The sequence below is a fragment of the Paramormyrops kingsleyae genome, chromosome 13 (genome assembly GCF_048594095.1).
Source record: "Paramormyrops kingsleyae isolate MSU_618 chromosome 13, PKINGS_0.4, whole genome shotgun sequence".
In the NCBI taxonomy this organism is placed as follows: domain Eukaryota; kingdom Metazoa; phylum Chordata; class Actinopteri; order Osteoglossiformes; family Mormyridae; genus Paramormyrops; species Paramormyrops kingsleyae.
Window position 1 is genome coordinate 27,091,369 of NC_132809.1, and position 144,179 is coordinate 27,235,547.

At 44.7% G+C, this 144,179-nt stretch overlaps 1 protein-coding gene and 1 long non-coding RNA gene across 3 annotated transcripts; both read left to right on the top strand.

Moving 5' to 3' along the window:
- The first annotated feature begins 4,732 nt into the window (after positions 1-4,732).
- Positions 4,733-88,782, top strand: luzp2 (leucine zipper protein 2). The gene is made up of 12 exons (XM_072698497.1): positions 4,733-4,919; positions 59,817-59,934; positions 64,875-64,945; positions 67,135-67,216; positions 72,397-72,459; positions 74,771-74,833; positions 76,952-77,014; positions 78,374-78,448; positions 79,076-79,243; positions 82,513-82,614; positions 85,148-85,228; positions 87,657-88,782. The coding sequence occupies exons 1-12, from the start codon at positions 4,858-4,860 to the stop codon at positions 87,753-87,755; spliced, it is 1,047 nt and encodes a 348-aa protein (XP_072554598.1). The 5' UTR covers positions 4,733-4,857; the 3' UTR covers positions 87,756-88,782.
- Positions 88,783-97,921: 9,139 nt separating this feature from the next.
- Positions 97,922-99,682, top strand: LOC111850545 (uncharacterized). 2 transcript variants are annotated; one of them, XR_002839827.2, is made up of 3 exons: positions 97,922-98,092; positions 98,149-98,286; positions 99,414-99,682. It is a non-coding gene; the product is annotated as an uncharacterized lncRNA (long non-coding RNA). The 2 variants fall into 2 exon arrangements; XR_002839826.2 differs by having other exon boundaries at positions 97,930-98,092; positions 98,163-98,286.
- The last annotated feature ends 44,497 nt before the right edge of the window (positions 99,683-144,179 follow it).

The window sequence follows — 144,179 nt, forward strand, 5'->3', positions numbered from 1 at the left end:
ACAGGGGACCATTTCCTGAGGGGGTGCTGACTCAGCAAGCCGATTACACTTTTTTTTTCATGGGGATGGTGCTTGAGGTCAAGCGTGCCTAAGGTGTCACATCGGCCTTGACTGGTACTGTTACTGGTCCTTTGGCCAGCAGATATGACTGCGGTAAGAATGACAGAAAAACTATGGTGATGTCAAAAGGTCAGAGGTCATGGCTGTGACCACTTCTACTGTAGGGTTTAGATTAGAAGGCCTCCTTTGTTTTGTTTTGACAAGCTGGATGGTTCCCTGGTCACCTGCTTCACCCAGGACAATGACTGATACAAAGTTCGAGCTTCTCGGTAACATGGCAGCCATGCGCCCTGGCATCTTTGGGGCACCTTGTGAGCTGCAGGATGATGGGCAGCTGTCCTGCTTGTCGACATGCCCGGTGCGTGTGCCAGTCACCTTTGGCCTTCCGGCTGCGCGTCCTGTGACTTCCAGTGACCTGGCCTGGTACGAGCTTTAGCTTAAAGCAAGCCTTTTGTCAACAGGGAGGTTCTCTAAATCATCAACACTCCTGCTCTCCTTGGCGCGTAACCCGGCCAGGCACGGAATGTTCTACCATCTGGTCCACTCCTCTAGCAGCACAAGTTGTTTCTGTGGCCAATTAAAAACAAAATCCTATTGTTCATTAAGATGATATTTTCTTCCTTTTTTAATGAAACACATTTAATTCTGCAGTATAGGTTTGTGACACTGGGGTCTTACTGGATTATGGATGGAATCTAATAATCTGTTGTATGGGTGGGCAGCCCTGATGCTGGTGTGCTGACATCCAGCAGGTTGTCCATCCTACCTGGTCTCTGATGAACCACACCTGATCTCAGACAGACAGTAAATCATAAGGTAGGATAGAAAACGTGCTGGATAGCGGCTCTCCAGGTTCAGGGATACCTACCCCTATTACCGTGTTGACCTGAATATAAGACTTTTTTTTCTCAAAATACGTCCGAACAAGTGGTGTCGTCTTATATCCGGGGTCAGGACAAAACAGCGAATAGATGGCATCAAATACAATATATATAACTTTTTATATGTTCTTGTCAAATAAAATTACTTTTCTTTATGATAGATATATATATCCCATATATATATGGTATATATATAGATATATAACCAGGCTTGTCTTATATTCCGGCCAATAACAGTGTGTTGGAGCAGAGGATTCCAACGCAAGACTGCAGATAATCTGAGCATCAAAATCTTGAAATGAAAGTCAGCTCTACCCCAAAAACAAATACCAACCAGATGCGTTTGATTAATTCCATGTAGTCTAAAAGCATAATGACTGATTATTTATGAGTTGGCAGGGGAGGTCTGTTATGGTGTGTAGCCAGCTTCTGGATTCCTATTGGCTCTCATGCTGGGCAGTGAGAACCACCTCACCCTCAGTCACATGGGACTTAGCCCAGTCAAGGTGGGGAGTGGGGGTGTGATCCTCTGCGCCCATAAAATCAGAGCCCATGGACACCGTCCCAAGAACCTGACAGCCTGGTGTGACCCATGGTGATAACACAGTCAGCAGCCACAAGAACAGAACAGCACCAGTGATGAGAGACGGCGGTGCAAACGAAATAATAACTTTGTTTTGCCGGAGATATTTCTATTATGTCGCTACGACCAATGTAGCTGCTTCTGCACTGTGATCGGTCACAGCTTCGCTTCCGTAACACAGGTGCAGCCCCACGACCTGTATGAGTAGCCCTGCACCCTTCAGATCACACCCAGCTGTTTGGTACTGTAGGTATTTTATATGAATTAAAGTAAGATTCAACCCAAACTGAATTTCATTTAATCACCACTCCATTTCCCTGCATAGCCAAAGGAGACTGATTTATCTGCACTGACATCATACATAATGTACCAGGTCAATTACCAGGTGTGAATCTGAGCTAGAACCTAGTGTTTTTTTCAATAATGTTTTACATTATATATATATATATGTGTGTGTGTGTGTGTGTGTATTCTCGAAAATGAAAACACATTACAGTTTGTGTCAAAGCCTGGGGATGCTTGAATATCCACCATGTGACTTTATAACTTCACAAACATGGCTTCTGCAGGAAATCACATGACACGCCCTCCCAGCAGGGTAATCACCTGACACGCCCTCCCAGCGAGGTAGTCACCTGACACGCCCTCCCAGCGGGGTAATCACCTGACACGCCCTCCCAGTGGAGTAATCACCTGACACGCCCTCCCAGCGGGGTAGTCACCTCACACTCCCTCCCAGCGGGGTAGTCACCTGACACGCCCTCCCAGCGAGGTAGTCACCTGACACGCCCTCCCAGCGGGGTAATCACCTGACACGCCCTCCCAGTGGAGTAATCACCTCACACTCCCTCCCAGCGGGGTAGTCACCTGACACGCCCTCCCAGCGGGGTAATCGCCTAAGATGCCTCCCAGCTCTTCTGCAGCATTTCCCAGAGTTGTTGGTCTGAGGTCTGTAGCCTGGCCAGGTTAGGTCATTAGTTTGAATTGTCCTTCACTTTCCTTCTTCTCTAGTTAGTTCTTACAGTCTTGTTTTTGGGTCATTGTCTTGCGGACAAATGAGGAATTACCCAGTCAGTTATAATCATGATAGAATGGAATACCTTTGAAGTATGCTGCGATAGCGATGCTGGATGCGAATGCTATGGTTTTGGTAAAGACCAATACCTCAGTCATCAGCAAAGAAATCCCACTGAATACAGCACTGGTAATTATGGTTTCCATAATCATCCAAACAGGTGACTCATGCTGTATACTGTAATGTTCTAATGTACTATATGAGAGTATTTATTTCTTATGGTACTATGTGGTGTGTCTACTCCCTGCCTGTGGGAGGCACTGAGTGATGCACGGTAGGTAATCAAGGGCATAGAGAGTAGCATTGAGTTGTACGTATGCTGGTCTGTGAGATTAATCCATTTAATTAAAACGCACCACATTATGAGAAGAACTGATAAATGATGAAGGAGTGAGAATCACATGAGACATCCGACTTCAAGCCAGCTTTCTGACACTCCCACCCTAACCCCCTGACCCCCTGCTGGACAGCACATGGCTGCGGGTGTCGAGACTCCACTGGAGGAGGGGGACGCGCTGCCACGGGGCACCGGGGGCTGAAAGTGCAGTGTCAGGAGCTTGTCAGTCCAGGGCTGAGTACAGGCTGATTTTGTGCCCTCGAGTCTCACTGACAAGACGGGCCTCCAGAGGCAGGAGGCCACAGAACGAGACGAGGAGACTGTAAACGCGCAAAATGGAGGAAGGGCAGTGGGTGACGAAAGAAGAGACTGCGTCCAGATACTGGTCCTAGAGATTAAATTCACCGAAATCTCTTTTTGTTGTCTAGGCATGATTCTTCAAAACCCCCTCTGTAATCTTAGCCAGACCCACACAAGGACATAACTGGGCCCCAGAAAAATTCTACCCCCGGTAGCATCTCTCAAGGGGCCTCCCAGTGCCTGGGCTCCTGAAAGTCTTCCCCTTTCTCCCCCCCCCCCATATGGATAAACATGACTGTAAGCTTAAACTGGGATCCTCAATTCTGGTCTTGAAGGGCCAGACTGCAACTATCCCTCTGCCCCTGCATATAATTCATCACTCCTTTTCAGCTACTAAAGCTGAATCACTTATTTCAGCGTTCTCCGGCGGACCTTTCTGAAGCACAACAGGTCTGTTGTCATTGGCTCAGAAGCTAATGTTATCGTAGGGACACATGTGATAAAAGTGTAATAATTACCTCAGATTACAACATGGAGCCCGATGAGCGAATTTCTCTCTGTCTTTATTTTGGGCAATTTCCATGTGTAACTGCTTCACTGATAGGCCCACAGGATTAATTAGACTTACTCTCTGCTAATTAAAGTGAATGACATAGTGAGTATATGAGAAAATACGAGTTATCAGAGTTAGTTCAGGAATATAGACCCCAAACTCCAATAAATCCATAACGTGAGCCGTTCATCACGCCTAAATTATTTGACCTCTTTGTCGTTGACTTGGGAACTATTTGTAGAGGATAAATATAAATCCTATTATAACTTCCACCGAATTACTTCGTAATACAAACACCCAACAGGTACTTAAATCTATGTTATTTGCATTATAAGACCTTTCACATTTTTCTAAGGCTCAGGTGCAAATTAAGATCGACTACGTGACTCTGAAAAGATAGTCATTTTGATGCGCTCTGCTCCGAGGAAACATTTATAGATTGGACCGAAGGGAAATCGGAAATAGATCTTTGTAACCTCTTAAGAATAATTACTTTTTAATGATTGCATTCTCACCGTAAAGGGAGTGAGAAAAACAAGCACTTTCATACTTGGGAGAAAATATGTCCATGAACTAGACTCCAATTAAATGCATATATGGGAATATGATTTTAATTTCCAGGGAAAGTCATTGCAAGTGCATAGATAACTAAGCTCCCTGACAATTACTAATCATAATAACTTATATAGAGGGTGCTTAGAGAGACTGTGCTGCATGGCATAATCAAACGACTGTAAAACAAAATCTTTCTGCACCTCCGCTGGTGACATCACATCTTGATCTCGAACGATCCTCGGAATCTGCTCTTCCAACTCCCAGTCCCTTAAGGCCGCCGCTCCAACCTGCCGCATATTATCCCGTCCGTCTGAGCGAGGTTGCGTTTAAAAGTCTCCACGTCGCACGGCCACCGCGTGCAGCGTCTGCCTGCGCTTCCCGCGTGCATGCGCGCACGCCAGTGAGTCAGCTTGAGAAGGGAGAGCGCGAGAGAAAAGAGAAAGAGAGAGAGAGGGAAGGTAGCGGGCGCGAGGGGAGAGCGGAGGAGCGCAAGCGAGCGAGCGACACAGCGCTATGAAATTCTTCTGTGCGTTTAGCCTGCTGCTGCTCTTCCCAGCGCTGAGCCTCAACAGCAGGTGAGTGGGGCGAAAAGAGAGCGCTTCTTATTCTGCCTTACAAAGTCTCCTGGGGAGGGACGACGTGAAAAAACTGCCGAGTTAAACGATAGAAAGACTACTCTTCTTCGGCCACGGGTTGAGTCAGTCAGACCGAGTCGCTTCTGCTCTTCGCGCCACGGCGGGCGAGCGGGGCTGCGGCGGAGAAAGACGCGCTGTTATCGTTAACTTTTTTTTGTTCCTCTTTTCTGGCCGTTGCGAGTGTCGCGCCGCGGCTAGACTCCCGGACTGAGGCGGTTCCAAAGGATCCGAGCCGCGGAGAGGTGACAGGGTGAGGTGACGGGATGATAAATAAATAACGCACCCGTGCACGCGAGAAGAGCTCACGTGCCAGTGGTGCTGAATGAGCGCCTTTGTCCCTTGCAGGGAAAAAAATGAGACCACGCCGGGTGGTGCTTTCTAGGTACAGTGATGCCGTAATAACAAAAGACTAGGGAAACAATTCCTGAAAGAGTGAGAGGGAGGGTGCCCTCCGCCCTATGCTTCACCCACTTTGCGGAATCTTGCCCGGCCCGTTTGCTAGGGTCCCGGCTGCTTTGGCAGGGGGGTCTCTCCGCACAGAACCTCATTGTATGGGATGCAGAAGCGCATTTTCCAGCTGCTGCCGCGCTTTGCATCAGAAAAGGCAGCCTCGATCACGGCCAGTTCGCGTGTGCACTGATGTCTGATCTTCCGTCGCCGCAGCTGGACCGCGATGCCCAAGTCTGCCCTGCTCCGATCGGTTCACTGGTGTCTGGCGGAGCGCAGCCCTACTATTGATACGTTTAAAAAGTGTGCTTTCCCTACCCTTGAAGCCAGCCGACAACAATCGGTGGTTGAACCCAGGTTTAACGTGTGTGAGACAGCGCCCCGATCTGTAGCATAGCTGCAGAGTACTTGCCGGGAGCCAGGCTGCGTGATCCGAGACGGCAGAAGAGGACAACCCCCTCTTTCGCTTTTATGGTGCACCGAAATCCCTACAGCAGTTAAGACAAAGATACATTAAAATCTTCGCAGCGTGGTATACAGTATTACTGCCTTAGTAATGTGGGAATATAGTCTAATAAAATCTAACTTTAAATGTGACACCGGGGTTTTCAGCACTGCATTGAGGGTGCTTGTAATTATTAAACTTCACACTGTAGTTTAAACGTTGCACATATTCGATCAGACGCGAAAATCAGATTTTAAATAGATAGATCGACAATAATGAATAAAGGGAAACATATCCACAGATACAGATGAACTGTTATATGGGACATCCTGGCAGAAATGTTTTCGCAAAGCCCGTGATTGACAGGGCTTTACTTTTGTCTTTTGTCACTAAGTGCTCGATGAATGACATTCGCAGATAGAACACCATCTGTAACATCGTTTCTGGGACATGGTGATTAAAATTACGCAAATTAGTGCCTGTTTGATATGTGTTCTGTTCCATCTGTAGTATGTGATTTGTTTCCGTGACTTGGAATAGCTGCTAACTTAAAACTTTGAGAAAGAGATTTGTTAGAGTAATCATTCCATCGCGTTTTAATGATAACTCTTAATGACTGTTAAAATCGGTAGAGTACATTTTGCGGAATGGATGGTTAGATATTATTGGTGAAACAATAAAGAGAAATCGATATGCATCATGATGCAAAATGTTCTGCGTATAGAAAATACAAGGTGGTGTATAGGCAGTAACATGATTTTAAGATGCAGATCTGTCTGCTCCTAAGAAAGGATTTAATTCTAATCTTGTACACATTCTCGTTTGGGTAATTTCTTGAGTGCAGACAGGTACTGCATTTATATTGAACTGGTAAAATTCAGGCGATAACTTGAAATTAAAGGTGAAAAGAGGATAACGAGAAAGGAGAAGGCGTTAATTAAAAAAACAATTAGTTACGGTGTGGACTCCGTCCAGTGATGTCCGCTTCACACATTCCGTTTGGCATTTTTTTTCTTTAATTATAGTGCCAAATAAGAACAGACCCAAGCACATACAGTATGAGAACTTTGATTCGGCTTGGATTTATTTGTTTTTCTCATTACAATCAGAAATCTTGACCTGAGCGCTTACTGTGTTTATGGAAATAACTACCATATGGGTATCGAAAGTGACTAGTCCAGATTTCAAATATGCTAGAATTGTGATTTAGGATCCAAATTCAGTTAGACAACAACAAAATAGGAAAATGTGCAAATCCTGGCTAATTCCAAGATAAGTGTTCCATTCGTTACCCTAAGCCAAAAAGTATTGGTTTTTTGACTTGCATATTATTATATACTATATAATTTATTTGTTGTATATGTTATATTCTCTAAATATAGTACAATATGTTTTTGGATATTTTCTCTTCCAATCACTTGTTGCAATGTAATGCTTTGCTTTTTAAAACTCTCAACTGTATGGTGGCAAAGACATGGACTAAACTATTTTAGTGTATCTTGCTATGAATGCTTTCTAAGTAATTCAATAGATTGTTCAATTTGCAATGGTACTGCAGGGATGGTTGTACAAATCAAGAAAAATGGTTATGTTCGTGAATGTGTCAGATGCATATGCATGCTGGGTAAGAGGGTGACAGGGATGTGGGTCTTCAGCAGGCATAGAGTCCGGCTGGGGCAGGCAGCTGCTGAAAACCCTGCATCCAGGTGATATTCTGAGCCAGGTGGCACTATTGGGTGAAGTGCCACTGCTGGATCAGTACTCTCAGAGCCTTCAGCCGGCTCCTTCCTCACTGCTGCCCTTGCAGTCTCAGTGTCTCTCAGTGTTTCTTTTCTTTCATGACCACATTTTCATTTTATCAGCCTCACTAGCTAATAATAAGTCCCTGATGGTAACAGAAATGCCCAAAGGCGCAACCCAGAAAACATTAAAAAAGATCGCAAGGGAGGGCTTGAGCTGTGAACAAAGTCAGATGATGAATAATTCAGAGGCGCATAAGAACATCACTTAAAACCTTGATAACCAAGCAGGGTGAGCTATCCAGTGTGCAGTTACTAATTTGTTTTATTTTGTGCTGATTTCCTGTAGTGGAAGCTATAAAATGAGGCTCCTCCTTAAATCCTGAAGCCAGTTTGCTCTCTGTCAGACTGTGGTGGATGGACTGACACTAGAGGGCGTTCTCAACAGCATTGCAGCTTGATTGCTGACAAGTCATGGTAGACGAGAAAGTTTGAGATGTGGAACTGAGTGAGGAGGTGGGGGGTGTGCGCCCTTCAGCCAGTCAGGCTGCGGTGCTGTTCAGTCGTCTTTATGCTCTGCCATAGTGCCTTACCGTTTCCCCTCAGAAATTTTATTTTCTTTCTGGCCAGCTGTGTCAAAACTGATCTGCCCATAGTAGAAACCTGTACAACCAAAACAACGCTCTATATGATTTGGTTATTTTTATCACCCGAGTACCTTGTCTGTTATCTGAACACAAGTCCTTACTCTTCTGGGCTGACATCCTGCTCTGTGTATGTGTGTGTGTGTGTGTGTGTGTGTGTGTGGTGACTGGTGAGTGGAGCACCCAGTACCAGCCACACTTCAGGATTAGTGTGATAAGCACCATTGCTGACTGCTGGGGCATTATCTTATTGGCAGCTGTGCTCATAATGTTATTGTTTATTTATATGCGCGGGTGCGCTGTGACAAGTCCTCAAAACCTTTTTTTACATGTAGGAATTGTTCTCAATGTTGTGTCCTTAGTGTTGTATTTATTTTTCCATTCCTTTTCAGTCATCACGTAAGACTGTGATGGATTTGTATTTACAGGAGAAAAAATGTACTTGATCATATCACTGGCCTGTAAATATGCCCTTGGTGTTACCTGGTTCGCAGGTATCATCTGTAACACATGAGAGGTCTTCTCTTTCACGAAGACAATGTTCTGCTGGTCGCCTGGTTAGGGCTGCAGTAGCCAACCTGTGTACCTGACTTACTGCAAATCTGGTCAAGGCAGCATTGTCTTATGGAGATGTATATCCTCAGGAGCATATACAGTTTAAGGTAGCAGTGGGGTTTCATACATTGTTACGAATGATGAACTGACTCTGTCCCTTTGTGTCTTGGAATAAATGTGTGCAGAGTTGCTGTGATGGGACAAGGTGAATTCGCTGAACATATAGGACTATAGCTATAAATATGGCAGGATTGTACTCCACACTCCATTATGGTAATTCCCCCTTAGCAAATGACATCAAAAGTATCTTTAAGAATGAAATGTATTGTTAAGAATCCTAGCTTTTATTTCCATGCATATAAGTGGACTATTGTGACGGAGTGTGCAGAGATCCTTTAAAGTGCTCTTATCAGACTGACTAGAGTAATTTTTGAGTATTATTTTCACAGATGTGTGTTGCACTCATTTATCTAGGGTGCGGGCTATGAAACTACGCCTCATCTCTGTAGCACTGACATATTGCTGTGTTACAGTGCTCGCTAGTGTCTCTGCACATCGTTTGAAACCAAACTCAGAACTGAAACCAAAAGAAAACTTTGACAACCCTAGAAAACACACCTGATAAAATGTTATGTGAAATCTTGGCCAATAAATGTACAGCTTACAAGGCTGGAAATGGGAAGCTGATTTCACACAAAATTAGGTTTTAGTCATTCCCTTTTCCAAGGGTGTAATCCATAAGACTGAAATATGTCAGTGATATACGGCTTGCAAATTAACACATCTATGTGTGAATAATTGTGAATGATTTATGTGTTGTGGTCCATCTCTGAAGATTTATCTTCTTTTCATCTAATCATGCAATGAATTATATATCTTATCTTATTGGTCAAGAGTGGCCCTCCCACTGCATATGCCAGTGATGTCACATGAGCTGTAAGTCACAGTGACCTGAACTTGAAATCCCTTTTCGGCCTCCATATTACCGACACCCCCCCCCCCCCAGGGCATTCATGTGCCACCCTGCACATTTTTCATCCAAATTGCCGTTGTGATGTGATTTGCCTAAGATTTCCAGTCCTTACATCAGAAGCCCTCTACTAGAAGTCATTGGGAAAATCTTCTATCGAGCTGTTAGGACGAGGTCATGTGACGGCATCTGTGGCATAATCTGACAGGCTGATCGCAAGGTTGTAGGACGTGTCAGTTATCTGACAGAGGCTGGCACTTTGCCAGGGACCGGGTGTCCGCGTGGTGGGATGCCCCATGCCCCCCACCTGCCTTTTCCACCACCGCTGTGACACCATGGGATGGTAGCAGATGCTCCCTCTGTGCTGGCAGATGCCAGGCCCCGGTTACCAGGGGCTTCTTCCTCTCTCAGGTGCCTGCAGCCACCCGCACGTAGTTGCAGGAGTTTGTGCTGTGTTCGAGAAGTGCCTCTTACTTTTTCTTTCCCAGTCCTTGTCCATCATGTTACAAGACCCCTCAGCCTCTTAATCTTGGATCCACAGTGACAGGCCAGGCTAGAGCAAAGCAGGAAGGATACCGTCTGGGCAGCAGGTGGCGTAGTGGTTTGACATTTGTAAGCATACGTTAATTCGATCAAACAGCCAGGCATTTGTAGCGTTGAGTGGTATAAATCTGTAGGAGTGTCATACTGTAAGCTGTGTAAATCACTTTGCGGCAGGTGATGAACAATGTGCCGTCCCTGTATGCCAAGTTTCCCGCCTCAGGAGCACGTGGATTGAAGTGACAGCTCTGACACTCCAGGGAGAACCGAAATTAGATGGAGGCCGTATCACCTGGCGCTGGGGTGATTTGCAGGTTGTCATGACAGGTTAATGTGGCTGTACCCTGGGTGGCCTCCTGCCGGCTGTGTTCTTGGTACATGGTGCGTGTTGTGTACATCTCCAAAAGGAGGCAATTCCCAGGCTTTTACCCCCAGAAATGATCAATAAGGCAAATGACAGGGGCTGTAAATGAGGGTGGAAGTATAATGCCTGTGGCTTCTATTGCATCTTTCTCCTTTTATTTAAAAAATAAATTCATAAGCACATTAGGAACTTTGTTTAGCTTTTAAGTAGCGGACAGACACAGTTCAAGCCAACTGTTTGCTATGGGTTCATTGCTTGCCTGTTGCAAGCGGATGCACTTATTTTTTGACAGCAGAACTGACAGCAGCTTCTGCTCTGATGCTTGGTTTGTATGTTCTCATAAGATTCCTAGATTCTGCATTGCTTGTCAATGAAGGAACGGGAAAGGATATGCTGCAGAAAGCGAAGGACAGTAGACACACTGAACTGGCCCTCGGGATTGTAATGGGTGCCACTGTGATAAACTGCAAAGCGTTTTTCCAAGCAGGATTCAAAATCAGACTCCTCTTTGTGTCACTCAGTGGAAAGGCTGTGGTAAAAGATGAGCTATAGAGACTTGCTGTTTGTGTTGCCAAGGGGTGGAGTTCAGTTACAATTCAAGGGGTTCAGATTGTGCATCTAGAGATGATTATTCCACAGCATGAATCCATTGCACTTTTCCATAATATTTCCAATTTCAAAGAGGAATGTGGTGCATGCGATTTTTTTAATACTGGTTATGGCTGCTGGTGGCATGGTGGTCCAGTGGGCAGCGTGGAAGCCTCCGGCTGCCACAATTGGGGGTATGAATCGCTTCGCCATCTGTGTGGAGTTTGTGTAAATTTGTGCTAGTTTCCTCTCATAGTCTCAGGACATTAGATATTTTGGTGTTTCTAAATTGCCCATAGTGTGTGTCTGTGTGTCCTTACTCATGATGGATTGGCTTACTCTCCATGGTGTCCTCTAGTCTTGTGTCCTGTGCTTGGCAGGTTTGGTGGGCAGTGTGTGGTTCTGTGCCCATAATCGGTAGGTTACTAAGTTCAAATCCCATGCCTTTCAGTGTGATGTCACCTTTGTGTCCCTGAGCAAGGCCCTTAATTTACTCTGTTTTACCCTGCTCCCTGATGCTCCTTTGTAGATCATTTTGGACAAGAGCATCTGCTAATAAATTAAACGCTTCCTGGGATTGACTTCTTGGTAACACCATGAGCATGTATTGGAGAAATGAGGGGATGGATGGGTACAGGGTGGTTCATAAAACACCTCATATGATCCAGTTTAGCCTAAGACCATGGTTTTTGTCCTTTGCACATGACCTGCCTGCCCTGGGGTATTTTATCTTTTCTTTGGTATGACAGTTTGGACAGTTTGGAAGTCTGGAAGATTTGCTGTATGGTTTGAGAGGCACCCGGTTCTGGCAGAAGTATATAGATACAGTCTTCAGTTTTCTTTGTGTTGTTTTGCGTGGTGTTCTGCAGTTCCATAACTGAGGAAAAATATGCAAGGTCAGAACCAGAAAATACACAATACTGCAGCAAAAACCATGAAATGCAATGGGAGTTCTTTGGAAAAGTCTGTGTCTTGTTGTATATGAATATAGTTTATCTTTCTATCTGAAGTTTGAGGTGCAGGGATGCCCTTGTAGTGGTAGGTGAGCTGTGGTATGTCAGAACACTTCCATCCCCCACATCCTGGCCAGTGTGGCAGGTGGTCATTGCACACAGCACTCCTCTATACCACCATCCTCATCATTTTCAGTCTTGTCTGAACTACTAGCATTGATTAAAGGTGTGTGTATGGGGGTGGGGGGTGTGTTTGCTTTAATGAATGCTGTTTTCATTCAGATTGCGACCCCTTCTGCGATTGCCCCCCCCCCCCCCGCCACCCCGAAGTGGCATGGTGTCAGACCTGGGCTGAATGCTCGTAAGAAGCTCAGGGCCGAAAGCATTTAACGTGGGGTGATTTGTTCGGTCACCTTGGGTGATATTTGCTCTCTGAAGCTCGCTGAAACTAACCCGATTGTCTCGGCAGGCTGTTCGTATTGCGGAGTGTGAGTGTGTCACCGCGTTTGCTAGCTGCCATCAACTCCATGCCATCCCACGGGGCAAAACCCGGCCTTGAATGAAGGCCTTCGGGCTAAAGCAGTGATGAATTGCCCATTATAACCCAGCAGACAGTGCTAGAATGGTTGACGGTAGCAGGCCTTTCAGCATCATTATGTTCCACTATCTGCAGCTGAAAGCAGTAATATTGAGTTTTACTTTAAATAATTCCTGTGTTCAGCTGCAAATCCTGATTAGACATTTGACTCTATTCACTCTCTATTCAGGATAGCAACCCGGTCTAGGTGACACAGGGGGGGTGTGATTTGATAAGTTTTTTTTCATTGGCAAAGAGGATTTTCCTTTTTGAGATTCACAGGGGACAAGGGTCAACAAAAGAGTAAATATGAAAAGGGAGAGCAGTCGTTTTGGAAAGACAAAAATTGGGAAAAAAAAGGAAATTGAAACTGTATGTGAATGCCAAACAGAATGGGGATGAGACCCAGTGTCAGGACCAATACTGGTCTAAAAATGCGAGACAGAGCACAACACAGTGGCAAATACTGTCACATGGAATTGGGGGACAGGTGGAGTAACAATATAGCTCCATTCAGCTTTCTCTGCTTGCTGAGACGGCAGTTCCACATCTCACCATAAGGAACCATAATGTTAAAAGTTCAAAATAAGAGTTAGTACTGCATTAATTCCCCCAATGCAACCCATTTCACTTTATCCTACTGTATTTATTGTTTGCAGTTGTGTTGCCTTTTAAAATGTTGGAATAAAATGGCCCAAGAGTGTCCTTGCTGGATTAAAGAAACACGGGTCTTAATTTCTCAAGACACAGTATGTGTTTATCTTGAGATGTCACAATCAGAAGTAGTTTTTATTTTTCCAGCAAATATGAGGATTTTGGTGGTGTGCACACACTGCATAGGTTGCATGAAGGTATTCTTCTTACTAAGAAGGCCCAGTGCTATTACAGTGTCTTTTACAGTGTGGTGACCAATAGTGAACATTGGAGAATGGAAGGATGATTTAATCTTAAAAAGGACCCCTTTAGACTTGTACTGTGTCCTTTGTGTTTGGCCTTGTTTGCCTTTTATTGAGTTGCCAGTTCTGAAACTTTCAACCTTTGGGCATTGCCTTGGGCATAGCTGGCACTTCACACCGTAATTGACTGAGGAATTTGTGTAGAGTCTGAAGGAGGCAGCATCTACAAAGGTGAGAGATGGTTGCCTAAAAATGCATATGGAATGTTAGAGGTTTCAGCACCACGGACAGTGCCGAGTGGTGGCGAGCTTGGATCATGTGGTGAGTTTCTTCATATGGAGTATCACAGTTCTGGTTTCCATGGCATGTCCAGCTAGTGTTGCTGATATGTCTTATACTGATAGCCTGAACATCAGGACATCAGTCATCCTATGAACTGCTTTTGCATCACGCCCTGAATGCTGGATGTAAACTTCAAACTCATCCCAAGCTGGTGACACTTCTGTCCCAACTGGCTAAGGTTTTTTGCCGTCATAGATGTACACAGAGAAGTGCATCAGACTTTTTTTTTCAGTAACCACAGAATACACAGCCAGCATACGGAGAAAATTGGTTTCTGGTGCTCCTAGAAAACATAAGAGATATGTGTGATGTTCCGGAAGCCATTACAGTCACTGTCATTACAGCCACTTTGAAAAAGACAGGCCAGCTTCTAGTGCTGCCTTCTCCCAGGGGTGAGGCTCGGTGAGTAGTATAATTTGATTGTTCCTGTTCCCAGCCAAATTGGTTGATGGAGGTTATGTTAAGTTACTAAGAACATGTTTACTATCACGCGCTTCCACCTGCGTGTCCTCTAATTCTGTGAGTGGAAGTTACAGCTTGCTAACTCTGCTGCCTAAATCCCATTCAATAAATTGAAATAACCGATGACTTGCTGCCTGCAGCACAACTGGATTAGCAATGATTGCGTATTATTTGGGATTTGGCGACCTGTCAAGTTGGTCAATGACCCTTTCCTGAACAAAGCTTTGAATGGGCATTTACTTTGCTGCATAGGAGATTATGTATATTTAGGGAAATAAGCTTGACAGTAAGGATTGAGTTTCTCTATTGGAAGACAATAGGTGCTTAGTTAAAAGTAAACTTTGTTTTGGTTCAGATTTACCAGCCTCAACTGTGAATGAATTTTGCCAGTTTCTCTTAGTTGCTACGGGTTACTGAGAAATTCTCATGTATATTTGTCCTTTACGACTATCTTTGGGTTCCTCGGTATATAACCAGCAGAGTATATAACATGATGTTATAAATAATGCATCTACTACATTGCTTCTATCAAAAAATTGCAATTTGTTGAATTTTTAAACTTGTGCTACAGTGTTGTGTAGCAGCATAGTTGATTTGGCTTGTTTTAAAGTTAATGCTATAAAGGTGAATAAATTTGACTAGGCCGGTAAATAAAGATGATCTGACCAATGCAATCAAAAGACATGTTTTTAATACCATCTCCAGACACCCCAGTACAGTGAGGACACACCCTTGTTTTGAGTGATAAGAACAGCATTAATATTTAAAGAGGTGACTTTCAGGCTCTCAGGCTGTCCAAGGTCGTCAGAAGCATGGCAGAGGGTGTCAAGGCCCTAAAGTGTGAGATGTGCTGGCTTTGTGAGAAGCTCCGGTCTCACTGGCACGATTCTGGCGAGGCTGACGCCTTGCCATTCAGAGCAGTCACTGTCAAACTCTGTCTTTCACATTTTATGTTTGATTACCGTTTAATGAAATATTTAGTACTTTTGCAAAGTTTAATGTGGTGGGTGGAGGGAAAAAAAAGCCTGATTTTCCAGTCCATTTCTCTGGCAGCCCGATTAATATAATTGGGGCCTTTTAAAAATACCTTTGGATAAAGATCATTGGTGTCCCCTGGCTATTTATGTTTGACTGTTTAAATTGTGTGTGTGTGTATTAAATTAACTTTTATGAATGCTGTCAGATTCTCATGGGGGCTGGACACTGCTGCCAGACAGTCACTTCAGGCAGTGATTTCAGGTTCAATTCACATATTAGTCTGGATGGGCAGCTTTTCAGCTTCTTTAAAAACTCACATCCCCAGAATTGAGCATTTTCTTAGGAGCATATGCATGGCAGCCCTCGGGCTAGAGAGGCACACCAGTGTTTGTTTTCAGCTTTGTCTCATCAGAGAGAACTGTGCCAATCTAGCCTTGCCTTTATGTTGTTCGGAGAACTGCAAAGCAAGAGACTGGTTGCCTTATAATGACCTACAACCCTGATAAGTGTGCCATACTCATGGGTTTTATCAAACTGCCTGTGCACAATGAACATGCCTGCTCTAGCATGGGACTCTACGCCTGCAACAGTAAGAGGCCTTAACACGAGGAACACAACATGGGCATGTTCAGTGGGCACCAGCACCTGGCACTGTGATGGACTGGGCAATATGTATAGAGACTGTAGGAGGCAGCACTTGCACAGGTGAGAAACGGAAGCCTAAGAATAGACATAGTAGATATCAGCACCATCAATGGAACCGGTGGAGATGAGCATGGACTGTGCTATGAGTTTCTTTACCACGGACAGTAATAAATGACAATTATAGCAATATATGTGCAATATATTCAGCTCTGGCATTTGGGATGGCGGGAAATTTACGCTAAATGGCCTAAAAAGCTGTAGCGAGATGTCAGTTCTGATGCTCTTAACCTCTATTAACCTCAGAACTCTATTCTGTAGAAGAATGTGGTCTACATGTACATCCAGAACCGGAGCAATATGGTGTGTTCAGGCCCGGGTGCTCTAGGACACATTTCCGCATACTGTGACAGGACCATGATGTTGTCGCTCGGTACCTACAGAAAGTGATAAGCACTTTGCGAGTCAGTGGTAACCGGTAATCATGGTTTCCTTACCACAGTCCCCAACAAGTACTAAGGAGACACGGCTGGGGAGTGATCAGGTCTGAGCAGTCTCTCCCTGGGCAGGTCTAAAGCCCAGGCTGGGGAGAAGCTGAGGGGAAAGAGGGGAGCCAGTTGGGCATGTTAGGTTTTTGCAGGTGGAAGAGGAAGTACCACCTGGGGCCACTGAAGGATGACCACCATGAATGGACTGTCACCTCAATGTAGAGCCCCTTTGGTATAGTGCTCCCTCCTGTTCTGCAATAAACCAGACCCCATCTGTCACCACCTGCCTTCTTCAGCGCTCAGAATATCCTTGCTCTGTGACATGCTGTGCACAGTAGGCTTGGAAACAGGTGATATGTCTCTTCTCAGGGCAGCACAAGCTGTCCGCCTCACTACTATCCCTCTTATTGGGATCGCAGGGTGTCTGGCATGGACTCATGGGGAACTGTGACACTTGCTTCATTGGGGCACACCAGACGCGTTCCTGCACCTGGTAATGGTGCCGCTGACTGAAACCGGTCCAGAAATGCTGTACAGATCTTCATGGAATGGAGATGTTCTGTTTGGTTTTGTGGCTGTGGTGATCCGTTCTCTGCAGGCCAGCTATACAGAACACATTGGTAAGGAGAGTGCTGGCTATGGGATAGGCTACACTGAATGACCGTCAGGCGCCTCTCCCCCCAGAACGGGGAAATCCCCTTAAATAGGTTTGGGTTAATCCACTCTGTGGGTTCTTTCCCTCACATTTTGCCTGCATGATGGATGTGACCGAAACTTCAGGGAGAGGTTTTGGTAATATTGACCCGTGGAGGAGGGGATGCTAACGTGTTTATCTACGAACGCAGATCCCTGTCTCCCAGAATCACATTGCGGGGGCCGTCAGGGTGGGCTTGGGCCACCGTGCTGCTTTCCTGTCTCAGGCTTCTGTTTGACAGCCGGTGCACAGGTGGGGGGATGGGGGCAAAGTGTCTCAGGCCTGTGGACTCCAGCTTCACATTCGACTTCCCAATGAGGCAGGGAAGATGCACCCCCAATCAAAATACGCCTCATTTCGGCTGTCTCTCTGCCAAGGAAAAGTGAAAACCCTCAGTGGTACTGGGAATGCAGATGAGATTGGGCGGGTAGCAGAAAGAATAGGATGCATATAGATGTGACTGCATTTAAAATTTCCAAAGGGGTGTACCTGTGCAAGCAGACAGCCTATGGAAATAAACAACAATAGCAATACTGGGTAACATAATAAATAATTACCATTTATTCAACTGCTAATTGAATAAGTGCTGTGACACATCTTTCATCCTGGTTTGTAATCTTGCAGGAATAATCAAAAGTTAATATTGTGTGATTATGCTCTGTGTGTATGAGGGAATCCTGATTAAAAACTGCTAATGGGTGGCAGGAGGGGGGAGTGTGAACTATGACCTCATCATGCTGAGCCCTTGGGCTCCCAGAGATCCCAGCTGCTTCATGTTCAGAGGATTCAGGTGGGTGGGAATGCTGGGATGCTTGGAGTGCTTTTGAATTAGTCACAGGTGCTGAACAGCATGCAGTTGGTTTGTGTGTGTTCAGATTTTTTGAACAAAAATTTTGCATATTTATGTTGGATTTGTTAAAAAGTAACAACAGCCAGTAAGAGAGCAGTGGGTCTTGGCTGTAGAAGAGCGGAAAGTGTGAATTCTTTTAAATTGCTACATCTGGGCCATGCCCTTGTCCTTTAACTATCATCTTGGAGATGAAGGTGATCTTAGACTGCTTGAAGACTTTTGTAGCTTTGCTGGCCTGTGTGCCATCCTGGCTACTGGCGCAGGAAGCACTCACACTGGTATGGTATCAGGTTGGACCCTGGTTGTCCTTGCCTGCCTATCCGTTGTCTCCGGCCCTTTCCTAAGTGATAATGTTGCGCTGATAGGAGACCCCGCCGAATGTCTGTGTTTCAGCGGCACCTTCCACGATTCTGGGAACGGGTTTAAATGGCACTGATGCCTAAGCATTCGGTCCATTGTACATGTGTCCTGTGTTGCCCTAGCTAACCATGATCACCATAGTGACACACTGTAAGTAGCATCCGCAGCCAATGGTGGGTCTTGCCTGCATATGTGATCAAAAACTTGCCGACCCTACCCATTGCCAAAGCTCTTAGAGTCCAAGAGAAACTGGAATACAGGCCTTTCAACCGTGATGTGGACCCTGATGTGCCCGGGCTGGGGTCTTCTCATGCCTCTGCTGGTGTTTTCAGTGCTTGTGGTCTGTTATCAAATTCCTCCCAAGGAGCTGGCAACACCCAGCAAGCCGTGCACCCCCTGCTGCTTCTGGCATCGGGTCGTGTAGCTCTTTCTAGCGCTGGGCGAGCTGATGTGGAGAAATGATGGCAGGGAGGAGCCAGGCAGCTCCGCACCAAGTGTCTTTCGATAAGGACCAGTGAGCCCTAGTAACAGACACACAGCTCTACAGATGGTCTCGGGAGAAAGTGAAGCCGCACATGTCAGCCTGTCACATAGTGCCAAGAACCATTATGGGATGTCCTTAGCTAGGCAAGGCCTATTGGGTGATGCCTGGCTGTTTAGTTTTTCTTTTCATGTACCTATTTGCCTGCCCATTTGTTGATCAAGTCCACCCTAGTTCTGGAATTAGCAAGCTTTAAATCATGAGTAAATGTCCTTGAACCCTACTCCCATTCATGCCCTTACATTTATATTTGTTGAACATGAATCATCTGTGTTGTTGCCAACAGATAGTGATGTGCCTTTGGGTTCATCACGATTTGGCTGTTGGTGGAAAGCAATGGTTATGTGCTTCAGTGTGTCAAATAAACAGATTAGAATGGATATTTTCTGAAGTATAATAACTGATTAAAATCAGCTTGATAAAATTCCTGGATTTTCTAAGTCACTTCTGAAATCAGTTTGTGTTTCACAGGGTAGGGTTTAAGATTTGCAGAAGAGCATGTGAATGTGGGGGATTTCATCATCTGTTTGCATTGTGCCTTCAGTTGTTTCCTAGTAGGCTAAGACCCCTGATTTTGACAGATGGCCTGTCAGTGGAGCTCCGCTTGGGTCAGTAGCATCCCAAAGCTCCCCTGAAGTCCTTGCTCTAGTGTGTAATCACTTTGACAGCACTGCACCCTGTGTGGTCTGACAGCACCCATGCATATCTCCTCATTCAAAGTCACTCACGCTTGACAGACCTCATCCTTCACCTGCAAAGAAAACTTTCTTCAGTACTTTTTCTAGGAGTAAAATGATCCAGGCAATGATAAAGAAATGATGCAAGCATCCATCTGCGTGGTGAACACAGGTTCGAGGCTTCCATTGGCTGATTTGGTTAGAAAGCTATAAATGTTAAATGCATTCGGGGAAAATTATGGTTTTGAAAGCTGGGCTCATGGAATTGGAACTGACCATTGATTGTGGTAGTGTGAAGCATTGGAATGCTCAGGTGTCATCACACCATTTCTTATGAGGCCATAATCATCAATCCCCATTTACCACGAGTGTGGCTGAGACTTCTTTACGTCTGTTGAGTGCCTTTGATGCCCTGGCCCTTTTAGCCCTTAACTTGTGTGGGGGTCTGCAGATTAAGGTTGACATTACCTACATTTCTCTTGTCAGATGTCAGTGATTCCCACATTCGAACGTGTACCTAAGTATAAGCTCGTTTTTTGTAATTGTCAAAAAACCAAAATATGCGTTTGCAGGGCTGGTCGATCCTATAGGTGACATAGGCGGGTGCCTAGGGCCCCAACTTCGGAGGGGATGCCGGACATGCCATCCAGCTTTAGTTTCCTCAGGTGGGGGGCACCGGCAGTGAGGCTTGCCTAGGCTGCCACGTTGGCTAGGACTGGTACTGTAAGTCGGTGTGCTCTGTAAAAACTGCTGTAACCCTAGTCTGAGGAACCTATTGGTTAACAGATCATTCACCTAATTGTAATCCTGTGGATATAGAATCATGACGTGAGAAGCAGTTGCTATTTTGTTGTGGGTGCTGTTAAATTGCCTTTCCTGAGAGTGCAGGCCTGTCTTCTGCTTTATCTCTCTAATGAATTTCTCGTTTGTCTCTATCTGTGCTCCCCAGGTAAGCTGCTGTGTGCCTTTTAGCCAGTATGAGTCATGTGTGACCACATCTTGAGGAGATACTGTGCATTACCCATCAGCACCGACCTGCATCTTTCCTGGTGGCTCTTATGTGTATCTGACACTAACTTCCATGCTTATGAACATGACTGGTGGTCCAGGTTTGCCTCAGGGCCCCCTCTGATGTTCACAGAGCCTGCATTTCATGTGCGTGTGGTAAAATACCAAGTGCTGCTTTCTGTGTCCTCTCCTTGTTGATGTGTTGTCAAGATAACTCTCTTGGACTGTGGTCAGACATACAGGTCTCCCCATCTTTCTCCTTCTTTGCAGATTACTTGAACTTGCATTAAGCTTTGGGATGGGGGGGTGGGGGGTGGGGGATAACATCAGCATTCTTTTGCCGAAAACATTCTACTCGGAGTTGCTGTGAATGAATCCCCCACTCGCTGCCGTGATCGAAAGGTTACCTGCCACCTTAACATAGCTGTAAGGCACCGGCGAGTCGCTATGGATGTTCCTCTTATGAAGTGTGTGTGGGGGGGGCAGCCTAATGAAGTGTCTGCCCCACTGGCCACATCGCGTTCCGTTCCCTCCTCTTCATTGTGCACCCCATCTTTTGTCGTTACTTCTGCAACCCATTACGGGGGTACCAATCAATTACTGCCTGCTCATTTCTCTTCAGGGCTATGCTGCTGGGATCTGTTTTGGAAAGTAATAAGGATATTCAGCACTTTGAAGAAAGTTGTCTTATATTTATTTATTTTTACCCAAAGCACCATAGAAGTGGGCATCAGAGAGGGATGGTCAGCCAGTGACCCCTGAGCTTGGAAGCAGCGTATAGCTTATAGCTAATACTCGTACAGCTGTGATTTTCATTTGAACTTTATTAAGACAGAATGACAAGATTGTTTTGGTAACATTTTATTTGTGGGAGCACAAGTAACTCAGTAACTCAGTTACTACTCAAGTACAAATTATGAACAAATATAGTAACTATGAAATAAATGAACCGTTATGATTGATTAATGATGAACGAACATGGAATCAGTACATAAGTTACACTTTGTTTCTGGTTAATTAATACATGAAGTATGGGCGTACTATTACATTTGTGATCCCTCATGTAAAGTGCTAACATTTTTTTCATTTCAGGGAAGAGCTTCCTAACCTGTTTTTTTTATTTTTAATGGTTTTAAAATTTGACTGTAAATTCAGGTATTTCAGGGCTTTTTAAAACAGCTTTAAACAAGCAGAACTTGCATTTGCTTTAGCTTTAGCCTATTTTTCTGTTGGTGTTGTGTGTGGGGGTGGGTGGCACCTGCTAGTTTATTCCTTGTTAGTCCTCTGTCACAACCATTGTTCCCGTGCTTTATTGTTTTATTTATTTTTTTAACCAAATGTGAGCTTAGAAGTTGCTAAATGAGAAATGCATTCAATCAGCTTAATAAAAACAGCAAGGTTAATCTGACAATTTGGATGCCGTTTCGGCTTTACAGGTCATTCCATAATACTAAATTTGAGTTCAGTGTCTAAGAGTGAACATGTGACAGAACATAACTTGTACAGCAGAGTCATCAGTGTTGTTATTGCTCTTGGTAATCATCCATCCGTCCATCCATCCATTTGTCCATCAATCCCCCATCTTCTAACTGCACATCTTAGCCAGGATCAGTAATCGTTGTTTAATTTAAACCGGGTCATTAGGGGATTTTTTAAAATCATTTGTGTAAGTTTCAATTCAATAGCACTTCCACTTGTGCTTCCTGTGTGCAGTGCTGAGGTTCATTTTAATGGCCTCCATTCTAATGGGCTTGTGCCTTCTGCCGGTGCAGACCATCAGTGGCCCTTCTGGTGTTTTCTAAGCCTCTACAGAGCCTTTCCAAAGAGAAAGCATGGTTCAACGGCTACTCTGAAACCTGCCAGGTACAGTAATAATAGGGGTGGTGCATAATTGATGTCAATCATGTGAAGGGGCCACCACTTTGCCCTGAAGTCCACAGCCCTCTTGTTTTAGTCACCCCAAGTAGCACATGGGTGCACAGCCTTTTCTCTTCTGTAGGCCATCTGCTTGGCAGACTCATCCAAGCAAAGGGGGCCTTTGCCCCTGTTCCCACAAGGCCCAGTGTGTGCAGTCACGCAGGCCCCGCCTCATGCAGAAGACCCCCGTTTGTCGTCACTTGCAGCTCGAAAGCCCATGGTCCACCATGTGTAACTGAATAATGCATATGGTTTACCCCTCTGTGTGTCTCGTAAAGAATTAATTTGAGTCACTGTCATATTTTCTTTACAGTTTGCTCGGCAGTGTAGCCACACAAGGGACACTTATCTCACCTGCTGTAGAAGCTGTATTGCTTAATGAGCAGAATGTTATGTTATTAAGACAGAGTCTGAAGCAGACATCTTTATCTCCAGTTTGGAGGGTATCACTTTCAACTCGAAATTGTTTCCAGCACCAAGTACCTCCATCTCTAGCTGCTGAGAAATAGCTGCTGATCATAATGGTGGGGCTTGGGACATCTGAAATCTCATACTTTGCCAGCTATGTACCAATGTCAGTAGAAAACAATACCCAGTCACATAAGCTGAATTTGTATTTTTTTCATCGATAGTTTTTAATAGTTTCTAAGTTTATTAGGGGTCAAGCTACGTCATTAGTAAATGTCTGAGTCAAGTAATATGTGAGATGGTGACCGCAGTGTGTCTGTGTACATTTGGAATGTTCTCATGCATACATACTGTATGTGCTACATTAATTGATTTTCCTGCTTAAACCTTAATAGGTTTTCCTGCTGCATGATCTGCACATGTGTATCTGCACGACTGTGTTTGCAACACATCTGAACCTAAAGGCACAGAGACAAGAACTGATCCCACATGGGTGATGTTGAGGAATTTTAGACTCTTTGACAAACATACTGCCTCTCTGCAGCTTCTGATTACAACACTGACTTTTCCAATCAATGGCTTTCGGTCAAACTTCCAGGCGGGAGAATTATCGGGACTCGTGTGGGATTAGCACGTGCTATCTCAGTGCTACAGCTAAACCCTTCAGATCCTTCAAATTTAAATACTGAATCTAAGGGTTCTACTTCACTCACTGTGCACGCCTGAAACAGCATCCATGGGAGGTAATCTGAGGTATCATTCAATTGTAGTTTGGTTTTCTTGCCATCTCTTTCTTGCAGAGACTTATTATTGGCAAGAAATAAAACTTATTTTGTTTCTTAGTATGCAATGGTATATGAGACAGATGGCATGGAATGTCAAGTTCCTGGAACTATAATTGGGAACATGCACCCTCATTTTTGATTACAGGTCAAACGCTTTACAAAGACATGAAGCTGACTTTGTGCTGCTCTCCTGTCACATCGGATTGTTATACATATTTGAAACAAGCTGCTGTGGGATAATCAGTTCTTACCAAAGTGTTCCATGATTCTCTGTCATTTTTATGACAGACTATCAATGATAATTTATTTCTTCCCCTTTGTAGGTTTAATAATGCTGTCATGATTAACTGAGTATTTCAATCGCAATGCTGAAACTGATTAAGTTCAGTTTAAAATCCATTTACTTTGCCACATGCAAAGTGTTCATTTTTGCAGGGAGTCCTAAAAGTCTGCAGAATAACTTTGCGTGGATCATCAACTTCAATGGATTCTGTGAAGCTATTGTTTGTGTTGCTTTGAAGTAACAATCATTCAGGTCCCAGTAATAGGGTTTTTCTTTCACATTGTTATCTTTATAAAAGGTTTATTCTGGTTAATGTAATACCGTTATTGTTCTCTGGATTTTTGGGGTGAGAAAAAAATGTGAACAAAAAGATTTTGTAAGTAATGAGACCGTTTCAAACAATTCTGCATCTTTCAAGGACATGTGCTATTGACATTCTGGCTATTCCTTCAGTCGCGATCTAGAGCTATTGAAAATGGCTTGGGTTCATCGCTGTGGATTCCTGACTTCTGTTTAGTGCCTCCACACGAGCCACTAGTCAAGGGCAATTATGGGCCTGACCCCTGCATGTTCCTTCTGCTCCAAACATAGTTTGCGTTTGATCTGCTGCAGATGAATGAACTGGCCCCAAGCCCATTGCTGTTGTTTTTAATAGGTGTGTGACTATATACTGATAATTTGTTAATTTGACATTAAATGATTTGTGTGCCCTAGTTCCAAGAGACTCTCCAAGGTATTTCTTATCGGTGAGGCCCTTTTGAATCTGTCTTATACCTTTTTTGTACCTGAAGTCTTGTTTTCTTTAAGAGTTAGTTTTTACATTTCTCAACATTTTTTATTGTTGATAAACACTCCCTTGCCTGCATTGTGCTTCTTTTAGAGAAAGAGAAATGGGTTTTTGTCATTTATATTTTCTTTCTTCCTTTGTAGAGAGATATTAGAAACATGCACGTGCTATTCCCTTTGAGCTGTTCCAGTGTGCATCACTATGAAGGTGTGTGTCTTAGTACATGCTCAGAAGTTTAGAGAGCACCCCTTAGGGATACAGCTGGGGTCCGTCTCTGCGTGGTGTAATGCTACCGCACCGCTTTGTCCCACAGCATTTAAGTTTAAGATATGTGCTTTCTTCCCATATAATTGAAAGGTTAATATTTTTGATAAATTTTGTAGTGTGCTTAGTTAATAAGAAAAAAAAATGTTGAATTATGATGAATATAGAAATTAGGCTGAGTATATTCTTAGGAGTTGACTTTATATAATGTATATGCAGGTAACTGCCAAGATGAACATGTTTCTCTCAGAATAGTTCATAATTTTCCTTGCCCTCTAAGAGGTTGAATGGACGTTACTCTGCCAAGAAAAGCTACCACATGCTGCTACCTGGCCCTCTTTTCCTTTACAAAAGGAATTAAGGCCTTGAGACTGCATTCTTCTTCTTTTATTTTATTTTTTTGTATCCACAACGCATGTACTCATCCAGGTGTTGCGAACAGGCTGAAGGATTATTAATCATATTTCAAGGTAATTTGTCAAAGAATAAGCAAGGTGCATGTGCTAAAATGCTCACTGATTATACTCACTTTTGTGGGTCACTTTTTGGACCGTGCGAATACAGTATTAAGAAGGGAAAAATTATATCTCAAGATTTCCTGATCCTTCTGTGGATGTTTGGTTGATTGGGCAAACTTGTGCCCTATAGAGTGTAGCTTTTTGACAACCTGTCTCCATACTCTTAGTTTCTGACCTGCTCTGGTGGAGATATTGGTGGGGTGTTGAACCTATGATGGATTTCGGTCTGTTGTGACTCACAGTATGTTGACATGCTTTTCTGTGGCAAGCTGACAGCCATCAAAGGACACATCCAATTTTAATGGAGTCCTCTGCCTGAATAGTACCTGGACCTGAACTTTGATGGTTAATAGGTGGGCTTCCATTTGTCAGTTTGGGTGACTGTCACTGCATCCTACTCTACTATAGATCTCAGCAGAACATGCCGGACTGAGCCATCAGCATGGAGATATATAGTGTACTGTCATTGGCATCAACCTGGTAACCAGGGAAAATGGAGAACAGTAGTGATCCTTGGCACTTATTGCCCAGTTTTGTCTCAGACAGTCACACAGATTTGTTCTACATGCTTGGTGGAGCTTTGCCTCTGCTGTGGATATTTTCAGGTCTGCTGTTCTGTTTTTGTAACCCTTTGTCTGTTCCTACCTCACTAATGATGGATAACAGGTATATGGGTTTGCTTTAATGTCCTCCCTATGTATTATATACCACTTGAGGAGACAGAAGAGGTGAGACCGCAAATTTTAGCACTGTAATTCCCTGTGAACTTGAGAGGGGATTGGATTTGCACCTGCAGTCTTCTCAGGCTTGAGGCACTTTAGGAGCCTGTTGACATTATTGGATTTGAGTATCATACTATGGACAGAAAAGGTAGCATTTTTCTCAGTATCTAGTAGTTGAATCATCTGCATCTAGTAGCTGACATTTCTGCACAAAATGCTCACTGGACACTTTTGCTTTGTCCCATGCAGCAGTGTGCTGAGTATTATGACAGCGGTGAGTTAGTTAACGGTTGTTTCATAACAGGACCTGAAAAGCCTCCGCAATTGCTGCTTAAGGTGTTATACATAAGCCTCTTTATGAATTTCATGCTGTCCTTTCTTGAAGCCTGATGAATATGAGTCTGCTTTGGCGAAACCTCTGCTTGCTGGCATCAGCGTTGTTCGTTTTAAGTCTTCAGAAAATGCAGCACTTCTTCCTTGACAGTCTCTGTGCTTCTGATCAAACCATGCTTTGTCTTCAGCCTCTCTGCTAGCCGTTTTCCCAAGGATGAATCACGCCATGTCCTCATAGATGCTGCCAGCGATTTGGCCACATGTCTGTTCTGGAGTAAAACAAAACATGTTTATATGCAGAGATGAACAAAAGAGTAATTCTCTTAAAAATACATATGCACGTTTATTGAGTGTGGGGGCAGGTTTTCAGAGCGGCTGGAACGGCTTCAGAAAAGAATGACAGGGGACGGCAGGGAGGGGCCAGCGGGCAGTCGGGAAGAGGGCTGCCGTGAGAGGAATGAGAAGTGGGCAGGGCAGCTGCTGCCCCCCCCCCCCCTCACACATTCCCCTGCGCCCCCCAGCCACGTTTATGGTGACCATTGCATCACCCTTCACAAAGACACGATGGCTCCAACCACATATGTTATCTCAGGATCACAAATATTAAACAATATTAGGGTCTGAGCACAGTCATTCCTGGTGCTTGTCGGTTTTAGAAAGAGATATTGTGCATGTCCTGGATGAAAAGTCACTTCCAGCAAAGCAGAATAATAATAATAATAATAATAATAATAATAATTAATCTGGTGCATTTGCTCTTCTAAAAGTGCATACTGCATATGAGGAATGTGGCACTGGAGGTCTTGTTTTTGAATTAGGGAACTGCTGGAGCCTTGGCTGGTTGTATGTTGAAACACTGAACTGAAACAGTAAAAAGAAAATGGCAATTGAGAGCAAAACCAAACTGGCATCCACAGTGAAGCTTGGGTCTTTATCAGAATTCACAATCTTATGTTTTTATAGGGTGTTGGCTTTTGTTACTGACAACTTTGGGAGAGGACAATTTCAGCAGAACGTTCAGCATGGCCTTAAGGACCCACCCTCTGCTACCTGGTATGGACTCTTGCCCAGGACCCTGGCCTGACTAAGCTGTCAGCTAGAAATGTTCCCTGCATTACGTTAGGGAACTTGTTGCCTTTGAAATATTAATCTATTTTTAGGGCAAGTATCTCGTTTGTTCATTTCCCACTTTGACAAGGATCTAACCACTCATCTTGCCTTTCATCCTAGACCCGCGTTAAACAAACAGAGGTCTTGCCTTTTGTTGTTGCTTTGTCATGACAAGCCACAGTGCTGTATCTGTCTCCAGAACTCTCTGTGAGAGTCTCTGAGATGCGTCAGAATTCGCTCTGAATTAGCCGGGCGACCTGGCACTGCGGTGGGCTGCAACTCATGCGTCGGATCGTTTAAACATGATTTCTTATTCTTTCTTTTTTAAATTTTTTTTTGCACTTTCTCAGTTGACTCACATCATCCGTGACTGTTGAGATGCCTGTGGCAGCAACGACACACGTGGTGGGAAAGGCCAACGTGCAACACCCCAGGGAGGCCGGGAAACGGTCGCCACGGGCGACACGTGGACGTGCAAATGTCAGGAGAATGGCAGGGCTGGGGGGGGGAGGGGTGTTATCAGTGGCAGCCAGAAAGTGGTTCCATCATGTGCCCAGTTCAGGAGCCTCGAGCGCTGACAGCTTTAAACGTACCGCAGCGAGCCTGTTTTACGCAGTGCTCTTCAAAATAACATTTAATTTGAAAAACCTGAAGCTTTTGTATAAGAGGGAGCACACAACGGGGACAATTGAAGTGCACGCACTGCGATGGACGCAAACACACCCGGCCGTGGAGGATTCTTGCTGCCTTCTGAGTGATAAGTCATCATAACAATACGGTAAACTGGTTGGTGTTTTGTTTTTTATAGGAATAAATCTCAATTGTGAGCGCTGAATGGATGAATTAGGATTTGTGTACAGCATAGCCTTGTAGCAGGTGAGAAATTCACTAAATTTATATGTTGTCAAGAGCTGTTTGAAATTTATAATGGTGTTTTGAATTGTCCCTCTTGTACCAGTGCTGTTCCAACTTTCAGTTATCTTGAATGCTGGTCCTTTTAGCCAAGGCAGGCAGTAGAGGCAGGCAGATTAACGCAGAAGGCAATTTAGGGTTAAAACAGATGTCTGGCCATGACGAGGGAGGTTAATCATTGAAATAATGCTTATGGTCTGCTAAGGCATGGGCATCATCTGCACTGTCCGTTAGGGAGCTTGTGTCCCTGGCCCTAGAGAAAGCTTAATTTGGATCTAGGTAACGGGCCAGTTAGTGTGAAGTCTGTCTCTCTGTTTAACAGTGGATTACTGGGTCTTTGTGTGTGTGTGGATTATGTTTATATTACATTGTGGGGACCAAATATTCCCCACAATGTAATAAAAACCCGTTATTTTGACATTGTGGGAACCATTTTTCAGGTCCCCACAAAGCTCCGTGAATGCAATCAAAAAACTAAAAATGCCGTATTCTCGTATTTTGTTTGGTTATTTATGGTTAAGGTTAGGGCTGGGTAGGGGTTAAGGTTGTCATGTTGGGATTAGAGTTTCCCCCATAGAAATGAATGAGGAATCCCCACAAAGATATATTTACAAGCCTGTGTGTGTGCGTGTGTGAGGGGCAAATTCAAGCTTCACAATGGTGTCATCATCTGCAAAATTTATAACAAAGCTCTCCCAGAGGCGCTATCACTTTGCTAGTTGTTTGGGAACTTCAGGATTGTAATTTGTTCCTGGATTGTTTGTGACAGAGTCCATTCTGGTGCAGGCATTGTGCTTTTTTTTAAGCTATTAAGAGCTTGCGGAGGCTCCCAGGGCTGTCTGGTAACCACTGGTTACTGGAAAGCCGAGAAATTTGAGCGCACAGGCCAGGCTGGAGCCCAGAGAAGTTCACTCTTCATTTAGTTATCTGCATGGGCATGCCATCCTGTTAAACCCCCGGTTCAAAAGAGCTGAAGAGCAGCATAATAAAATACTGCAGTTTCTCAAATGAAAATAATGAACTTCAGCGTGCGGTTTCCCCGGATATCACAGTATCTGCAGTATCTGTGGAACCTCTGTTATTAGTTAATAAGGAAAGGCCACATAATCAGAAAGTCTTTTAATGAATAGGCCTCGTTATTTAATGAATACCCAGGCAAGTTTATTTCCATTGATAGAGTATGACATCAAATTGGGAACACGTTCAGAGATCTTTTTGTTTAATGTTCTGTGAAATGGGCTGGTGTGGCCGTTTTTGGGGGGTGTGTGTGTGGGGGGGGGTGTCTGGGAGTATTTATTTTCATTCAGTCTGACAGCTTCTTATTTCACTGAACACTGTTTTTGTTTTTTGTTTTGGATATGTGCTTAGAGCTTCGTTTTTTAAACCGGTTTTATTTTTATATGTATACTTTTCTTCCTTTATCCCCAGAGTGGTCTCAAGTTTCTGCATTGTAATGTGCTCACCCTCTGAAAATATACCTCCCGGTCTCCTCTGATATGTGGTCCTCTGCCAGCCTGACCAGAGAGCGAATGCTCAGGCACATTAGTAGTTTCTGTAAAGTGGTGCAGACTCTTTCAGGGGAAGAACCGTAATTATGATGGCCGTCTTCCCTGATCCGTCGGGTGCAGCCTTCTGTGGCCTCTCCTGATTCGATTTCCCAACACTGATGACGTGCTCATGACCTGATCTGCTCTGGTTCCTCTCCCTTCCCAGGCTGAGCACTGCTGCTGTGCTGAGAGAGCTGCTCAGACCGTCTCTTTGAGGGAGATGACCTGGCGTTACAACCGCGCCGCCACCCGTCATTCTCCTGGGGCGTCTAGCGCGTGCTGAGGAGACTCCTCTCCAATCTGATTGGCCCTGATTTATCTGATTCCTGATCTGTCAGTGGGATGCCCAACCACCGCTCTACTTGATGCCATCAGGACAGTCATGTGCAAACCAGACTGCGCGGAGCTGCCCAGTTGCTGCCAGAGGAAAGGAGCCATGGATTTTGGGCCGTTGTCTGGCACAACAGGCGCAGAAAGGCAGGCTGCATGAAACTGGAGACATGCAGAGAGCAGCGGGTTGCTCAGTGGTTAAGGGCACTAGGGGCTGAATGCCTTCAAGTAGATCCTTATCCTGAACTGCATGATTACAGAGCCAGCGGGGCCTGTTAAATACTACGGTGCGTGGATCACGCAGGCTGCTAAACTTGGAGCTGCTGAATGATGTGCCTCTCACAGGCAGAGGGTGAGCATATGTGCGTGTGTGTTTTTGTAATTATTGTAATTGTTACATTTTGGGGACCAAATTTCTCCACATTGTGATAAAAACCTGTAACGTTTTACCTTATGGGGACATTTTTTCGGTCCCCACAAGGATAAGCTCAATTTTATAGAAATCCATGAATGCAATCAAAAAAACTAAAAATGCATGTTTGTGTGTGTGTGTGTGTATGTGTGTGTGTGTGTGTGTGTATGTGTGTGTGTCATAGCGGACCTGGATGTTCTGGAAGGCCAGGGTGCCGTTTGGTGCCAGTGACATTGCATCAGTTTTTAATATTCAATGTCAGATCGGAACACAGTGTTACCTAGAGTGACTCAGAGGGATTACCTCTGTACCCGCTTGTACAATGGAGGCACTCTAATAGTGGGAGCAGAAAAAGTTGTGTTTTGCAATCTTTAAGAAAAAAAAAAAATCCTTCTAATTTATGTTATTGGAAATTTATCAACAGATTTCATTACATGCAGAACATGTGAGGCACTTTAGGAGGGGCACTGGCTTGATGATGACCACATGCTCTCAGCACTGACACCTCCCCTCCAATTCGTGCCCCCCACTCGCCTAATGTCTCCCACCCTGTGTGCATCTGTGTCACAAGCAGTATTTTTACAGACGGGTCACTTGGCTGATATAGCATATGGACCAGCTACCAGTGATTAGCTACCTTGCTAAATTGCTTAGAAATTCAGATGTACCAAACTGTGGCCTGTCTCATCAGGCTAACTGATATACAGTAGGCAGGAAATGGCTGTACACAACAGGACATACAGGATTCAGGACTTACTGAGTACTTAGGCACATAGCTTCTGAAGTATGAGTGAGGTTCACGGTTTACAACTGCGATGAATAAAGGGGGAAGATGAGCCAAGTGTTATTAGTGCCTTAATCCAGTGTTTCCCAATCCTCAGGGACCCGCTGTCAGTTCAAGTTTTTGCTCTCTCTGTGCTCCCTGCCAGACAGTCCACATTTTTGCTCCCTACTGTGAGCTGGGAGGGAGCAAAAACATGGATTTTTTTTGGGTCCCCGAGGACTGGATTGGGAAACACTGCCATAACTGTAGCATAAGCAGAGCTTCTGGAGGTGAAATGTGAAAAGGATATTCCATTTGTGCTGTCTGAGTGCGGCTTTATACCGCTGTTTATCTGTAGCCGCTGGGCTCGCAAATGAGGACGTGGCATCAATTTGTTGTAAGTTTTATCACACACGTTGCCTATCCGCTCAGCAACATTGTACTTTCATTCCCCCCTCCACGTGCTTGACATCATGGCCAGAGAATCTGGGAATTGTTGCCTCATTCCTGCTCACATTGAGACGACCAACAGCACCCAATGGTGAAGCGATTCAGAGATTTAGTGATAAAAACCTTGGTGGTTTTACTGCAGGTAGTATGATCTACTGAGAGTCAATCAATGGTATTTAATTAAAGTAAATTAAAAATAAAACAGCTTTCAGATACTAACAGAAAACCTCCACAATAAGCCTAAATAACAAGCTGACTAATATTTGTATGACTTCATATGATACACAATTATAATGCCAAAAGTCTAACTTAATTTCTGATATTTCCCTTTTCACTTTCAAGACCTTGTTTTATCAGTTGAGTCACGCAGGTTAATTGTTCTTTAATTTGAATTTCAGGCAATTAAGTTCACATGCTATACTTTTCTATCAAGTGTGAATCATAGATAAAACTCCTGTTGTGTTTTGCACACAAATTTAGAATTTGGTTACGTTTTTGTTCAGTCTCACTCCATAATTTCCCTCGTAACCATTTAGCAACAACAGTGTTGGCAAATTTGTTATTTTAGACAAATCTCTGACTGCATGTTAATGAACACTCGCTGTTTCGTGCTACATTAATGCTAAGCTAAGTGCTCCTTGTTAACTGGAATCACCGACACACCGGAGTAAATTGCAGGCCTGCCAGATGGCCATGTTTATGAAGCCCTCTGGGAATCGCTGGCAGAGATGACTGCTCTGCTGGACCACTTGAGGCTCGCTTAAGGGTACAACAGCACAGCTTCTCCTGGGGCCCCAATCTACATGTACGACAGATTCAAGTCTGGCTTCCTGACCAGTGTGACACCGCCAGCGATAAAGTTACAGAAACAGTTTCAGGGCAGTCCAAAAACCCCAGTCAGAGTGGCGCCCCCTCCCTGAGTGCTATCGCCACTGCTCATTGGGCATTGTGGTCACGGGTAGAGACTGCAGGTGTCCTTTTCCTTTTGTCATCCCATTTTCTCACTTATCAGGACCAAACAGACAGTACAGCCTCTGTAATTCCCCAGCACCCTTACCGCTCCCCCCACCCCAGAGTCAAAATCATTGTCCCTTGTTACAAAAGACCAGGCTGTCAGCCGTTGGACATAGCCGAGTTTCTCTAAAGCACAGTACTGGCACCTGAGCTTTCTAATTTCAAACTTCTGCAGTGAACTCTGATTGGCTGCCCCCGGAGGTGGGGAAGTGGCCGCCTACTTTCCTGAGACAGCCCCTTTTCCGTGGCAGCATGAAGTTGGAGATCTAAAGAGTACATTTTGCCCCTCCCATCTCCAAGTGGGACACCTCCTTGGGAATGCCGGTGACTGATTGTGGTACTTACTTATATGTCTGCACATAGTTACATCGAAGCAGAAATGATTCAACAGATCTACAGCATGACATTGGATTGAAGGCTGAAGTCGACTGACAAATAGACTGACTTCCCATTAAGTTAAATAATAGCCATATCTCACGGAAACTGTACCTGATGACCTGGTCATTCCTTACACCTTTTTGTTGTCATTTTAATCAAACAATGTATGACCTGTGCAGGTCAAGGTTGTGTCTATTTCCTATGTTGTAAATGCATACAGTGGCAAGCTTCTATTTCTTCAGTGATTGTTAGTGATTCGCCATTGATTTAGTGGTTGGTTGTATGTGTTACAGTTTTACATTATCCTCTCTGGCTTTAACAGGGAAATAATTTTTTGTATGACGTGTTCTAGGATAAATGTTCTCTTGATATATATATATATATATATATATATATATATATATATATATATACGCATTACGCTTTAAAAATTCACAGATATTGCCGATAATGTTTATAGAGAATCAAAGAATGCTGCAAAAATCTCTAAAAATTTGAAATTTTTCCGCAATTTTGGCCACTAGAGTGTGTGTGTGTATGTGTGCGTGTATATATCAGTTTCAATTAATGATGGTACTTCATGTTATGTCTTTTACAATTACAGTGACTCATCATAAATTTTGGATGAATTAAAACACAGGGGAGAGTGTGTTTAGGTCGCTGCCTAGTTCGTTTCAAGAATGGGGACAGAGGTGTTTGGGTTGAATTTGACCCATGTATCTCAGAATCTGGAAACTGCCTCTCAGTACTCATGTCACCTGCCAGTGTGCCATTGAGTAAGCCTTCTCACCTGAACGGCTCCAGTATCAGCAGCCGTGATTTATCACCGTGTCACGCTGCCGACTGGGGCCATATGCTTGGGAAATGAAGAGCAGGGCCGAACAAAGGCGGCTTTTCACCGCGCCAACTCCGAAAGTGAAATCCAGCAAAGGCCCAATCTCTCTTCTCTTCAGAGAGTGCTCTCTGTTTGCGTGAGCTGCGTTTTTTTTTTGATTTTCTCTTTTTCCCACGGCTGTTAGCTGGCGGTTTGGAGCTGTTTCTGGGGGGCTTTTTGGCAGTGGGCCTTTTGGCTACCCAAGCTTCTCCGGCTCTCCTGCTCAAGACCCATCCTGAAGGTGGCTGGTGTTGTCTGGGTGATAAGACCACGTGACCCTGCGCCTGTCAGCTTCTCCTCCCGCTGTAAAAGTGGCAGCGCTGAGGCCCTTCTAATTAACTCTCTTGCAGGTTTTTATGGGGATTTTATTGTCTAGCTTGGGTGGAGTCCCACAGAGGGAGATTTCCGAGCTGAGCCAGCTGATACCGGCTTACAGTGGAGCACCCATCATTCCTATTTATGGCCGTCACTGACTGGCCACACTTATAACCCTGAGAAATGGCCCTTTTAAAAAGCCGGAATGGTTTTTGCAGCGACCTTCTGTCTGCCCACGTGTTTAAGAATGTAAACAGTGATGGTCTGTGTTGGGTCTGTCCAGCATGTTGTTTAAATAATACACTAAGCGGGTTGCAGGAGGCTGATGGGTTATTACTGGATGTAAGGAGATCACACAGACCAGCCAGTAACATACAGAGAAAGGCTTACCCTGTGTTGCTTCTTTGACCAAATAAAGCAACAAATTTCTAAATCTTTTGCACTTTCATATACAATGAATCATACATTGGGAAGTGGTATTTATTGGTTGTATAATGCTGACAGTGCTATTTTTTATTGGGTGTTTTGTTAAAGATTAATGCTTCACTGCTGGCATATTCCATATAATTAGAATTTAAAAAAAAAATGAGAAGCCAAAATCTCTAGCACAGTTTAGTAGGAAATTGTTTAGTCTTCAGTTTGCTGTGATCAAAAGTAGGAGTGTAAGCTCAGGGATTCTAGGACCATTTGCCTGTCCACTGTTTTTTTAATGGTGAAAATAATGTTTTTTCCCGGTAGCACTTGCTACACATGCACCGTGCTGCAAAATGACCACTGAGTAGCAGGCGGATGAATCGGCCAGTAAGCCCTCACATGCAGGGAGCTCTGTGTGAGGGAATCTGTTGTGGATATGTAGAACCCACATCTCTGACTATATGAACAGCTGAACAGTGCTTGTGAAACAGGAATCGCTGGCAAAATGCAGCATGGTTTTGACTTAATATGTTGCCAAACAGTGCTTTGTTTGTTCGTTTGTTTGTTTGTTTGTTATGCTTCCACAATGTGTTTCCCATTTTATCCCCATGAGGCCAACAGATGGGTGTTCCTCATCACGTCAAGTTTACATCCATTTTGGCGGTTCTGTAATTTACATCACAGTTAGACGATCAAACTGTTAGTGTAAATCTGCCATTTGGAAAAATGTGGGAAACAGATGAGCAGAGCATGAATTTGACAGACTTTGCGTCTGTGTTTGAAAGGCACAGTAAATCCAAGTGGTGACTCGATCGTCAGCAAAGCAAAACCTTAAAAATGCTTTGTGTACCCAATACCTGGCCATGATGCAGCAGTGTTTTTCCCCTACCATTATATTAGGGGGGCGTCCCGCCCCCCAACGGCACCTCCTGCCCCCCCTTGAAGGTCAAGTTAATTTTACAAAATTTTATTTTCTGTAACCTCCTGAGACCCCACCCATTCATTTATGTCCATTGTAGTGGACATTTTATTTTTGCATCTATCTTTTCACTGATGTAAGGAAACATATTTATTTCTGTTGTACACTAAAGAGGACATGCTGTGAAATTAAAAATAAAAATAAATTTGAAAAAATCTAAATTGTAAGATGTCTTATTTCCCCCAAAGACAAATAACCTAAAATTGAAGGACACTTTTTTCCTTGGGTTTCAGGAGGATATAGTGCCAAATCAGAAGTCATTTAAGGTTACCTTTCCTATAGAACAGGTCTATACATTGTCCTCTTATTAAAAAAACTAAATAGCCTTATGTGATTTGTGTTATTTACACAACAGCTTGTCATTTTTGCCTCTACACGGTTGCACGTTTACAATTCTCCTCTGAATCCTGTCGGTGTCCTTCTGTGGCCCCCCAAAACTGTAAACCTAGAGGAAACACTGTGCAGTATATAAAAAGACTGGTCTGCATGCTTCTGTGCGAGAGCGTTAACCCAGAAATGGAAGTGGCTGAGCAGGTCTAACTGCTTTATTTGATGACGATTTGCAGTGTCTTTTAAAAATTGATTTGTCAGTATGCAGTTTTGGCCCTGGCAGTGCACTGATGTCACAGCTGGTAGTTTATTTCAAAGCTGGCCAGGTCGCTTACTGACTGGTGGCTCTCAGCTGGCCTTTTACTGCCTATTCGAGAAATATCCACTAGCATGTGATTTCGGAGCGCTGAGATGCTGTGAAGTGCTGCTTTCATAGAACAATGTTGTGCTTCAGGATTTCCTCTTATCTTTGCTTCATTTCATTAAGCACTACCCACAGAAACTTAACCCACTCAAGTCATCAAACCTCATTTCATTCATAGATGGTCTCATGTCACAGGCCCTATGAGGCAAACTATATTTTTTATCCGCCGTCTGCTGTGGATGTGCATGTGCATACTTCTGGCATAACTAAAGCAAAAATAGCAACAAGCTTGCCCTGAATATCTGACACAGGTTCATTATGAGCCCCCCAGGTAGTTTGGTTTCTAGGGAAACGGGCTGGGTTGGGGGGGGGAGGCGATTGAAAGATTCATGCAGAGTCAAGTTACAGGGATCACAGGAATCTAGATGATTCCCGTGTGAGAGGCTGCTTAACTCTAGAGCACCTGTGACCCCTTCAGAGCAGTGTTTAAACAGTGCCCCCTTGAGGACATAAGCGCCTGTGTCTAAATGCCCTGATGCTGGGCAGTTAGTGTTATTTGACTTGGAGAAGATCCTTGGCAGAGCCTGGCGATTATGACCCACTCCGTGTTTAATTCCCTGTGCGTGGGGCCGCCACAGAATGCCCGTTGTTAGGGTCGTAAATCACACACTGTATAATACAGACAAAAACAAAGGCATACTGCTTCAAGTCTGCCTTAAAATGTGCAACACAATGCAGTGTGTCACAGTGATAAAACAGCTTTTCATCTCCAGCGTGGCAGCTGTCAACCTTTGACGTTGACCTGAAAAGATGGCATGTACATTAGGGCTGCCAAGATTCAAGAAGAGTTTGCAGTGAGTGCAATCAGGAGCATTTTTCACTGGGACACCTTCAGTAGGACACGGCACCGGTGATCGGGGGGCGTCCTGGCTGAGATTAATCGGCAGCGTGCTCGCTGGATCGATTTTTATCTGTTTGTTAAAATAACAGTCCTTTAGAGAGGCTGTTCATGTAATGCAGAGAAGTCCTAATAATTACTGCTGCTGCTTGGCATCTATCACAGTCCTGAGTCCTGGAACAGGAAGTGAGAATTTGAAAGTACTAGTGTCAAGGGTGCACAGTTTGGTTCTAACTACGTCTGACTTTGATAGTCGTTTTCACATAAGGATGCCTTTTACAGAAAAGGTATATTCAAATTTCATGTTCTTTTTCCATGGGGAAATTAAATCCACTATTACCTTCAAATTGTCATACTTTGTTACCCCTTCCGTCTTCCTTTTCATCCTTGCCCATGCTAAAGGTGTCCTGGAATCTATCCCAGGCAGCATCAGGTACCAAGCTGAGGTCCATTGCAGGGACACACACAGTCATACACTAATGGCAAATTTGAGATACCAGTTAGCCTAACTGCATGTCTTTGGACTGTGAAAGAAAACCCACACAGCTCAGGGAGAAGAGAAACTCTTCACACAGATACCCACCGACCGGAGAAGGGATCTGAACCCCCAACCCCAGAGGTGTGAGGCAATCATGCTACCCACTGTGTCCCGCATATTTCAATATGGTAATAAAATTTTACCATCAGATTATTATTAACATTTCATAAATTTGAAGCGAGGGAACCTCTCAGTAACCTGTGCATGTTCAACCTGGCTGTCGTGTTTCTGCCATGTTCACTTGTGCACAGTTGTGCCCTTGTGCTTACCTGTGAGCTCCACCTCACTCTGGTAGGCCGACCCCTCCACCGGCCTCCCTGCCCACTGCGGTCATGAGCCAAGAGGGTCACACCTGGAAACTCGCCATGGCAACACTAATTGTGCCCCTTAGACCCAGCTCATAGCGTAGTACAACTGGCACCCCTTGTTTCAGCTGTGCTCGTCACATACGCCTGCGGAAGTTCATTTTTCATTTTGAAAGAGCTTTGCACTTAAAAACAAGCTTGAGGACCATAAATCTGTAATTCATCCTAATACTGGGTGTCGGCCGAGTGACGAGGCCCCTGTGCCTCAGCATCGCTGGTCCCTTCCCTTTAATAACTGAATATTTGGGTTTGTGAATCAGGACTGTTAATGGAAGTAGAGCTCGGGTGAAGCTGTGCGGTGGCTGCAATGTTTGAAGCAGCCGGGCACTGAGGGTTTGGCAGTTAATTGAGTTGGACGGCAGCCACTGTGTGAGCTGGAGAGGGAGACAGAGCTCTTCCAGCACACTGCTGGGGTGGGAAGGCAGTGTCTCTCCCAGCACACACATCACACACTAAGTGCTCTTGGCAGAAAAATATAAACCTGTCTGTTAATGTACAGCATTATCCTCTGCTGGAGCGGCGCAGCAAGGGCTCTCTTATGGGCCTGGGCTCTTTCTCCCAGGGAGATTCTGCGTTCTGGAAGGGGACCCGTTTTTGCAGTCGCATGTAGGATGGCCAGCCATTCTTAGGGTGCACTTTCCACCACACCGGCCAAGACTGAGCTTTACCGTGGTGCTTTACTGTCTCTCTCCAAGCTCTCCAAGCTTTTAGAAGCACCATATAGCCCAAGTCTTTCCGGTACCTTCCATTTCTGTCTCGGTTGTGCAACCGGCAGGTCTTTCACTGGCAAGTCCACAGGAGAACCGTAGCCGCTCCACTGTTGCCACAGCAACAGCATGTTCTTCTATAATTGTGTTGTTGTTGTCTGCTGTTTGACTTATGACACCAGAAACCACACTGAAAACTTCAGCCTCAGGTCTCCTTGCATGTGAGGGCCGCCATGGATGCCTTTATCTGCAATTAATTCATATAGAGATGGTAGCAGGTGTGTTGGATGCTTGCTGCAGGTTGGTAATTCCTCCATTGTAAAGCTGGACTGCTCTTACTTTCCTGACCGCTCCTTAGATCCTCTGGAAAAAACAGCTGACACTGTCCAGTTCATATGAACTGTTAGTATAGCTGATAACGGGAGTATGGCTGGTGGTACTGGGTTACTCTTACAAGTCAGGTTTTTAATAATCTAGCCAAAAAAGATTAGCCTCTCTAGTTTATTGCATTTTAATATAAAATTATTTAACAATATGTACCATGTTGTTGCACTAGAACAAATTGTAACTGATAATGTGATTTGCAATGTAGGAATACACTTGGTCTTCTGTAACAAGTTCCTCTTTAGAGTCCTGTGCTTAGAATAGCTTCTGCCTGGTGCAAGTGTACAGAGTCTTGTGAACTTTGTGTTCCTGAATTCATATTGCAGTGAGTTGTTGCATTTCAGCTGATTAACAAGGCAAGAGGTACATATGTTGTCTATTTCCAGTGAAGAATAAACATAGTTAGCCTGAATCCTGAGTGATTTAAAATCCTGCCAGTGCAGCTGCTTCTGAGTCTTTTCTCTTTATCCATCCTCGATTCAAATGAGGAGGACAGACCAGGTTATCTGTGTTCGCTTTGCATGGTATGGCAGTGTAAAATATACTGCTGATCCGTGATTTGAGTTCCCCTTTAAGCAGACATGCTGAATTTAAAGAATCTATTCATTGCACTTTAAAGTTGACTGTTATTGCACAACCAGTGCACAATAGTATTAAATAGTAGTAGTAAATAATAAAGAGAAACATGTTTAACCTGCATGTTTGGAGCTGTGTGTGAAACGGGTTTATCTAACTGGCTGTTGAAGTTATTGTGCTGAGTGTTAGTATGGTAAAGCAGTTTTATTCACTAATTGCCCAGGGTTTCAAACATTAAGTTTTCCCAGCTGGCTATGTATGTCTTTTGGGAAAAGCACAATGTCTAACCTGGATAAAGGCCCTGTCAGACAGAGTTACCTGTGAATTTATCAATTGTTACCTAAGTCACTGTGTTCAGGGCAGCTTGTGTTTCCTGTGGTGATATAAAAGAGGTTTTAAGACTGTAAAAAGCTGGGTCCCAGGGCCCACCACCTTTGGATGGGTGAGGCGTATGCTTCAGCCGCATTAAAATTCAGTCTGACAGAGATTCAGGCTGCCCGTGTTTCACCAAGTTCTGTGGTATGGGGGTTATATTTCAGAAGGAAAACGCATAAAGAAACATTAAAGTAGAAGAAGTTTTAGGAAAAATTAATGTATGCGAAATAAAAATGCACTGATTTAGTATTTCTGACCGTATTAGCACAGTCCCCGCTAAAATTAGCACAGTCCCTGTAACATTGCCCTCATCACGCACTTTATTAAGACTTGTCATGATCATGGCTGTGACCCTCTCAGTAAAAGTGTTTTTTTTTCCTGGACGGTCGTCCCTCCTGACTTTGCTGCTCCCATTCAGGCTGTGTTAAATGATGTGGTTTTCTTCTGCCAGGCCTCTGTCTGCCCATGCAGCTTCCAACCTGTGTTCCGCCTGCCTCTCCAGCTGAAGCCACACTGAGCTGGTTTACAGGGTTCATTGGAGCTTCTCTGGAAGACCCTTCCCTGTGAAAAGTAAAGTAGTCTAGGACCCCGCAAAGTGATATTGCCTATTTGTGTTCATGCGTGCTGCACTGTTATTACCCGGCAATGATTTCTGTAAGTACTGTGCAGTCCTCAGAAGATCCTCTCATCTCTCTTACTGTAATTATGTAATCTCCTCTATCTGCTGTTCGCTTTCCCCAGGCCGTATTTATATCCCGTATAAAACCCGTAATTGCCGGGTTGTATCGAAGGCGAGACGTGGATGCGCATGCAGCCTCATGTGCATATATATATAAAGCGAGAGCAGGGGGTTCTGAGTGGTGTCAGAATCCACAAGAGTTCCTGATTGTACTCTCTTGCTGTCATAACTATGAGACCTCTGTTCACATTATGTTATTGCTTAACGTATTATTGTTAACCAATACGTTGTTAAGGTGTTGGTTAACAATAATACGTTACAGGTATGTTAAGTGTTGTGTAACGACAGCCCCTCAGCCATCATGCCCGTCCTTGTCGATCCTGACATTTCAATGGACTGGATATTTACATGTCATTTTATTTATTTGGGTCAGGCAGTTCCTGCAACATTTGGGCGTTAAGGACCTTGTTCGAGGGCCCAGCACTTCCGACTTGGGGTTGGAACCGGCAACCTTCTCCATAACAGGAAATCCTGTGTTTTGGTTTGCACTGTTATTATCCTGTTCGTTTGGTTTCCAGCTCAGGGTCAATCTGGGTGGGATCCAGTGTTCGGCATTTCAGGTGAAGAAACTACAAATCGAGACCAAGATTTTGTTTCTACCAACCAAGTGAGTACCCTGTCACTGTGACTCTATACTCAACAGGTTGGTAGAAACAAAATCTGGATTTGCAGTTTCTGGACCTGAAATGCCCAATGCTGCTGGGATCCCAGTCTAACGATGTCCACAAACGTGCACATAAAGGTCAAATAAACATTAGTTTGCTTAAGCTGGAGTTCCTAGGGGACGTCTGCATGCTGAGCAGCACAGCCCTGTACTATGAGGCTGCAGTGCTACCCACTGAGCCACAAAACTGTCCTTTGTTTATTTCAGGCTTAATAATCTTGCACTATGTAAGATCTGATATGCCTAATTTTGCATAACAGACCAGAGCGGTTGGTGTGACTATGCTGCAAAAGCCCTCTCTGTAGATTAGGGGTTTGACCTGGGAGCTCTCTGTAAATCCTCTATCAGACCCTGGTGCTGCGCTGTGCTTTTGAGATGCCCCCAGCGGCGATGCTTTGTGATCGTCAGGATTATAGATGGGCTTCGTACAACAGAGGCCGAAAAACACTCTTTGTTTTTTTGGCACAACTGAAAAAGCACCCCAATTTGTTTTGTGAAACCCCAGAAACCTGGGGGAAAAAAAATCAACAGAATGCCACAATTCTCCAGTTAACACCTTCAGCCCTCTCACTGGGAGGAAATGAGCACAGCCCATGAGAAAACATGGCCTGCAGGCTGCAGACAGGCCGTGGATCATATCCTGGCTTAAACGTCTATATATTAAAGCAGAAATCACTTTCCGTCCAGTTTTCCGCAAACCCCAATAACTAAGCTACCCCTTTGTGAGGCTTGCAAACAGCCTGATCCACTCTCATTTCTTATCCTCTGATTAATGCCATGATGTCATTTCTTGCACTTGATCTGTCCACTCCGCCCACGTAACCAAGCTCCTTTTGTGTTTTAATCTTGGGGTTAAACCTAGCGTTGTGTAAATGCTGATCGGGTCGTTAATTAAAGTGTGCCCCTCTGGCCTCCAGCTTTCGGCATCTTTCGCATCCTGCAGCAGCTGTTTAGTTCGCAATCTTGCCTGCGTCACTCCGGCGGGAAGATGTAACAGCCTTTCTCTCGCGTTGTTCAGCGCCTGCATCTGGAACGTTTCTCCTTAGATGGGTTTAGGTGGGGCTAGATGGGGCATAACTGTGTTTTAGAGCAAGGTTGCGGCAGAATGGTACAAGCTGACCTCTACACCTGCCCTGTCAGTGGGGATGTAAATATTTTCTCCACATGACTTATCAGTCCTGAGGCATGATGCCATTCTGTTGTCTTCATGGACAGCAGATGTACTTAGGAAGTACATTTAGTGGACAGTGTGTCCATAATTAATGCTGATGACTTATTGATTATTATGTCTGAAAACTGCTTCCAGTAGAAAGTGACATTGAAGTGTACTTTGCACTGTACATGAGCCTTTTCTGGATCATTAAACAACAGTTTGTATTTTAGCAATCACATATCTTTGGTTTGAGTGCTTTGAGCAGAACAGCATCTCCAGCCTGGGTCCCAGCTTCCCACAACACGCACCTTTGTCCTTCGTGGCTCGTTAAGAGACGCAGAAGCCCGCGGCTATGCAAGATTATTCATAATGGACTCCGCAGCGAAAAACATGCTTCTCTTATTGTAAATAAAGAGGAGTTATTCAACAGAAATTCATATTCTGTAAGGTTAGGTCAGTTGGCATTTCTTCCCTTTCTCTGAGTGTGAACTATACAAACACCACAGTGTGAGTGGGTGAGAGGTAATCGTGTTTTCAGTGTGGGTGACATCACACGGTTTGTGGGTCAGGGTTCTGTGGCCCACATGATGGACTCATGGACTCTTGACTGGACTCAGAGGAAGGCCACCGGGCAAGATGCCAGGACATAGAGGCAGAAGATGGCTGCTGTTACCGCCGACAATGCCTGCTCAGCTCCTTCCAGCCCCATGTGTAGCATGAGATGAATAAGCTTCCAAAGTTAGCATTGGGAGATCTGCATTGTGCCGTCTGATTAAGGTAACTTATTACGGTTTCTCATGTCAGAACAGGCTGTGCATGCAGACAAGCTCACAGCGATGTGGTTATATATGGCAATGATTGGATGCAGAGCTCATGTAGTCTGTGCCTGTGAGCCAAAGGTAATTAGCAGCAGTGTGATAGTTTGAGTTAAAAATAGTCCCTCTGCTGCCTGATATGGGGGCTGATCTCAAACATGCAGGCTTTCTTTTGAACACTTTTGTTCTGACCGTGTTGCATCACGAACACACCATAGTGAGGCATTCAATTCCTCAGTCTGTGGGGTCACTGTACTCTGGGTCCAGCACAGCAATGTTGCTCAATATGAACAAGTATTGGGAATGTAGTGAATAGTGTTTTCCCTTCAAGCTGTTATAGTGCTAGACTCCCTGTTTTGCTAAATTACTGAAAATTGTTAAATATTTTCTTCTTTTGATATAAAAAGTTAGGAAAGTTTCCTGTAAAACACCAGTGTGTCTTCCATACACTAGTGGATGATAAACCTCATATATCCACTATGAACTCACTGTCCAGGTCTTAATAGCAATCAGCTACTCCTCCACCATCTTAACCTGGACTATCAGATTTCAATAGTTTCATTGTTTATGTTGTAGGTCTTTGGTTTTGGCCCTAAATTTTCTTTTACTTCTGCTGTTACTTAATGAGCCTAAATGTTTCATGTGTTTATACTGTTCTCTTCTCTTGCTCCTACCGGCTTGTAATGCAGGACATCTGTGAAACCCCTTAAATATGACATGGGAATTATTTTGCATTGTTATTGATCTGTGCATCTTTCACATTTTGTCCTTTGTTGTGATAAAACTTGATTTGATGGACTATTTACCTGCACAGCACTGCAGTACCCGTGCCTTTACTTGTCAGGGTCAGCGCCTGTCTGACCCTACCCTTTGTGTCTATACCCTGTTTGGCCAGCAGGTGTCACTGGCCATCCTGCCCTTTCTCTCCCTATCTAACCCTTGTGTGCGCCACTGCTCCCTGGACTGGTGCTTGGCTCAGAGGGTTGAGTGTAGGGCACAGAGACTGTAATCCTACAAGTCTGAGTTCAAAGCCAGTTTCACCTGTTATTGACTTTTGTTGTTTGTAGTTATTTTGCTTCTCTTTTTGGTTTGCCCTGTTTGTGTTCTGTTTGCTTTTAGTTTTCATTTAGTTTATTCAGCCCTCTGTGCTATGCCTCCTAGTTGCATATTTTTGGTTTGTTAAGGTTCCTTAGTTTCATGTTCATTTAATTGTAACCTGTCACACCTGTTTCTTGTTGTCCTGAGTTCTTTTTGATTCGTTAATCTGATTATGATTTACACCTGTTCCTTGTTTGCGCTGGTGTTCCTCTGTATTTAAGTGCTTGCCCTCCTGTTATTTGTGATTAATTGTGTTCAAGTTACTGTGCGTTGTTGCTGCTGCTCTGTTTCATTTTTCTAGTTCTGTCCCTTGTGTTGCTCTTTTCTCCTCGTTGTTACATATTGGTATTTTTGTAGTTAATTCTAGTTTCCCCCATTTAGTTTTGGCCCCACACAGTCCATTTGTTTTGTAGTTTACCCAGTGTGTTCAGTTTCCCCAATAAGTCCCTTTGTCTTGGAGTTTTTAAGTCACCTTTTATTCCCTGCCTGTGCCATGCCGCGCCCTAACATTGCCATACTACTGATGATGTCAGTGTATCATCCAATGCTGGATAATCAATATTTTAGCATAGAGAATGTATGTATGTCTTTCTGTGACAAAAAAAATCAAAATCAGAAATTTAATCACCAAGCAAAGAAGTACTAGGAATTTGTATCGGTGTATAAACATTCAATCAAGACAAAAGGTTAAAAGAAACATTAGAGAAAATAAGCAAACAAAAATAAATAAAATACATATAAACAAGAGTAAAGATGTGCAAATAAACAAGCATGTACTGTACAGTAGATGTATAAGTAAACGTAAGCCGGCTATACTGTATGCAGGGTAATTGGTACCTCACTGCCGGGAAATTGCACAGTGCACTTGTAGGAATCCTGAAGTGTTGTGCGTGTTGGAGAGAACTGGCCTAAGGAGGTCCTGGTCCTTAATAATAAAACAATAATCAATAAAATAAAGCCCACTTGACTTGCTGTGACTTGAGTAGTGCACAGAGTATGTTCTGGGGCGTCCCATCCCAGAAGGCCAGCAGGAAGAGATTGTAACGGTGAAGCACAGGTGGTCAACATCTGCTCAAGCAGCTGCCCCCCAGGTCACAACGTGTGTCTCAGATATGTGTGGCTGGACAGCTGCTCGGTGTCGAACAAATGGGCCGTTGCTCATATTGGATGTCAAAGAGATTCTAGCTGTTTCCCCAGTGTTAATTGTTCACTGGCCCACATTTGTTGTAGTTTTGTCGGCTTGTGATGGAGAGTATCCATACTCATTTCTATTGCTGATCGATTTGTCAGGATCTTTCTTTTGTTTCTGGATTTGTGTTAAGGATTCTAATAAAGAAACAATGTGATTGATTATTGGTCACTTGACTTCTGACTCATCCCCAAGCAAACAATTTGCTTTTTAGCATCAGGTTTTATATCCAGGAATAAATAATATGGAGGAATTTTCTGCCACTGAAAACACACACGCACACCCAATACAATGCCGACCTCTCTGCATCTGCTATTTTCTCAGTGGGCCCCTGGTTCTGCTGGGAAATACCATTCTGGCCTTTTGGTGACTTTTACTATATTCAGACATTCGCACCTCAGTTTAGGGACTTCGGGTTAGTAGTCCATGTCGTTAGCAAGTACGAGACAAGGGAACGCGGTTAAAAACTGGGTGTTAGGCAGTACTGTTAGGGCCGTGTCTAACAGAGAGATCTGTCCAGTGATGCACCTCCAGATGAGCTGTCCGCGTCCCCACCTAAAGACGACAGGCTTAATCTTGTCTGCCTCTCTCCATCTGCTTTGCAACTTTCCTGTCATCAATGTGAATCTACTCTAACCCATTGTCCTGGTCAAGAGTTCATGCAGGACAGCCAGCAGTCGTGCTTCACTGGGTTTGGCCGGATAGCTGTCCTCGCCAGCCACTGTCCTGGAGTCCATTTGGACAGCGGGGTGCGCACTAACGAGATTGATTCCTGGTGTCTGGCTGCCCTTTGGACTGAAACAAAGGCTCGCCTGTGGGTATCGGTAATCCATGTAATGCAATTAAAACAGGGCCACGGTGCAGAAGGCTCTCTAGAGAGAGATGGGTCCCCCTCGGAAGGACACCAAACGGTATGGTGTGCGGAACACTGACTCCGTAAATATCCGGGACAGTTCTATCGAACCTCACTGCAAAGTCAAGGCAGTGTCATCCACCACTGGCCAAGGGAACCCAGCTAGTTCTATTACCATATATCACTGATTGTGATATATGTGAATTATTATTTTTTTTTTGCACTGAAGGAAAGTGATAGGGAAGCTAATTTACCCAGCATTCACTGGGTGGTGGTGGTGGGGGGGGGGGGGGGGGGGGGCACAAGGACAGCCAAAGAGCTTCTTTGAAGAAGAATGGCTTTCATCTCCCTGGGAAAGAGAGACTGTCTCGGTTGCGCCCACCGGGTGGCATGGGAAAGAACAGCACAGTACAGAGCAAGCCGAGCTCCAGCCAGGAAGACTAGGCTTAAGCCCCTGCCTGGCACACAGGGACTCCGCTACGCAACAGCGCAGGAAGGCATGCTGGGAAATTAATCAGGAGCACACCGAGGCTGCTGTTGCAGGTCGGAATTCTCTGGGTGGGCAAGAGAGACATGCCAAGACCTTTAAGGACAGACAGGATGTTGCTCAGAAATGACAAATATAAATCAACCTGCCCGAGTGTGCTACATCTATCCTCCTATCTGCTCAGATTTCTCTCCTACTGTTTGTCCACCTGGACCTCTGCGGGTGCTGGAGAAGCGACCAACAAAAGTGGATCACAGGGGAAGTGGGGGGGAATATGACCCAAGCTGTTACAGTTTAATGCTGAGGTTGTGGCAGCACATAGTGACTATAAGGGCCTATTGCAGTGAGGTTGCCCCTGGTCATGTTCAAAACATGCCCCCACAACCACATCGTCACCTTCAGCAGAGTACTTAACCTGATTGCTTCAGTCAGTGATTGATAGCCAGGCCTGTGTTTCAACCTCTGCAGATAAACAGCAAGTGAATAATAATTTCCATGGGTTCCCGGTGAGAATGTGTCTGAGGTCAGGAGGGAGAGGCGGAGGACTCTGAGAGGGCCAGCGTAGAGCCAGCAAGGCCGGGGAGACTGTGGTCATTAGGCTATAGATGTAGGACGCTAACCTGGCCTGTGGTCAGCTGCTGCACTTTCTCACTGCGGAAACACCTCCTACATGTATGTCCTAAACCTGCTTTAACTTGGAATTTTCATCCCCTGAGAGGTCTCAGAGGTTCCTGGGAGGCTCCTAGCCTGTCTTACGCTGCAGGAGGATTCAGTCCTTTCTTTGTAGTGGTTAGGACATCTTCAGAGTGGCCAAGCCACACTCCATCACAGCAGGTGGCCTGGTTCTCATAGAAAAGCACAGGGTGCGTCCAGTCTGGATTACACTCAAAGCCTGAGTTTACCTCCTCAATGCAGCGTTGCTCCATTATGCTTCCTGTGAACCGGGGTAATGTCGCATTTTTATCAGCAAGCGCACTGAAAGCTAGAAATCCCCTAACCACGGGACAGGCTGCTGTGGAATTCCCATCATTGTGAATTAAGTGCCCCCCCCCTTCCCCCCCCCACCTACCCGATTACACAACGAAGCTTGACTAATGCAATCGCCTTGAAACGCTTCCCATGCACTTCACTGCCGTCCCACGGACTGTTATTGTGTTATACTATATTTTGTAAGGTTACATTGTAGGAGAGGGCCACTTTGTTTCCTTGTTGTCTTTGGGCAAAGCAAGACTTTTCAGCAAAAGGAACTGCTCTTGTGCAGCCATTGAATAATTCTGATTATCCTCTCTGTTTTGAATAATTTTTTAATACAAATTTTGTCAAATCAGCACCTGTTTTACATTTTGCTTTACATTATATTAAAAAGCAATTTTTGGTTTAGATGTTAGGCTAATAAAATGAAATATATATGCGTTATGTGTTTAAATCAGGCTTCTATATAGTATGATTTGTTTTTGTACTAAAAAAGGACTGTATAGGGGTTTACTAGATGTACTAACATGGGTACAAAAAATGACACACCAGGGACAAACATTGACACAGTTAGGACACACGTCAAGGATATTAAATTAGCCCGGGGAAGCAGTGCCCCCCAGCCGCATTTCCACAACACCAAGGCAGTAAAACCTCAGTCTAGACGCTTTGGGCAGGGTTGGGTATTAAATAAGCCGCACATTCCCGCCACCCCAGCGATGGAGGCAGAATGAGAACCGTCACCTCTGGTGCTAAATCATGATTTACATGGCAGAGGGGACACACCAATCCAATCCGGTACAGGGCACATGGAAAAGCTTTACCTCCAGTGCGTGCAAGTTAAGGTAGAAAAACACAATTGTCAACAATATATATGTTTTTGTGTCAGTTGTCCTCAAAGATATGTTTTCTTACTGTTATGTACTTTGTGGAATTTTAACTCTGACTGCAGATTTCCATTTTCATGTAGAAGGCAAAAAACATAATTGGTTTTCTAATAGACGCACAATACAAGGAGAACTCCCCACAAGAGATGGCAAACAGCCGCTAGCTGATGCTACTGCAGAGCATCATGCCTGTTCAGTACGGAGCCGCTCGGCAATGCTGGCATTAATTTGGTGTGAGTGCCTTTGCTGAGCCGCCAATTAGACAATATCAGTCTCCAAAGGCTCCCATAACAAGTCTCACTGTCTCAAAAAATGCCATTAAATATTACTTTAAAAAGTATATACACGCATCCACATTAGCTTAAAAGACATACACTAGCATTAACGTAGAAGTATACATAAACATTGGCATTAGCGTAAAAGTATACACACACATTGGCATTAATGTGAAAGTATACACACATCAGTGGCGTAAAAATATACATGCTGTCCTGCCCAGAAAGATCCGCAGAGATGAATAGAGTCAACCTGGTTAAGCAAGGGGAAATCGTGAGCCGTATCCAAGTCGTTGCCAGAAACCAGAAACCAGAACGTGATCCGATGTCGTCGTCGAGAGAGGGGATGCCGAAGGTCGAGAAGCCAGGGGGTCAAGCCGGAGACACGGAGGACGAACACTGGGGAATCCAAGAGGGGCTTCACGGGGAGGGCGGACGGGCAGGAGGGCAGGCAGGAGTCGTGGAAGGAGCGGGCAGGGCCAGGAAGACAGAACGCAACTGGGGAGACAACGAAAAGTCAGAGAGCTCAGTATGTGCATAGAGACAATACCTCACACCAGGCTAATGTCAGTGCGAGGCTCAAGTATGGTGGTTTCCATTAGCTTCCAGTGATTGTCGCCCATCAAGTGAGGTGGGCGTGACACATGCACATCAGCATTAACATAAAAGTATACACACATCAGTGGTGTAAAAGTATACACACACATCGGGGTTAACGTGAAAGTATACACACACATCAGCGTTTACATGAAAGTATACACACATCTGGCGTAAAAGTATACACACACACCAGCGTTAACATGAAAGAATACACACATCAGCATTAGTGTAAAAGTATTATACACGTGTTAGTGTGAAAGTATACATACACATCAGCGTTAACATGAAAGAATGTTTCATTTAGTTTATAGATTCTAATGCTTATACAGCTTTGGGTGCATGGATGACTTGGCACATACAAGAAAATGTTGTGTTTCATAATATAGGGAAACCTTTAGATTCTTTTGTATTGTGTCTTTTTTCATTTATCATAATTACATGTGGAATACTTTTATTTTGCAGGCGCTTTTGTTCATAATGATACACAAGTGAGGCAGATAATACATCACAATCATGAAGCTGTCAGGAGCTAACTTGGGTACAAACTTCTAGTGGTTGTCTATTAACAAGTGCTAATAGTTATGAGAACTATGGCCGTACAAAACACCATAGAATCAAATATCCGGAAAGTTATTCCAATGCATAACATCAGGAGAGTCATCACTCTGGAACATACGGGTCCAGAAAGTAGAAATCCAGACCAAGATTTTGATCCAACCAACTAGTTGAGTACTCTGTGACTGTGACTCTTTAGATTCAACTAGCTGGTTGAAACAAAATTTTAGTCAGGATTTTTACTTTCTGGACCCGAACTTTCCACCTCTCCTAGAAAGTAAGTCTAAAGGCAAAATACAACAGAGCGTTCAGTAGTTGTCAGCGGAACCATTTAACTAGGACTGTCAAAGTGACCAGATGTTAAGGATGGTCAGTGGTAGTATGGGGTTAGGTCATTCGTTCTCAGAAAAGATGTGCTTAGCCATTCCTTGAGGGCTGTGTGGGACGCAGATTTACTTGGGTAGGATATATGCATGAAAAGCATAGATTACGAGATTGTTTTCATGAGGTGGAGGAACCGATAGGTGGCATTTGATTGCTGACCATAGAAGGTGAGATGAACTGATGAGTGACTTGATGCTGTTCTGTCGACAGTCCTGAAAACAGTCCTCAATTACTTGGACTGGATTCTAGGAAACTGGTAGGCTTGACATGGAAGGCAATATGCTGGGTCTTTGAAAGGTTCAGCTAGGGATGATGATTGCTCATCTACCGAAAGTCAGTGAGAGACACATAAATCTGAGCCAACTATTTGGTGTCCTCTGGAGGCAAGGTCAGATAATTACCACGGAATGTAGTAGTGTTGGGAGAAACCGTATGAATGAATGATGGAACCTAGGAGACGATCAAGAACTGAGTCTTGATGACACCATTTATTTGATTTAACTTAGATACAGGATTTACCTAAGAGATTCAGGCCACCTCAGGAGGGTCCTCTAGATGCCAGGATCTGACAATTCACTGCCTGCGGCCTCCAACAGGATTAGAACCACTGACCTACCTCTCAGAGCATCCCCTACAGTTAGGAGGACAGTCACAATGGAGTGTGTGGCTTTCAAGCTGGTTATTCTTTGCTTGTAAGTCAAAAACTTATACAGAAATGAGAGGACAGAGACTGATCTGTAGTTTTTGTCTAGTGAGGTTCAAGTGTGGGCTTTTAAAGCAGTGGAATTACTCAAACCTGTTAAATGCAGTGCACATGCACCAGTCGGTGATGTGTTCATAATATGAGTAAGTACTGGGGTGGGTGTGGGAGAGATTGATGGTCTGAAGGAGAGGAGAGGGTATAAAGTTGGGGGACAGGTGGTGAGGAGGAGCTTGGAGACAGTGTCAGTGAGAGGGGCAAGTGAAGGAGGTGCGGGGCTGTGGGGGGTGTATATGAGTGCTGGGTGCAGAGGATATGGGGTGCCAAGGGCTGCTAGCAGTCAGCGTGGTGGGTGGAGGTGGAGAAGTGAAGAGTGGTAGAGGGGGGAGCATCTGGGGAGCTGGTGATGTTATCATGATAGTAGGTGGCTTTAGCAGCAGTGACGTTAGCTGGGAAAGGTGATGAAAGTGATTGATTCCTAAGCAAGTCTGCAGGGTTTCATGTTATCCACCACGTCCGGTCTGCCCTTCTGAACTGTGCCTGTGATGTCGAAGAGGTCAGGGGAGAAGTGGGCAGAGGCTACCATGGCAATGAAGTGAGAAAGAGGGAGGGAGCAAAGGGCACCCTGGAAGGGCAGGGAGAAGAACACGTAAGGAAAGGCATGGTGATTTAAATAAAATAATCAGGTCTACGTTACAGGGTGATGGCAGGGTTTTAACAAGGTTAATAACCGTAATTGCATAGTACTCAAAGGCAGAGTTGTTACACAAAGAGAGGACGGGAGTATTTTTCCAGCTCTTAGAGATTAGGGCAGTATTCTCAGGGAGGATTCTGGTTTCAGTGGGAACCAGGATTTGGAGCGATGGGTGGGAGGCGAGGCCAGCGATGAGGTCAGACTAGAGGTTTCTAATCCAAAGGCCAATGAGATGACACTTGCAGAAAGTGTGGGAATCAGGTTGTCTATGCTGTGTTTAGATGACTTGAGGCTTGTGTGCGAGTCAGGATATCAGGGAGGCTGTCCTCACATCTGCTTGATGGTTTTTGTTGTGGGAAAAAGAGCCCAGGCATCTAGATTAGGTGTCACTGACTTCAATGTAGTCAGGACTTGTGTGTGCATCCAGGGGTGCCTTCCTGAGCCTGTCTGCATGTGCTTTGCATTGAGCCTCTCCTCTGGATTCCAGTTCTCTCAGGATCTCCCCCTAGTAAGACTGTAACAGGAGCAGTTGTTAGGGGGGGGTTATGTGCGGCTTAATGTGCAACACCAAGCCCTCACACCTGCGGCCGCTGACTTTTATTTATGGCTCTCAGTATCTGCTGGATGGTTCTCTAACAGGGCTAACAATTAGGTGAATTGGTACCATCAAATTGCTTTTATTGTGTGGGTGCCTTGTGATGGACAGGGATATGTGTCTCCTGTTTCAGGCATCTTGGGATACACTCTTGGTTCACTGTGACCCTGCACTGGATAGATGGTTATGGAGAATAGATGGATAGAGAAATGGATGAAACCTGAAGTGAACATTTGCTTAGTCTGCTTAGAGGAAATAGGACATTTTTCAGTAGGGTGGGTGACCTAGTGAGTGAATTTCAGCTGGCAATGTGATGCCACAGAACAAGTATAGATGGACTCTTGCCATAGTGAATGAGTGAAGGTTCAATATATTAGGTGTTTTTGTGACATCACATGAATTAAAATAAGACGCCCCTTGGTGTGGTGACCAGTCACCACTTTTCAAAGCTTCAAGAACTATTTTATTTTTCATTGATTTTGCATGCACTTTTATCCAAATCAGAATTTTGAGAAAGCAGGGATTAGCCAGTTTCTGAAACAATTAGACGTTAAGGGTCTTGCTCAAGTTCCCAACGATGAAATCACTCTGCTGACCCTCGGATAGGGTGACCACCTAATCCATGTCAGGAGGGACACTATGAGCTACTTCAGCTTTTACGAACTACTATTAAAGCTGAAAGGGTTCTGTGCTCTGCTAAAATGTTTGGTTAGTTCCTAGATTGAAAGACTCATCCAGCTGTTTCGCATTAACATTACTGACACATATGCATGATTATAGGAGACTGACCAGTCAGCATACAGCAAGAACCCAGTGCTTAAGTGAAATCCTGGTCCTTTTAATTGAAATGTATGAAATGGTAGTTTACAAATCCTGTTGTAGCTCATAGTGTCCCTCCTGACATGGATTAGGTGGTCACCCTACCCTCGGATCCGAACCGGTCATGGGTGCAGCATCGCAACCTAAAATGCAGCAAAGCACACAGGAGCGGCAGGGGCAGGCGGCGCTCTCCTTGGGGGCTTGGCTGCCGCCCACAGCGGCATGGATGAGGCAGGTAACATGGGCACCATGTTTTATCCTTAGATTTATCCCCTTCTCCGTTTCAGCCCTGACATTCAGCTCCCCTCCATTTCGCAAATATCTGGAGATTAGCCAGCTGTTCTCTCCTTTGCCCGCAAGCCCTGTGTGTGTGTGTGTGTGTGTGTGGGTTTGCATAGATCACATTTGAGGACCAAATTGTCCCCAAAGTTTCCCTACTTTTGGGGACATCTTTTGAGGTTCCCATTTGGATAACATCAGTTTTATAAAAATCTGTGAATGCAATCAAAAAAGTAAAAATGCCAAAAGTCTTGTATTTTGGGTTGATTACTTATGGTTAAGGTAAGGGATGGGTAGAGGTTAAGGGTGTCGTGTTTGGGATTAGGGCTTTTCCCATAGAAATGAATGGACGGTCCCCATTTACATAGGAAGACCGACTGTGTGTGTGTGTGTGTGTGTGTGTGTGTGTGCGTGTGTGTGAGAATAAATATAATACACACCACATATATATCACATATATGGCATTTTTGGTATATTGGATAGTGTGTGCCTCCATAAATTTCACATTTTGAGAAGTGATCCGTTCTCCTTGTTTATGGTTTTGTTTACTGACAGGCTCCCACAGCCTGACTAATGGTTTGCTGATGTCCGTGAGATTTGTTTTTTATTTATTTATTTATTACATTTTCTTGGCTGCTGGGAGACGAGAGACACTTTTTAGTGGATGTTATTTCAGCTCGCTGTCCCACCCACAGAGTAAAATGCATTCTTGACTCAGATGCCAAATGTGCATTTAAAATTAACAGGAGAATCTTCCAGGCTGCACTGATCATGCTGTTCCTGTTTAGTCGCTGTTTAATCCCGCTGTGGAGTGAGAAGCAAACTGGACAGCGCCTGCTTGAGAGTTGAGTCTTAATGTTTTGCTGAGGTTGGGTCATGTGACTGGATCTGATGACACGATCTTCCAGAGTCAGGTTGAATTTGATCATTTTCCCTTTTAATGCTTCAGTCCTGTGTTCAGCAATGGTACATACGTGATACATTAGTGGCTAATTGCGAGGTATAAATGCCAAAACCATTTGCCACTGCAGTTCTTTGTAAAAATGTGGCAATGAGTGGATATATAAACTGTGCAGACTTTGTGCTACCAGTGTACATTATGTAAGCGGACCACACGGGCAGTATAAATGAGATCAAATCATAAATAAGGATCTCAGACAGATACAGATGAGTCACAAGGGAAAGAAAGAAACTGTTGGGTGATTGAACTAAACTGGAAATTCAACCACTGTGCAGCGAATATTTTGGAAGTATTTTAGGAACCCTGTGTGTCAGCAGGGTGCGTTTTGTGTACAGGTGTATGTGCGTGTGTTGTGAGAGTGCATGTTGTGCACATTATATTGTTTTACAGTTTTACAAAGAAAAAAGTTGCTAGGAATCTTCACAAAATAAATTACTCGTCTTTTGTCCAATTTAAAAGCATTTTAAAGTAAGTTTAACTAATGAGTTTGAGTTTGAATAGCACACACAGCAAGCTTTCTAATTAAGTTGTATGATGACTCCTTAGTGCTCTGGTGTATGTAACCATTCAGGGGGTAAAACTCCCACACCCCGTGTCCATGACCAGGATGAGCAGTTAGGACATGGATGTTTTAGTACAACATGGAAAGATGATTTTCCTGTGGTGTGACAGACTTACTGCTACCCCAAAGATCATTTTCAAACACTGTCCCACCTCTGAACTTTCTTTTTTTCCTCCTTCCTTTCTTTTTTTGGCTCCCTGGTGTGGTTGCTCAGGATTCAGCACTGTGACTTCACACAGCCAAGGTTGTGGATTTGATTTTTCGGCCCGGTTCTGCTCTTCCTATGTTCACAGTGGTTTCCTCCCACAGCCCAGAACTGGTTTCATGTGCCACCCGGGATGTGATCCCGGCTCATTGTGTTGCTGCGTATGACGGGCTTTTATGGACAATTTGATGAAGGCAGTTTTGTTTTAAAATCATCACCAACTGACACGTTTGTATATTTTTATTCAGATACTTTTATATTTTTTTCATGTGATTTCTCCCCTCTTTTTACAAAGTATCCTCGAGGCGTACTGTTTCATCACAAAGACAAATGCACAGCTGAGTTTCTTCAGCTTTTCTTTCAAGGAAAAGCTTCCATGTCAGAAATAATTAATTTTGGTGTTTTCATTGGAAAGTTTGACTAGTAAACATTTTCAGCTCCTTCACTTTGGATAATTGCTGTGATATGATCAGACAACAGATATTTAATCGCTTGCGACTGTCACAGACACAGATGAAGGGAAGCAGGTATCCTGAAAAGTGGTGAATTTATGCAGGCAGGCCTCGGATCCAGCCGGATATTCAGAGTAACATGCCAGGTTAATAAAGGGGTGAGATGGGCCCTCAGTACTCAGCCTGCCTACATTCTCCGCCAGTACGTTGTTACAGCCCTGGGATGTGTAATGCAGGACTCCGCACCAGGGTTGGGGCCATTCCGGAATGCAATCATCAATTCCAATCCAAATCAGAAAACACAACTGAAGTTGGATTTTAAATCTCCCTGAAATTCAAATTCATTTCCAATTCTGTTACCCATAGTTTTTTTTTCAGATCCCAACTCCAGTTTCATTTCCTGATTTGTGTTGGAATTGATGAATGCATTCCAGAATGGCCCCAACCCTGCTCCGCACACACTGAGCCTGCAGCATGCATCAGGTGGCTGTTTTGCTGATTCCTAGCTCCCAACTCAGCTAAACCCAGAATTTGGTGTTCCTGGTTGTGAGCTTCATTCTTGATTATTTGGTCCAGGTGTGAGTAAAAATGTGGACCGTCTGTGGGTCCCTGAAGACTGGGTTGAGAAATGCTGTTCTAGGCTAAGGTGCTAAGTTTCCTCCTGGTAAAATGGCAGTTTTCATCTCAATCCTTGGGCTGGAAATCTGCCCTCTGCCACTGTAATCAGTGCACAGCCTGCAAAAAGGAACGTGCACGTCGAGAGTGACGGCTGGCGAGCGGGAGCCATGGGCAGCGGATGGCGATGGAGGGGCAGCGCTGGGCCACCCGCCTGACAGCGGAGGCGTTAATCACGCGTGAGCAGGAGCCTTTGCTGACGCCGGCGGTGCTAGGCTCGGGTCGCAGTGGGCCGTGGACCGCCGCTTTCTGACAGTAATGACCAATTAATGTCTAATTCCTCAGGCAGTCAATAGCAGTGTCCGCAGCTTGGCAAGTGTTTCTCTCATCAGCGGGGCCCCTGAATGTCACGTCATAGATGTTACAGTGATTCTGCTGGCTAGCGGCTAAGTAAAAGGCTGACAAAACAGTCTGTCTCCCTGTGCATACGCTTGCCGCGCTTAACAGACTCTCTGCGAACTACGGCTGGGGTCCTTATGTGTGTTCGTGCTGCGCTGGTGCGATGCGGTTTGTGGAAACTGCACTCTGATGTGCAGAAATGCTGATCTCATGTGATATGTGCGTCATCCCAATTCATATTTAATAGTGTGACACCTGATATCTTATATCTGATGGTGTAAAAGGGAGCTGTGATGTTGTCTAGGGCACATGGACATCATTATGGTTTGTACTGGTGTGTCAAAAACAGGTCCAGTTTTACATATCTGACATGCACAGGGACCTGAAAGGGAGTAGTAACAGTCTCACTCAAGGGGGCTAAAAATGCTATTCCTCCACAAAAGCAGGTGATCCCTTGATGTCATTTTTTTCAGTTCTGTATAAAAGAAGCCTTTTAAAGTTTTGGTTTCAGTTTAATTTTTCCAGGTCATTAAAACGAACTGCTCTGAGATCTAAGGTTAAGTACCATCCAAATACAGATCCCTCCCTGTGTCCCCTCCTCCTGGGAAATTCACACACTCATTACTCCGTTTAGCTTTAGCAGTTGTCAAGAAGTCTCAAGTTTTTATTTGTCACCTGCAGAATTACGTTGTATGAATGCAATTCAGGAATTTGTTCATTTTCCATGTTTCGGCCTTGAAAGTCCTGATTCTCTGTCTATCACCTGGGTGTTTTTAAGTAAACCACAGCGGCGAAACGGCAAAAGCCGGAGGATGGGAATGTTCCTCCAAACTCCTCCGCAGGATCTCTGTCAGTGATCCGCAGCTTGTCACAAAATCTAGAGCCAAAAAAGGGGTCTTTTCAAGTATGTGCCTGTCAGAGGACATGTTGGTGTGATTAAACGAGGTGTCGGCTCGGCCATCTGCCGCCGGAGAGTGCCCGGTCTCCCCCCCACCCATCCCACTGCCCTCCCCCACCCAGCGTCTCAATCTCCCCAGGCAGAATGGGGAAGGAGGGACAGGCTTCATTGGTAGGTAGATGTCCCACGGGAATGAGCCCCCAAAGCTGGCCGCTTCGCCTCCGTGCAACTCCCAACCCTCAGAATCCCACCGTCACTATTTCCGAGAGCTCTGATCCCTCCGGACTTCCGCCTGATGACTCACAGCCTGAGGTCTGAGGGGCAGGAGCGGATCAGATCAATCTGCCTGCAACAAACAGGCCCTTTAAGGCCCATGATACAGAATTAGCAAATAAAGGAGTTTACCCAGGATGAACAGAAATGCCTGTGTTTGGCTCTGGGTCCCTGGCCGGGTGAAGATGAAAACGCTGAGGGAGCTGGGGGCTTCATAGGGGTCTGTGAGTCTGCTGATGAGTGCCCAGAAACAGCAGCTCATCAGCAGCTGCAAATGGGCTCGGAGCATGTCGCTCACTCACGGGGGGCATTTGGTCACCCACCTTGCATGCATAAGTGGTGTGACATGGCCTGTAATTGACAGATGTGCATGCCCACGCAGGGGAGGGGGGATTCCGCCTGTTGCGCCAGTTTATTCCGGAGGTGGATCGTGGACACAGCACTGGCTGTTCCTCACCATTCTGTTTCCCTTCCCCTGCCGGTGGTACTTCATCTGTCGCAGGTGTGGTGTGACTTTGTGACAGAGCTTAGATCTTGTTGTGGTGGGAAATGTTTAAAAGAAACACTGGTCATGTGGAACAGAGACATCTCTGCCTCGTCTCGCCCTTCAGCTCCAAACAGCCAGTAATCCAGGATGCATCATTAAAAGCACGTGCACACTGTCCATCCCTGGACCTCACTGCTACTCACATTCAATGCTGGTCATTAGGCAACTGGCAGCCGCTTAGGGCACCACCTCCTGGAGGAATGCTGACTTAGCGGACCTCCGACACCAAAGGTGAAGTTTGCCCTGGGGCTCCGTATGGGCACTGCTCAGATTGCAGGCTTCAGTGGGGTTTAGGGGGCGGATGTTGGGTCACAGCCTTCACTGACCCGGCCGGCTTGTGTTTCTCCTCTGTTAGACAGACCTATGAGGGCCTGGAGCGGAGGCTGAAGGATGTCTTTGCGGAGAGGACGGGGATCCTGCGCCAGCTCTCCAAGACGTCTAAGGAGCTTGACGGGATCAAAGGCAACCTGCAGGTGAAGCCTTTGCTCTTACTGGCCAGTAGGGGGCGTGTGAGGAGTGACTGGAAAAGACTGCATTGTTTTCATTCTTTTTTTATCTTACAGAATTAAAATATGACTTTCCATAATTGCCAAAATCAAATATTAGTCATAAAAGAAGATACTGAAATTGGCAAACTGGACCAAATTGGACACACTACATAGTTTTCTTCAGAGGTGGGTAGTTCAGGTCCAGAGAGTAAAAGTCCAGACCAAAATTTTCTTTCAATTGGCAAACTGGGCCAAATTGGACACACTACATAATTTTCTTCAGAGGTGGGTAGTTCAGGTCCAGAGACTAAAAGTCCAGACCAAGATTTTGTTTCAACCAACCATTTGAGTACTCTGTGACTGTCACTCAAGTTGTATCATGCTCAATTGGTTGGTTGAACAAAATTCTGGTCTGGACTTTTACTCTTGGCACCTGAATTACCCACCATCTGTTTTAAAAACCTTAAAAAAGATGTAAAAGAGCTTTGGGTTTTAAAACTGTAAAAGAGAAATGTGATACAGCTTTGGGGTAGATAATTAATGATGTGTGAATTTTCAGCTTGATTCATTAATTCCCTTTCAGTGTCTTACTAGCTTTAGTTTTTGTGTTGCTATCTGAACAATCTACATCCCTGAAAAATATCAGCAAGAGATAATCCTCACAGATGCGAAATTCGGGCAATCTTCCGAAAGGGTAAATGATATCCGTGCTGTTTATCTGAACTGATGAAGTCGTCATTCTGGTAGGCCATTGCCTCTGTGCAGCCTTACATTCATCTCTTGTGTGGTATTTGAGAAACTGGCCGTCTCATGTTTTGGTGGGGCCCCTGCTCTTTTCACGTGTTCTGGCCCTTTAAGAGCGGTTGCTGTTGGTACAAGTGAGTAAAACTGCCAGGTTTGCAAATGTCATTACTACTAAACTTAAACATAATATTTGCATACAGACACTCTTATCTCACACCTGGAGAGTTGGGGTTCTGAATACCTGTGTGGAGTTTGCACGTTCCTTCTGTGTCACACACGTTTCCTCCTGGATTCTCTGTGTAGAATGTAGTGTGTGACAGTGGGTGTTTCTCAATATGTGTACTTGACCATACTTCTCCTGTACCCAATTTTCGTCATCTTCCATTGGCAAAGATCAGTTCCAATACTCAAGAACAGAAGTACAGAGGACGGTAAAAGTCCTCCAGTAAAAGTCAATGATACATTGGTTGCCTTGTCGAATGAGACCAATCCCATGATTCACTGTTCCTCCTGTATGATCTTTCTGTTCTTGATATTGAGAAACATCCAGTGTAATTGTGTATATGTTTGTGTGGATTGGTGTCCCATCAAGGTCCTACCCCCTGCTTTGTTGCCTGTGCTGAATGGGAATTTATGAAATGATGTACAGTATATCATCTGCTTTGTATGCCTGTCTTAGAAAAAACATCAAATGTGTTTAAACAGCTCACATTTCAAAGTATGACTGCTTATAAAGTATTTAATGATGTGCATTCATGGTACTATGTAAAACTAACATGAGAAGATAATGACAAGGAGATAATGACATACTGTTTTTCACAGTATGTTTATGAAGGCCTGAACTGAATAATGAATTAATCAAATGTTTGATGTATTCTAAAATATGCCATCCATATTACAGTCTTGTATTTGTGTTCAGTACCCCCTGGTAGCCTGGGTCTGCACACACAACCTCACTGAAGAAGGTCTGCTCTTTCTCTTGACCAGCTCGATCCAGTCAGAGCCACTTACCTCACTGGTGCTAACTGCTCTTTAGCCCAACAAAGTGCTTTGAGCAAACCAGTACAGACACTGGTCACCCTGGCAACATCACTGCGAGGGCCCAGTGCCCCAAGACGGCCTTGCCAAAGTGCTGTGGGTGGGAGAGTGAGAAGCTGCAGGCACATGCCAGCTCTCCCACACACTCCTGACCCCCGCCGCGTAGAGCCCCTCGCTCTGCATTCACCCACCAGCGCCCCCGTGCTGCGTGTCGCTCGATAGATCAGCGAGGGCTGCTCATATGTCGATTCACTGGCAGCTGTGGGGTTTGACTGCAGCTTCCTGGTGCGTCACAGAGTCCAACTTACAGTGTTGATCGTGAGCAGAACATGACTTCTTTTTAGCCGTTTTTGTTATTACTGGAAGCTTGCTGAAGGCGGTCTGGTGAATTGCAATCTCCTGATTCATCTCCCTGTTTTATTGCTAAGTTTCTGCACGGCTGTGTCTTGCTTGTACAGTGAGCCTAGGAGAGTAAATGATACCTTATTTGCTATTTGCACAAACTGCAATGCATCATTTCACACATCCCACCCTGCACACACTAGGTTAAGGGCCTTGCTCAAGGACCAAATGATGATGTGACTATTCCGTCTAGCACAGGATTCAAATCGGCACCCTTCCGATTGCTTTCACAGAGGCCTTCTGTGCACATGCTTGCACTTGAAGCACACAGTTATACTGCATATTTTACCAGGGAGAACAATGCATTACGCAACCCACCTAACTTTCAATCCTGTGACACTCGCAACCATGATTACTTCCTGTTAACTTTGTTACTATGTAATACTTCTCTTTGGATTAGTCACTAAAGCACTAATTAGAAGTTTGGGAAACCAGTTTGTGGAGTGTTCATGTGAAAGTGGCTGTGTTGGCTGTACAGTAGGTGAAGCTTTAACTTTTTGGCAGACTGCGTTTTAGGATATGGTCATCAACCCAGGACCAACAGAAACTTCTTGATGGGACGGAAGGTCCTAATAATTTGTCTTACAAACATGTAGCATCGATAGAGTTATAAGATCTCTGATGATAAAACATTTAAAGGATGTGTATTATGGAAAAAACATCCATGAGCTGTCCTAAAGGCTGGGAAAACTAGCGACTCGGTGGTGGAAAATCACTTAGGGCCATCATCTTCCTTTTCAGACATTTCTGCTTTCAGTGATGCTAAGGTATCAACTAAATAACAGGCCAGAGGATGCTGTGTGTTAGCCAGCCAACTCACTTTTCAGCTAAACTTTGGGTGAACATCAAAAGTGGCTATCCTGTGCATCAAACCCTGCAAGCGGTACTTTACTGTGAGTAATCGTGGGTATCACTGGAAGCTATCCTGTACTGTGAGTAATCGTGGATATCACTGGGAGCTGTCCTGTATTTTGAGTAATCGTGGGTATCACTGGAAACTATCCTGTACTGTGAGTAATCGTGGATATCATTGGGAGCTGTCCTGTAGTGTGAGTAGTCATGGGTATCACTGGAAGCTGGCCTGTACTGTGAGTAATCGTGGGTATCACTGGAAGCTGTCCTGTACTGTGAGTAATTGTGGCTATCACAGGTAGCTGTCCTGTGCTTTGAGTAATCTTGGATATCATTGGGAGTTGTCTTGTAATATGAGTAATTGTAGGTATCACTGAGAGCTGTCCTGTACTGTGAGTAATCATGGGTATCACAGGGAGCTGTCCTGTACTGTGAGTAATCATGGGTATCACAGGGAGCTGCCCTGTACTGTGAGTAATCATGGGTATCACAGGGAGCTGTCCTGTACTGTGAGTAATCATGGGTATCACCGGGAGCTGTCCTGTACTGTGAGTAATCATGGGTATCACAGGGAGCTGCCCTGTACTGTGAGTAATCATGGGTATCACAGGGAGCTGTCCTGTACTGTGAGTAATCATGGGTATCACCGGGAGCTGTCCTGTACTGTGAGTAATCATGGGTATCACAGGGAGCTGCCCTGTACTGTGAGTAATCATGGGTATCACAGGGAGCTGCCCTGTACTGTGAGTAATCATGAGTATCACAGGGAGCTGTCCTTTACTGTAGCTGTGCTCCTCATGCTGGTATTACACCCTTCACCACAGTTACAGTAGCAATAGAACCCTGGGCGTACAGTAGCTGTGCTAGTTGTTCTGCGTCTGCTGTAATTCTCACCCTGTCAGTATCAGTGTCCTCTGTTCGGTGTCAATGAGAAGCTGCCTCCTGCTAAACCGCAGCCATATGGAGAGGTGCAGATTTCAGCGGAGCTCCTCCGTTTGCAGAGGCGCCACCCCCTGTGTGTCCCGCTGGCCTTCTGTCCCCGAGAAGCAGCTCACTGGGGAGCTCGTCCAGCAGCGGCAAGACAATAAACATCAGCCTGTTCGCATTAACAATTAATGCGCTAAACAAATTAGCCGTCTGGAGGTGATTTACCGACACAGCTTTGTCTTAACGAGGGTCGCAGATGCGGAGAGGGTGCGTAAGGGCCGGCAAGGGCCCAGCTGGCCACTGACAGGAATCTGCCATGCCAACAGGGCCCGGCTCTGCAGGGAGGAACAGCTATATGAGTCCAATCCTGAAGGACATCCTTCATTTTAGCCATTTCTCTCCTTTCGACACCAGCGTTTCATTATCCCTGACAAAAAAAAAAATGCTTTTTTCTGTACTTGTCATAACTACACTAAATCCAAAAGCAGTGGGACATCCTTTAGCTCCACAGAGCAGGCTGATTAGGACAATTATCCGTCCCTCGGACTGTGTGCTCCTCGGAGCGGGCCGATCCGAACCCCCAAGGGGGAAGAATGTCTCCACTCCTTCCTGTAACTCTCTGTATGCTTCTGTATGCCCCATTCGTTCTTTCCATCCTCTCTGAAGCGTGAATGTGCTGGTAATTAATACCTTATAGAAAAATGAAATCCATTTTAAACCATGCAGTAAACCTTTAGGGCTATGCATTGAAAAAAGGCTCTTCTTTTGAACTTTAAACTTCGGTCACATGCTACTTTTTTATGATTCTTGGTTATGGTTGTAGCCCATGTGTATGTGTGCTGTCAGTGCGGTAATGTGTGGCCGCCTGGATGGATTAATTGAATTTCCCCATCTTATTACGAGCTTTTAGTGTCCTTGAGCACAGCTGCTCATCATTAAAGGGCTCTTGTGCTTCCTTCCAGTCTCTGAAGAATGACGACACCGTCGCTAAGAAGGACGTGCAGAGGGTGCTGGAGCTGAGCCAGAAGCAGAGGTGAACCTCCCCCCTGCCTGCCCTTTCTGCGCCGGCACTGGGGTGCAGAGCAGATCGACGGATGCTCACCTCACCAGGAGTGATGTTCATGAAGATCTGATCACCCTTAGTAGAATCCCAACCGAAAACCATGCTAGGGATGCCCTAATGTGCCATGATTGGAATCTCAGGAGTACCACTAGGGGGTGCTGTGCCTGGCACATTGTCTGAGTACATTGTCGGGGGGGTTATGGCTGTGGATTCAGTCCACATGGTTTACAGTGAGTACTGCTTTTATTAAGATCCTGATTGGTCAGAGTGAATCACAGTAAAACAGAACTTTTATTTTATTCTGTTGATTTGCTGTTATTTTTCCATAGTGAAAATCATGAGTTGATGAGCTCCTGTCAGAATGAAACTATATGTAAAAACATTCCAAAAATATGATCACCGGTTTTTAATTGATGCATCCTATTTCTACTAATCTGAATTTAGTGATTTTACCTTTGAGAGGCAAAGTAGGGCATAAATAATTCCTTAATCCAAATTAAATTCAGTTCTTAATACTAATTTATATCAAGGTGTTTCGCAGTGAAACAACAGAAGGGGAAGATGCTTTATCCAGAGAATTGAACCTGTTCGTTCTCAAGTGACAAGGAAAGGAATTTGATTTTACGCGATATTAAAATGATACCAGGCTTCACTTAGGGATGAATTCATGTGATCTGTTCAATTACGGTTAAAAGTTTCGCTTATTAATGGAAACCAGCAAAGCTCTCGATCCAGATAATGACCTAGCGGCGTATGGTATATATAACGGCAACACTGTGACTTAGCTAATTATGCATAGTTTATAACGTGGTATTACAAAATTAAGATTGCGCATGAATAAATAATACCAGGTTCAAGAAAAAATGTTCTGCTCATTTATACGAGGTTGACAGTACAGTAATAAACACGAAATAACAAGCAACTTCAATACTTGGTCTCATTACAGGCTTTAAGTGCAAGTAACTTTTATTTTGTATACATCAGTTAACCATAAATATGTACACTATGTACTGTGTGTAGAAATTAATTTTCATTCATTATCACCTGATAATTAGCAGTATCAGCATCACTCTCTTTTGCTTTACATGAAACACTCTTGTTAATGTTTTGAAATGATTACGAGGACTATAGCTACAAATTCCTGTTTACCTCTCGGCACACCTGTTTGTTACTGTAGCTTGTCAGCTTACATCGAAATTGTTTTGTTGCTTTGGCAAATCACGCCAAAGTCAGCACTTTAATTATGCATGTCCTTTTTTTAATTAAATCTCCGGTTTTCCTTTCTGTTTGCCCAAAAACGGGGATTGGATACTTTAATCATTTATTCATTATCAGCCCAGTGATGAAAGTTTAATGGCTATGATTTTTTTTCCCACATATAAAAATGCAAAGTATACATAAAAGGTGGTTATCTTTGTCTGTGTTATACTCTGTAACATGCAGTACAGTATATGACAGTATCTGCTCATTCTGGCCTATAAGGCCCCAAAGCTAAAACATTCATTTTCAATGAAGGGCAGCTGACTCTCAGCTGTATAAGTCCAGTTTACACTCAAAACAACCGGCATCATCTCTTCGACAGGGTTCAGGCTGCCTGGGAGTGTCACACCTCTGCCCAGAAAGAGCTGCTGGCTTTAGAGTAACTGAATCAGTTGGCGAATCGGTTGACATGGTGGCGGGTTAACTTGCCTAGGGGCAGATCCCGAGCTGCAGATTATCGCGGTGGCAGGAGGCCACGTTTTGGCTGCGTTTCCGGTCTCTGTCGGTCACTGGTGCTTGTGGTGCCAGCAGTGGCCACGTGTTCTGGCCGGTCTCGGTAATGAGTGGCTGTCACCCGGACCCCTGCAGACCTACAGGCGAATGGTAATGCAGTGAATGCGTTAGGCTGGACTCTCACGCCTTGCTGGCTACACTGTGCAAAGCAGCTAGATCAAAAGGGGCCTTGTTACACCTCGAAATGCTCCTTACGTGACCGGCGTCGAAACTCTGCAGCGGCATTCTTTTCATTTTAACGAAGCACTCCGCTGCAAAATGCCACCGTTTCTCTCCTTGTAGCTTCTTGTCAGGCATGGTTGGGAGGGGGGCGTGTTGGCTTGGGAACACTGGTTTGTGGGTCACCCGGTGCCCTCCGGGAGTGACTGCTCTGTCACCATCCACAGGGAGGAGATGAAGTCCCTTCAGGCGGCCCTGCAGAAGCAGCTGGATGAGGCCACAGAGAGGGCGGAGAAGCAGCAGGCCACGGTGAGTGAGCAACCTCTGACCCCGGGGCGGCGGCATACAGGCTCCGCCCCCACGTCCACAGGGGCACCCGCACACCATCGGTCCGTGCACACTGTGGAGCGTCCTTTGCGTTGTTCCTGCAATCCCTCCTTCTCGTCCAAGCATTGGTCACAAAACAGAGCTAAACTGAGTAACACAAACTGTTAATTAGCGGGTTATCAAAGCAGTCTGGCATAGGACAAGGCCTTTGGTTTTCTGCAATAGGACTTGCTGCATACATGTGATCATATAATGGAGGGGGGGGGGGGGGGTGACAGTTCCCATGTAACTCCAAAGGAAAAAGGCCATACTTATTGGTAAATTCGCATCGCGGCATCATGTTGTTAAATTCTTTTTAATTTTGAAGCTTCTGAAGCAGAATGTCAAAGTTAAAGGGACCCATTCCATCTCTGTGGTAATAATTTGTGATTAAGCCGTAAAGTTTCACATAGAAATCTTCTCTGTGGACGACAATGGGCGTCACGCAATGGTTATAAAGACACTCAGCAGCGTGTAACATGGAGCGAGATTTAAATCACATCACCTCAGTGCTGATCTTCCCATCACAGGGCAGCAGGACTGTTGAGAACATTGAGGTGGATGAAGGTGAGCAGTGGCACCGCTCGCTCTCCGAGATGCGCCACACTGATACGATACGCAATATAAGGTTCCCGAGTTTGTCATTCATCATGTCCTCCCTGTTTATATTCTGCTTCCAGTTATGTCCCTGGGGGGCGCGGCAGATTACTGCTTTATTGCAGTGCAGTAGGAAGCGCCCCTCCCCATGCTCGGCCCCGCATGTCCACACAATGGCGGATCTATGGCCTCCGCTGTCGGATGGTTCGCAAGCCCGTGCTGAGGCTCTGGCCCCAATGCAGCGCTTCTGTGAAAAAGCAGCATGTCGCCCTTTAATGATGGAGAAGATCAGTGCGAAGCCGAAATTATCCAACAAAACTTCTCTATTTTGGGGCCTCAGATGTAGGAGGGACGTCACCCGTGGGTCTCCCTGCTGCGTCTCCCTGCTGCGTCTCCCTGCTGCGTCTGTCATGCCGAGGCCTGGGGTTTCAAACCCGCGGCAGGTGGGGCCGTCGGGCACGCTCCCCTCCCACTTCTTTGGAGCCCAATGGGTGAGGCCATACGGGGAATGATAGTAAATGATATTGAAGCTTGTCATGTAGTACCGGCAGGGTGCTACCTCGCTATACACTATTTACTGACTTTTTTTAGCATTTGGGCCAAATCACAAGCTCACAAAGAACTCTGAGGGAATCGAGTCAAGACGGCACAAGATGGTGGGCCATGCTTCTCTCCTTTGCGCATGAGGGACACTGGACTGGTCTTACCTTTCCGCTGTTGACTCTAGGTGCACACAGAGGCTGTTTGTATAGTGCTCCAAGTTGTAGCTAGCATATTTTATCTTTTCATATTTATTCTTGCAGAACTTCACAGCTGAAGGTGCTGTGGTGAATTACAAGTGAAAAAGCCGTGCCCACCTTCCCTCATTCACTAAAAAACAATGAGCCAGCATTGCCAAGTGACAGAAAGGAGCAATGCAGCTCTCTCCATTCTGGCCCGGGAGAGAGAAACAGGTGCTCTCTTGATTAGCTTTTTTCAGGTGGCATTACGCTGCGGTAGATGATCCGAACGGCACCTTCTTTATGCGGCCAGTCCATGCAGGGGCTACCCCCCCATTCTCCACTGTCACCCCTGTGGATCCTTTGGGCCACCGTACTGTACTGTAACACCTTCTTCCATTTTATTGCCCCCCCCACAGATCTTAGACAGGCCCCACTAACACCACCGAATGCTGCCAAGCCCATAAGCTTATTAGATCCTGGCATTATTTAATATAAATGATTTTTTTTCCCCATGAATAACAATTTCGGTGTTGTCACGACTCTCAGATGGATGTCGAGAGCTTAGAGACGATAGTGAGCTGCTTTGGATTCTTTTTTAAATTCCGTACTGCAACCCTACTGCAATCCCCGTTATAGATTTGTGAAAAGACATTTTCTTACACAGAAACAAATATGACTGCCCCCATCCATTTCTGCAGACAAACAAATGTGACATAGTCTGGTGACGGCTAAATTTGAAGGAACTCTTCGATTTTCCAGCTGTTGTTATTGCGCTGAAATGATTATGTGCTCGCTCATACATGTGCATGTGGACACCCACGCGAAACACACGTGCCCATTGAGTGGTTATATATAGGCCGCAGTGCTTGGCTCTGTAGGTTATGACTCTCTCCCCCAGAATGTTGCTGGTTCAAATCCCAGGGTCTCCACAGTGATTTCATCACTGGGCAGCTCACAGGTAGAAACTTGGTGTAAATGGTGCACATTCCTGTGAATCTCCCACCAAGTCCTAGTCGTGCTGATAAACGAGTAAGTAAATTGCCAGCATGTCTCCGCTTTGTGCAGCCTCTGAAATCGACACTCCCTGCAGCTGATTGTCATTCTGCTTCATTTAGCCGCAGTCTGATCGCTTGCAAGTCGAGCCCCGCTGGACATTTTCACTTATGATGTATTTTTGCTCATTAGCCATTGTGGTGAGACATTCGCGAGGCATCAGAAAGGCAGCGTGTTCCTCAGCGGTTTGCAGGGTACAAACATGCAACTGCAGACCGCCTGGGTCCCTGCACGCTGAAGACGCATTTCTTTGTGAGAGAATCAGAATCAGGTTTATTGGGCAAACATGGCGAATTTCATAACTATTTCGATTGTCATTTGGCCGCAAAAAAAACATGAATTAAACACAAATATAAATTAAGGTGCTTCAGTAAGACAATAGATAATAAGTACAAGTATGACATTGAATATATAAACAATGCAAATCTATAATCATATAGTCATGTGATTAAGCAGTAATTAAGGAACTTGAGATTGGTCTGCTTTCGTCCATCCCTCCCCTTCCAGGGTCCCTAGCTCTGTCACCCCCCCTCCCCCTCTCGTCCTGCCGGCGAGGTCTTGTTGTTGCCATGCCGCTGTTTGTTAGCACAGCAAGAAAAATCAATTAGCTGAGCACTGGAGGTCATGTGTATCGATCTGTCTGTTGAGGGTCCCGTTTGGCCCCGTCCGGAGTCGCCTGCACTCCCCGCTAAGTCACCCCCGACCGGAATCGCTGGAGGTGACAGAGAGAGCCCCCCCGCCTCACTCAGCCCACATGCTTCGATCCCGCTTAAGAGTTTAAAGGGCTTCACGGCATGGCAAACTTTGAACAATGGCTCTTGGTCTACACGGGGCATGCTCTATCTAACAGCCAGGCCACAGTCCGCCCACCCTACGCCTCCACAGGGGTGAGGGTGGTCTCCCTCGATCCATGCTGTTCTGCTGATTCTGGGTCAGCCTGGCGACTGCATTGCTCAGGATCGGCCCCAGTGATGCCTCTGGCCCGCGTGCTGCTCTCTGTGGGAGCTCATGTCCCTGGGGGAAACATCTTCATACTTAACCATTATAATAACAGCTGCCATCGGAATATTACACCTGCACAGGTATGAGTTTGTGTGAGTCTGGCGGCTCAGGTTTCCTGAGTTTGGCTCAGCTCAGCCGTGGGCTTCTGAGTGTCTGCCACTCCAAGCTGGGGATTCATGTGAAGATAGAGATCAGGGAGGATACCTGGAGGCTCATCCCAGCACTCAAGCCAGCTAACCCCGCATGTGCTTGTGGCTGCCCCAGACACCAGAGGGTTCTGCTCCTGGTAGTTATTCCCCTAGTGTCTCTGAAGTCTCAGAAAGCAGGGGGGAAGGGGGCATGGTAATGCATTGGGAAGGCTGAAAGCCCCCCCCCCACACACACACACACAAACACACACTCGATGTTGAGCCTTGCTCGTCCACAGAGCTGCAATTTCCTGTCTGCCGTGGGTATGTGGGTGCACATCTGTGAGCGAATGCTGTTATCTGTCTCAGCGACTTGGCCACGTTCACCGTGTAATTACATTATTCTGTTAACAACACAGACCTAACTGTTGCTCAATTAAGATAGCATTTGTTTAACCTTTTAGGATCAATGTGGAAATACATTATAACGGCGGCAGCTAATGACTTCGTTTTGCACTTTATATATATCACACCTGTGTAATCGGTCGTCACCTGCCGATAAATTTGCTGTGCGCAACCTGTTTATTGTCACTGAAACTACTATCTTGTAAAGAATTTGGAAGAAGACAACGCTGGTGGTTGGTCTAAGAGGAACAGCGAGAGCAACATACTGCGGTGTTTCACATTCTCATATTTATTAATACAAACTGCTGGGTTTCTGTGAGCAAAAAAAAAACGTAAAATATTCCAGCAACTATGGCCTGCAATGTTGACACAAAGCAGGATGAGTTTTCAAGCTGAGTGCCTGATGGACACTGCCCAGGTCACAGGGTCATATCAGGAGAGCACCATAGTGTGCCATAGAGACATTTGTGACCTCAACAGCTGTTCCAATTCTGAGGTAATAGTCTTGCTCATGGTAGAATGTGCTTCTGGTCCCTGTGTGATCAGTAGGTCAAGTTTTATTTAGCTTTTGAGAAGCAAATTGTCCCTAAGACCTATGCAATGACGTTTCCATATGGAATGAAAAAAAAAACAACTCAAGACAGCAGTTTTTGGAAAACTTAAAATTATTTCCAGAGCCCTACAAAGAAAATTGAGTAGGACTCCTGGAGAGTTGGTGACTATCGAGAGCACAAACAAAAGCAATAGTGTACAGTATATAAGAAAATGCCTTTGTGATGGAAGACAGGAATCAGGGGAGGGCCATTATGGTCCAGTGATCCAACAAATTCATTGTGAAAAATGTGCAAAAAAGCTGAATATCAGATGGGACAAACGCTTTATCACATTACTGTAGCTTCCCACTGACAATTGAGTGTAGAAACTGAAGAATTGGGGCTTCATAATTGAGATTCTGCACTGCGCTTTGATCCTTGTGTTTGAATAAAAGCACTCTGTGGTTTCCAGTAATTGATGTCACGCTGACGATTCCACAGGTTCTTCTTCTATTATAAGCAAGGGCTAATCAGTCCTGAGAATAAAGGTGGAAAAACGGCCCAGCTGGAGATGGTCGAGTTCGCCGGGTCGAGGTGCTGCATGGGTCCCTGATGTCCTTGCAGTGAGCCTGGAGTCACTGTGGCTGCAGGCTCCTCAGAACTTCCTGTTTTTATTTCTGCAGATCAATTTCCTGAAGACAGAAATGGAGAGGAAGAGCAAGATCATCAAGGACCTCCAGCAGGAGGTGAGCTTCCAGGTTTGCTAGCCCGGTCCCGGTGGCCAAGCCTGCCCCAGGACCCTGCCCTCCCGTGGCTCGCTGAAGACACATCTCTGCCTCTGGGTCCTGCTTCATCTCCTTTACTTTATGCCACTATTCAGAGAAACACAGAGGGTGACTGTCACACGTATTATAATGTAGAGGGTTAACACACTGCGTGGCTGTAACCTGTGGGGTGATATCAGTACTGTGGTCATCCTTCCAGCCTAATTCATGTGTGCAGCACCTCCTACGCCAGTGGAACGTTCCAGACCATCACCTCTGATAGCTCATTGCTGGCAGAGTTAGTTCATCAGTCACTCTCTCCAGGATACATCCGATAACATTCACAGGGTCTGTCGGAGTTGGACTTCAGAAAGTGAACGGTCAGCACGTGCTAAAAACTGACTCAGGGAATTCTGGGTGTTACAGCGAGAGCGACTTGTGCCCGGATCGCAGGATCGATATCCAGAATGCAAATGGTGCTCCAGATTGTAACAGGCACATTTATCACCATGCCCAAGGCTGCTGCCGTCTCTGTGCTTCCTGTGGGAGCTGCTGCTGATTGGTCGCAGTTTATCCAATGAATCTCCAGCTCCCATTTAATGTCAGAAGTCTCATTGTATGTCTAGTGTTTTGTTTGTATAGCACAGCTGGACTTGACGGGTTGTTATCCTGTAACTGTGTGACTCTGTGAGGTAACCAGGGACAAAAGTGTCTTGTAAATAAAGTAAAACAATGTAAATAAGGTCATAATCCCCATTTACAGTATGGCAAGTAAAATTTAATGCCAACAACTGAGGGTCAGCAACTCCAAACTTTCCATCTTCAGCAACGCCTGCTCTGGTGTTTGTTACCCTGTGGCCCAAATTCACATTCCTGTCCCTGTGATGTAGGAAGTGTTGTTTGCAATGACAAAAAAGTTCTCTGGCAAAACCATAGCGAGAGAAGGTTGAGTTAGAACCGCGATTGTTTATGATTTTAGAAATTATAATGTAAGTGAATAATCGTTAGGTGTGAAGTATTGAAAGGGCGCCATGTTCTTTAGCCATGTGCTGGTGTAATGTGTTCTTCAGGGGTGCTGGACAGCCTTCTGTCACGGTGGCCTTCTGAAGAGGTATTTACATGCATTTATTTAGCTGACACTTTTATCCAAAGTGACAGACATACAAATGAGGATCAGACAGCAGGATCAGCCAGTCCCCAGAGCCCCTGGGGTTTAGGGTCTTGCTCCAGAGCCCAACATTCTGCCTACGAAGGGATTTAAACCAGCGACCTTCTGGTCATAGGCATACAATCGCAACCTGCTGAGCCACACACCACCTCCCAGGAATCAGGATCCAAAACCAGAATCAGAAAATACAAGGAATTTGTTAGTGGCATGAAGTATACAGTTCAAGCAAAATAAAAATAAAAATTGATATAAAAAAGAAAAAAAAAGTGCAATCAATCAGTGAACATGTAGATGCATAAATAAAACTATGACAACCAGATGTAAGGTACAAACAGTTTGGGGGTGTGTGAAATAGGCTTTAAAGTGAATATGAATATTAAATAGAGTAGGTGATTCGCACTCCCTAGATTTCCCGTCATTCGGTTTGAATCAGTGGCCAGCAGCCGGTGAGCTTGCAGATGCTGTGTGGGAGCTGAGGTGGATGCAGGCCCTTCAGTTAAGACTTCCTCTCTGCCTTCCTCTCTGCACACTCCAGTGCCGCTCGCTGCCTTTTCTGTGTGTCCCCATGAGTCCCTGCGGGGGACTCTCTCTCGTCACACTGGGCAGAAAGTCCCAGTAAGCCGTCTGTGTTCCGTTGTATGTAATGTTTTTTTTTACTTTTGAATAATGAGCAATGCAGGACTGAGTAATGTACAGTATTAACAGAGAGCCTGCTATAGTACACGGTGTTTTCGGAGCAATGAGCTCGTTCTGTCCTGTGTGAAAACCATCCATCTCATCACAGGGGAACAACAAGAAGAATTAAGGTTAAACCAAAATAGCTGACACTTAACATCACGAGTGAATTTGCTCCTAATTAGAGCGTTAAGCACTAATTACCGTCTGCCTGATTCTGTGTAGCTGTCAGTCTGTTGTCTTAATGGCGCCCCCAGGTATGCATGCATGGCAGGGCTGTGCAGATTAGACACTCCGTGAGGTAATCGGGTGTGCTATCGCACCCGTTGGGGGTGAACCACAGGGCTGTAGGACTAGGTCCCCCCCCCCCCCCCAGCGGAGAATGGACGTTATCAGTGAACTTCTCCCAGGACCTTCCTGACGTTGTCTCTGTGCTGTTCGCTCCTGCAGAACAAAAGTCTGAAGAGCAAGCTGCTGTCCGGGAGCAAGCTGTGTGGCATCCATGCTGAGGAGGTAAGCCCCCCCCCCCCCCCCCACCGAGGAGGCCTCGCTCTTACGTTAGCGTGGAGGCGCTGACCTCCCTCTGGAGATGGGCTGCTCTTTCCGTGTGCGCAGTGGGGGAAGCGCGTGAATGGGGTCCTGGTACCAAGCAGGCAGCACAGAGTGCTGAGCTCTGCAGTTTGCCTTCAGGAGAAGCAGGCCGGGGAGCTGAAAGCACACATTCACTTCCATTAATTGCTGATCCTATCGATTAAAAACAACAATAACAATTCCTCTCATATGATGCATCCTCTATAATTCATAGTGGCGAATGTATTATCGAACTCCAGTGCCAATTGAAAACTTTCAAAAATGATGAATGCATGTTTTATTTCGGGGGTTATGTGAATAGCCTCTGCCAGTTTCGCTGTAGCGGTATGTTTGGCCAAGGCTCTTGACTGCAGTGAAATGTTCCGCTGTTCCGCCAGTGAAGTAAAATAATCCTCCAGATCAGGAGGCCGACCAGACCTGAAGCCGGGCCGGGGTGCACAATGTAACATACCACAATGTATTAAAAATACATTCATTTTTATTTGCCTTTTCTATATCTGTATTTACCAATTCTTGCTTGCAGCATCCAGACAGTGACATGTAACAGGGTTAGACAGCACAAAAGAAAACAAAGTCATCACAAACATACAAACACATGACTAGGTAGGGGCACAGTAGGGACATGGAAATCCTGGCAGATTCAGGGGGCCCCAACACTTTACGGGGGCCCATGACTACAGAAAGTTTTTAATATTATTGGCTGGGGGGCCCAAAATGACATTTTGTCAAAGGGCCCAGAATTTTCAGCTACGCCCCTGTGACTAGGTACTGTATACGTATTTATGGAGTAAATATGAAATAAACAGAAGGAATAGCTGCTGAAATCCTAAAAAGTTCGAGTTCTGATTGATTTTTTCCCATAAGAAGTAATGGAAAACCAATTAATTGGTTCCCGGGCCCCCAAAATTACACCTAAATATGTTTTTTTTAGCATTTAAACACAAAATGAACAAGATAAAACAAGAAGAGCATTTTTTTCTTAATGGCTTCCAAAACGATAAAGATCTTATCCCAACATTACCCCTGTCCTGCCCCGATCGTCCGCTCCTTCCGTGTGCCACGCCCCCTCGTTAACCTCGTGTGGGATCCCCATGTGATCAGCTGTTTCTGGTTGTTGTCATTAGTCCTCTGTATTAAGTCCGCGTTTCAGTTTGTTTCCCCAGTCCGGTCATTGGGTGCGTTCGACTTGCTTACAGCGCTGGCTTAAAGCAACGCATTCTGATCCTGACGCAACGCATTACGGTTAGATGCATTGCGACCTCTCACCCGGCTGCACAAACTGGAACCGCCTCTGTGACGACACACCTTTGTCCTTATTGGCTGAAGAGTTTAGTTCCGATGCGTAATCTGCTATTTCTCCCGAATATCACATAAAGCAGTCAGAGCTGGTTTTCAGTTAATTTACCTGGTAAAATAAAGGTTAAATAAATGACATAAATGCTCTAATAGTACACGTAAGTATCGACTTCTGATATTCAGATCGAGTTCTAGGTCAAACTGGTTTGTTCGACTTTCAAGAAATTCAAGTTCTAGTGAGTTCGAGAACCAAGGTACCACTGTATTTCAGAATAAAGTGCGATGTGCAAAGTGTCCCTCTGTCCAGCAAAGTGCAGTGTGCAAAGTGTCCCTCTGTCCAGCAAAGTGCAGTGTGCAAAGTGTCCCTCTGTCCAGCAAAGTGCAGTGTTCTTCGCTCGCACTTCAGTGTGCGGGGAAGTGGTTCCCCCCAAGATGTCATGGCACCTGCACAGAGGACACCCTGACAGGTCACATGCTGTTCTTGTCTCGTGGCACGTTTCGGTAGAGCTCTCCCAGACCCTGATAGTGAGCCTCTGAGCGTGAAACAGCCTCTTATCGTATCTAAAAGGTGCCGACCGTCATCCAGGCGGGGGGGAGGGGGAAGGCAATGTGTTGTTCTCCTCTCTTGAAAGGGAGAGCTTGTTGATTGCCGTACCCAGTACAGGCACTGAAGGCGAGGCCCTCCATTGTGAATTTTTGTATTTACATGCTCCGACTCACCGTCTCCTTATCTTCCCCCTGCAGTCAAAAAAAATCCAGGCTCAACTGAAAGAGCTGCGTTATGGGAAAAAGGATTTGGTATTTAAGGTAAGAGCACGCATAATTCTCGCAGTCCCTTTTCTCTCTGCGTGAGGCATTCTGCATGGTGAACGAGAAGCACTTCCTCACACAGATTAGAAGCTTTGGGTGTTGCTAGAAGAGTTTGCCCTCATGCGATAATAGTGCTCCTGTTCGATTATGCTACTCAGGCACAAATGTTCTGTGACCCTGTTGTATTCATAACATCGGGACTTAATGTACTCCAAGGGGTTATGCCCCCGAGGGGTGAACATCTGAGATGGGGTGGGTGGGCCTTTGGGGACGATCTAAGACATGATCTTAGGGCGATCTTAGAATGATGAAAGGGTGCATGTAGTATAAGAGCAGCTTCAGGCCCGGTTTGTGCACTTGATGGTGCTTGTGTTGAATAGTCACGCTTTGCTACGCAGGTGAACATTTTGCCGGCTAGATCTGAGCACGTATATATCCAGCCGTTATTCCAGTCGGTGTAGAAGCACTTAATAAAGAGAGACAGCAGCCCTCAAAATCAGAATGCCAGCACGGCAGCTGCAGCCTTTCATTACAGCCTGCTTCCGGGAGACGAGTGCTGTCCGATAGGTTCCCCGGCCTCTGAGCATGCAAAGGGGCGAATCGGGCTGTCTGATCTGGCCTGCGGAAGCAGACTGTCTCTCCAGGCACCTGTGAGCTTAAAGGAGCAGGCGATCAATGATCAATTCCGGGGGCATCCAGGGCAGGCGACTCTAAATATAAAGGATTGCTTCCATTCTTATTGTGGCTGACAAGTCGGACAGTACCAAAGAGTCAGGGGACCTGATCTGACAAGGGGGAGGACTGTCCCCCTCAGTCTAGCCGTTTATGAGCAAAGCTCAGGGACCAGTCTGAAAAAAGCATGTGCAGGGATGTCGGCTGTTGCGCGGTCATTTAATGAGGACGCTTCCTCTTACCTTGCTGTCTTTGGATTTACTTTTATGTTTGTTGTTTTTCTCCTGCTGGGTACAGACCTCCCACACACAACCGAGCCCCTCGGCGAACAAGAACGTAGCTATTTTAGCTAAATAAAAAGACACTCGGATTTGACTTGGGAGGGAACAGGTTATGTTTAAAAAAGAAACTTGTGATATTTCCAGCAGCTACACAAGCTTTTTCCTTGCTTTGGGGTCTAAGCTGTCGGGCTTCACTGACCTCTTTGGATAGGAAGCGAACACATGAAGGGCTTTTTGCCTGATAGCAAACATCACACCAGGGGCTGGATGCAGTGTGATGCAGTGTGATGGCATGAGGCAGCTTACCATCACCACTTCAGTCAGAACCGGTCCAACTCCCCAACCTGACCTCTGAGGAAACTCATATGGCGGAACTTCCACAGTCTGTCTGTCTCACATCCAGGGACAGCAGCTTATGGACCTGGAGCGCAAGCTTCTGGCCTCCAAGGAGGAGTTGGAGAAGACTGCTTTGGACAAGGTGAGGCTTCCGGAAGGATCCACATACGCTGATCATCCAGTGGAAAGCCGTTAAACACCTTGACAACAGATTTTCGGTTGTTTCATTCTAATTTGAATGCAAATCTAATGCAAATCCAAGTCACCTTAATTACAGCCCAAGCAAATTCCTTTTCCTGTAAAGTTGTTCAAATATGATTGTTTTTTTTCTTGCAGGTCTAAAATTAATCCTTTACAAAAAATGCACGTTGCACAGATGCCAGACTAATATGCTACACTTATATTTTTTCAATTCTGATTATATTCTGGCATCAAATATATACTGAGATGAGTACAAAGAAGAGCAATTTGTAGGTATTTCATCTCTCAGATGTAGTGGAGCTTCAATCTAGCAGATTTCTTCTGGATATTTCTTAGCCATTGAGAATGGATGGAGAGATGGTAGAAGGCATGGATGGAGGGAGGTATGATTGAATGATGGATATGAGTGACAGAAGGATGGAATTATTAATAAACGTGTTAATATACAACAGGAGAGAGGTTGTGTATAGATGGATGCTTGATTTAATACACACATATGCGCGTGAATGTATGGCTGGAGAGATGACTTATGAGTATACCTTCTTAACCCATAATGCACCTCCCTTAGGAGTCCCAGCTGAAGGCGCTGAAGGACACCGTGCACCTCTGCTTCTCCTCAGTGCTGCAGAGCCACCCGCCCAGCAGCCACGCCCTCCTGGCCGCCCCCTCCCACCTGACCAGGTTCTCTGCCCTTGCCAACAGCTCCAGGGTCACCTTCCAGCAGCCACACGCCAAGGTATGCCCTGCCGTGGAGACCGAGCCCCAGCGCCCAGGTGGAGCCTGAATGCCGGCCATCTGGCAGTCCGATGGTTCTCCTCGGGGAGTCTGACAGGGTCCAGGTGTTAACGCGTACACTAAGAACGCCGTGCGTGCGTGTGTGTGAGCATTTATCTTATGTGTAGCTATAATCTGCCCAATAAGGTCAGAGCCACAGAAAGAAAAACGTGTTTTCCTCCTCAAAGGAATAATTCACGCCAAAGCCACTGATTTAAAAATACATTCCTCTGCACCTCATCTCATTTTGTTAATATGGAGCATTCCAAATTGTGATATTATTCCAGTAACGATGGGCTAGCAATAAATAATGTCAGAAATGGCCCCCGTGATTTAGATTGAATTAGGTCTGGCTACTGTATTTATATACCTAGCTTATAATGTCTTTGGATATGGTTATCTGTAACTGATTTGTGTGGGAATTTGGGTTTTTTTTTCCTACTTTTGCTGTCATTGCTGTTTGAAACATTTAGATATTTTGTTTATGCCGTCAGCAGCGGGCCCATAAATATGCCCCATGTGGCATCATGTTTATCCTTTATAGCAGCTTTCTGAGAGTGTGCGCGCATTTGTCAGTCTGGGAAACGTGCGCCTGTCGGCCGGCGCTGCTCTGTCACTGCCGCCGAGAAAAGCCCATTTGCTCAGTCTGGTCCATTTGCTCAAGTTTGTGATGTGCTTCAGGGCTGAGTAACCAGCATGGGGCTGCCCACGGGGGACTGGAAGCCCTGGAGATGTGACCCATCCCTCTGGTACCATCTCCTCTTTAATCTAGAAGATGAAAACACACTTCCTTTAAGACATTGGCCCTTAAAGCTCATTGCATATCGTTTAATCACCTGGATAGTGTGGACTATATTTCAAGGTTTTAGACTATTAAATAATACATATGGACATTACTGTTGAAACGACTGAGGCAAAGAGTGTCACTTGACGGAACGACAGTGGGGTCTCCAGTCTGGTTTCTTAATTATAGGATTAAAGGATAATTCATTGCCTGTTTTCCTGTCGCGTTGCTGCAGGGTTTACATGCTAATTCAAAGTTTCATCTGGACCTTTGGGTAACAGTAGGACATGTAATGATACTCGTGACCAGTAGGGGCTGCTCTGCTTGAGCTTGTCGTTTAAACATTGAGGGTGTGAGCTTGGGCCGAGGTTTACTGGAACACCTGCAAGGTGGCCCACGAATGTCAGAACATGCCCCTGGACAGTTAGGCGTAGCGAGGACTTGCCATCCTTAGCGGGCACTCGTATCTCCTGCTCATTCGTGAATAGCCCGCGATGCTTAGATGAACTGTAGATTTAGGCCATGAAGCTCAGGTGTCATGAGAGGGACCTTAATAACACAGTGAAGGCTTTATTGTATTGAACATTGGCTCTGAAAAATAGGTATGACCAAAAAAGTGGAAAAATCAATGTTCATGTCTGGCTGTGGGCCTTTAATTGACACCTGGGCAGCGCAGTGCCAGCAATGAGCTCATCTGGCCCAGTGGAAACCAAACGCTCTTCAGCATTTGAGCCAAATTGTTACTGGTCCCCAAACCCCAAGGAGTTTGTGCAGTCCTCTATGGGGCTGAGGTGTGCTAATCACAAGGCCTTCACTGTGGCCTGTAGTCTGGAGGACTGGAACACAAGCAGCGCAGTGTAGATGCCAGAGACGATGATCAGCATTGTTCCTCACCCAATCAAGTACAATGTGACGTTTGATCATCCTGAATCCATGTGAAAGTCGCAACCTGGGTCACTGGACTGTGTGGACCCCCATACTGATGCTGCCAGAGCACCCTGCTGCTTCTCACTGGTCAGCAGATCCCTGTCTATGTCCTATGTCACAACAGGAGCCCTGGGATTTCCTCCTGGGCTGGGCACAGAATGCTGGTGTTCTTCTGGCATCCCAGGGCCCTGAACTTAGAGTTCGCCAATGCGTTAAAACGGGACAGTAGTTCACAGTGTAGACAGGCGAGGGAGAGTGGCCTACTTTGGCACACGTGGGATTTCCATACTAGGGAGAGTGGATCCGGGGAGGCAGAGAGAGATTAAAAGCTGGAGCGGTTTCATGCCTAACAGCCTGTGAACGCCGCTGGAGCAGCACATAGGCAGCACTTACTGAAGCAGAGCCTCAGCCAGTAGCTACAGTTAAAACGCTGATAAACCAGGAGACCTAACGCCCATCACCTGCTTCTCACAGCAAGTAACTGTGATTCCAAAAAAATCAATTTCCACTTAAAGGTTGGATTCAATTAAGGTCCCAATTCAGTTAATTACTAATTTCCACTTTTAATATGGTTTAATGTGGTGATTTTCCCTGTGTTCATCTTAACTATAAAAGAAAACCTGCTTCAGGGATTTCAGCGTAATAAAAATTTAATCATACACCATGAATGACACATGTATGTTTTATCATTATAAAAAAATTATGTTAATTTACTGTTATCTATTTTCATTACTTAAATGCTTGAATAGTTACATAAGAGGTAAATTAAATGTTGGCGACACTGAACTTGATTGAGGGGTTGAGGGATTATGGGTAATGAAGGGAAACTGCAAACTGTCGAGGGGTTATGGGTAATGAAGTGAAATTGCATATTGTCGGGGGATTGTGGGTAATGAAATGAACTTTCTTGCAGTCAAAAGGTTACGCATAATGGGTTCTGGAGAGATATTAGACCATCTCCGTTATAGGTGGCTGTTTGAAAAAGAGGACTGATATACATTAGTCTGTCTTCCTATTTCAGTCTGCTCAGGATCCAGCCAAACTATCTTGAGTTTCATTTCCTCTCTAAATGGACAGCAATTACACCATCTGTGCTCCAGACTCTTTGAGGGTCAACAGGCAACATTGTTCTTTTTCAGTCAGAATATATCGTTTTATTTCCTTCGATTCTAACAACAAAATGATATCTTGCAATAAAATCCATTACATGATATATTTAAAGACATACAGCCATCTCTTTCATTCTTTAAATTTTCCACAATGCAGCCACACCTGTCATACCAAGAGGATATCAGGACCTTACACTAAAGCTTGCAACGTTTTTAAACTTAAAACTGAAGTCATTTTTATAATTGTTAGCACATTAAAATATTGCTTAAGCACAAGCATCTTATACATTTTTGCAGTTAAAATTAATTAAAATCCCATTATTATGGTTTAATCAGCTGGAAATTAACGGTTCCAGGTCCTGAGTAATGCCTTTTTCCGTAATAGGACTTTTTTTTTTTAATTGCTTCCAGAATATCCCAAAAATGCTGAGGATCGTTACAAGTAAAGCTCCTTCAAAAGCAGAGCCAATGAAGAGGGACACCGCAGAGGTCAAGGACTGCCAGTCTGAAAAGGTACGCTGGGTCACCCCCTGCACGCCACTTACTGAGGGTGAGACGGTGCCCACGTCCCCTCGCATGTAACAAAAACTTACCCTCAGAAGCTGATTTTTGGTCAGCAGTGACAAACCATGACGCGTTTTATAGCCAGTGGACAGTCATCGTGAATTGTTCAGTAGCCAGTGGGTGGTTCCAGTTTTTGATCGAGCGACCTGTATGAGGGTACGTGGTTTATCAAGGGATATGAAACCTGACTCAAAACCTGTGTTGAAAAGCTGAAGACTGAATGATGCCACAGTGTGGCCCATCTCTTATATACTTACCTAATCTTTGCTGGCAATATTATGATAACTAATTACCTTCATAGCTCAATGACTCATTGTGATTCTGCTTCTAAACAAAGATAAACCTTAAATTCCTCCAGATTAAACTTATGCATAATTCATGGATCTGTTCTTCTGTTCTCGTCTTCTCTTTCACTTTCGTGCTGAGGTTTACTTTGCTTCTCTTATTATTAACAACAAATATCCACATTTAAATCATATTACTGCATTATTTGCTTAATTGTTGTTGACGAGACCATATCGTGTTTGGAACCTTATCCTTTCAGCTCATCCAGACTGTGTTCTAGATTCTGTTTGACCCACTGTTCTAGTTTCTTCTGTGAGAGAGTGTCATGGTCAGGCGGATACTGCGTAACCCATTCATTAGACACAGCTTGATGTACTGGATTCCCACCCCATCTTCATTCATTCAGATGCATAGTACCCTTTTCTCAGAAAGGTGACCTGCTAGTTTGATTGCTTGTTATAATACTATGGCTTATTATAACATTTCTGACAGATTCTTCGGGAAATAACTGGCACGAAATGTATTTTCTGATGGTGTTTTTTATATCAGTAGAGTCCTTGTGAAAAGGTGCTGTTTTTTTTCGGCGATGAGAGGAGCTGCGTGCTGATGACTGTGTGTGTGTGTTAGAGTGGCTGCTCTCTGGTGTGTTGTACTGTAGCACAGTGGGTCAGTCTATGGTGGACATGCAGAACACAAGTGTGAGATGCTGTCATTGAGCCTCATCAAATGACTGTGATTAATGCTCACACTGGGGACTTTTGTGACAATTGTGGATAGCATACAGCTGTTCACTGCATGCTCCTGAAATCATGGGATGTCGGTGTGTTGACATGAGCATGGCTTTCATATCAGCATGTAAGATAAGACTTTATTGATCCCAGGGTAAATTCTCAAAAGTCAGCGTGCTACCCAAGAATCAAACCTGGATCATGAAAATGGGAGTCTTGCATGATACCACTACACCAGCAGTGCTGCAAGCTGTGCTCCCCCTCAGGGAAATCGAACCCTGGTCTCCCACATGACTGGTGGGGCTACCACTATTCTAACAAGGCATCTACAGGAAACCTGAGACTTGCCACACTGGATGTACTGCATAGACCCAGAATCTGCATTATGGGCTCAGGCTTAGGGTCAAGCCTGGGGTATCCATTGATTGTCTGCTGAGATCCTGAATGGAATAATCAAAATGGAACCAATTTGTTCCATAAAGGACAGGGCAGATTCAGTCACCCACCCCACACACACAATAAATGGCCATCAGCCAGGTGCAAATCTCCTTTGATGAAGTCCTTTACAGAGGACAGGTCACAGCGTACTGGACATGCTTGCTCTCTGCAACAGTTGCTGTAGAATCTGTATTCTGCCCCATTACAAGTGAGCGCCCGGGACACTGGGTGCCTTCGAAAGCTGAGAGGGCTTCTGGCTCCTTATTCATCACTGCACTTAATGCTCATGTTTAGGGCAGTAATACTAAAACACAGTGAAGTCCGTCAGATGTTCATCTCATGGAGATCTGAAGGACATTAATGCTAAAACCTACCGATGTGCAGGTTTCCCAGACCTTTGGCATAATGTTTATTTTAAGCTTGTAGGAAAGCTATGAAATAATGACGATAGCATGCACAGCACGGCATGCGTGGTATCACTGACGACTTTTTACACTGCGCATTCCTGTGGCGCTCTTAGCTGCAGTGGCGGCACCATCGCTCTCCCACGTCTGGTTCCCGCTGCTCGTCTGAACGGCGTTCGCATTTATCTTCACGCATTAATGAACTGCGTCTAGGCACTCGCTGAAATAAACAGACTGCCATTTTACATGCCCCCCCCCAGACCCACCCACGATGTTCTCCATGTTTTCCAGCAAGTTCCTGTAGGTAAATGGTCTGCACGGTAATTATTCATGCCTTTAATGCAAGGATTATTTACGAGGGGTGGTATTCCTGGTGCCTTCTTGTGCTTATCTGCCCACTGAAGAATCACACAGAGCAAAACAGAAGTCAAGTCAAACAATGGATCAGATTGTTTATACAGTTTAATGTTTCGTATCTAAGAAAGAGCGTTATCACCGCCCACTTGCAGCAGATGCATATTCCAAGCCTCCGGTTGCTGCCCCCCCCCCCCCCCACGGCCATATCCCTTTGATGACGCCCATCGCCCTCACAATGTTTGACTGACTATCACTTTTGTCTGCCTTCAGGTTGACAAGATTTGTTCTCAAAACCAGACTGAAAAATGGTCCCCTGTGAGTAAAACAGCAGCGCTGAACCTGAATAACCAGGTGGGTGTTGGCTCCGCCTCACCCTCTATTTTTGTGCTTCATCGTCACCCTCCCGAGTGGACACCAACTCTCTCGTTTTGTCTCCAGACACAAAATCACTGAATATTGTGGAATACAGACGCACCCCCAGATTACGATGATCCATGTTATGATATTTCAACGTTACGATGGGTGTTCTGATTCCATTCTTCTTTTCACTTTCAGTACATTATTCAATAAATTACATGAAATATTCAACACTTTATTATAAAAGAAGCTTTGTGTTAATGGTTTTGCCAAACTGTAGGCTAATGTAAGTGTTCTAAGCATTTTTGCCTTAAGATATTTTCGCCTTAAGATCATAACCCCATCGTACCCCAGAGAGCGTCTGTATTTATGTAGCCCCACTGAATGTAGAACCATTCAGGAACCTCCTTAGGACTGCTAGCCTACAGGAGTCTGAGGTTCATCGAGCAGTACGATCACTCCTCATGGAAGGACCCTGTGCTATGTGGCTCCCTGAGTTATTCTGGAAGCTTATGTCTCTTCCAATCAGAGATAGGATGAATGGTGATGTCAGGCACGGTGGGCTTGGAGTTGGGAAGGATTAATGATATTAATGGATAAGAAGATTTCCCTGGCTGTAACAGGGCTTATTCCATCATCCACACCTTTAAACGTCTTTCAACCAGAACTGGGAGACAAAACAGATTAAAAATAAACCAATTCTTGGAATGCATGTGGATATTTATTTTGTGTCCGTAGACTCTGAGCGAAAGGCACCATTTATTCAGCCCTTGTTTGCCCAACCGCCTCATTTGTTTCGGTAATGAAAACGTGTCCTTTAAGGCACCCTGAGGAAGGTGACTTTATCACAGGCAAATTTACTGCTGTCTTTTTAAAGTGTCCAAATAATGGCAGGGAGAAACCCCCAAAGGCCGCTTTTATATAAAAATAAAATAAAGCATGAATGTACTATGAGAGCACTGGGACTCATTACAGTTGCAGTTTTAAGTAGTGGTTTCCCAGGAATGTCGACTGCACTCATTAGGTTGGAGGAGGTGGAACCGGACCACCGGACTTGACAGTGTAGGGGCCGAAGGCTGGAGGGCTCTGAGAGCAGCACGAGCGAGTGGACAGTCAGGGACATGGGGTGGGAATATGGGAGCCCTGCTGTTATTTGAGCGCCTTGAGCATCTGCTCCTCCAATCAGATACACTCCCCCATGCTTAATATTAATGATTCAGCGGGTTTCTGAAGGCAGAGCTGACCAACAGACCCTCTGCAAGTTCAGCCAATCAGGACCCTCCTGACTCTCACAGGCCATTAAGGCAGCAGCTGGAGCCAGTGGCCTTAGACATCACCCTTTATGTGTGAATATGTGACAGTGTGGAGCAGGATGGTCAATGAATGGAGGCCACCTCTGGGCATTTACTGTAACACACTGAATGAAAAATAAATACATGAGAAAATGTGACCTGTTTAAAGACGAGTACCTGTCTTTGTCAGAGTAACCCATCTACAGGCAGGCTGTTCAGCCTGGATATAATATCTAAACGCTGTGGATCAGAGGAGGCAGAGCTGAAGGGTACTGGGAGATTTGAGAGGGAAATTTTATTCGCTCATTCATTATACCACACATTTCCCTGCGCTTTGGATTAAGTTCCAAGATATAAAATCACATAGATGAAACTATGTTTTCCACGTACCTCCCAAAAGGAGCAGCTGGCCAGCTCTTCATAACGCCGCTTTATCTGGCTCTATCTGGCTGCTCATTCACCAGTGAATTTAGTGGTTCTTGATGGTCGGATATCACAAGGCCGGCTCCGGTTATGTTGACCACGGGGAGGAACCAGCAAGCATGAACAAAGCCAGACATATACAGAACACGCCAGGCGCTCGGGTTAGCTGCCGGAATGTGGTGCTTAATGAGCCAAGAGACATAGATATGTTACCTGGTTAAATTACACCGTTCATTCAGTTAGTAAACACCAGTCAGGGGTGAATTGATGTACCTGAAACCTGTTTATTTGCAGCCTGAGAACCTCAGACCTTTATTGTGATCAGTAGGGTGTTATTCACAGTGACCTAGAAACACCATAAAACTAAGAACTTTAAAATACTTGCTCTAGCACAGGTCATCAAAAAGTAAAACTGCAAAGAGTCCAACTGTTAAATGAACTGTGGGATTCATACTGTAACACTGGACCATTGTATTCACCTAGAAATTTTACTGTGTATTTAAAAATTAGTCTATTTTGTTACTTGGCCTGTATTTGATGTGGTTTTAGGTCGCTGCACTACATAAATCAGACAATGATTTATTTTAATTGTTTTTGATGGTTATTTAACAAGGACATTAGAAGTGGCAGAAGCTAAACTGCGTCCTCGTCTCTGTCTTCCTGTGTCCTTCAACGATCTGTCTTTCCCTGTGCTATGATTGTTCCAGGAAAAATCCCACGATCAGCCGAAACTAGGAAATGACATCATGAAGCTTCCAGAAGATGGAGGAGAGCAGAAGGGAGGGGACCAGGAGGAACACAACTGAAGCAATAGAGGATGAGGAGGAGGATGAGGATGATGAGGATGATGGAAAAGCGGCTGAGGAAATAATGTTCCACGGACTGTCTGTATGCTGTCAGTGATGTCAGTTTGATTCAGTGTAATACAAAAGCATGCAACTGACCCCGCCCCTTCATCATAGACCCCGCCCCTTCACCCTGACCCCCCCCCACGGGTCTGTCTCAGTCCCGCCTACATTCCCGCTGAATCACTTCCAGACCTATTTGCTCACACAAGACACAAGCACACACAACATGGTCATGTGCAAAACACATTCCCGATCTTTTGAGGAAACCCCCACCTCCTGCTGGCCATGTCTGGACTTTGATGGTGGAACTAATACATAGCAGTGGCATGTTCTCGAGCGCTCCATGTCGCTGGGGGCGTGTTTTTACGAGACTTTTGTTGTACAGTTCGTCTGCATTTGCTTCTTTAGTTGTTTTTGCTCAGTGCCAGGGAAATATTTCATGTTTTATAATGCTTTCAAACAAACCTTTTGTAGCTCAAGTCCAGCCGTAAGAGGAAGGTGCTTTTAGACTAAGTAGGGATGGACCTCGACCCTTCTGATCTTTGGCTGGCATTAAATGTACTACACGTTTTGAATGATAATTTTAAAAAGCTATTGATTAAAAAAATAACTGCAAAGCAGGAGGACTGACTTCTGTTCTGAGACCTGTTTAAAGAGTGTTCCGGTAGTTTAGTGTTTTGGACTCACAGAAAGAGCTCTTTCCTCCTTTGATGTAGGCCACAGACAGGGCTGGCCAACTTTCGACGTTTATTTTTCCGAAAATTATTTGCCTTTAATGTGCCAAAGGTAAAAGAATGAAAACTCACAATGAGTCTTTTCACTGAGAACTATGTGCCATGCACTGACTATGAAGCTAATCTAAGCTACTTTCTCTTTCTGTATTACCTGATCTATCTGTGTCCGTCCAATAAAAGACTGATTATTAATATTGTGTGAATCACCACATCTGTGTAATTTGGCTAAGAATAAATGGATTGTTGCAAAACAGTTGTGTCACATCTCTCAGTCATCGATTAAATACGTAATTATGCTGGAAATCCAAGAGAATGAAAATAAATGTCGAAAGGGGGCTAGCTGAATCGGCAGGCTTGGCGTTTGCGTGCGAAAACTGCTTTTTAGGGTCTGTAGTTAGTGTGTAACCAAGTACGTGTTCCAGTGCGCTAGCCTTGCACATCTAGCGTGTTTTACAGTTTATCGTCCAGTTTGCAGTTTGGACCAGGTCTCCAGGTGGCACTGGCAGTGCTGCCAGCCGCAGGCGTGCTTGCATCCTCCTTGACTGTTTAATCCCACAGAGAAGCATAGAATGAGAGCCATGAAGGCCCCTGCCCGTGGCCCCCCACTCATAGCTGTGTTTGCATGACAGCCATCCGTCGGCATAACTGTCTTTGTCAAGGCTCAGCCTGCTGGCAGCCCTTACGCCAATCAGGACAAGCGAGGCCATGGGCGTGTTCTGTTTCGAAGCACAAAGGCGATACAAAGGATGGCACCTTTCACGTGGCGAAATTCAAAAGCTCTAACACCTTCTTGGTATTGGAAATTACATTATAAATTATATCAAAACAAAAGGCAAAAGAGGACAAATTGGGTCACATGAGGGGAGAAGGCTGTGTTTATATTCTGCTCCTGTCCTCACATGAATTGGTCTTTTAACTTGAATATTTAAATGTCCAAAGGTAAAGGTAATTGTTACCCTGGAAATGAGTAATGTGAGGATCTGGGGATTGAAGACATGAATGTGGCGTGTGGAGGGGCACGGTCGGCCTTCTGACCTGTAGAGGAGGCAGGATTGCAGCAAGAACTGACCTCGCAGGAAGTCCACCTCAATGATGGGCCAAAGCTGCCAAGCGGAATGAGGATTAAGAAGATGCTCCTGACCTCCAGCCTTCCAGGAGAACAATGTGTTTGTACAGTATATACATGCACATTGTGCTTATTTACTTTCAGCCCTGAAATGTGACACTTTATTAGGTAGCTCACAGTAATAGTAAAATATATAAAATGGTTTGAAAAAATAGCCATATGAAAACTACTCCTGTCCTGGGTGTCTGTTTTTTCATGTGGGTGAAGTAATCGGCTATGCTGTAGGCCGCGATGACAAGACTGGGAATCTATGCAGATGATCATCCATCTCTGCATCATTCTAAAAGTGTTATCTCATTTTCAGTTGCTGTTCATGGTTTTGCCTCAAAATGTAGCCATTTCTGCAATAATTCAAAGATGACTCAGAATGGCATTTCATTCGTACCAGTGATTTGCAGTAAAATTATTTATAAATTAAAAGTGGTTTTATATATAAGCATAACGGAAATCAACTTTGGGCGTTTTTCCACCACACCAGGTAGCGTACTTTTGGTTCTTCAAGAAAATACCAAAAGTACGGTACTTCAAGGTGTTGGTTTTCCACTGGTGTAAAAACTTGTACCGGCACTGTGTGAGGCTCGGTCTTTTCTACTAATTTTTAAAAATTATTGTAGTATATTATATGGCTTGGTAATGTGCAATATTAATACCAACATCGCATGTTATGCACATACAATTCTTACATCGCTAGTCAGCTAGATTAAGATCAGGATTTTTCTTACTTTGAATTCTGTATGGATATTATTGTGCTAGGGTTAAAGTTTCACTAAGATATTTTGACTCTTATTCTGTCGGAAAAAAAAACTTTTTTTATTTTTTATAAAACTACAAGTTTTGCTATTTTAATCATTACTCCTTTTATACATTCTTATATGTTAAAAAATCTATTTAAAGTTTAACCCCACTGTTTTTGCATGACCACTGCATGCGTAATAATTTTCATCCATTGCTGTTCAAACAACTTGAAGATGGATTTGTGAAAAATTTCTGAACTGCTTTTTCCTTTTATAAATGCCGCAATATTTACTATACCAAAATCACATCACTAGGACGGCTCACCATATACCTGCTATATTAGTATATTCAACAAAATACTTTTTAATTTCTTGTCACGCCATCTGGATCTTTTTGTTGTATATGTTCTTTCAACCAAATTGCATTTTTTTTTTTACTTTGTTTATCATTATTTTCGCGACTGTTTTCAAAGTGGTGTTTGTATTGTTTCAGAAGCAGGCTATTTGCATAACCAGTCGTCAAAATAAAGCGTTTCAGGTTCCACTCCAAAGTACCGAAGTACAAAAGAAGTACCCCAGCTGGTTTGGCACTTTTTGTGCTGGAACTTTTGGTACTCATACTCGTACTCGACTGGAAGTCAATGGAAAAGTGAAAGTACCGTACCAAAAGTACCATACTTGGTGTGGAAGAAAGGCGCCCTTTGATGTTTTTGTAGTAAAGTCTAAGGTTTATTTGCAGCTATTCCAAGTATGAACACTTGGTTCCATTTCAATATAAAAAAAAATTTGGCCCTTGGAGCTAGCCTTACCTGACTAAGCATGCTTAGTGGTGAGCGGCATCCCGTAGCTATAGGGATGGGGGTATATGGAATATGGGATTGAGGTATAAGGATGAAGGTATATGGACTGTGGGACTGGGGTATAGGGATGGGGGTATATAGACTAATGGACTGTGGTGTAGGGATGAGGGTATATAGACTGTTGGGCTGGGGTGTAGGGATGGGGGTATATGGACTATGGGACTGAGGTATAGGGATGAAGGTATATAGACTGTTGGGCTGGGGTGTAGGTATGGAGTATATGGACTATGGGACTGAGGTATAGGGATGAAGGTATATAGACTGTTGGGCTGGGGTGTAGGGATGGGGGTATATTGACTATGGGACTGAGGTATAGGGAAGAAGGTATATAGACTGTTGGGCTGGGGTGTAGGTATGGAGTATATGGACTATGGAACTGAGGTATAGGGATGAAGGTATATGGACTGTGGTATATGCATTTTGGGCTGGAGCATAGCAGATTTTATCTGTGTATATGGTCAAGGAATGAAGTAGATCCAAGGCATTTTATTTTACAAACACCAATGTTGCCAGGTCAGTGTTCAGAAATGAAATGTGACTCCATTTATATGTGCTGTGTTGCTGTGGGTCCCCGATTACCCATGTGTGGTACATTTTGCCATGTAAATTTTGATTATCAACTTCCTAAGGTGAAAAATTTCCATCTTAATCTGTTGTTTTCAATCAGCATAATCGGTATTTAAGAATTCTGTTTTCTTACCTATATTGCGTTTATTGGTTTGTGTATGTTACTAGCATTGTAATCATTCTATCTTCATGCATGTCAGGAATCTTTTAAAAAGCTTCCTTCTCCTCAATGCATCTCCTCTGTGCTCCTGATGTTTTGTCTGCTTGACTTCTGTCGGTGTCTGAAAGACTGATTGAGACTGTTGCTGAGGTCTGGTTCTAGCCCCCTGTCTGCTGTCAGGACTGCAATCTGCCCTCCTCTCTAAGGCTTTGTAGAAACTAGGAAGTCAATAGTGTGTGTAGTGCACAGTCTAGCAAAAGCCACAGATATGAAGTTCTCCAGGTAACACACTATGAAAATGACATTATGACTTTGTTAGTAAGTTGAGTGAAGACATTTAGCATTTTTCTAGTTTTCGAATAATTGAAGATGCAGTTTTATAAGCGACATCAGCACAGTTCTGCATGCTGGCCGCAGTGAATGCGATGGTGTCACGTCATAAATACATTGCAGATTTCTAGACTGCAGTGCGGTTGCCAGTTCATGGCTAATGTTGCATCTGGGCATTTTTTTTTATTAAAACAAACATTTTTACTTGAATGTTGCAGTTAATTATCTTGTTCCTTTTTAAAACGCTACCATCCAAATCCTATTAAAATATGTCAAGTTCACGCCTGCAGTGTTTCCACTTTACAGCTCTCTTTGAATTTGTCTTTTAACCCATAAATGAAACATTTTTGTAAGAAAATGTTTATATATAAAGCTACTTAAAATGCTATGCCATCAGACAGGATGAGCGCATAGTGTAGTAATTAATCCTTAACCATTCAGTGATATGACTCCGTCCGAATACCATGGATGCAGCATGTTAACTCAGCTCTCGTTAGCCCGTGCTGCCTCTCCTCTCCTTCCGTGCGCCTCATTCTTGCTCCATCTCACACTGAGGCACGTATTACAATGCTGTCACGCTGCACTGACCTGCATGTTCTCAATGAGCTTCCCAAGGCAATGAGGTTATCCCTGAGATGGGTTTTTTTTTTAAGTCGCCATGACTGAAATGCAACAGTGTTCATGAAAAAACAACAATTTGTTATCTGGTTAGTCACTAACCAGGAAATGAACAGAGTAAGAATGTTTTCTCAGCCAGGAGAAGCTGTGCGCTTTGTAATTCATCTACAGCAAAAATAAATGAAAGTTAGCATCACTACAATGCACATCTCCATAATTCATGACTGGGCCCCCATCTGATTTAACCATCTAATTCATCTTGTAAAACTAGGCCAGTGTCTTCACCCAAGTAAGACCAATTTAAATTAGACTGACTGTAATTTCCCATGAATAATGCAGTGGACTGATGTATGAAGATACAGCATTCAGGAAACTTCTATTAAAAATCGTCAGCGTTTAAAAAAAAAAAAACACCAAAAAAAATGATGTATGTTGTCTTAATGCTTTTAGAAGAATGCAGCATCATCATCCTGTCAATTAAAAACAGCACACAGAAGTGAGAAAATCTCCCTCTCTCCAATCGCTGTATATTTTAAGCTATGAAACAGAGTACAAATGTAATAAATAAATAAACTTTTTAAAATGTCCAAATGGGATATATCTGTCAGAAATGTGATGACGGGAGGCTGATACTGCTGTCCCCCTGTCCTCATCCCCCTTGAGGTGTCACCGACTCCAGGAAAAACTTTAAGTGGAGGGAGGAGACAGCTCCGGATCCGGGGCTGTGTCCCAGTGGGGAGGTGGGGGGGGGGTTCTGCCAGCAGCGCTGTCTCCGCAGCCTTTGATTGTTCAGCTTGAGCTTTGCCCAGGAACTGCTCACTCTGCATGTTTTCCCACCCTGGGCAGCGCCAGCCGCTTCTGGTTTGATTTCCCGTCATGTCACTCGGTAGCCTGTCTTCACTTTCCTTCCCGCGGTAAAATATCGCGTTTTACCATAGTCCCGCTTTAAAAATGGCCACGATCACAGCAGACCGGCGCATCACGAGAGCAGGAAAGACAAGTGCACGGAAACGGGGGCTTCTATCAGCCAGGCACCAACACCCGTGCGCGTCTGCCAGCTTCGCTCACTACGCTCTTAATAAACGAAATATAACAATGGAGTCTTGTGATTTGCATTAATGGGGATGCAATAATAATAATACACCCACACGTGCGTGCGGGAATCGCAGCGGGAATGATGGCACAACCGAGATAATGGTGTGAACGCATTTAGGAGCGACGGTCCGCCGAGCCGGGATGATCTTAAAATAACACTGTCGTTCACAGAGATATTCACGATGACACATGTTTGTTTCAGCACCTAGGAGAAAGTCCAGAAAAGGAATCGCGATGTTCACGTGGGCCTATGCAGCACGAAGTATTACATTTTAAATGTATATTTCCTTTAGTAGGGGGGCTGTACGTGTTTGGAGTTGGAAAGCGCTTGAAATAGATCGATTATGGAAGTAATTCACTACTACTGCTAATGATAGTATTTAACAGTACTCCGATTTTTATTTCTACTTTATGACCTGCTAGTTCAAAACGTGTAATCACTTAACCAGGAAAAAGAATTGTTGTCCTCCCTGTGCTGAAAGAGTTCTAGTGATTGGGATTGCACATGATTCCCTGAAAATTTATTTGGGAAGGTGCTTCAGAGCAGAAATGATGCCTTAGAATCATTTTGAGAGAGGTAAGAGAGGCTGATGAGATCTTTGCTGGGTAAGGAGGGTCTCTCATTGTTTACTCTCCCCTATGAATCCAAAATTATGTACAACTTGTCAAAAACATTCTGCAAAGTACATTTCAAGCTCCTCTTGACATGAACACCAGCATCCCTTCACACCGTAACCTGCTTGTAAAGATACGCTGTATAAATACCACTGGGTGGATGTTACTGTGCTATGCTAGAGGCTACAGCTTGCCAAGTGCACTCAGTTCAGTAATTGAAAGATTTACTACTATGCCAATTTAAGCCTGTGTTGGTGTGGCCAGCAGGGGGAGCCCATCCGGTGGTCTGTGTGGGTCCTAATGCCCCAGTGCAGTCACGGGGACACTGCTGTAAAAATAGTGCCATGCTTCGGATGGGACATAAAACTGAGGTCCTGACTGTCTAAGGTCATAAATGGTCCCTGGGCATCTTTCGAAAGAGTAGGGGTGGTACCCCAATGTCCGGGCTAAAATTGCCCACTGTAGTCCTATCAGATCTGGCCTCCTAATTGTCCCCTGTGTCTAATTGGTGAATTCTCTCCTGCCCCTTCACCACCTTAGCTACTGTATAGTAATATTAAAACAAAGGGACTGTTTCACTTAGTCATGGAAAAGACGGAACAAAAGACGAGTCTGGATTAAAAATGTAGCTGCGATTTGGGAATAAATATATGCAAATGTAAAAATAAAAAACAATATGGATCCAGCTTGGAACGAAAATGAATAAAGGTTGGAAGATGGATGGATAGATGTAAAGACATTTAATGATAAACTTTGCAATAAATTTTTATCAAAAAGGCTCAGTTGGTCTTTGCTTTATAATAGCCATTAAAATAAATCCATTTTCCCGAACCCAGGCAGGCACACAAGGCTGGAGGCACTCAGGATCCTGTCCACTGCAGTACCTACACACTCAGCGCACCTCAGTCTGGGTCGAGGGACCCCTGGGGCAGTTTAGGTCGAGTCATTGCAAATCCCTTTCTATGACAATCATTGCTTAATTTTTAAATTTGTTATTTTCTTTTCACCTCGCCTCCCTGACTAGGATGAGAAGTTAGATGGCAAATGCATGGATTTTGTTTACATGTCTCATGCTGTTTCTTTCATACTTGTTGTCCTCATTTTCTCCTCTATCCGCAGAATTAGCATTCAAATAGTGCAGTCAGTCTTTCCGCAGATGAAATATCATGGAAACCTGCTGCTGATTCCAGTGGTTTCATGGTGTTTCCAACTCTTATCAGTCCAGAAAAACCAAAACTTAACTCACCCGAGCTATAAAAATGAGCTTAACCTTGACCTTGCACTATACCTGCCATTATTATTAAATGACATGTTGTGACACGTAACACAAAACTATAATCCTTGAATACCATATCATAACTGTGTGTCTTGAACTTTTTTATGGAAAATTTGAGTTTTTAGAATTAATAAATACTATATGAGACGTTGGCACTGTAATAAAACCCTGTTTAGAATCTCGGAAGTCACAGTAGCGAGGTTTGATTCTCCATAATGTCTCCATAAGCTGGTGCTCACACTCATCGGCAAGGGAAGCTTTTTCATTGCAAATCCAGATGTGAGATAAGAAGTGAACTTAGCTTCTCCACTGTAAAACCCACTGGATTCTCAAAACCAGCCGTAGGACTGGCCGAGAGGCAAGAAATGCTACTTTTATCTCTTGTGAGCTTCTTTAACATATTTTAATAGTCACATACCTTTTATGGTGTCTTTTATTTTACGCTTTATCTATCTACAGGGATTGGACAATGAGACTGAAACGCCTGGTTTTAGACTATAAGCTGAGGCGATTCTAGGGACACTCGGGGCTCTAGGCGAAACCCTCCACGGGGCCTTCCTACACACACACCCCCCTCCCGCCTGACATGGTAAAATGTATGAATTTAGGCGTGAAGCCTAAATTAATAATATCCACAAAGAGAATTTAATAAAAAGAGAATACACAAATAAAGTAGATTTGTCGTTGCAATGTACTATGAAATCAGTCGCCCTCGGGGACCCCCTCCCAGCTCGAGGGCCCCAGGCAATCACCTGCCCTGCCTGTCCTGTTCCTACGCCTCTGACTACAATAATTTATTAGTATGTTGTAAAGCCTCATTTTGCAGCTAACAGCATGAATTAATTTTGGGAATGACAGGTATCTGTCCTGCACAGCGGCCAGAGGGATTTTGAGCCATTACTCTTGCAGAACAGTGGCCAGGTCACTATGTGATGCTGCTGGAGGAAAACGTTTCCTGATTTGCTCCTCTGAAATATCCCAAAGTCTAATATTCAGGTCTGGTGACCATGCAGGCCATGAAAGATGTTCAGCTTCACTTTCCTGTTCATCAGACCACTCTGTCGCCTGTCTTGCTGTGTGTATTGGTGCATTATCATCCTGATGCACAGCACCACCATCAGGGTACAATGTTTGAACCATTGGGTGAACATGGTCCTCCAGAATGGTTCATAGTCCTTGACAGTAATGCACCCATGTAGAACAAGTAGTGGATCTAGTGAGTGCTATGATATTGCAGCCCAAACCATCACTGATCCACACCTGTGCTTCTCTCTGGGTACGCAACAGTCTGGGTGGTGAGCCTCTTTGGGGCTTCGCCACACCATAACTGTCCAAGACATGGGAAAGACAGTGAAGCTGGACTCATCAGAGAACAAAACATGTTGCACACTGTCCACAGCCCAAGATTTGCACTGCTGGCACCATTGAAACCAATGCTTGGCACTGGCACGAGTGACTGAAGGTTTGGCTATAGGAGCCCAACCACGACTATATAGATTCAGTGGAGCTTCCAACAAAGTTTTGGTGTAAACAGGATAGTCGAGATGTGCATTTAATTCTGCAGTGAGTTTGGCAGCTGTGGTTTTTTGGATACAATCCAGGGTAGGACCCAGACGACGCTGTCAGATGGCTTCCTCTTCTGTCCAGTTACTCCTGTTGGATGTGGTTGTCCTTCGTGGTGGTAGGCTGACATTATCCTGGATACCGTGGCTCTCGATACACCACGCCAGCGAGACATGCACCAACAATATGTTCTCTTCTGAACTCTGATATGTCTCTCATTATGCAGTGTGGATGGCCATTTTTTATGTACATCTGTGCTATTGCTCAAATTCAGTTTTCACACTCTGCTCTTACTGATGGAATGTGTCATCAGTGAAGACTGGCTACCAAATAGGCATGAAACCTCAAATACTCTTCACCAGGTGTTTCAGTTTCATTGTCCAGCCCCCCTTTGTTTGCTAACCTAAGACAGAGTATCAGCAGGACTGAACTGATCACATGCTGGTTGAACACCAGCCCTGTGTTTGAGGCCCATGTCCTCGTTATGGTTTAATTGTGGTCACCTGTGTAGAAAGGCGGACAGTGTGAGATTCTCCCTTTTAAAACGTGCATTCATGTGTCTTTAGTCATTCTGTAAACTTGCATCCTGAACTCCATCCAACAACTTTTCAAAAAAAGTAAGTTCAGCAGTTTTTTTTCCCCTTTTGCTAGTGTTGTAATGAGTGTGCATCAGTTTATACTCCAAAGGAAACTCTACAGCTGTGTGTGAGGAAACCAGTCTGGCTGGAGCGACGCTCACATACGATTCCATGGAAACCAAGGGCATGGGAAGATCTTTGATCTGGGACAAGATTCAGAAGTTTTATGAGAAGTGAGTACGCCAAAGATTCAGAGAAAGTCGTACGCTGGTTTGTGGAAGCGACTGATTGAAGTAAAATAAGAAAGGGAAGTTTCCAACTCTTATCAGTCCAGAAAAACCAAAACTTAACTCACCCGAGCTATAAAAATGAGCTTAACCTTGACCTTGCACTATACCTGCCATTATTATTAAATGACATGTTGTGACGCGTAACGCAAAACTATAATCCTTGAATACCGTATCATAACTGTGTGTCTTGAACTTTTTTATGGAAAATTTGAATCTTTAGAATTAATAAATACTATATGAGACGTTGGCACTGTAATAAAAGCCTGTTTAGAATCTCGGATGTCACTGTAGCGAGGTTTGATTCTCCTTAATGTCTCCTAGCTAGAATGTGAGCAAAGCTGTCCAGTGACCCCAGAATGTGAAGCAACCCTGATGTTCTCCTCACTGAAAAACAACGTGCAGTGATAATCCTAATAATAAATGCACTATTTTTTTATACTGAATCTCTGCTATTTACAGGTGATATAAGCCATATAATGTTCAGCATTTATGGAAAATGATACATATTCATACAATAAAATAAAATCCACCGTATCCACTTTGCTCTAATGTTCATTTAATGTTCCTACTGCTGTGGCTGTTTTTTCTCCATTCGTGTTACTTGTTATTCAGAAAACCAACCCGGGGATCTTGATATTATATAAAATGATTAACACTCATAATCACTGTCTTGTTCTGCGAGATCCACGGTCAAGCTGTTGGATTTTTTTTAAACTGTAGCTGATTGTAGTGTTGAGGACGTGTTTGAACTCGATACACGGTGATTCATCCTGCTGTGAATTTAGCAAATCAGCCCTAATTGACGCAGCATTTTTAAAATTAGTTTAACACTGCTGCTAGAAACTGTGGTTGACGAAAAATGAATTTTGTTTGTGCCAAATTATCAATAACAACATTTATATAATGCGTTTTTCCCTCCTGGTCTGCAAGCAAAGTTTGAAAATTACTATTATTTTAATGTTCATGGTAATGATTCATTATTAGCTTTGATAGAGCAGAAACCTAGAATATTGTAGTGCAAATTATGGTAATGTAACTCTGAAACTTTTTTTTTTTTTACTTTGTCACAGAATTAATAGAAGAGAAAGTCATCTTAAATCAACGTGCTGATCTTGTGATCTAAAGTAAGACAATTAAAATTGGCAAAAAAAAAAAATATTATCACAAAGTCATTCAAAACAGATGAGTTTGTCTCTTATGACCCTTTAAATGGCAGTTTTAATATTTTTTTCTTTTAAGGTGCCCTTTTAAATGGCTTCTTTTTCACTAATGATCTCCATTTTTAAGATGTATTAAAATGCCTGAGAAATATAAAATGTTGTAAGTGCTTCTGAGACCAGCTGTGGTCCAGGGTTTGGAAGAAGTTAAACATCGATGTGCTGAATTCTGGGACGCCTCCACGGATGCTGCCGGAAAATGCGGCATTTCCCCCCGCTGCCTTGTCCCTGTGGGGAAGTCGCAGGATGCCTTCAGTCCAGGCTGATGCTGTTATTGACATCCCGCTGGGAGGTGCTGGTCACGTCCCTTCATCTCCGGCTGCTACTCGGGGGAATGCAGGATATCTGACGAACTGAACCTGAGCTGTGCCCCCCCCATCACACCATAATTTCAACTCCAGCTTCTTCTAAAGTGTCTTACTGGAATTACAGGTTAAAATTTGATTAATCTGATACATTTTTCTAGGCATTTTTCTAACTATGGTCAAGCAGGGGGGGGAAATCATGCCTGTATATAAGATTTCCACTTGTCAGGTTGTTAATTAATTAAGTTTATATCTGAGCCCTGATGAGGGTTTTCATCCGTCAGCCATCCTTGCTTTTTCTCTGTCGTATTGGTAGTTAATACTGCTATAAACATGGCACAGGACATAATTCCTATCTGTTTCTATAAACAGATTTTTGGATGAAATGGTGTCGGCATGCTGGATAATTTATAAGCAATGCAACAGCGCAGGAACTTTCTGTGTTTCCAGCTTGGCATTGTGTGTGTGTGTGTGGGGGGGGGGGGGGGGGCGGGCATAGCCACAATATCACCGATTCTGTTTACTCTCCGTGTCGCAGGCAGGAGCTGTGTCCCTCTCCCCAGCGTCAGAGCCGGCAAACCCAAACCTAGCAGCTGTTTGTAGGATGAGATGTCACCATAGCTGAGGAACACGACTGTACTGAAGCAGAAGCAGGCAAAACGGCCCAGAAATCATGGGCAGATTAATGGCAATCTCCGCCTGGAAAATGCTAAGTTCATTCCCTTCATCACTGGAGGATATCCAGTGTATCAGTGTAAAACTGCATCACATTGGCACAGGGAAATAAGAACTGGCAGTTTGTTCAACCCCCCCCCCCCCCAAAAAAAAAAAAAAACTAAGAGGGGACATTTCTGTCCTGATTCTTACTTTCTTACTGATTCTTACAGTCGACTGTGATCTCCACCGCATGTTCCTAATTGTCTTCTTCGAATGGATATGTTTGACTAACCACAGAATGTTATAATTGGGTGGCTTATATGTCATCTAGGCTCTCTGTTTGCAGTCAGGACTGTCCTGGTTCTGGGAAGGTTCAGACAGGCAGCCATGATTTTAGGCACTATTTTTGAATTTAGTTTAACCTGGTGGGTGGGTGCTGTGGCAATGGCAAAGTGAGTCATCTAAAATATTTTTCTCGTAGATGACAAAAGGGATTTCTAGTTGTATGACTATCTCAGGTTTAAATGAGCTGTACAATTCCCAGCCTTTACGCTCTTCCAGTGGCTGGCAGTGGGATTCTTTTTTGGGCACTATGGATATCGAGATATGCAAGGAAACAAGCCAGCGGCGTCATTTATGAAGTTTTTCACATGCCTGCTTTTGCCCAGTACAAAAACCCGGTGCTGCTAATTTATGTCTGCTGTTCTGCCAGTGCATGGAAAACTGCAAGCTTGAATGTGCGGAAGTTTGTGCCCCTGTAGAGAAGATCAAGGGTCTGTCATTGCTGACGTATGACAGGTGATTGTCCCGAGTAGGGTGGCAGTTTAGTTTTTGGGTAATGCCACAGGTCAGTCTGCGGTCTGCAGCAGTGTCTTGTCCTACGGCGCCGCCCTGTAGGTGCCCTATCTCACAATTGTTACATTTAGCGTTTTTTTCCAACATGTTGCTCTGTGCATTTCTGGATGAATTTTTTTCTCCAGCTTTATGTTTTCTTTGCTAGGAAATCTGTGATCAGATCGGAAAGCATGATTAACACCGTTTTACATATTTTGAAACATAAATCTTTTACACTTGAATTGCTACGCAAACAGTGCTCTATAACTGAGTTCAGCTCCCACATACCAGAACACTATTCAATTATGGAGAAAATATTTGATTAAAAAGCTATTTAAAGCATTAACAGTGGATGAATTCCTGCTTTATTTGTTTATTTTTCTGAATTGCTGCATTTTAATCTAAACTTTTCTACGGGTTATCATAATGGATTGGACAAATTCTATGGAGAATATCCTGCACACTTTGGTAACATAATTTGGTTTGGTGAACCACAGTGGAAAGAAATTGACTCTCTTCGGTGTGAAATGAATAAATTCAGTCTCTTCAGGTTTTAATTACCCCAATGAGAGGTGATCATTCTTGAGGATGGATTGGAGGCTCAACTAAGCTTCATTACCACCAGTATTGATGAAAAACACTCAGAATGTGATTCAGGAGTTATTTTCCAATAAGATGCATGCTTTCATTAAACATACAAATACAACAAGCACTTCCATTCTGATGCTAGATCCCAGCTTGTGTTTTGAGGATAAAACTATTGAAAAGACATGGATTGATTAGATGGCCAGAGATGGTGTGGCAGATGTTACATGCACGGTCTGCTTGATCTGAACTTGGGTTTGCAGACAGTCAAACTGAATTCTGAGAGTGTTTATTCGTTTTCAGAAGCATTGTGTTCAATGTTGCGATGTAAACATATTGAACAGCCCTTTGGAAATCTGTTAAATTCTTTATAATGCTGGGTGTGTCTGAAATGCAGAGCAGATTGTACTTTTGTACGGACTGAGCCCGTCATTGTTCGGTTTCAGTGGGGCTGTATTGTGTGTGTGTGTGTGTGTGTTTGTGTGTGTGTGTGTGTGTGTGTGTGTGTGCCACATTATCATCAATACTGATGTCCGAAGATAATTTGTACATTTTCCTCATTTCTGGCATCTGATTTTGAAGCGGCCTTCAAGTTGAGAGTACATGGTTGCGAATTGCAGAATCGCCTGTTGTCAGCCAGCAATGCTGTCCTGATATTCCGGGCCCATCTCGTAAACATGAAACGACATTAACCACCAACTAATAACTGTCTGTAAGCTAATGTGAAATAGAGATCTGTGATAATCACGCAATTAGCCAGTTGTACCCGCCCCCCCCCCGCCCCTGCTCAGTCCGCTGCTTTCAGTTCGTTTAATCAGCGGCCGCAAGACTTAACAATCGTCTGCGGATCCTCGCTTATAATTGCAGGGATAAGAAAGCAATTGCTCTGTTCTCCAGGAAGCTGAAAGAAGTATTATCAAATGTTTGCAAATTTGTTGTGGGTTGTTCGCACAGCTATATAAAAGGTTTATTATAAAAGGAAGAGGAACTGGTAGTTTCAAGACCAGAGAGAAACTGCTGTTGGCCTGAATTGCATAAATGTGCATTTATATCTCTGTGGGAAATTGGAATAAGTCCGTGACCAAGATTAAAATAACGGTGGTAGCTCGACCAGTGATGAGCGCTTGCTGGAAGACTTTTTGATGTCTCCTTGTGCAAGGCAGACATGTGGAAGGACTTCAAAGCCAGCCTTGTCAATTGGTGATGCATAAACGCCCGGCAGCTAAGGGATGTGTTTTGCCTTCTGTGTTTCTGGCTGCTTTTGAGGCTTTTAATTTACTTTTTAATGCTAAGAAATAAATAAAATCAATTTGTGCCAATTTGTGCCCCTTGAACAAATTAGTGCTAAATGCCAGTATTCGTTTTCATTGATTAATAATTCTTTTTAATCTGTTCGCTTCCAGTTTAATGAATAAATAATTCTGACCGAGTGAAATTTTTTGGATTTCAGAATGACGGTAATAAATTGGAAAAAAATGTTTGACTGAAGGCCCAGCCGAGACTCAGGACGGGAGACTGGTCAAAGAGGTACGTTCCTTGAGAGGACCGAACATGGTTCTTCTCCGCTGTATCACGGCAGTCCGCCTCTATAACCTCAGAGATGGAACACCTCGCTCTAAATAGGCAACGGTCCACTCAGCCTGCTGCTGGGTGACTAAGCCCTCGAGTCTGATCCTGATGGGCCGGGAGAATGCGACCATAAACACAAACCTTCACGCTTGGTTTCACTGCTGTATACAGCGCCTGTATAGTGCTCATTTATATGGTTTTGCCACATTTTTGTACTTCTCTTTTGCAGACTAGCACCTTTTTCAGTTCAGCAGCAGGGTCTGTCCTGTCGTGACTCACAAAGCTTTTTAATTTCAGTATTTCGACCCTGTTTGTGTGGGAGACGGCAGCTCCTCCCCGCTGCCTGCCTCCTTGTTTTGTGGTGAAGGACCCAGTTGCCCTTTACTCCTACCTTCAGCAGCAGCCCTAGCTGGGTTTGCTGTTTCCGTGGCCCCACTCAAAAAGTCACTTTGCCCCCCCCCCCCCACCAAGATATTTCAAAAACTAAATAAATAACCAGTGAGTAGAGTCAGAAGATCATAGCTAGCTAGCTGGTTAGCTGAGCGTGCTGCTTGAACATCTCCTAAATAAGAAACAAGTTTATTTAATTTTATTGTTTGTGGCCAAACAGGGGCCCCCAAACCTCAGGGGCCCCAAAAGTGACACTAAACGCTGCCTGGCTGGCGGTGCTACCTGTGTGCATCATAACCAGCTGGTGCCCCAACATCTCCTGGACCATCTGTACTGTAACTCGCAATTTCAGCCCTTGATATGGCTGGAAACCTTACTGGAGCAGCTCCAATTAAACATCATTAATTACTGATAATATAAAGCGGGAGTGGGGACTGGAGAAATCTTGTATTTCCAGTCTGTCTTGTCACTTTATACTCACAATAACAGTCTCATGTGCTTGTACTGCCCTCTCATTCGAGTTCAGAACCCCCCCCCCCATTCCATCCTCCGCTGCTTGTGTCACATGACTCTATTGGACACCCTGTGTCACATGACTCCATCGGCCAGAAAATCACATGCAAGACCATGTCTTCCCTATCCTAGACATCTTTCTCCGGCAGCCTGCTCTCCAGGCAGGTCTGTGTAAGCGGTCGGATGGGAGGCCGCACTCACGACGTCATCAGAGCCATGGATGGGATCTTATCCACCCATGTCCTAGAAATGGGTGGCTTTTTGGTCCTCAAATGGCTTTGGGCCACAGGTGAGAGTGCCGATAGCCTCTATCGATGGTGGCACGGTCTGACCCTCTCGGCTGTTGTGCTGGGGAAATCCTTGAGGCTCACATTCAGCTAGGAGCTGCGATGACCCTGGGGGAGGATCCCTGTTCTCTCTGGCTGGGCATGGCCGGCCCTTGCTGCACGATCCCCTTAGGGCGGGCTGTACAGTGAGTGGCCTGTAGGTGTCCCTGCACCTCCCGCTATGAGCAGATGCGGCTCAAAGGCTGCTGTAGGATTTTCAGTATAAAATAAAATGAAGAAGTCAACTAGATACTGATTATTTCAGTTCAGTTCAATTTATTTTTACATAGCTAATTTCACAACAGTCGCCCCAAGGCACTTGACAACACTGTGTGGCAATCCATTACTATATCATTTATACAAAATGGGGCATGAAAGACAGAAAAGGAAAAGAAAGAATGGGAGCCTGAAGACAACGAAGGAGAAGAACCAATAACCAAAAAACTTCTGGGGGTCCAGGATTGACCAGCTCCCCCCCCCCCCCCCCCCCCTAACATGCTAACATGCTATGCTAACATTACAGGAAATGATTAGTGTCTCAAGTGAAGATTAAATCCTGTAAAGATGCTACTACAGACACAGTGACCGTCCAGGTGGAGCTCAGTCCTCCTCTCTAAGCACTCAAAGTCATTTATTTTTCCTGGGATACACATTCTGACCTGTTTTGGCCCATGCCTCTTGCCGTATATAGTAGAAGTCTGATGTCCATAGCCATCTTCCTCTGGACGGCGCTGAGTGTGGCTTACTCAGTCCTGTTAGTAGATATCTCTTTGCTATCTATATGATAACATGATGATTTTTCTATATCAGGAGGAGTAGCAATCCTCCTGTATTCTGTTCAGAATTAAAATGTTGCTGTGCTTCTAGAAAAACAAATTCCCGGTCCTGTTCCGGTATCTCTCAGAATCCATAACCAGAGGTGGAGATTTCAGGTCCAGAGAGTACAAATCCAGACCAGGATTTTGTTTCAACCAATCAGTTGAGTATAAAGAGTCACAGTCACAGAGTACTCAACTGGTTGGTTGATACAAAATCCTAGTTTGGACTTTTACTCTCTGGACCTGAAATCGCCACCTCTGTCCGCAACCTTCCCCCAGTGGAGTCATTCTCTGAAGGTCCAAAGGCTATTAAAAAGCAATTAATGTGGGGCATTGAGCACAACTGAGCTCTCAATGATATCGAGATGTATTACAAAGGCACCTGTTATCAGCGTAAAGCCCAAAAGTCACAAAATATAAAAGCCCAAATTATCTTCAGATTCAGCTGTTTTATCCTTAAACTCAGCTACATTATTGCTGTCTGACCAGACTTGCTGATTCTTCCATTCATATTCGCATTCAAAAAATCCATAAACCAGACTTCCAAAGCACCTGAACTTCGCAAAGTGAACGGATTTCTCTTTCAGGTGAACATTGACTCTTGAATGTTATTTATTAATACCATACAGATGCTGAGCTGAAAGGGCATTCTGGGGGAGATTTACCGTTTGAATAGTAAATCACCACAAAAATCACAGCATTAGATCAATACATAAATTATAGTTCTGTAAAGCCATAAAAGCTTGAGGTTGACATAAATGACTTTGCATTTTTGAAATTTGTACGTTGTCTGGTTTGGAAACTGTCACTTAATTTATTATATATATTTTTAGTGGAAACATTAAAGCGATAAATGGTCAGTGGGCTGTCTTTAGCAGACATATCCCCTGTTCCAAGCGCGGCCTGAGTTCCGGAGGTAGGATTCCTTTAAAATAACCTTGTAACAGGTGGGAATTACAGATAAAGGTCAGTTGGCTTAAAAGGTGGAGTTATTAAAGGAGAGTGGAGGGACCATGAATATGGAGGAGCTGTCAGGGGACAGTCTGATGCTCATATGCAGGGGTCGGGGTTTAATCTGACTGTCAGTGCCCGCACCCATCTCCTGTCCTGGCCATTAGCAGATGTGAAGGTTCCAAAGGCTGGCCTGTTGGCTGAGGCTGAAGTGACAGACAGTCAGAACAGAGGCTGCCGGGGAATTCTGGGATAGCCGTGCCGGGGAATTCTGGGATAGCCGTGCCGGGGAATTCTGGGATAGCCATGCTAGGGAATTCTGGGATAGCCGTGCCGGGGAATTCTAGGATAGCCGTGCCGGGGAATTCTGGGATAGCCATGCCGGGGAATTCTGGGATAGCTGTGCCAGGGAATTCTGGGATAGCCGTGCTACTTTGGATTACTCCTTAATGAGTCGATTAGCCAGTAAACCTTGCCGGGAACAGCCAGGCACTGGTGTTCCGGTGTAATTTAAATGACATCTTACATAGCGAGCCTGGCCAGACCCAAATAAGTGGTCCGCATGGGTGGGGTTTACTCCCTGTCATCCCGGCCACGTCAGCGTGTGAGCTGGGGGGGGGGAGGGGTTAGCACAGCTGACACTGATGGCATCTACTGTAGCAGCCCTTGTTTGCCAACACGAATAGAAACGGCTTGTTAATCTGTAACCGTGGCCCCGGCTTTGGCAGCACAGACTGATTTGGGTTGGGAATGACCGGATTTCTGCTTGCCAGTAAACACTTAGATAGGTGCGCAGCAGCTAGTACACATTCTGATTGAATTTCACACTTCTCAGTACAGGGCAAAGACGGACAGTCTGTGTGTCGTACTCGCCGGTCGAGGTGAGCGCTGTAATCCGCGAAGGTCAGGTTCATGAAGGTCAGCTCTTTGTCACCATGGATGGGCGTCTTTCCATAAGGCTGGTAGATGTCAGCAGGTAGTTGCCCATTGAGGGTGGATGGTGTCTGCTGCTGAGTCACATGACCCGATGGCCCCTTCCCATAGGCTGATCCAAAAGTAATTTTCCATAATATCCATTACCTCATTCATGATAAAGCTTAAAAAAAAAAAAAAAAAAAACTGACACATCCAGCAACTTATTAATTACTGTAACATAAAGTACAGTGTCAGAAGTATGTGTGAGTTTCTGCTGTGTCTTCATTTTCATGGTAATACGAGTATTCCAGTCATTCACAATAACCCTTTGTTACCTGTTAATTCAACCATGTAAATACAATGTTTTATTACTTTGTGGTTATTCTTGTATTTGCCGCTTGCTGCTTTATTGCATAACACACAATCCATACAGAATAGACATATTGTAAGTTTTAAATGTCATTAATATTAGTTTTTTAATATCCAAAGGTTAATTAAAGGGGCTTTGTAGATTCACATTTAATCACTGGAAACCAGATTAGTTCAGTACAGAAACAATTCAAAACCAGCTCAGGGTGTAGTTTATAATGCACATATTAAATGCCATCATGAGGTGTCAATCTGAGCAGCCATGTGGGGGCGCTGTCATTAATTACTGTGTCAATTTGCCTGCATCTTGCACCTTCCTCTTGATTTTAACCTCCTACCTCTCAGTCTTCCAGTGAATCCTCTTTATATTACAGTGGCCTTGGTGCAGTACAAGTAAGTTTGATGAGACGATCAGGAAAGCATGCAGTGGGAGCCAGTGCTGTAAGGAACAGGGAATGTCGTGTCCCCAGTGCTGGTACAGGCATCTGTAGGCCTTTTCTACGTGCAGGAAAGGGCTACACAGCCAGTGTTGGGTTTCCACTGGATACCTAATGTGATGCGGCCTGAACTGGAGACGTGACCGGCAGCAGATGGCATTTGATGTGAAGTGTGGACGTCCCTGTATCTGGAATGTTTCATTACTCATCTGCCAAGCTGGAGAGAAGGACAGGAGATTCTGTTGCTAGAGCTGCTTCGAACCTGCCGCATAGTCCGGCGTCTGTCACTGTTCGGCCAGCAGGTGGCGTAGTTCTTAAGAAGCTACATTCCTGACCGGAACAGAAGCTTCCATCTGCCTATAAGTGTGCAGCTCATCGAGAGAACTAGGAGAAATCCTACCCACATTTTGTTAAACTGTTGGCTTCTATGAGCTCTCTGAGACGTATGGTTAAATAACCGAAAGATAGAAAGCAGTCTTCCTCAGTGCTGCTCTGAGATGCTCTCAGACCTTCGATGGGGTGAGCTGGCATTGCCTTAATAATGCTCTGAATTGTTAATTTATGTAATGCTGCTTAGCAACGAAACTCTCCCCTCCAGAGGGATCGAGAAGTTCCATCTCATCGCTGATCTGTGTCTCTCTCTAACTGTAACCAGCGGGATGGTGAGTGGGTAAAAATATTTCTGCATAAAACTACCCGCTACACAAGTAAAGGTTAATGTAAACTTGCCAAGGCTGGGTAGAGTGGAAAAGGCCCAAAATGGCGGTTTTATTGGGTAGCTGACCTTACAGGAGGTCAAGATCAAACATACTGAAATGGCAAAGGATGTACAAATATAAAAAAGCTGGTTCGTTCGATCAGTGCTGAACTTCTGCCAAACTCCCACAGAACAGGGACAAAAGGTCTCCCCCGACAAAACACATTAAACTCCATCATTTCCCCATGCGCTTGCAGCACAGTGCGGCTCCGCAGCCCGGCCAATCACACCCAGCCGGCACAAAATGGCACAAAATGGCCTTTAGCCCCTTTCCATCGATGCCAATGTGCCTCGGAATAGAGGGAGCGCTTTATCATCCCTCCGAAAAATCTGCAGGCGTGCCGGGTTTAAACCTGCCCACGCTGAGAGGCGGCACGGCGCGGGAGCAAACGGAGGAAGGGGTGCCGCTCGTACGCATTAGCGTGTCTGCTTCTGCAGCTACCTCGTGCGTTTCACTGTGAATGGCAGCATTTGCTGTTCACCCTGTATTTCATCAGCGGCCTGGAGCTCTTATTCTTTAAATGACCTCACTGATGAGCTGCATCAGGTGATATTTGCACTTCTGAGTAATCCCTTTCCAATTTGTTCGCCGTGTCCTTCTGTTACTGCCGTCTCTTCCACTTCAGATGGACGAGTCCCCCCCCCCCCCACACACCATATGTGACGTGGCTGCCTGCCTCCTTTTCATGCCACACACCTCTGTGTCCTTGAGTGCGTGTCAGTCCTCACATTCTCGTCACCCATCCTTTCATCTGCGGCTCCCCAGTCAATCAATTAATCAAAGTTTCATCTGTCCCATGCACAGTTATACTCAGTGCAGTGTGCAGTGTGCAGTGAAATGCTTAGCTGCTGACCTCCAGGACTGTGAAATGGGATATAGATATAAGAGAAAACACAATAAACATTAAAGGGCCATCAGGCAGTGTCACACTCTGTGATGTGCATTTCTGACCTGAGAGGCTGTAATCATTGCTCATCCTAGCTTGTGTTCAGTTCATATATTTTCTGGCCTCTTACCCTGGTCCAGGTCACCTTTCACAGGTAACACAGCCGGGATGGGACACAGGGCACAGGGTTTGGATACAGCCGGGATGGGACACAGGGCACGGGGCTTGGATACAGCCGGAATGGGACACAGGGCACGGGGCTTGGATACAGCCGGGATGGGACACAGGGCACGGGACTTGGATACAGCCGGGATGGGACACAGGGCACGGGGCTTGGATACAGCCGGGATGGGACACAGGGCACGGGGCTTGGATACAGCCGGGATGGGACACAGGGCACGGGGCTTGGATACAGCCGGGATGGGATACAGGGCACGGGGCTTGGATACAGTCGGGATGGGATGCTGGTCCAAGGAAGACCGACACCTAAGAACAATAGTCACCCTAACTGCTGATATTTGGACTGTGGGAGGAGACCCATGTGACCAGGAGCTGATTAAGGTGTACAGAGGCCCCTAGGCTACAGTAGTCTGTGGGCCCCCCAACCCCGCCCCCCTCCGCGCCAATGGGGGCCCCCTTGCAGGCTGGCACACGTGGGGCCCCTAGGCTTAAGCCATATCTAGCCTGTGCGTTAATCCGTCCCTGCATGTGACACAAGGAGAACATGCAAACTCCACCCCAACAGTGTGGCAGCATTCAAACCCACAACTATGAAGGTGTGAAGCAACAGCACCATCTACATATTTTGGTTATTAAAATTCAATAACCTATGATCTCCGAGGAGACCCATGTGGTTATTGTAACTGAAGTTTAAATCAGCCTAAGATGTTCCTGATCCTTGTTGATGAATAATTTACTGGTAGCTGAATGGCGTGAAACTCTGACCATGTTTTGTAATCTTGAGCACTTTGATACTTCACTCTGCCAGCGTTTTATAAAAACCCACACAGTACCGATGTGTTAGGAAAAAAAAAAATTATGTTGTGCAAGTTTTCCTGTAGCACTTCATAGTGACAATTTTAAAGTAAGGTGATGTTTGTTTTTTATCACGGCTTACAGATGCCAAGGTTCATTTCGCAGGGTTAATCTCGCCACTAACACAGTACATCAACACCAGCCAACGCGCAGCCCTATGGAAAAGCCACGGCTCTGGGTGTTTATTATGGTGCTTTAAACAAACTATGCTGCAGTAGTTAACTGATAATTACAGTGTCGATTAGCTGTTTAACTGATACTAAAATGCACGACGGACTGGTGCTTTTATGCTTCGTCTGATTGTTTTAACAGTGATATTTTGTTTTACAGACCTTCTGTGTTTATACAGAGGGAAACGCCCATAACGTCTTTACTAGAGTTTTTTTCGCCAGGAAATTGACATCATGTACTGTAACAAAGATTAAGTTTTCTACACCAGTATTTCTCAACCCAGTCCATGTGGATCCCCGGACAGTCCACATTTTTGCTCCCTCCAAGAACCTTGAAGGGAGCAAAAAGGTGAACCGTGGTTCCCCGAGGACTGGATTGAGAAACACTGACCCAAAGTGAGGGGATGGAGATTTTAGTGATGATAAATGCCTAAAATGTTTAATGGTATTTAATTCTGTATGTAATGGTATTTGTGTTAAAATACGGACATTTTATATTGCAGTAATTTTCTCTGAAGTATATAGATTCAAAACAAAAGCATGAAGAACCACATTTAAAGTGGATTCTTGTGGTTCTGCTGAACATCAGAGCTGCAGTTTGTTCATGCAGATTGTCCCTCTCAGTGGGGGAGGTGCTGTTTTAAATGCCAGCAAACGTAATGGGCACTGACATAACAAGCAACTGTTCCATTTAATGGTGTAGTGTCTGTTCCCCATAAGTAAAACAATATTGCATCTGAAAGGATGCTTTGCTTTGCCAAACGATGTAGTTGCACGGGAGGAGAAATATTTAATGTAAGTGCATTTCAGTTTAGAGACTATAGCTCAGACGGTTGGCTGCCATTAACATTAAAACAACTGCAAAGTGCCACTGAATAATGGCTCCAAGTAGCTGCTCTTTGGAGTAGATTGGTGGTTTTCTTCATTTTTCTTAGTGTGTGTCGCTCTGCAGCTAGGGATCTGCGCCGACAATCGGAAGGTTGCCGGGTTGAATCCCATGAATTCCAGGAGTGATCCTACTCCATTGGGCCCTTGAGCAAGGCTCTTAACCTGCAATTGCTTCATCCTGGGTATGATGTTAATCTACATCCAGCCCTGCCAGCAGGTCCTCCGACTTACAGGGAAAATTTAGGGGTTGGTGGCAGGATTGGAAGAAACTCACACCGTTCTGTTCCATCTGAAATAGTGTGGTGCTGAGGTATCAACTGGAAATGCACTGTATCAGCACCTGAACCCTACCTCCATCCTTTACTTCATAGTGGACTCTGATGGACTGGCACCCAATCCAGGGTGGACCCCAGCTTTGTCCCCTACACTGTCTGGGATAAGCTATATAAATTCAGTTTAAAGTCAATTAATTTTTATATAGCTCCTTTCACAGCAGTCACCCACTTAATAAGAGTGTATGGCAATCCATCGCTACCAGAAACTGTGAGATGTTTTTATTGTTAGCAATTAGTTCCTCTGCAGATTTTGTTCTTGCTTTTTGTTCCTTGGAGTTCCAGCAGCATATGGCCCATATGGATATTCTTAGCTTAAATGCTCCAGCAGGCTTCCTGCACCACGGCTTCTCCTCCAGGCCCCTTCAGCAGCAGGTTGTGTTTGCGTAGGACGTTCAGGTGTCGCTGACAGCAGCCTCGATGCTGACATCTTCACCTTCCTCTCAGCCTCGCTGACATGCGTGAACATTTCCTCCCGCTTCCCCCTTCATGATTAGTGACTCCCAGCCAAGGAAACCATTTGCTCTCTCGCCTTATTTAAGATCAGAATTTCATGCGCTAACTAATGGTTTTTCAAATGGCGTGGTCTTCAAACTCCGTCAAATGTAATGAATCACTTTTTCCCCTGAAACCTTGTTACAGTACGTACCAAAGCCATTGCTTGAGTGGGCTGCTGTTTGACTCGTGGATGTTTTCCAGAGTCAAGCTAATGCAGCTCTATTTACAGTCACATTTTGTTTGTCCATTAAGCCATTAAGTCATTAATCTATTGAAAATAAGATTTTAAAAGCAAGTAAAAGGACCTTCAACATAGATTTTAAAACCTAGCTGGTCAGTGTGTCTTTCAGAAAGGGGGAATGTATTCTCAGTCTCTGACAGGACATGCAGCTGCATGTGACAGCGGCTTATTTGTGTAAAAGGTAATAGTCAGATCTTTTTTATTTTTGAGGGGGCTATTGCAATAATCTGCTGATCTTGTCCTGTTAATAGGACAATACTGTAATACCCATATGGAAAAGTTTTTAAAAAATACTTATGACTCTTATATGCTCTTTATATGGTGCTTAAAATAAATATCTGTAATATATACTGTCAAACAAAAAGTCCTACATTCATGTACAGTATATTAAATGTACAGTAGGTGTCATTAGTTATATATGTCCTCTATTAATGCATAATACTTATTAAATTAATGCTTTGTCAAACATACAAGTTCTGCATTGATGTTAAATTAATCTATTGTCAGACATACTGTATGTCCTATATACATGTCAGTATTCTTTTTTATGCACAATTCTTTGAGTGGACTCACCTGAATCATAGACAAAGGTTCCAAAAAACTAAAATGAATGTTTTGAAAAGGTTTTGATGGATTTATTCACTTTGTGTTCTGACAACATAGAAGAGTCTAATGAATCTAATTGCATGTGGAGAGATGTCTTCCAGTAGAATAACATAAAACCAATATATAGTTTTATTATGGAACAACAAGCAACAAACATGTATTTCCTATTAAAGCCATACTGTATGTTGTCACATATGGTAAAAGGTTAAAGTGCATGGAAAAGTTTTATAATTTGCTCGATAGCCTTATACAAGCTGTTTTTTTCACATGTTCCGGAGGTGCGACCTCAGCTGCATCCTGGGGTTTTACTCGCACGATGGACGGTTCCCGTTCCACTCATATCTCACAGTACAGCAGTCCTGCACTTGGTATAATTTTGGATGATTATTTCATGATAAATGGTGGAACCAGCAGCTGAGGCGGACTAAACCTGGGGACTATGAACAAAAATCACTTGGGTTAAAGTTCTAGCTGATGGATGGACCTCCTAGATCTGTAAGGAAGCAGGAACCAGTAGCTTTGGCCTTACACTGAATATGGTATCTTCATATCTTCATACAGACGGCCCTTTTACGTATTTGCTTACAAACATCTCAGTTTTCCTGTACACTGACCTGTAGAGGTAATTCTGATTTCTCACACCTCTTGTGTGCAATTGACCTCACTGCTGTCCTCCTTACACTGTTACTAAGCCACAGTGATATTCCTGTTTTTAGGAAGACTTTGGCTTTAGTCTTCTCCGTAGTGCACTCCTTGCAAGCTTTTCCCAGGCATATTGATGACAGAGCAGAATATCAATTGACCCCTACAAAAAGACAATGTCCCCTTTGAAGAAAGCTACATAATACACCAATCTGGAACTCAATTATCCAAACCATCCACTCAGAATCAACCAACAGAGGCACATGACTTCACCGTAGACAAAATCATACCTCCTGGACTGGAAGATCATACAAAATGCAGTGGATTTTTCTGCATGCCAGTATCCAGTTCCTTCACTGTCGTATGTGAACACACTTTTGCACCCACCTGTGGACACAGAAACCTTTCCTTTGTGGAGAATAATGGCTGCAATGGTGCAATGCAGCCCCGTTTCCTGCTGCTCGCCTGCTGTAAGTACCCCGGTTTACCAGTGTGACGTAGCTGAAATGCATTGTGGGAGCAGATGGGGCCCCCTGAGGCTCCCTGGCAGGCTGTGGTCGCATCCTGCCTCAGTGGGATGCTCATATGTGCCTGGACATTGGTTACCTTCCCCTGCATATAATCTGCGTTGCGCATGACAGTTGCATCCTCATTATGTTCAAAGCTAACTTGACATTCCTGTCCTGGGAGTAATGAGTCTTTGGGTCTTCTCTTCCAACCACCTTCACAGAAGCAGACTGAGGTCCTGCTCCTTTATAAAACACAGGTCAGAGCTGATGGTGGAACCCCGGTACACGGCTGCAGAAGAAGATGTTGCTTCTGTGCATCTCTGCTCAATAGGTCGGTGCCTTTTTTCCCATCAGGCTGTGTGAGGCCGGCTGTTACCGTGGCAGCCCGCCTGTCTCAGCGCCCCTCCCCACCGCCTCACTCTCACAGGGTTACGGGAGGGGTGACTCTAAATGGGATGAGGATAGGGGCTCATCTCGTGTTTTTTCTCTGAAATGGAGCCTTGTTTTCTGGGGTTTTGGGAACAGTAAGCCAGGAAGGGATCGTAACCTTGACACCTCGTGGAGGGGTATGCAAGTCTCGTTCCTGTATCTTCACCCCACCCCCCCCCACCCACCCCCATATTAGAGAAGCCCGTAGTGAACACACACTTAGAGCCGTTCCATGACCCCTGTCCATTAACAGGGCCGCACCCCCATAAATGCCTGCTGGTGTTTTAAGGGTAACTCATTATCCTGAGGATTCAGACACCCAGCATTTGTAAGTCAATGGTGTGCATCAATGCATTATGATTGGGAGGTTACTGGTTTAAATCCCGCGGTAAGGAGAGTGATGTTACTATTGGGCCCTTGAGCAAGGCCCTTAGCCCCCAGATGCTCCAGGGACTGTCTGACCCTGATTCCTCAAAAACATGTATGTCGCTTTGGATAAACGGACTTGGTGGAGGGGAATGATTGTGGAGTGTTGAGGATTTACACCTTTGAGGATGTGGGTTCGACTCCTCTGTCTAGAAGTTGCATGTTCTCTTCAGGGTACTGAGAACTAAAACATGGGGCTTGGCTGGATTGGTGTTTTTCTCTTACTGGCATCCCATCCATGCCTTGTGCTCTGTGATTCCTGAGATAGACCCCAGGCTCACTGTGATTGGGTGATTTTCCAGGGATAGGCTCAGACTCACTGTGATTGGGGGATTCTCCAGGGATAGACCCCAGGCTCACTGTGATTGGGTGATTTTCCAGGGATAGGCTTCAGCCTCACTGTGATTGGGGGTTTTAATGGGGGGCTGGGGAGGGGATATGGGTTTTTGGGTAAAGGCAGTTTTTAGTTCCTACACTGGGAAATAATAACAATGGGAAATTTCCCTCCGCAGTATTAAATATTAAAACTAGCATGTCAGTTTCACAACATGAATTCAGTCAAAAGCCTTGCAGATAACTCAGGTCTCTCTCTCCAAAATGGCCCTCCCTACGTACGAATTCTCTTCAGCAAAACTGCTTGTGACACGGTGGACCGGTGCGAGTGTGACCAGGGCAAAAGGGGAACGGCGGATGGATCACTGGATGGATCACTTTGCCGACCCCGGGGATTTGATCCGGTAACCTTCTGAATTCCAACCCACAGAGCTGCCCCCCCTCCACAAACAAAATCTATTTTTTTTGTTTAATACTTTTTTCGTCGGTACATAACTCCATATACTGTATGTTGTTTTATAGTTTTGATGTCTTTATAATTATTCTACAATATAGAATTGAAATAAACCTTTCAATGGGTAGGCGTATCCAAACATTTGACTGGTACAGTACTGTACATCAGATACTTATTGGCACTTAGTGCTCACCAGTGCCCTGTTGCATCATACGCTCCACCTGATGTACAGATCTACACTTTTCACACTTTCCTGTCGCTTGTTATATATGCCGTTCTTACGCCCTGTGAGCTGGAGAGCCGCTGCTGTAACAGACACGTGTCTCCTTTAGTCTCACTAAACTCATATTTCATTTCTCTCACTGCTTGCATGTCATTCCTTAAGCGCCACTTGTTATGACAGCGAAATCGAATTTGCAGTTTCGTTTATCTCTCTCGAGTGTTAAATTGCAACCTAGACATGGAAAACCAGGCTTAATTCTGAAAGCACATTTGCAGTTTAGTAAATAAATGGGAGAAGAGTATATTTATTTTTATCTTTTTTTGTGTTGTAATTTTGTAAAATTAACATTTTTATAATTTAATTTTGTGTATAGAAAATATATGGTAATTATGACTGAAAGGGGAGAGAGGCGCTCCTTAAAGTAAATATAAAATTAACCTCCTCAGTCTATCAGCGGTTCCTGTGCTGAAACAGGAAGCAAAGCCTGCATCTCAAACTCCCTCTCCACTCCCGAGGTGGGTTTATAACATTTAGAACAGACCCTTTAAATAAGAGAACTTTGAGGGCTTGTCATCTGCTTCCCATGGGTGTCTTTGTTCAGCCCAGCTCGTCCTTTTCATTGCTCGACCAGCGCAGAGTCCATCGGAGCCAGGCGGGTGGGGGTCATCTGTGACGTGGCGTGGGGCTGGATTTGTTGCTGTGCTCGCAGAACCTCTCTAGGTCTCTGCTCAGGGTGTCCAGCTTTATGCCCTGACTTCTGTGCGTTTGAAGATCTTCTGTAGATAAGGATCTTTAACTTGAAGTTTGCTGGTTCCCTGGGTCCTGCTGCAGTGATTCAGAGTTGGTGCAATGAAAATGTAACTGTACGAAGAAGAAGTATGGTGAGTTTCTTTGGAGCAGGACAAAGCAGTCAATGGATTGGAGGAGACCTCAACATGGCTAATGTGCATCAAATAATGTAGCTCAACAGTACGATACCCTGGTGGTTCTTGGAAGAGGAATGTGTGTAGCACAGTGGCCTAGAATGCTGTGCCTCTGATCTGAAGGTTGCTGGTTTGAGTGCCATGTTTATTAGAGTCGCCCCATCTCTGTCAGTCTTTAAGCAAGGCCTTTATCCCTCTGAGAAATGTTCCAGGAACAATTTGTCCCAGCTTTGCTGTCACCTCTATAGAAGTATGGGTGTATGTCTTTAAACAGGAAGAAATCAATACATTGTAATGTACAAATGGCAAATGATAATGTGTCATGTTGGGGGAGGAGGTGAAGCAGAATGAAGTGTTTTCAGGGAGGACGCTGATCTTGTCAGTATTAGGGGCACAGGGTTGTGTCTCCTGCATTAAAGTCATCCCGTCGGCTGGCAGTGAGTTCAGATGGTTTCCCCACCGTGGGAGGCCATGAGTCAGCACCCTCACTGCTCCTCTACTCCACACTCCCGGGAAGATTGGGCCCTTTCCCTCCTTCTGTATTTCGATCATGTTTCCCATTAAGTTGGAGTGCTACCTGCACAAAGTGAAAGTTTTACAGGGGCGGGGGGTGCCCGGGGTACGAGGTTAAGTCCATATTTACTGAAACTACAAAGGATGTACAAATATAAACCTGGTGCAGAGTAGCCAGTCCATTCAATCAGCACTGAACTTCTGCCAAACTCCCACGGAACAGGGACAAAAAGTCCCTCAACAAAACACATTAAACTCCATCATTTGCCCAAGCTCTCGCAGCACAGTGAGCCTCTGCACCCCGGCCAATCACACCCAGCCAGCACAAAATGGCACAAAATGGCACAAAACACTGCATTTCCAGTGATGCCAGCATGGCTCGAGGTAGAGAGGCTTTGACTGTGCCCTGCAGTTTGGATGTTCTCTCCACGTCATCCTGGGTTCCCAAACTCATGCAGTTAGTTTGTATCTTTAAATTCACCACAGTAAATGGTTAGGAGATGGATGAACTGAACACGTTTATGTTTTTTAAATAAAATATGTATCAATTTAAAAAACGGTCAAGCCAAAATTCATACACAAATCTCTTCAACGTGGTTTACATGTAGGCTTAGGAAAAATAATAGGATTCACAGAAAACATACAACATGTAGTAAGTCGTCATAAAGTTCCTCGCTCAGTCTTAGCCTGATGATCTTGGCTTTTTGTGCAGGACATGCGGATTCGGGGACCTGGGTATCCTAGCTAGGATTTGCTGCGATTACAGGTCAGAGCAGTGTGGCACTTAAAGGAGAAGTCAAGTCAAGTAGTGTTTTATTTATGGAGCACTTTTAAAACAACAGGGGTTGAACACAAAGTGCTGTACAGACCATACAGGAAGGCCAAGGCCATGATTTCTATTCTATTCTGGGCCTTTGAAGTGGAATAAAACCCCCTTAAAAATCAATGTGGAGACATATTCCTTTTAAGATTTTTAAAAAATATTTCAGAGTAAGTTTGATGTCACCTGTTATTATTGTGATATTCCCTTCTTGGGCAAGTTCACATCGCCCTTGTTCCTCTGGTAACTTAGACACCATGCAGTCTGGGCAATACAGTCCTTCCTCTTCAGAGGCAGGTTGCCCTACAACCCAGCTGTCCTCCCTCAGCTCTGGCTGGAGATGTTCGCTATCACCGGTAGCTTTGAGGGCCCTAAGATCAGGCTTGTTTTGTCTGAGGGTGATGGATTATTTACTCGAGAATGATCATGACGCACGTCAGAGTAATTCATAAAAATCTGGTTTAATTATGCTTATATGATGTAACGTTTCCAAGCATCTGCTCATTAAACAGTTCTGGCCTGACAAGAGATGCCAAAAAGTCTCAAGACCCACATTGGTAAAATCTCCCATAAACTTCATTTTATTTGCTATGTTTATTTCTGATTCATGGAGGTTCGTCTCCACCGCTGTACCGGGCAGGTGTGATCCTGCCATGCCGACACAGGCGGCCTGCTGACACAGACGGCCTGCCGACAGAGGCGGCCTGCCTCCTCGCTGTCAGTGGGACCGGGCTTGGCTGCTTCTCCCATCCAAGGCAGCCAGCTGATCTGAATGTGATCCAGTTCCCCAAGTCTGCCGCCATCGCCTAATTAAGCCCCCGGATCCGGTGATGAATGTGGCCACTGTCTGCAGGCGTGCAGCCTGTCGCTCGACTGGCCCGCGGTTACGGCGACGGCGCACCGGGAGCCAATTATATTTGTATAAATAACATTTTAACAGGCAGATAGGTAGGCGCCCCGGATGGGGCCGTCTGGGTGCATTCAGCTGGCGTCTCGCTGTAGTGCGACGCCCGCGTTCAGGTGACCTCTCGCAGCCCCAGCCCGGCACTCCCCATCTTGTTTACATGGCCCTGCCTTCATCTCCCCCCCACAGGGAAAATGGTTTCACCCGGAGATGGTTGCATCAAGGATGTCATCATTACCGGTGGTAGGGGTGTTCGGGAAGAGGTTGGCTCGATGCCAGCGGGGGGTGTCACCGCTGTGAGTCTGGGGGTCGAGTGCTCGCCTCATACTGTCCTCCTTTTCACTTTGTCCTACATTCTAAAGGATAAGATGATGCGAGTGAAAGATGCTGTCTATGATATCAGGTAATTCTGCCACATTCTGGCGCTCACAATTCCATATCTTATCTTATCTTATCTTGATGCGTGTGGCAGAGGTGAAGCCGATCGCATCCTTTAGCAAATTTCTGATGGAGCTTATTCTGTACGAGCCTCTTGGGGGGGCGGGGGTGGCTGGGGGTGCAGACGAGGCTGTAGCTGCAGTGTGTGTCTGTGTTTAGACCAGTTTAGGAACAGTTTCTGCCCCTTTACAATTCGGCAATGGAGTAATGCTGCAATACTGCATCATAAATTTACAGTTCTTCACAAATGCACAGTATACTGTACAGGACAGAGTAACACTTTGCACTTTACTCTGCCATATTCCAATTTCAGCCTTTTCTGTCATTTATCATATATTTACTTCATATTTATATTTTACTTACCCATATCTTCCATTTCAGCCATTCCAACCGTTTACTTGATATTTATTCTAGGAACACATACCTCTGATGCTTTCTACGGGCCTTTGTTTTGTGCTGTGTAATAAAGAAAAATAAGTCAGGAATCTTTTTGAAAATGCGGCCAGTTTCCCTGCCTCTGAAGCTGGTAAGACGCCCGGCCGGCCTTTTCAGGAGCTGATCTTCTGAGATGCTCCCATTGTTAATCTGTATCGCTTGTGTTTTTGAGGGATTTCTATCCCGCGGTTCCTTCGTCGTTCTTCTCATTAGTGGGGGCGGCACTTTGGGGCTCAGCACAGCACACCGTAGTTAATTCAGAAAGATGAAGAAGAAGAAGAACATTCGAGAACCGGTTTTCAAGAAAAACACCGACTGACCTTCAAATCTCCTTGCAATGAGGTTCGAGAGCCTCCTGACATCTAAATTCACAAAACTCTTTCGCTGGGTAAATGCGTACACAATACTTTTTTGTATTAGGGGAAATATTCCCTTCAAAAGATGTGGCACCTGACGTTTTTAACCAGAGAAATACGAAGCCCTGCCTTGAGCTGTAATTGTTTTCTGGATCCGGAGTGATGGGATTGACTGCCAGCCGACATGTGGATGTGCAGCCTGCCGCTCCGACACGGCCAGCCTCTGCAGCCCTTTAGATCGTTAGGAGAGATTCGTCACCGCTCAGCCTCTGCTGAGGGCTCTGTCATGGCCAAGTGCTGAGAAAATGGGTGCAGTAGCGGAAAGTAATTCAGCAAAAACAGGAAGCCTCATCTTAAGCAGAATTTTATTTTTTTGGTCCAGTTGAGCATTCATCTTAGAAGAGAGAAACAACCGTTCTGTAGTCGCTCAACACATTGGCTGTGTGGCTCAGCGGGTTTGACTGCTGTACCACTGATTGGAAAATTGGCAGCTCAAATGCTAGAGTTGGTGGAGTAATTTCACCGTTGGGCCCCTGATCAAGGCCCCTAACCTGTGTGTTCCAGAGACTGGCTGACCCCCTTTTCTTCATTGTACGTAACTTTGGATAAAAGGTTCTGCAGAAATGAATGAAGGAAACTACACTGCTGCTTTAGTGTGATTCACTCTCAAATCTTCCATTTAAATTAAGATCTTTCAGCTGAGTGTCAGCAGGGAAGCTAATGTACTTTGTACCTCCGCGTCCTGAGCGTCGTTCTGCCGTTGAGTCCCTGCTCCATTTGTAAGGCTTTCAGGATACTATTATCACACGTTCTGCTGCTGCAGTTAAGAAGCCTTGTCTCTGCTGTGTCGCCGCATTACAGGCCGTCCTGCTGCGTCAAGACTGACAGCCAGTTTATTTCCGGGATGCCTCAGGCTATCTCAAGCACACCCGCTTATTTGAGGACACTGCTGCCAAACTCAGCGTCTTGACCATGTCTTGAATCTTCTCTTGGTCCTTGGAGAAGGAGTGAGCCACGACACTAACAGAAAAGCCCCAGGTTTGCTCAATACTCTCAAAGACTTTTAGAAGTTAAACAGGGTCCGGGGATACGTACATCACCGGCCGAACAGCCTGCTCCTGTGTTACTTTTAAAAGGATTTTAATTATGCTACATTATGTGTGAAATTAGGAGTTCGCAAAGCCGCACCGATGCACAGTAAACGTGAGCATATGTCACCGTGTTTTGGACAGGTAATGAGGCATTTACTTTATTTCATATTTCAATACAAAAGAGAGGGGAAACTCTGTGGGATCAGTCAGGTGTATCGGTGAAGGTGTGTTTTTATAAAGTCACTGGACAACCTGAATCTCCCCAAGCATAATTATTTTGCATCCATTTTCAAATCGTTTATCTTGGTCGCAATCACGGGGCTAAATATATGTCTGCAAATATAATTTCTACATTGCTAAAGTTAAAGCACAACGCTGAGGATCTCTGACATTAGCCAAGGTGAGCACATGCAGTTTATGCATGATGGCTGCTCTGCCTCTGACCCCCCAGTCCTCCGGGGGCTGACCTTTATGTTGGAGCATGTCTGCATCCTGCAAAGGTCTTGTCTGTTGTCTGTATGCCAATCTGGACTCCAGGACCTTCTGGATGACCTGGTATTGTAAATGGACACAGCGATAGCAGGCTGCAGAAGATTTCTGTCATCTGTGTTATTCAGGCAGTAAACATCCTAGGGCTTTTAATCCTGCGCTGAAATGAGGTAAATCAGTCATGGGCAGGGCGGCGCATAAGGGGCGAGTTGGTGGAAGATTTTCTGGGGATCCTCACATTGGGGGGGAGCATTTCAGTGTGGATAATGGCAGCTTTGGTCTGGAGAAGGGGGTGGCACGTTTGGTCAAATTTTTCTGGGACCCATGTCTTTGTATAGCCCAGGGCAGAGGTGAAAATTTACATGATCTCGTGTTGAAGATAGTTAGTCTGTGATAGACCGTAGTTCCTTCACGGATTTTCCTAAGGAGAGGGTCAGCGAGGATGATGGTGTTTGTTTTGCTGCCCGTCAGTTTCGAGCGGCTGTAACTAGACCAGTGGCCTGTACTACGAAGCGGGGTTACTGGCTTATCGGGGTAACTTGTCGGATTTAAGGTACCACAGTTTAAATGGACTTCATAGTGGTTCACTTACATTTTGCCCAGACTACCATAAATCCGACGTTACCCCGATAAGCCAGTTACCCCGCTTCGTAGTACAGGCCCCAGGTGCAGTGCACCAGGCAGTGTGCTGTGTTTCAGAGTACAGTGCCCGTCAGCCCCAGCAAAGCCCACGGTGGGACGGGACGGTCCTCCGCTGCTCTCCCCTCAGCTGCCCTTGCCTCGACTGGCTACACTTGCCGGTAAACGCTACCTTGACGAGGTCTCTTGCCTGTCCGTTGCGTCATTTTGTGTGTCTCACATGTGCTTTGAGTGACACTTCCTCCTCCTGACTCACACAAAACAAGGTGGAAATATGTAGCTTGATCCACCATGCAGAAGTTAGGTTTCTAGGCAATGATGACACAGAAGGCATTTTAATATTTAACTATAAACGATACGACAACGATATGACACCAAAGACATTTTAATATTTAATTATGAAAAATAACCGTAACTACGCTACAGTCCCGTTAAGAAAATTTGAGAAATAAATAATTGATAGCACCATTAAAACAATGTCCCTTAAAATGTATTAAAATATTATGAGAAAAATGCTTTCAAGGTTACTCTGTCTTGCCAAAGAGCCCAATACAATGTATTGTAAACGTTGAGTCACTCGATTATGCCGGAACATGGACCAAACAGTGTGAGAACGAGGCGTTCATTTGGAGGGAATTTTAATCATTGAGTCATATCGCACTTGGAGGTGTGGGTTTAACCGCCCAGTGGGGGCTGCACTGCGCCGGTTCTCTCTGTCCCAAATGGGTACATTTTTAAGACTGAAACGGCCTCTCGCTCAGCCGAAATGAATTTTATTTGACGAGCTGGATTTGATCTGTCAGCCTCCCTTGAGGCAGTTTTACAAATATCACTCAAAAGTTCAGCTCTATAGAGGGACAGCCTCATCCAAAAACGGCTTCTCCAACTGCAAAACTAATACTTGATAAATATCACTCAAAAGGTTACAAAAAAATGAGTGAACCTGGATATTTAATTTCCAGCAGGATAATACTGTATCTGCAGGAAAATGCATGCTGTGTCGCTTTTTCTGGAATCTTCCATTCCTGTGAAGCTAACAGAGTTTCTCTGGTCTGTGGTGAATTGCTAGACTCTGTGAAACACATGGTACAGTAGTGTTCCAGTTCTGCCGTTTCCTGAGTGATTGATTCACTTTAGACACATAACACATGTCCTCACTGTAACTTTTAGATCTGTGCTAGTGAGTTTATTGCAATTTCTTTTCAAAATTTGTAAGACAAACAATTCATTAGATATATATTTTTTTTCACATTCTGCTCAGCAATTTAACGCTTGGGGCAATAATTACTCGGTTCTGATTTAATGTTTTAAAACTGATGCAATGTAAATACTTCACAGCTAAATAAACTCAGACATTTGTTGCGGCAGTATCGGATATGATATTGTTAAATACCGTGTTCGGTGTTTGGTTCTATGGTCTGTAGCAAAGGGGATCCAGATCTGAACACGTCTTGCTTTGTAACCTGTAGTCCTGTAGTGGTCTCTCTGGTTTGTAGTCGATGTTGTTGCTCAAACAGAAAAGTATCTTGATCCATGGTGTCCTATGGGCTGCAGTCATAGAGTGGATTACCTTTATGTTTAGCTGTTTAGGGTAAGGTTGGACATCTTTTCTGCATTAATTAAGAGCATATAAACAAATATGCACGATTAGTAAAATCCCATTAAATGCTGCTTAATGGAGTGGCTAATGTATGCTAACATCTTACAAAAACATACCGTCTATCAAAGTAACAGGTATATCAATCTGTAGTGCTGAATACAATAACATAATTCCTAAGGCCTCAAACAGGTGTGGAACTATGTGCTCAATTGTCCTGGGTGAATTGGAGGGCGTGGGCTTAGCTGGTGAACCATGAACGCAGACCTTTTGGTCGGTTGTATGCTTTGACAAGGACCTGTAGGCATGATGGATTAGCTCAAAGCTCTGAGCCAGTTCTAGGGTTTTGGACAGGATTTTTTTTACGGCTGCTCAGTGAAGGAGCATGAGAACGTTTAAGAGAGTCAGACATCGACAGGATCTATTTACACTTGGAGGATGGAGGGTGCAGACGAGGAGCCTGCCGCCCACGGCGATGGTCAGATCACTACAGGCAAGGAGAACTTCCAAGGAGAACTGCGGGGAGGAGGTTCATATACACTAACCCCACAGCCGTGGTCATGTATTAACTGTAATGTAATTATTATGCTAATGTGCAGCAAAAACTCATGAAATGTGTATTCCAACAGGAGAGTTTGAAAATCTAAAATGTTCCTGAAACATCAGAGAATCCCCAATGAGGGCAGGTAGCAGAACCTCCACATCTTTGAAGACCAAGCGAGGCCCAAACGAGGTTTCCATTTATTGGGGGAGGGGGGGATTTTATTGACATTATTGACATTCACTTTAGTGAGTATGAAATGAAGGCTTTTTCCAACCTTCGAGGACGTTTTGACAGTGAACCTGTCTAATAAAAGTGAGAGGGGATTTAGGGCGACTCTGCATGACTTGCATTGTCTCCCTTTAGGAGAGAATGAGCGTCACCCAGAGCTTAATATTACATAGGCAATATATAATGAAAGGAGGCAGAGTACAGAATGCAGTGTCACATATAAATGAGGCCACGGGTCGCAGAGCGATTTACCCAGGAGGGTGGGAATAAGCAGGAAGAACACACCAGTGCATGATGGGAGACAGCGCCTCAGATATTCCTTATATAAGGATCAGGTTGATGGGCACTGCGATGTTGGCATGACTTTTGGTCCCACCAATCATGTAAAAGTGCAGAAAATGCAAGCAATGATCTGAAAACATTTGGCCTGCTGTATGGCAGCTCTGATGTAATATTAATATTTTCTGTTGCTGTATAAAAATGAAACGAATTTTGGGGAAATCACAGCATTTATTGGATTTGGTGGCTTTCTGTGTTTTTGACATTCTCTTATCGAAGACTGAAAGTGATAGTAAGTCCACAAATGAAATTAAACGGGAAGCTGTATGTTACATAGAGGGTACAGGGCGATTGCTGTGGATGAAAGGAACTGGCCCTTTAACTTAATGGCCGCCGTTTAATTGGTGGCTTTATCCATTACTTCAGAAAGATCCATTATGGACAAACTGTTATGCACCAAATCGGCCCCCTGGCTTCTAAACAAGCATGGATAAACTGAGCAATTTAATTGCTTAATGTTTAATTAGATATATTTGTTTGCTACTCACTGAACCGAGTCCTTTAAAGATGTTCCCAAGAAACACAGCATGTCCGTCTTCTCAGGCCGGGTTTGCTTTAAACTTTGAACACTGAAGGCAATTTGTGCAGCTGAATACAGATGATGTGCAGGTTACAGCGCAGTGATTACCAGATATAGAGCACAGCCCTGTTAATTATGTCGTCAATTTGACCTTATAAGGGTAACATTTCAAACCACAGCGAAATCAGTGTCACATGCACGTCTGCAAGCAATAATTCGCTGCACTGCAAACAATCTTTCGTTGAACAGTTTCGACCTGAAACCCAGGCCAACACAGATGGCAGCTATGTGCAGGTATCTGGATGACGAGCTGGCTGAGGGTCTCGCCCTCCACAGAAATGCGGCACGGCAATGGGCTGCTTTGTTAAGCTCATTCTCCTGCTAAGTACATATTAATGAAGTGTTTTTGATTTACATCCGCCCAGGCATGCACCACGGGGTGGGCGCCTGGGGGCCATCGGACCACGTAAGGAGCCCATCAGAGGTACAGGAACATCTATTCTTGGGGAGTAAATTGATGCACCCTCCACGCCAAGTCCCCTGATTACCCCCCCCCCCCCCCCCCCCCCCAAAGGCCTTGATGCTCCTGTGCTGGATGAGAGTTTATATTAAGGTACAACTGGTCCTCCAACTGTGTCACACAGACCGGTTAGGAAACTAGGTATATGATTATTATAATTATTATAACCATGTTCAAGGATCAGACCACCTAGGAAGACCACCACAGACAAGATGACCTGGACACCCCCTGCTTGCTTTTGCCGGGCCTCAGTGTCCCAGTTCAGCCCAAGGAGCTACCTTTACCCATCTCCATGCATCGCAGTACCTCTGTGATGACAATCTACCCACCTCCCTTACTAAGAACTGCAGCTCACCATTTGCCGCGACAGGTGGTTAACAGCTGGTCACCTACTTCTGCTCGATGGCCGGCTTTCATTGGTCGATGGTAAAGTTGATGAAGTAGCGTTGCGCGAGCTGTCCCTGTCACCTCAGTCTCAGTCATGTGAGAGGTCACAGACAGGCTCAGCCTGTGCGCCCCCGGCCTGCTATTGGGTTCCGGTCAACTGGGGGGCGTCCATGGGGCCTGGTCTGCATGCTCACCCTCCTCCCCCGCGGACCAATCGTCGACCCCAATGCTGTCGGACAGATCAGACTGGCCGATTGTCCGTGTACCTGTGGTGCAGACGCGCGACAGACCGCCTGGAGGTGGTGAGAACGCAGCGGCGTTGGGGAGTGCGGAGCGGGCCGATGGCCTTGAACGGAGAGCTGCTTCCCACAGGCAGTTTCAAAAATCGGCCCAAAAAGGACGGAGGGATTCGGAGCACTGTGGGCTGGTTGTACCAGATGAAATACTGCCGCTTCTGAAGACGAACCCTTACCGACACCGAGCTGGGGACAAAACAGAGAGGCTGAGAAGCAGCTTCTACCACAGGCAGTTCAGCCTTAATGAAGACAGTCTGTATGGTCCCCTGCGAGACCGATATCCCACTATAGCCTGCTACACATGCACATGTAGCGCTTACACATGTAAATACTAACTTGTGCATTCCTTAGACTCACTCCACTGCCGCCTGCCACTTTGCTAATTGCACACTATGGATATTTATGATTATTGTTTAATCTTTTCTCTCTTATGATTATCCCCTATTTCACAGTCTGGAGCTCAGCAAACAGGGCATTTCACTGCGCACTGCGCTGAGTATAACTGTGTGTGACAAATAAAACTCAGATGAAAAACAGAAACCATCAACCACACGGCTGAGGTTTTAGTAGAAAGGAAACTGCACAGCGATACTGAATGTCTAATTAATGACTGTGTTTTTATCAGTCACGATTTATTTAATGATTTACCGCTGTGATGGTCTCCTACAGTTGGCTGATGATAACAGGAAGTCCCGCCCTCCTCACTGCATCAGCTCCACCCCAACATTTAAAGCCATTCATTGTGGCCATCTCAGTCCTGTCCTCTTAAGGGGCTTATGTTTGTTTCAGCAGCTGGAGCCAAAGCGTATATGGGGTGTATAAAGATCATTCTGAGATTCATAGGGTCTAAGGCCTATAAACTAATCATGTGGTTGTTACAGCCAGATGGGCAATTAATTTGTTACACCTTACATTTATTTAGGAGTAGCTTTTATCCAAAGCGATAAACATTTCTGAGAAAGCAGGGTCAGCCAATCACTGGCACAGTTGGGGGTTAAGGGCCTTGCTCAGAGGCCTGATGGAGAAATCACTCTGGAATCTGAACAGGCGGCCGTCCAATCACAAGCACAGCATTTTAAGCCGTTCAGCCACACATCAAGTCTGGTTAACAAGGGGGCTTATATGTAGGGGGGAGGTGTTTGTCTTTTCTGCTTTGCCCAGATGTAGGTTCTGTGTCCTCCATAACTCGTGCCTTTAGCTGCTCGCTGTAAATGTACCGTCAGATGTTTTCCAGGTTTGTCTCGGTCCTGCTGGAGCCACGCGTGAGCAGGTGCGGCGCTCAGCGGCGTAATTAGCATCAGGCCGTGTGGCAGAGAGAAGCACCAACATGGCCGCTAGCGGGCTGCTAATTTACCCCCACGATCACCCCCCCCCCCCCACACACTTCGCTCGGCATCACGAGTGCCTTTGTGCCGCTGGAAGCCAGAGGCTTTCAGAAAAGCTTTTATTACGTAAATATGTTCGTCTCCACGGGCCTGAGACCGTTCTGCTTAAAAGCCAGAGATAATGAATTTCATGCATGTTTAGAACCAGTAATGAATAAAAAAAAACTGTTAATCTACTCAGACCAGTATTATGTCCTGTAGACCCTACTTAGTGACCCATAAATATTTGTGATAATTAGCTTGGAGAGCAGTGACCGACAGGGTCTGTGTGTGTGTCTGTGTGTGTGTGTTTGTGTGTGTGAGCGGGTATACCTTACTTTGTCGAGACCAAATGTCCCCACAACATGATTAATACCCGTTTTTTTTTTTTACCTTATGGGGACCAGCTTCCTGGTCCCCATATGGGAAAACTCTATTTTTTTAGAAATCCGTGACTGCAATGAAAAGACTGAAAACTCTTGTATTTTGTTTGGTTACTTATAGTTATGGTTAGGGCTGGGTGGTGGTTAACCCCTGGGAGTCTGAAGGTGTTTTGGAGCCCTGAAGAGATTCTGTCCTGACATTTGTGTATTTTTCAGTTACTTATAAACATATAAATGTCTAAAGTTTGATAACATTGTATTCAGCACAAACTGGGCTACAATAATATATGAGCAGCATGTATGTACAAGTCTTTATATTGGGAAAAAAATCAGTTATGCGTGATTATTGAAAACAACAAAAAAATAAGTCACTGAAATTAGACCACAAAACACATTCATGTCATAGTTAGCATTCGCATTTTTCCCATAGAAATGAATGAGCGGTCCCCAAAAACATTATGGTTACACAATTGTGTGTGTGTGTGTGTTTGGGGTCACATAGATCACATTTGGGGACCAAAATATCCAAAAACACGGTAATACCTGAAACTTCCTTACTTTTGGGGACATTTTTCAGGTCGCCATTTGGATAATTTTATAAAAATCTGTGAATGCAATCAAAAAAGTAAGAATGCCAAAAGTCTTGAATTTTGTTTGGTTACTTGGAACTGGTGTTACTAACTTGGCGAATGTAGGCTCAGTTGTCATGGTTTCTGCTGTTTTAGAGTGAGACAGAACCAGAACTTACTTTACTGTACAATACTAAAATAATCCAGTATATTTACCAAGGTCAACATTCATCCATCTGTTCATCATCACAGGGTCACGGGACAACATGTATGTATAATCTAGCTACAGTATAGCAGTGTCCTTAGATAAATAATAAGCAGTAAAAAATGACATTAATAAATCCTTTAACACAAACCCTGAGACATATTTAGGTCTCCCCCCAAGATATGTGCTCAGTTTTGAGCAGGGCTGCAGAACAGATTAACCGGGGTAGCAAATGACAGACATTTTCTGAATCAGTGTCATTTCTAAACCAGTTGGATTTTTAATTGTGTCAGTGGTCTCTGTGTTTTTGTGATACAACGGCTCAAGTTTTCGCAGAAACATTTATTCTGTCTGTCCCGTTATTTTTGAGCAGTATTTTGAGGTCGCTAATGGCTTTGCACACGCTGTTTTGCTGTACACTCCATTAGGGAGATTAAGTTCTCCTCACCATTATACCTGAGTAGCTTAGAGGTTCCATTTAAAGATAAGGGAGTCACTGCAAGCTCTAAAATTATAACTTATATAAACTCGCAGGACCCGCTGGCCATTTCCCCTTTAATTGGAGCGACGCTATAAATTGTTTCTCGTGCGGTGGAAAAAGGAAAGTGGGGGCAGTGGCTGTGCACTGGGGGGCCACAGGTGCGAGGGGCCCCTCGGCGCCGTCCGCTTCCGGCAGCTGGGCCCAGCCCGACTCCACTCGCCTCGCGGTGAAGCAGAACCCAGCTGTGATATTGGAATCACCTTTCTGCTAAAGCCCAGCTGCACGACACAGAAGACGTTTCCTCAGCTGGTGGGGGGGGGGGGGGCTAGATACTGCAGGACAGTGATGCATGACTCCATCACCGTTATATAATGATCTGGTAGGTCGCGGAATAGGATGAGTGCAAGTGTGTGAAGCTCCACACTTCCCTCCTCAATACGCGGCTCTCCACGTCTCCATGCACTCCTCTCGGTCTCAGGATGAACTCCTTGTGCTGCTCCCTCCCTCCCTCTCTCCCCTTTTCATCAAATTTGAGAGTGGAGCATCTTAAGCAATTCTGGCTGTGTTTGGTCGAAATGGTTTCTCTTTATCGGGGCAGTAGACAGAAGAGAGGCAGCTTTATTTGCCATTTGTACAAGTACCTCAGAAGGTGTTTTGTCACATAACCCGTCTGGCTCTGCTGAGTTCGAGGATATTCCTCCATCCAGGGACAGACTGTGGACAGGGGGAGGAAAGGTGAATGAAGATGGATGGTGGCAGGATGTAGGTGCTTATTTAGATGTAGTCTTATGAAAAGCCTTCAGCTTTAAGATAAAGCTGATTTAGTGCATAAAAGCTGGGAGAGAACACCGGTCTGCCTGACTGTCCATGATAGCTGAGAATATAAGGTGTCCTGGAGCTTCTAGCATTAAATCCCTTTCATGGGGCAAACAACGTTCATATTCCATTATCAAGGACATCATGTCTGGCACAGAAGAGGCAGACTATAGTGGCCATTTCAAACATATAGAAGACAATGTGAAATCCCATTACCAATTTTGTTCCAAGACAGTTTGGTCTGTAATTAATATGCCTATGAAATTATGTCAAGTAAATTATTATACTCCTCCTGATTAATATGATTTGATGATGAAGTTGCATTTGAAATGACTTGATTTCCCTTATTTTAAGCCAACGCGCTGAAGTGGTTCTACATCTGCACCCTGATCGTGAAGATCATCCTATCGTGAAGATCTTCCTGAGCCTCTGGTTCCCAGCTGGCTTCAGATGGTACCTTAAGGGGTGGATCTCTCTGGGACCGCAGCATCTACTGTATAAAAGGCACTTGCTAAAACCTGCCCTCAGATGTTAGGGCAGACCAGTAACTTCTGAGCACGCCGAACAGAATTTTTGTTCTTTTGTGAAGGACCTTCAGCTGACCCTGGACTGAGAGGGAGGATATTTCAACCCTGTAAAGTCAGTCCAGCTAATGATTCCAAGCCTCTTTTTTGTTTGAAGACTGGACTATAGTCTATAGTTTTTATAACCACAGTTTCTTTTTTGTTTTTTTTTTTTGTTTGTTTTTTTTTCAGTGAGTCTTCTGAGGTGCATCTGTCTTAGATGTCGAGTCCAAGTCCTGAATTATACGCGTCTGATATGTAGCTGACGGCCGTTGATGTGAGGGGTAACGCTCGTTGTCACAACATGACAGAGCTGCTTCCCTGTGAGTCACTTTTCAGGGTCAGAGAGACACGGGAGGCTGGCAGGGTGCCCAGGGGAAGCTGTCACCCCAGAGAGAATCTGATCTCAGGTCAGGTTCTTCCCTCCCCAAATGGAGCCAGTTTGGCTCACTGAGGCTGTGCCTGAGGATGGCTCCATTTGATTTCCTGGGAGGCGGGTAGCAGACCCCCCCCCTAGATATCCATAGAAAGGGGGTGTGTCACTCTACACCCGAGGCCATCTAGATAGATGACCATAGCCTGGGTGCAAAGACTAAGGGGTTCGGGGGGGGTGGTGGTTATGTTCATCTGCATTAGGTTCAATTCAACATTACAGTCATTGTACAAGATGTAATGCAGTTTGGATTGTAGTAAAAGCAGGGCAAAACAGGGCAGGAGTCCTAGAAATAACTGCACAAATTATACACATGTCATAAACAGTGGATGTACATCTATACAGTGGTATACATTGTGTGGTATATAATAAGGTATATGCAGCGTCTGTGACTGCAGTAAAAGAAGAATGAGAGATTCTGTACAGTGTCTGTGTGAGGTTTTGTATGTATTACATTGTGGAGACCCAATGTCCCCACAATGTGATAAAAACCTGTTATTCTGACATTTCGGTCCCCAAAAGGGGGAACAAACAAACAGCAACAAACAAATTTATTTTCATATAGCGTGTTATCACAACATTACATTGTCTCAAAGCGCTTTACAGCATCCCCACCCAAAGCCCCCAGTGAGTAAACTCAATCTCTGACTGTATCTGTGAAAATCTGTGACTGCAATCAAAAAACTAAACATATGGTTATGGTTATGGTTAGGGCTGGGTAGGGGTTAGGGTTATCATGTTGTGATTAGAGTTCTCCCCATAAAAAATGAATGGCGAGTTCCCACAAAGATATACGGTAATTACAAAATTGTGTGTGTCTGTGTGTGTGTGTGTTTATTTTCATCTGGAATCACATGATCAGACACGTTAATTTGTGAGCATCCTTTTCGAAACACCATGTTTCATTTTCTCTCTCCAGTGCAGGTCATTTATTATTGAAGTTTATTTTTTCATGACTGACAGAAAATTGCTTGTATTTGGTGTGGAGGAAAAACTGTACTGGCTCATGATTTTTAACAGCCTCAATGTCGAGTACATGTTGTTCTTACTAGAGATATTTGATAGTTAATATCAGTGGTACATATCAGTGATATTAAGTAATTAATCTCCATTGCTTGTGGTTAAATGTGCAGGTTAAAGATTAGATGGTTTAATAGTTTTCAACCCAATTAATCTACTTTTGATTGTGCTGCACTTTATTCAATTGCATTATTCATATGCTTATGAATATACAGCACGTGCAGAAGTTAACCTCTAATGAATAATGGCAGTGGTGGTATTTGCATTGTCCCATTGGGGTTTACACTCCTGGCTTATTTTATAACCAACGAGGTGGATTTAAAAAAAAAATTTCCCTATACTGATGGCTGTCAGGCCATATGAAATTGACAGGAAATTTCATCAGTGGAACAAAAATGATGAAATACTGCAGTGAGCTGTTTAAATGAAATAAACGGGTATTCATTTGTTTAAGCATTTCAATTAATGGTATTTAGTTAGTAGATTTATTTGGTAATCTATCATTTCTATTCAACATTTGATATTTTCCATCCCGTTCCATTGCATCTAAAGTCAGGGAGCACCTATACGATACATTCTTTTGGTCTGTAAGATAAGTTGAACTGTGCTAGATTTTTAAATTTATTTCTATCCTGATACCTGTAAATAAAAATAACAGGTAATATCTTACAATTCGCTTAATTGCTCTAGGAGCTCATCTGAGAGCTTTCCCCGATCGCTTGCCGCTCCCCTGTCTGTCGGCAGACACCTGTCAAGGAGCCGTGAAACAATGACGGCGGAGTGGTAACTTGTGCAGGGTTTGACCCGGCAGTGACCCGGCAGTGACCCAGCCAGGACAGTGGCTGCGGTGTGTAGCTCAGTAGGTTAGCATGCTGAGCTTATGATTAGAGGGTCCCTGGTTGGCAAGGTGATTGTACTCTTGGGCCCTTATCCCTTATCCCCCAATAGTCTCAGGAACTCGCTAACCCTGCTTTCTCAAGAATGTATGATATAAGTGCCTGATTTTGCCACACTTCCCAAAATTACACTGAGAATTTGGGTTTTATGGCTTTAAATGAAAGAATCGCTGCGTCGTGCCGTTTAAAGAGCTGCTGTGTGTTCACAGTGTACTCTCTGCACCAAAAAGGGCAACTTCCACCATCTGGACGAGGAGCTTTGCATTCTGGGATCCTTCCACATGCTGGTTTGGGACCCATGCACACGCTAAAAATGGTTCATGAATTTTCATGAAAAGGTGGCACCGTGGAAGGTTTATCGAGCGAACAGCGGCATTTTCCCAGCTCTAGAGCAAGTGCACAGTGTTATAAATCATCTTAAGCAAAGCCTGTCAATGCAGACTCCACCGGCATTCGACGGATTCAGACTCCTGATTCTGAATCCAATCAAAGGATTCAGACTCCTTATTTCTCGTGATAATGGAATCACGGGGATCTGACTGATTATTCCAATCAAAGTTAATGATTACTGAAAGAAACCACATCTTTGGTAGGCTAGTGCCCATTAGAGAGACTGCTAAGATCCCCATAGTGTATTAAGATGTGAATATTTGTGTAATTAGATTTTCACTGATAGAGTGTGGATCTCCCTAACGTACAATTCGATACAGCCCTTCCAGGATGTTCGTGTCCGGAATTAGACACCGTCATCACATAGATGAGATTACATGCGGAGTAAGTGTAGCCTGTATTGTATCACACTGTGACGAGCAGCTTTATAAGCTAATTATGATGACAAACATGGTTCAATCCATTTAGCTGTCTGGCTCTGGCTGCTCTGAAATCCAGTCTTAACCTCAGGACTAGCAATGCAGAGGTCACAGTAAGGACTCTTATTGTGATTCTTCAAAAAAGTATATATATAAGTATATAAGTAATATAAATACTCTGATATGGTTTTTACTCATTTGCAACCAGGGGTGGGGTCACAGGGGCACTGGCCCCAGCTGAAAGCTGATTGGTTTCCAGAGTGCCCCGTCCACTGTCACTCACTGATTCGTAGCATATCATTGGCTAATGATAAAGTTGACCCCTCTGTATAAATTATAGCTTCACTTTCAAAACCCCACCTTTAAAAATCCTACAATTGCCACATTCACAACCCTCCCCTCACCAAATAAGTTGATTCTTAGGGGATATGTCCAAATTAAAAATAATTCTGCTGGTATTTCTGCTGGAAGCTCAGCGCTGACGCATCAGCTCCTAGTCTTCTGGGGGTGGGCCAGCGACCCACAGTTTTAATTAAACCTAAAAACGGCCTTAAATTTAGGGGCAGAATTGAAAGATCTGAACCAAATCGTGAGAGGCGGGATAATTAGGAACCATCTGAGGTTTCACATGGGTGTGAAACAGGAGCCACGATCTGCTGAAAGGCATGATGGGTAATGGCAGTGCAATATCATCCAGTACCACGATCTGCTGAAAGGCATGATGGGTAATGGCAGTGCAATATCATCCAGTACTGCGTAAAACTGGAGGTTGGACAGGAGGTCCCCAGTCCATGGAATGTGTCGTCATCAATTTACCCCTTTAAAACTTCTGTACCTTTCTGGATAATTTGCACAGGATTTTTAGGATATCGTCCGAAAAACTGCTGATACGGCAACAAATGCCTGGATTAAGGGATTATCTCTGACTCTGAAATCTGTCCATTTATTTACCTTAGTGTTATAGCCAGGTTCAGGCAGGGGAAATTACATTTCTAAATTAGACAATTTTTGTAGATATAAAAGGTATTTTCGTGGTCACTCTTAATGCATAACCTTTTAGGCAGTCCTGGGTGCGTAACCCCTTTCAGATATGGGCATGCTCAAGCCGTAAGGTTAAACATGTTTTTCCCTATGAAATATGAAGTGAAACCAGAAGTGAATTATATAAATATAAAGGAAGTCCAGCAACAGGAGCATCCCTGTGAGTCACTGTGTGTGATTCTTTTGCATCTTTTAGGATCCAGCAAAATCAGAGGATTTCATTTTTCCGGTAGGAATTCAGACATTTGGCTGCCTGAGGATTGTGTATGAGTCCGGCCATTCCAGGAACAATGCACACTGGCTCCAAAGAATTTTTAAATTTCATTTTTATCTTGAACTTGGCTTGTCAGCCATGTGTGTAGTGTTTTCTGTATGTCTGTATGTGTCTGAATGTGTGGGAGTGTATGTGGTTATCATAAATTTTGTTTTTACTACAAGAAAACGGTGGTTGTCCACTGACACAAGTAATCTGTCCCACAAACCCCTGCATAAGTCAAATTTTGCATAAGTTGGATTGCCCCCCCCCCCCCCCCCCCCATAAGATTCAAGAGATCTTATAGCAAATAAATCACATAAGCCAAAAATATGCTAGCAATACCTACTAAGGCAGTGTTTCTCAATCCAGTCTTTGCAGCCCCTCAGCGGGTCCATGTCTTTGCTTTCTCCCAGTTCCCTGGGAGTTAAGGAGGAATCAGAAACATGGACTGTCTAGAGGTCCCTGAGGACGGGTTAGAGAAAAACTGTACTAAAGAACCTGTTTTTAAGAACCTTAAAAACAGCTGCAGCACAAAGCCACCAACTTTGTACCAAAAATGAGCCAAATGTCTTCTGCCTTCCATTAAGGCCACCAACCTGATTAAATTCTGCCCGTACCTACACACATCCCATGGGTCTGGGGTTTTGGACAGTGTAATCTCGTTTTTACTTCTTCTAAAACCCTGTTACGGTGGGGCATGATGAGGGAGGAAAAAGAGGGACGATCCATGGAACGGCTCACGAACAGGGTTTATTAACAAAACGGAACACAAAAGGGGGCAACCAGAAAATAAAGGGACCATTCAGGGTCAAGAACAGAACAAGAATAAAAAGAACTAACTAAAAGTAACCACAAAGTAACACGTCTAGGGAACATAGTACCACAGGGAGCTAAGGCTGGGAAAGAACCACAGCTACAAACACAGAGTTACAGCTACAGTGACTGACTGAGGAAATGAACAAAGGCAGGCGCTTAAATACGTGAATAACAAGGACTAACAAGGGGCTGCTTCGGGCTACTCTGAACTAGGGGCAATGAAGAGCAAGTGAGGTCAAAAACCAGATACAGCAGCTTCAAACAGCCAGGGAAACTAAAATAAGGAAAACTGAACATAATACAACCAGGGAGCAGGGAGCAAACACAAGGGACTGTAACTGGAATACATACAGATAATAAACTAAGAGAACATACAAATAACAAATGCTAAACACAGAAAAATGCAGCTAGTTGGGGCTGGCCTCTGCTCATCCTTGAACCCACAACGAAAGGAGTCTGGATGACGGCTGGCTGCTCAGCCCGTTAAGCACATGGCAGCCTTGGAGTAAGGAAACACACTATGGGCTCAGGGGCTACAAGACAGGGGAGGGAGCAGGTTGTCCAGCGGCACCTGCTGGCCAGATAGGGACAAGACACGTGGGACAGGGCCAGATGAGCACCAATCCTGAAAAGTTTGAAGTCATCAGAAAGGCCCATAGGGCTCTTACCACTCTGGGCTGCTGGGATGACCATGACCTCACTGTTCCTCAGGTCCCTGGTACATTCAATGGCGTCACCACCCAGTTCGATTTTCTCATGACACTGGTGTTGGAATCAGTTCTTTCGGCCGAGAGGCGCATACATCTGGCAGGATCCCCAAAGACAGGAAGCGACATCCGATGAGCGTTTTGTCCGACAGACGTTGCGGTTGCAGTAACTGCATGATGCCCTTTGGATCTACCTTACCATCCTGCCTCATTATTTTTGATGTTAGCTCAGATCATTAGTCTGCAAATAAGCAGGTTCTGCAAAGGCCGCTACAGGCCGCAGAATGCAGTCTGCTGCTACCAGACCCCGGCTTTTCACTTGAGGACAGAGGATTCCTCCCAAACACATGTCAGGCTGCCGTAGGTGAGCTGTGTGGTGCCAGGGTCAGTGCCGAATGGCGTGTCAGCAACATAATGAGCCAATTCCATCCCTGGTCCCACAGGGGGCTCGAACTAGTCTGCAGTCCCTTTCAATTTAGGGTAAATTATTGCGAAAATTGCTCTTCCTCCGAAAAAAATTGGCAAAGTATCATTATTTTATGAAGTAGGCCAAAATTACCTCCCACTGCCATCTAGGTAATTCTGGGTAACTGTAAGCCCCCATGGGAATGGAGGGCAATGAACAGAACCCAGGTCCCTCCATACGGAGCCAGGATCTGGCCTTCTGGGCTTCAAGGTGGGCTGCTTGAGTGCTTTGGCAGGTTCCGGCCCCTTCTGCCAAACACCGCTGCCCCACCTTTACTGGCATCTCGGAGCCTTAGGCTTGATGTCAGGTGGATTTAGAAACACTCTGGTTTGAGAAGTTCAGCGGCTGCCTGTTTTTCAAGCACGAAACTTTTCTCTTTTTCTTTAACTGTTTCTGCCTGGGCATCAGAAACTCCATAAAAGCAGGTTATGAACGAGATCCATTAGTAATCATGTCATGTAATAATGTCATATGTCCATAAGTCAGTCATTCCTATATGTAGCTTTTACTAAAAGCAATGTGGTCAGAGTGGGGAAGTGTCCAAGCATAATAAATCTAATATTATGTGTGCAATGTTTGATATTTAATTATGGCTGATGCTTTTTGGCCTGTGTCTAGTTTCCCCCTCTTGGGCAGCTCTCTGACTTTTTAATATGAGTTTAATCAAGAAATAACAGCTATTACTATTAATACTTAATGCCATTAAGCAGCCAGCGCACTTTAATTTCTGTGCCCGTACACAGCTGGGTGGTTTTCTCATTTCGCCACGCTGAAATGGACGTGGGCACCAGTAAACATCAGCGTGTTTGTTCAAAGTGCCTGGGTCACGTTGCGTTTCAACGGGCTGATGTTTGCTCATTCTTGGGGCCGTCGGAATGCATGTAATTGTCTGATCTGCCCCCCCGCCTTCCCTGACAAAGGGTCCATTGATCTGCACATGGCTTGTCAACCCATTATTACAGCCAGCTAATGTAAAAACCAACATAAGTAAATTCAGACTTACACAAAAAATATCCCAGTTTACAAAAGGGTGATAAACACCTTTCAGTACATTCACTTAAAATTGCACTTTTTCTATATTTTTAGCTATAAGGTTTTTTGCTATAAGGTTTCCTGAACAGTATGGGGAGGTAAATCCGACTTTTGTAACGGTTTGTGGAACAGATTACTTACATCTATCGAGATCTGCATGTAGAAGTTTAGGTCGTGACCTTTGCCACCCTACAGCAGGATGCTTTGAGCAGCTTTAGCTAACAGCAGGGTATTGGTTTGCAAGCTTCAGTGGTCCAGGTCTGTATGAGTCACCTTAGCTTCTTCCCTGGCTGATCCAACAATCCTCAGTTATCAGTGCAATTTACATCACTTCATGTGAAGTCCTCACCATTCCAGTATTCATGTGTAAGCTTTCAAGTCAAGGATTTAATTATCCATTCCCATTATCATAAAAGGAATAAAAGATGGCTGTTATTTACAGTCTTGCCACAAACCTTTTACTACAAAAAGATAGCACACTGTTGCTGGATCTGTCATAAGATTGCAGTTGCGATATACCTGTCACGCTTCTGACGTTCATTAGCTAAGCGGCAGCGTTTGAAGGGGTTGGAGTTTGTCTTCAGTCAAAACTATCTGCTGGCTCGCTGTGAATTTAGCGAAGTTGTTCGTGGTGCGGCAGCAGCTGTCAGAACGGTGGCTGACAGGTACGTTATTCCGCTCCCATGACGTGAAGGTCGACTGACCAATTAAGTGAGAAGAGCGAACAAAAACATGCAGACTTTAGGCCCATATGCCCAGAGGACAGATATCACACGGACCAGTGGCAGACGAAAAATGCACGCCGAAGATCTTCGGTCGATCGCGTTCAGTGCTGCCAGCGTGGCGAGATCGCCTCTGGCGGCGTAAGATTATGGTGCCGTTCTCGCCAAAGCCCCTGGGCCTTGCTCTTTTCGCCCGCTGGTCCAGACCCTCACTCTCAGCAGCCCAGTACCCGCTGACTCTCCGACCCAACACCAGCCTGGGAGATAACTGCACTGCTGTTCAGTAAGTAGATGACAAAACGAAAGTGAACGAAAGTGAACAAATCCCCTTTGATGGTGATATCCAGATGTGAGCACCACCCTCGTGAGCACTCAGGAGTGGGGGGGAGATGGTCCAGTTCCCCCATGCAGCCACGGGGTAGCGATTAACCTCGTTTACAGACGAACTCGTGAGCACTCGACGCCAATACAAACATCTACCAATTAGCGTAGAAAGCAGGAAATCTGCACGTTTCCTTTCAATAAGCAGAGCTGATGAGCCCCCCCCCCCCCCCCCCGCCTTGCCCCCAAAACCCAGCCGACTGCAAGGCTCAGCTAGCAGCTGGGGCCCCGCGTTCCTGTTCGCGATGGCCCAGGGTCGTACGCTTGCATGGAGCAGCACGGAAGGACAGATAGCCTCTTCATGGCTGCTAACCAGATTCTGAGGCAGTACGAGAGCCGTTCCGGAGAATGACAGCTACTCACTCACTGCTTCCCCCATTTATCTGAGTCATCCTGGGTCTACCTGCAGTGACAGTGATCATCATGTGGAGCCAGAGGTGGTCCATGCTCTCTCCAGGTAGGAACAGAACTGGGTTTTAGCCTGTAATGTTTGACATCTATAATGAAATGAAAGTGAAATTAAATAAAACTGAAAATGAAATTTGGGGGCAAGGCTGCAGTTTAACACGTGACACACTGCATACATACACAACACGTGGATGCATCAATGTCTAATCACCTCTACACACACTCCATACTCCAAGCTGCCTTCTATTCATCTAAATACATACATACATATATATATTATTTTTCCTACGAGGAGCACGTCATTGTTATTCAAGGTTGGTGTTTTGTATTATGTCAATCTCAATTCCTTCAGAGATTCGCCTCTTCAAAAACATACGAAGAAGACAGTGTGAGCACTCAAGGACACAGAGAATTTCTGAAGGACCACAATCCTCCAGATCCCGCATGACACATTCAGCTTCATGCATATTAAACAGTCACTTATGACAAATGCGGGAACGACTTTCATTTGCTGCCTTCATTTTCCTGTAAGTAAGTTCTGCTGGTAGCTACAGAGAAGGGAATGTTGATAGGAACATCTGGAGAAGTATGACTTTGGATCCCTCAAAACACTGGCAGCATCGAAGGTGCTGTTTACATTCATATCTACAAGAAGTTGGTCATCCGAGTAAGAGAATGTTCCAGACACAATCAGATTTTCTCCCTGCAATGACGTACGGCTGGTGACCGAATGGTACTTACATGTTCAGACAGTGAACATTAAGGGGAAACATTCTGACACAATCAGAGCACAGAATGCCATGGGCCTGCAGTAGGCCGTCAAAGCAGCACCGTCGCTCTGTATGACTTTCATGTTCTCCCCATGTCTCAGTCCCTGTCAATCATCTCAAAGCATTTCATCTCCCCGCTGCAGCCCAAAGATGTGCCCTTCCAGTGAGCTAGTAGCTCCGATGATGCAAACACCGTCTGCTAGGTGGAATGTTTTTCAGAGCCTGCTGAACTGATTGAATTTAGCTAGCAGCCATTAGCTAGCGCACAGTTTCTAAGCACATAGGTCCTTGTCCCCCGCAGTTAACACTTGTATCACTGACAGCAGCGATGTTCAGGTCCTAGAGCAAAGGCAAGGGTCCACTTGCTGTTTCCAGCAGCGCCATTCAATCTACACATTTGCCTGGGGTCCCTGAGGTTGTGGCCCCCTGTTGGCTACAAACAGTCACTACACTAATGTAAAATAAACACTTATGTAGGAGATGCTGAAGTAACTGTACTGCTAACTAGCAGGCCATGTGCAGACTTCGTAGCTGTTTGTTTAGTTTTTCGAACATCTGGGGTGGCCCCAAAGTGACTTTTTGATTGGGCCCCCAGAGACAACAAACCGGCCCCTGGCTGTTTCATGACGTCTTGCTTGTCCCGCGCTCCTATAGATAGACTGTTTTTGTGAGTTGAATGCACTTATGTTGTCATCACGCAACGCTGGCTATGGAATGAACTAATAGATAAGTTTTTCTATGTGCCCTGTACCGGATTGGATTGGTGTGTCCCCCCTGCCATGTAAATCATGATTTAGCACCAGAGGTGACGGTTCTCATTCCGCCTCCATCGCTGGGGTGGCGGGAATGTGCGGCTTATTTAATACCCAACCCTGCCCAAAGCGTCTAGACTGAGGTTTTACTGCCTTGGTGTTGTGGAAATGCGGCTGGGGGGCACTGCTTCCCCGGGCTAATTTAATATCCTGGACGTGTGTCCTGACTATGTCATTGTTTGTCCCTGGTGTGTCATCCCCCCCCCCGATCAGTGCTCCTCTAACCAAGGGCTTCATGCTAGCATATGCTTGTCCCATTCACAGGGACAAGAACCACTCCATCCTGCATGCTAACCGCTAACAGCAGCTTACGGTTCCTAGCCAAACATGGGTGCCCTGAATCTGAAATGCAAAGGATGTCCACCGTTTCTGACCTTTCAGATGTTAGGTGACTGGTCTGCGAGGAGGTTCGCCACGCTGAGATGCACTCTTGAATCCCTGTTTTCTTCTCCACTGCCCCCACCTTTAGCAAGACTTGCTACTGGTCATCCATTTATAATACGCCTAGCAAACATGCGAGTTTGCAATGACGGAATTAAATGATTTAGTTGGTTTTCTTTTTTTCTCACCTTGTAATGGGTACAGTTTTATTTGTTAGTGGAAAATATATATATAATTAATTTTGCCACTGATCACCAATAATTAATTTGCCACTGATCACATATAATTAATTTTGCCACTGATCACCAACCTCGGGCCTCTCAGTGGATGAAGCCCAGCTGACTCTGGTTAGGCCACTGAGGGTATAAATAAAATAGATAAATAAAATATGGAAATGGTACAGTGTAAAGAACGTCTAAAAAAGCAGTATGTCCACAGATTAAGGAGATATTGTGGCTGTTGGGTACTATCAGCAACCTGCTACCCAAATAAATTTTCTTTCTTAATTTACTGGGCTATAACACCCCTCCCTCACCCAGTACGTTACTCGTCATATATGAGAGTCTGTGATTATAAAGCTAAACTCACGCCACTACAGTCGTGATCTAGCCTAGCGAGACAAACCCAGTTAGTTGCCCTAATAGCGGAAATGTCACGGGCAGCAGGGGTTAGGGACCTTGGGGCCTTTTTTGGGGCCGGAGGTAATGTAGCCGAAGATGTGGAAAACCTTCCCCATAGGAGGGGCTGCCATGTGATCAGGGTGCTTGAACCGACTTATTTCAATTAAATTGTTCAGCTCTGTGGACCCTGTGCTTTGGAATTCCCTTTGGTTAGGAAGGGAAAGTAAAAATGCTATAGTGGGTAGAGTAGCACACAGGGAACAAAGTTTTTTTTGGGAGGGCACCCCCTGTTGGTGATGTTTGTTAGAACCTGGTCTCATAACAGTAATTCAAAATGAGGAAGTGGGAAATTAGGAGGTGGATTTGGCCTGTCTTGGGCAGAAGTGATTTTTAAGGTGGGAGGCATATGAGGAACCATAATTCATACAGAAGGACCAAGATTTTTAGCCAGTGATTTGTTTTGAATTGGCGAGTGACAGGGGTAGGGGGCACTCTGGGGACCCTTTTGGCCGTGCCCCTGCAGTGGGTTC

What these genes read in the sequence shown, in the direction of transcription:
- luzp2 (XM_072698497.1), top strand. Translation starts at nt 4,858, where the DNA reads ATGAAATTCTTCTGTGCGTTTAGCCTGCTGCTGCTCTTCCCAGCGCTG. An exon ending in GCGCTGAGCCTCAACAGCAG is followed by an intron (nt 4,920 to 59,816) that starts GTGAGTGGGGCG and finishes CTCCTCTGTTAG; the next exon opens with ACAGACCTATGAGGGCCTGG. An exon ending in AAAAGGATTTGGTATTTAAG is followed by an intron (nt 77,015 to 78,373) that starts GTAAGAGCACGC and finishes TCTCACATCCAG; the next exon opens with GGACAGCAGCTTATGGACCT.